The sequence below is a fragment of the Lagopus leucura genome, unplaced genomic scaffold, assembly GCF_019238085.1.
Source record: "Lagopus leucura isolate 7727_CA_CO unplaced genomic scaffold, USGS_WTPT01 Super-Scaffold_100027, whole genome shotgun sequence".
NCBI lineage: Eukaryota > Metazoa > Chordata > Aves > Galliformes > Phasianidae > Lagopus > Lagopus leucura.
Genome location: NW_024962278.1, coordinates 6,510,060 through 6,651,941, shown reverse-complemented (window position 1 = coordinate 6,651,941; position 141,882 = coordinate 6,510,060). Strand labels below are relative to the sequence as shown.

The following is a 141,882-nucleotide window of genomic DNA, read 5'->3' as shown; positions in this document are numbered from 1 at the left end:
GTTATTTTTTGGATATAAAGCATTACTGTTGTGAAGCACTAAGGCTGCAGTGATTAGGCATCATCCCTTCGTGTGCCAGAGTGCCTGTGGGAAGGTAGCTGGAGTCAGTGCTAGAGAACTACTGCCAAAAGCACAATGCAAATAAAGAAAATGTGCTTCAGCAAATAAACAAAAATGGAAAGGCTAACAGATAAGGTCCCAGCAGGAAGCTGGATGAATTCTGCCACTTCAGCTGTGCTTGTTTAGACCCATGTTTATTTAGCAGATGCCAGTATCTCTTACTTGGAAGTGCTGGGCAATTCCTATTCAAAGAGATCATCCAACCTGGTGTGTCCATTCACTCTAAAGTGCTTAGCAAAGAAGTGTCATCTGGTCTGGAGAGGACCTGCCCTTTGTAATGCTACAGGGAAGCAGACATGGAAGTAGGAGCTCACCATACCGTGTTCCTTCTCTTAAACCAGAGGGGAATTTCAATTGTTCAGCTTGGGAAACAGCTGAAGGAGCTGCACAGTGCCTCGTGCTGAAGCCAGCCCAGTCCCCGTGCTGATCAGATGTTCGGTGTCTCTCTTCCTATTTGTGTTCCTGCTTTGTGCCAAAGAACAGCGGCTGGCAAAGGTGGCCTTGGATGGGAGATGGCTGCTGAGTTCTGCTGAACCTCTGTGTGCTGCAGACAGCCCGGCCAGCGCTCCTCCTCCTGCTGCTGCCACGCACTGCTTGTACCCGTGGGAGCCGTTCAGCCAGCAGCAGGCCAGCTTACAGGCAGAGAAAAGGTCTTCAAACATTGCATCCATTGACTTTAAGACCAGGATCTGTGGTCCTGGGGATGCTGTGAAGCAGCTGAACCAGCCGTGCTTCTGCAGACATGGACAGAAATCACACGCGCCTGCCCTGCAAACGCAGCAGTGCTTCCTGAGAAACCATCTGACAGCTCCTCTTCCGTCAGCCCCCTCCCTGCTGCATGTTAAAGCCCTGCTAACTGCACAGCTACAAGATTCTAATAAACCCCCAACATTTTCAATCAGTAGTTCATTAGCTGGGGACCTCTGGCAGACCATGCAGTCAGATGGAGTTGTCTGAGCACAGCACACTCCTGCATTAAGTCTTCCAATCTCTGCATGCTGGGATTTTGAGAAGGAGACGGCAATGTGAGCTTGCTGCACGCAGAGACATCCCATCCAGACATCTATACGTGGCTGGAAGGGACTATTAGTTGGTCTCACAGGGAGCTGAAATAATGCATTTGTTACTTCTCTACATCTCCTTCTCCCACTAAATTTCAGCATTACAAAATGGCATCTGTGTGCTTTAAAGCAAATTACAAAAACCACGTGGGTCTGCCTTGCAACTGCTACGATTCGATCAAATTATGCTGCCTGATGTGAAAACCAAACCCAGTTAACACCCCATAGAAGGACGCAATAATCTTTTTATTGAAACTCTTTTCATAATACATACAAAATAAAGCACATTTTGTATTTACAGTGATTTCTTTCTCTCTTCATGAGGGTTGAAAATTAACTCAGAAATAAACACTGCAAAAATCAATGAATACTTCATCCTTTGGCCTCTGGGCTTGTTTATTCGCCAATAACTTACACTGCACAGCCAAAGAAAACCAATTCTCTCTTCACTACGTTCTGGTTGAACAACTCCATAGTAGCAGAAGTGGACACACTCTGCTATTGTTCTCTGCTGCTGCAGTAGCCAAAATCTCTCCCGATCCGCTGGAGGCAGAGCTGGGCAAACAGCAATTTGCAGATTACATGGAAAGTGATGCCAGGAACATAGCAGAGGAAGATGTCCTCAGGGTTTTCAATTTGTATGGGCTGTTAGTGATTGAGACAGCTGAGAACTTTCTATAGAAATAGCTTTTTTTTTTTTTTTTTTTCCCCTAAATGCTCATTTATTGAGTTGGAGAGGGTATGAGGAGCACTGCTAAAGGCCAGAGCTTGGGCTGGAAATGCCAGTACAGAGGGTCTGCTTTGGGAGCTGCTGCTGATCTGCACCCCATGCAGATGAGCAATGACTTCTGGCCTCCCCCAGTGGGTGCCCTGGGATCGTTCCTGCAGTGTGGACTGGAGCTCAGTTTACCAGGAAAACTACATTTGGAATTTCTTCTCTCAGGTGGGTGGCCAGGAAAAGTCTCTGCTTCCTTGAACAGAGCTTGGAACAGGTTTGGGAAATTGAGAAAAAGAAACCAACACGGCACACAGCTTGTCCAAGAGAAGGAGATGACTGTTGAATAATGCTTTTCAGGCATTACTTTTACACCAAAAGAGTATTTCCAAGCTCCTAAGGGCTTTATAATAGAACAGATCCAGGGGATGTTGGGGAAGGGCTCTGCTGATGAAAAGAGGTTTCTTCCTGTTTGCTCCCTGCTGGTGGGATGTTTGCCAAGTGCAGTTAGTGTTGAGGAACGTCTGCATCCATCTAAAAACATGGGCTGAGGAAAAATCGTGAGATAATCGATAGGAAACCAGGTATGAAATGACCTGGAGCCCTGCATCCACGTCTGATGCTTACCTGCATGCTGATCAATACAGCAAGTAGCTCCTCCTAGGAAGGGGGTTGGAGGCACCACTTCTACATCACAGTCTAAGTAAACGTGAGGATGCTGCCAAGAGGGAATGTTGCGAACTTCGTAGCTTCCATTGTAAGCTCTCAAGCAGCAAGGAGAGGGGATCCCCTGGAATGGCACGGGCTGGTATGGCTGTTCTGCTGCAGGGCATGGCTCCTGTTTTGCCATTAACTCTTTCAGTGAAAATATTTTGTTCGGCATCAGTGTGTCTGCTATAAATACAGCACTAACAAAATAAATATTTAAAAAAGAAGAACATTTTCAGGGCTTAAGGAACTTGAGGCTCAGAGTGGCCACAATGGCATCCTAGGGGATCCTCTTTATGGCCTCCCATTTGTTGCCTCCCCTCTTTAAGAGATACCTGGGGCATTATCTCCCTTTGTGTGCAGAGAATTAGTCAGGAATCGGAAGATAAAGGACAAGGTTGTTCTGCATGTGCATTTGTGTAGATAGATTTGTCCGAGTGTGCTTTTGTGAGCAGCACCATGTCTCACGCAGCACGGAGCTTCTCCCAGCTAAAACCCAAATTGCACGCACACCACAACTGCGTGCAGCTCAGAGTGCTCCAGTGCACATGGATGAAGGCCAGTGACATGCAGAGCTGGTGAAGACACCAAGCTTGGTTGGGAGTGTAAGCACTTTGGCAAGTCACACTGAAGTCTGAAGTGAACTGATACGTTGACTCTTGTGTTCCAGACACAAAAAAATCAATCGGCTCATTATGTTCCTTTCCCAGAAGCCTTTGGGGAGATTCTGCGGTGCTCCCAAAATCACTGAGGCAATGCCATGCCAAAGGGCTCTGCCTCTGTACGTGGTGCTCAGCCCCACATCCCCTCCTCGCCTCCTGCATCTGTTGACCCCGCAGGGGGTTGGCAGGACAAATTTTTCTATCACCAGCTGCAGAATAACTTCTCCCCTCTCCAAAGCCAGAAGTAAAAAGGCAGATATCATTTTCTGGCCCCCAAATGCTCCATGTTTCTGTTTACTCCACTGGGGAAGGACGGGGTGTGCGTGTCTGGCAGCTGCATGCTCTGCTCCTTGCTGACGTGCTCCTGTTTCCTGCTCTCCAGCCAAAGTCGGGGCAGCACAGCTCCTTTGTGGGTCTCCCAGACCTGCAGCTGAGCTCCCTGAGCTTGGGCACTGTGTGCCAAGCAAACACCTCCATGCTTTGCTCAGCCTCTCTGATGTTAGCGAGATGCAGAAAATGACACGAGGAGGAGCTGTGCCTTCCATCTTCCCAGGCAAACTTTACATCTGGGAAAGAGATTGTTTTCTTGTAATCTCCTGATTTTCTTCAGCAATGTACAGTTTTCATTTATGAAAATTTGGGTTGGTAAAGCAATAGAGAACGAGTAATACACAGGAGGAGCTCCATGACAAAATTTTCATGGTGTGGTGTTCAGGTGTGTTTGTGCCACTCTGGGCTGGCACTGCTAAATATACGGGAGTTGGTTTCTGCCTCAAACTGTTTCTGGATTTTTCATTGCATTCCTTTCTATTGTTCATCTGAACTGATAAACATAATCCAGACCACTTGTTGTGCTGCAAGGCTTTATTACTGCTCACAGAGTTGATAGGAGGTATAATTACATTACAGATAGCACTGAATGAGGGAGGTCTGGAGAGTACAGGGAGAGACGAGCCTCATGAGCCTTACTTTGTGCAATTCACCACCTGAAAAAGGAACAGATTAAGGGGCACAGCAGGAGGGTCTTGTGACTTTCTCACACTACCTGAAACTCTCCTCACCCTGTGAGGATGAAGCAATGAGGGATAGGTGCAGACAGAAGCAGTAGCTGCATGTGGAGCCAACAGGAGCACACATGCTCTGCTGCAACCCTATTGGCAAAGGCAGTAAGGGAGAATCCACAGCATCTCCTCCTGCTTCAACCACGGTCTGTGTAGCAGACTCCACAGCTTTCCCATGAGTGGTGCTTTCCCATCGATCTCATCTCAAGAAGAGATGAGAAGAAAAAATCTTCTTTTCTACCCAGACCTCTGAGCTCAATTGCTAAAACATGATGCCACCGTTTGGAAGGTGGATGGTGCGACAGACTCACCACTGGTGCAGAGAGGGATGTTCCCAAACCATGTGCAAACAGGGAAGACATCAGGAATTGGTGCAATGTCTCTTGCACAGCTCTGTGGCACTGGGCTGGGAACCCCTGAGCTGCAGCAATGGAGCAGCGATGGGAAGGGAACAGTATGCAACAGGTCCTTCCTGCTGCAGGGGAAGATGAGACCCTGCTGCTTGTGCTCCCAGGGCTGAGAGTGCTGAAGGACATCAGCTGCCTGGGAAGTGAGACAAGGCGCCCTGGTTCCAAAAGCCTTGTTTCTGGGGCTGCAGGGTTTTGTTACTGCCAGGAATCACAGGCATCTGATTTTACCATTACGGACAGGGATGAGTCCATCACCACATCCCTCCCTTGGGGACCAATGTGTGTCCCCTCCCTGGCCTGGAAATCCAAGCTGCCATCCCAGACACAGTGTTCTTTCATCAGGTGGTGAGAAAGCCATGAGGCCTCACCTGCTGTGTGAGCAGGACTGGCAGGGCTGTACTTGGGCAGAGGCTGGTTCTGCAGCCAGGGGCAGTGAGCTGAGAGTTAATATACAGGCAAACAAAGGGGAAGCAATCAGGTGGGAACATGATATCTGCAGTGCGTCACAAAGCAAGGGTGAGCAAATATACTTTCCAATTAAATGATGAGAAAGAAACGGAGGGGACTGCAGGAGGGGAGGAGAGGAAAGACAGAAGGGCCTTCTCCAGTTTTTTTTTCCCTGTGCGTCATCGTTTTTTGCCAGTGGAAAATGCCCGTAAGAAGCAAGCAAATCTAAATGCAACCTTTTGGTCTGGTTCCAAAGACTGTGATACTGATGCTGGGAACAAGGGCACTGCGGTGTGGAAGCCACTTCTCCAATGGATCCTGCTCCTTGGCCTTGGCTCTGAAGGGAGGGAGGATGGCATGAACCTGTGGTGCTGGAAAGCCAGCTGGTACTCAGGATGGGGAGCTAAGTTTACATCCAATTCTGGGATTATTTTGCAGACTTGAACCCTCTTCTGGCTGAAATGTATTGTTTTGGAAAAGTCTGTTAGTGAGAAGCTTCATACCAATGGCTGCTGCTGTCAGGGAAGGCTGTTCTACAAGGAGCTGACAGTGGGAGTCAAGCACCCTTCTGAGATACCACCCCTGTGAAACAGCCAATGTTTCCAAGAGGAAACCAGTGTCTGTGTCCTACAGGACCCACTCTGCTGTCCTCCTCCTTCTGTGCTCCAGGTCTGTCCTTTGGCTGAATTACGTGACAGCTTCCCACCACCCCATTGTGGCAGCTCACACTGCCATCAGCGTTCAAATAATTCTATGTCAGCATCATATTTGGGACATTTAAAACAAACAGACAGAAAGGATTAAACCTTGCTCCAATGGGCTGCAAGAGCCAAACCCTCAGTGTGTCTTCCCTGTGGGAATGGCTGCTTTATCTATCCATTCATCTATCCGTCTTCCCAGCAACAAGTGCTCTGCAAGGAGTAAGCCCATCTCTATTTGTCATCTTGAAGGCTTTGGTTGTAATGCTTGCTGGCTTTTCCAAGCTGGGCCATTATGGAGCTGAAAGTCTTCTTAGATGTATCCCCAGATCAGCACAGAAATGCAGATGTGTTCAGATGGATGCAATATAAGAGAAGGGGAAACAACTCTGTGTATCAGCACGGAGCAGACCTGCGCACCTTGGCGATGCTTTCCCACAGCACTCTGCCACAGCGCTGCTTTCTTGGCCCCGCTGCCTCCTGCTCCATCCCAGTTTCCTCTGGGAGGAATTTGCTGAACATGCCAAGTTATGGCTTGGTTAAGTGGAAAAATTATTCTTGGTATGACACCACGGAGTGAAAAACGAAAAGCTGGTTCTTGGGGTTTTACCCACGCCTGCCAAAAATGCTCTTTATTAGCACAGGGGAAAAAAAGAGGGCTTGTTTTCATTGGTGCTTGAATAGAAAAACCTAATAAAAATTTTGTCTGCGTTGCATCAAAACATTTTTATTTCCTTCTGTAATAAAAAAGATGAAAAATATTCTTTTGGCTCCACTCAAAACCTTTCATTCAGTTTCATTTATGGATAATTTAACCCTTTGGTGCATCCCTTTCACAGAATGGTCCACCTTTGACAACAAAGGTCACTTCAAAATGAAATCAAAACTGAAATCTGAGCACTTTGGTGTTAGCCTCTAAGCAGGCCACCTGATTTTGAAGATGTTGAAATGATGCATTTTGACTTCATCATAAGCACTTTTGTGCCTGGAAGGGCTCAAAGAATTCAGCCTTTTTTTCCTTTTATTTTTTGGTCCGGGTGTGTTGTAAATCTGCTGCCCTCTGAAAACCAGTTCCCACACTATTTATTATTCCCAACATTTTTCATCTTCAGCTTGTTTTAGCTGACTTGCTCTCAAAGCACTACTGTAATCACATGCTTTTTATGCAATAATTGTTTACAGCCAACTTCAACCCATCTCCATCTGTGCTTTATCAGTCGCCACCACTTAAACAATATTTTCTGTCAATAGCTGTCACGAGCTCCCAGGATACTAATGTGTTGGGGCCACACAGGGGATGAGAAGCTCACAAATTGTGGGGAGAAAATGTCAATCAGCGAAAATAATAAAAAGTTCATTGCAAATGGAATAAAAGGTCTCTGTGAAGCAGATCTTAAGCTCAGAGGAGGGGAAGTGTCTGTAGGGAGATGGGGCATTTGCCATGAGGTTTCCTTGCACCCTGTTTGATCCAACCCAGGAAGACGTGGTGCTGTCTGTGATCCCAGCAGGATCGGGCAATGGGGGGAGGAAGGAGGAGGAGTGATGGTGAACCCAACCAACATGGAGGCACCCATCTTGGGGTTAGCATCACAAGCACCCAGGAGAACAGTGGGGAGCACGAAGACCTTCTCCTGCCCCAAACCCCGTCCTAGCACAGCCTAGAAATGAAGGGACCTCTTGGAGCAGGTCCTCCTCGGCACGGCAGCAGGAGCCAGTTGGGGGAGCATCATTATTCAGCTCTGCCTCTCGGAGCAGCTGGCTGCCTCCGAATCTGCTAACTCAATAACGGCGCTGCCCTGCAAATCCTCTTCAGGCAATGAATCCTCTTTTACTCAAGAGGCTTATTCAGTTACTCTCTGCTATTTCCAGTAGGGAAGGCATTTTTATTGCAGCAATTCAATAAATTAGCAGGGATTGGTGTCAGTAACCTCCTTGCGACGTCAGAAATGCAAAGCTTCATGTGGCACCAATCCCATTATGGGCCTAATCTCATCTGCTTCTCTACAGATAACCGTGTGATAAGGGGTCAGATTTCCTTGGCTGCCTTTGTGAGTGTGCTAAGCTTATTATCCTCTCCTCATTCCCTACAGGAGACAGGCTTTCACCTTCTAACCTCTCCTGTAATTATTCACCCTCTGTTAACACAGCATGGCAGGTCTGGCTCTTGAATTCTACTTAATATGATATTATTTATCCAGCCACTGCCCTCCTCTCAGTTGGTTTCCACCCATGGCTTTTCCCTCTGCTGCTTTTCCCCCTCTGTCTCTGCAGGTCTCCCTGCTGTGCAGTCTGAACTCTTACAGCCTTTCAAAGGCCATAAAGAATCCTCCTAAGAAACAGAGCTTACAAGGAGAGAGGACACAAGAGAAACACTCCTTGCCAGGTTGTGTTTATTACAGAAAAAATGAATGGACTCTGAATAGCCCATACTGTGTTACTAACATTACCTCCCGCTCTTCACATTCCCCACTGGTAATAAATATTTGCTCCTCTTCTAGAGGCTGAATCACGTCAGGTCTCATTTTCTGAAAGATCTTTAATAAGGAAATTGCTCCATTTGGTAAGAAGTCTTTCAATTTTTGTCCCCAGCTGTATTTAGTTTATTGCAGCTTATGGGATGAATACATAAATGCACTTTTGTTAGCACAGGGGTGGTTACAAATGGTGCCGGCCGGCAGGAAGTGGGATCGCTCCATTGGGGTGGTTTGTAGGAGGGAAGGGGTGGCAGGCTTTGGCAGACTCCTATGAGTCGTGATAAGGAATGCTTTAGAGTTACCCTTGCAGAGAATGGAACTCAGCAAGTCCCAGTTACGCAGTAAGCTACACAGCCTGTTTTGTACTAGATCATTCCTCACCAGCCTCGCAGCTGTCAGCTGTGAAACACTGCTTTCTTCAGAAAGCTTTAGGTTAACACAGTCACAATCGCAGATCTGCAAAGTGTGTCAGTGGGCACTGCTTGTCTGCAGGGTACAAGACCACGTTTTTCTTACCCAGACCCACTCCTTCCATCTATGCACATATTACTTTTTACCATGGGGCACTGATACAATTATTTTTATCACCTCAGCTGATGGAAAAAAAAAAGTTGGGATGTTCAGCCTGATGCTTCACATGCCAGAGATCCTGCCCAGGCTGGGAGATCTGGACACAGCAAACCACTGGACACAGAACCACTGTTGACTCCAATTTTCCTTGTCTTCTAGCCTGCAAGAATCTAGCATGTTTGTGGCTGCTTTCACATTGTTTCACCAGAGGCAGCCAGTGCTTGCTGCACACCTACCTCGTATATCAAGCTTGTATAATTGGTTAATCAGCTGGAAATTATATTCTTTAATCTTGGGAGCTGCATCCTTCATATGAATTGATAAATACATCAGGAATTAATTTTTTTTTTTCCTGTTACTGCTTTCCTTGGCACAGAAGAACTGACCAAAGGAACAGAATGAAGGAACAGAGGACAAGCCCATTTCTTAGGAGGTGCCTCAGATCCACAGTGTGCTCTGAAATCACTGCTGGAACTTTCTTAGGTCCACAAACTAAACTGAAAATGAACTTCATGATGGTCTACAAAGAAATTAACAAACAAATCCTCAGTGCTCCAAGCTGTTGTTCAGCTGTTGCCACTGGGAAAGATCGATAGAGCAGTCAGGAAACTTGGCCAAACCTCAGATTAATAGCAGAGCTGAGCTTAGACCTTAACAGCCTCAGTGTGCAATACCTGAATTTAACCACAGCATTGAACAGTTTAGATTTTTTTTTCCTCTATCTTCATTTAACCTTAGAGTCTGGATGCAGCGACAGTAAGCTATCATCATTTCTGTAGAGGCACTCAGTACCTTCAGCACACCTCAAATACATCAGCAGATCCATGAGCCACCCACCTGGTCATTCAAGGGCCTGAACACAACCTGCCCTTCAGCAGGGGGAGCAGGAGGATACTGGCAGCTGCCGAAGCTGTGAAGGAAACGATCCCAAGAGCCTAATGGTTAGTTTTCACTTGGTGCAGAAGCTGATTCCTGTCAAAATGAGAGACACGGTAGCAACAGGCCCTATGACACCCCCTGTCTTCAGTGACACACAAATGGTGCTATTTACAAAAGAGAGATGAAAAGAAAACAGTGCAGATGTGTCAGCAAATGAACATTCTGACCTGCCTGTGCTTCCTGTGGAACATGGGAAGAGCAAGAATAACAATCAGAAAGATCAACGTGGGGAATGGTGATCCAGGAGATGCAATAGCAAAGGGACTGAAATGCAACAGAAATGCATTACAAAGGAAAAGTGCTCACCCATCTCTGAAGATCCAGGCTCACAAGGAAAACTCCACATGGAAGGGATCTCCAACCAGAGAACCTTCCCCACTGGCAGTCAGCCCTTAAATGAGGTCTAAGAGAGGTGCAGCCAGGCTGCAGCCTTTCTGGTCACACAGCTGAATTGCCTTCACCTGTGCTCCCAGGGCTGACTGGGTCCCCAGGTGCTCAGTCAGTGGTTCAGGCCGTGGCTCAGCAGTTACCATACAGGAGGACTGCTAAATGACCAGCTATTTCTTACCATACATCATCTGTGGCTGCAGGATTGCTTATTTAAAGTCACTTTGGATGCATACAGTTTGGATTTGGCAGAAGAGATCCTGAATTATGAAGGACTGCCATTTCTAAAGAGCAGTGGATTAGAAGGGCTGCTCCCCAGTTAGCCCCAGAGTCCCTTTCAGACTCCAGGATGCATATTCCTCTCCTCCAGAGGCTACGTGGACTGTGTAAAATAAATTCCAATGGTTTGAAAAAGACTTATTAAGTCTCTATCATTGCAACACACCAGGAGAGGAAGAGAGTGATTGTATAAAGGAGTACTGCAGGGTTTCCCACTCATTTGCTACGCAGTGTCATACAAGTGATGGGTGAACAGAAAGCAGAGGGCAAAATAGATGCAGTAAATGCAAATACAAATGCAGACTATGCCCAACAATCTCCCACGTGTTTTAATACAGAGAAGAAACATATACCTTTTGTCCAGCTTGTTCTGCAGGGAGCTGCTCCCCGTGGCACCCCCAGGGCTGTTTATCACAGCCTGCAAAGACGCTGACCACCCTGCAGTGATGCTCTGCAATCACTCCTCCTGCTGCTGCATCCCCCAGTGCCAGGCATCTTTGAGAGCTTTATAACAATCATCTAAGTGTGGTGGAAAATAAAAATCACTCTGTTCCCTCTGTGTGCTTGTGAATATAGTGCCAGCAGCACTTCATACACTTCCCTTGTTCTTCTAGCTCATGAATTGCTTAATGCTTCATTGCCTCCAGGAAAGGGTATGCGCCAAGCAGACAATGCAACAGGGCAGGATAATTAGTGAGGAAGCAGCAAGGCTTTCCCCATAGTCTCCCCTGCCTATAAGTGAGCCAGACCTGGGATTAGTATCCTACTTCCCATGTTGTTTATTGCCCTGTGCTGTAACCTGGTGACTGCAGCACTCTCCAACTGAGGTTCAGGTGTGGTGGGGCACTCTCTCCATTCCACCAATGGGACTCCATCCAGTCACATGCCAGTCAGAAAACCCAGGCTAGGGACAAGTTGAGGTGGCTAAAGACCACTGCACTGACATAATTTCAAATTACCATGCTGTTTTCTATCTCCCTACTTTTCAGTGACTGTGCTTGGGCTGGACAAGAAGCCAAGAGCATCACAGGCCCAGTAGCCTGGAAAGTATCTATTGGGGCCAAGCACACAAACTAAGCATCAGGCACAGGACAGACTGAGCCTCCAGGGGCCGTGCTGTATTTCATGGTTGGAGCCGTGTGCTAGCAGTGATTGCTGCAGGCAGCAGAGTGATGTGAGCCAAGCTGGACCGACAGAAAACAGTGTGCCCATTAATGCTCTGCCATTATTAATTCATCACAGCGCCTAAACGTGAAATAAGAGAGGGATTCAACTTGGGAGCGACCCAGAGTGGAGCCCTGGACCTAAGTGACATCCTTTCATTAGGGGAGGTTACTTCTGCTGCTGTTTGGTGGCAGATGCTGATCAGAACCTCCTGTGCTACAGTGCTTATCCAGCTGTCACAGCAAGTCCTGCACTGGGCAGCCATGCATGCAAGATTTCATTCTCCTGTACCCAAATACCTGCACTGAGGAGTTACAGAACCCTGCTCATGGCTCACTGCCTGGCTCTTCATCTCCCTCCTTCCACACTGGGCACTGAACAAACCACCCAGTGTACCAGGGCTGGACATCTGCCACCAGGACCAGGGACTGGAAAGCTCTTTCAATCAACGTCGACCTTCTTGCTTTTCCATCCATCACAGGAAGGGCTGCTTGTTTTGCTGCCAGGGTTAGTGCTGGCTTCGGTCCTGTTTTGCTCTGAATGTCTTCTTCTGAGAGCATTTTGTTCCTTTCTGGGAGGCTGCACATGGAGGTACACAGACATGCATTCTACAGCTGTGAGGAGGGAGATGCAGCGAGGGACATTGCATGGCCAGATGAGTGCCTGGAAGGGGCCTGGCATCACCTCTTTGCGTACCTGGGAGTCTCAGGTCTCAGCTCTAAGAGCTGAGTGATGTCTGCACTGAGAGCAGCCTTGGACTGTTTCACATTGTCAGCTGAACACAGCTACAATAATTATAACCTGTAATTCCACGTGAGGGGTGAACATCTCAAAAAGGGCTGCTGGGTTTTTAATCTTAAGGAAATAAGACTTAAATATTTTTTCTCTCTTTAATTCCCTCAATGACTTTGTGGTTGTTGGATAACTTTCACCAAACAGAGGGACACAGGTGCCAAAGAGAATGTAATTCCTAAAAATATTTTGAAAATAGATCTCTGAGCATCAGAAACTAAAACCTACTGCTGTCCCCTTTGGGGAAGGAGCTGCAGCATCAGCACAGCTTTCTGATGTCTCAGCACGAGATGTGGAAACATCTCCCTGCAGCAGGGCTGCTCCCACCAGCTGCTGTGCTCCCTGGTGCCCTGCCCTGGGATGCAGCCATAGTGACACATGGAGCAAAACAGCTTTGGTGCCACAGCAGAGCTTGCTTCTGGCTTTTTGCACCTTGGTCTTTGCTGACAGCCACTCTCTCTGCCTGTCCTTCAGGCCAACGACTGTCCCACACCCTAAGACCCCTTTCTTTGACACAGTGCCTAATGCTTATCCTTCCTCCCGCTTCCTATCAGGGCCATTTGTCTTTCTGCAAGCTGGAAGCAGCCCTGGGGCAGGGATGTGTGCTAGCAGGTACTTAGCTTATGGAGGCAGTGAGCTCCTGCTATCTCTGGTGACCCTCAGCAGATTTATGTGTTGGCTTAATTGGGGTGAGGCTCCGTTAGTCACCAGCAACCCGACACATCTATCCCCAGGCTAAAAACAGTTTGCTTGGAGGAGATGAGTAAGGACAAGCTGTTGTCAGAGGTTGCAAAGCTACAAACAGGCAGGTTGCAGAAGTTGACAGACCTCTGGAAACCTTCTGGAAGTGTCTGGGGCCATGGGTCATTTTGGGAAAAATTTGCCTGAATTTGACTGGACTGACTTTGGAGCACGTTCAGGATCAGATCTGGAGTTTAGGATATATGATGTACTCGAGTTGGTACTCCAGCTTTGGCTGTGTTCTCAGAGCTCCAGAAATCAACCTGTACACCAAAATTTTAAGTAAAGACTTACAGAGCAGATGTACTAAGACACATTTTGGAGCTTGGTGGTGTCTGTTACAAATGCAGGCTATGTAACTCACTGCCCATCACTGAGCAGGTTCCCTTCTTTGAACTGGCCACATAGATATGAGTACTGGTAGGTAAAACTAGAAGCTCTGATCCTTACTTCATTGTAAAAAGTGAACTGCTTGCAAAAACCTACTAGTTCAGGGCCATATTTATAATGTGGACCAGCCACCTTGGCCAGTCCTTGGCACCAAGAAAGGAGCATGCACAAGTCCCCTCCAGCCACGCTGTGTGCAGGGGGCAGTGTGAAGGAGGCTCTGAGAAGCAGAGCTGCAATGCTGCAGAAACAAACAGGGCATTCTGGAAAGTAGGCACGGCTATATGGGTTTGGGAACATGTGGGCAGCAATGTTCAATACAGTGAAACTTATTTCTCCTGACATTTGCTCAGCACAGCTGAGCTTCTAACTGTTCCTCTCTTGCCATGCTATTAGATTTCATGGATGAATTTTACATTGCTTAGCTGCAGCTCTGCAGCGCTAGAGATCTGCAATGCCTTTTTGTTAGCTTTGAAGCAGAATGATAACCAGAATGGTTTCCCCATTTCTTTGTGCCTCTGGCAATCAGTATAAGTGTCTTTATCTGTAGCACCCAGGAAACTTGCGTGGGCAGGCCTGCTTTCTGGTTAGAATGGATGGAGTTTGAAAAACCTCTCTCTGCTGCTGATTCTGCCTGGCTTCTAGCACAATGCTGCTATGCCTTTGTTTTCACGAGGCCACTCATACATCAAAACTGTGGGCATGGCCTTCTTGCTCCAAAGCAATCAAGATATTTGCACTTTGGCATCCACATTCAGCTGTTACATGAGAAGCTCCCACATCCCTGCATTCATCTCATTTATTACTGCACCACAGGGATTCTGGACATTTTAGCCAAGAGTGATGCTTCTTTTGTAAGAGGTTTCATGTTCAGAGTGAAGCACTTTTTGATTACACAGACCATTAAGGATGATGTGGCATTTCCAAATCAAGAGCGGGTGAAAATGCGCTGGATCGCATTTCTTCCCTTCTTTCCTCTGCCTCCAACCAGGTGTCCCCTGGCACATCCTGCTGACCCAGCCGAGCTGGCTGTGCCCATGCAGCTGTGCTGTAAACAGAGATGTATGGACAAGACAGCTTTGCTGGCTCGGCATGTTGTGTGGACAACATCTGCTGCCATGCAAGAACTCTTCTGGTGCTGTTATGGGGAGGGTCTGCAGCTTGGAGTTGCCCAAGGGCAGACACTGTGGGTCTCAGCTAAAGGCACAGAGTCTCTGCCCATGTCCTGTCCTCTCCTGGACTCACAGGAGGCTAAAAATACAGAGCTGGTTCATAGGTGCTATTCTGGGGGCTCTGTATTTCCCCCTGCTTTAGCTCTTCTGGCGTGTTGCTATTTTTTCCCAGTAATGATCAGAATTACCCTGTATATGTCTCTCTGGAATATATAATTTTAGATTTGGTTATGCAATTATTACTTAAATAACTTGCTGTGTGAATTGTTTATTTGAATTTAAAGCAATAATAAATTTGGCTTTACTGACAGCACTGCACAGTAGTTAGCCCTGGTAGCAGAGAGGATTCCTTAGGGACTGCCTGCTCCCCAGCACACATCTGTCCTAGCAGTGTGTTTCAGCTCTGTGTTTCCTGCAGAAAATCGCCAAACTGTGCCAACGTTCATATTATTGTATGAGATGGGGAAATACTTCAGTAAATAAAGACAAAACCATTCGTAATTGCTGGTATAATTATAACATTATTACCAAATTAGAGGGAGCTGAAAACAGATTGCCAGAAGCAAAGTAACTTCATCATCTCTATATATTGTGATATTTTGTTTCATAAAGGCACCATGGGTTGTGTTTTCTCCTTTCCATTTGAGGGAGTGAGAGGATCAGAGATGCACTGGAAGCACTGAAGTGTTCAGTACTACTAAAGGAAATGTTACATGGCAAAGGCTACTTTGGCATGGCCTTCATCTTGTTGAGACAGGCAAGAGAGTGGTCCATCAATTCTACAAGCCAGCTGACATAAAGTCTCCCATCTTTGCTCTGCCCTGTCTTTAGATGGCTGCGGGAGAAGAAGCTGAGGGCTTTGATTTCTCCTCCCAAAGGGTCAGCAGCTGAGTCAGGCTGCTGGAAATGGAGACCCTTTATCAAGGCTGTGTTTGAAAAATAGGCTGATGGCCTGTGAAAATCCTTGGTAAGATATGTAGACCCTTTGAGGCACATCCAGCCCAGTATCCCTGTGAAGCAGGGCCCACAGTGAGAAACTTTCTGGGTGGCCAAGCCGAGGCTCAGTTGCAAGCAATGAGTTGGTGAGGCCAGTGCGAAGCAGCAGTCCTGCCCTCACCCATCAAAAACATCCATCTCGGGCAGGGAAGAAAGGACAGCTTGGGCTGGTGATGCTCTTACAGAGCTCTTTTGAGGCAACTTCATTCACATCTACTGTTCCATATACAGTGTTGAACCTGGTAGAGGATGAAGTTATGAGGAAGGATGCTACATCCATACCGAAAGCCTGGCTGGTACTTGCATGAGGCAGAAAGCATGGGGAATGCCTTAGCTCAGAAGGAGCCACACTGGGTCAGGGAATGTACTCACAAACAGGGAGGATTCACCTGGCTTACCATTCCTCCTGTGGGTGGGATGCGGATTTCTGAGGATAAGGCTCCCAAGCAGCCTTCAGCTCCAAGTATTGACACTGCAGCTGCTCCCACCCAGCCCCAGGGAGGAATCAGGTCTGCAGGCCCCAGCAGATGGCGTCACATTGGCTGGAGCAACTGGTGGTGTTAGTGAGCCTGCATCCACACACACAAACGTGTTTACATGAGGAGCATGCCACACAAAGGCTGACAGTGACCAGGCTGTCCCATGTGGCACAAGCCTGGCTGTGCTCTCTCCCTTTTTTCTGGGGATCAGCAGCTCTGTGGTTCCAGTGGCACCGGCGTGGAGCAGTGAGGGGATGTGAACTTGGGCACAGTCACCAGCTGACGATGGTTGGATGTCTCTGGGGAGATGGAGCATGGGGCAGGAAGGTGGCAGCTGCACGTGGGCCTGAGCGCAGCTCCAGCTCCTTCCTGGGACTGCTTGGTGCAGGGAAGGCGAGGGCAGGAGGGTGCCCGGGCATCAATGTCACCCAGGACCGGAGCCAGTATGTGTCACTGACGTCAAATCTGACCCCTGCCAAAGCTGAGCATTGTGTTACAGCGGAGCGGCATTTAGCTCCAGGAAAATGCCTCTGTGCTGAAGCTGTTACTAATGCGATAAACGCTGCAGCTCCCGAGAGGCCGAGCAATTACAAGCTCCTCACAGGAAGCAGCACTGGCCTCCTTTACTGACGAGACAGAACTTCAGAGCTGGGAGAACTGGCTGTCAGGATGATGCGAACTTCAGAATTAATCTAGGCAGCTTCCCTCTGCTCCCACCCTCTGTTCTGGCCCCTGTGTGAAGAGACTCAAATTCATGCTAGGAAATCCCGAGGGCTCTTTATCATGGCCTAGAAATGATGGTACTGCCCCAGGAAAGGTGTGGAGGGTTGTGGACCACAGTCAGCAGCCCACCCCTTGTACCTCTGCTGCTTGTCGGCTGCAGGCAATGTGTGCTGGTACCCTGATGGAGCTGAGCCAACAGGACAGGAGATGGTGCTCAAAGCCTGAGTAATCCAGCCAGCCTTTTAAATCCCAGTGTGGCTGCCTGTGCATCTTAAAGCTTGAAGTCAGTCTAGGAAATAAAGTTTTCATGTAGGTCTGGGGCTGGGTTGTGATGGTGAGTAGCAGCATTTGCATGGGGTTGCTCTGCTGGTGGCTGATGATTATGGTGTCGATGGGATGCTCTCTTTCAGGAGAGATAGAGGCATGCAGCCAGGGCTGTTCTCTCCTCCAGAGCAGGCCTGATGCTCAGGAAGGGCTCAAAGAAAGTCAGAAACACTTTAGTCTGTCCAAGGAATAGGATGAAGATGTCTGAGATAGCTACCCAGAGGCACCCCCAGCTCCCATCAACTTTCTTGGTGTCAGCAGGTGTCTGCAAGGATGAGAAGTATATTTCACCTGTCCCAAACTACATGTTCCTTATTTGCAGATGGAAGAAGCATCTTATCTTTACCTTTGTACCAGAAAGCACTTTCAGACCTTTAAATAAACTTTTCCAAGAGAAGATGACGGGGCAGGGAGGTGCTGGGCACTGTCCACCCCATCCTAGCTGCCAGCAAATTCAGCGTGGTTTATATATAGCCTCTGACCTGAGGCCTTCAAAGCAGGACTTGGACCCAAGTTCCTTGAACACGGCTGGAAAAATTCCACTTGGCATCAGGCAATTCACTATATGCTGCCATTCCCTTCTGCTTTTATCCAAACTGTGCCTCCAAGCCCTGTGCTATGGAATAGCTGCTATTCTGGGGGAAGCATTTGATATCTTTCCATCTCCTAATCATTCTGGAAGGGGCCACCTCCTTTCCTCCAGGCTGGGACACAAACAAACTTCCAACTCACTGCACCATCCCAGTTTCATTGGTTTACAGTGGTACACAACCGGCAGCTGGACCGTGGGGCTCAAGAGAGCTGAAGGTCTCTCTGTCCTGTGTCTGCACGTTGAGAAGCTGAGACATGCAGGCACCAGAATATTTCCACCCTGCACAGGGTTGTCTCAGTACAACCAGTGAGGCCAGCAGCCAGTTCCTACACAACTTTCGTGCTTGAAGAACACGACTTCTGCTTTTCTGTTTTGTTTTTCTGTTTTCTCTGAAGTTGTCTCGGAAGGAAGTTTTGTACCTTCTATTTCTACCCAGTGCCTAAGGCTTTTTTTTTTTTTTTCTTTTTAGCTCTCAGAAGGAGAAAATACTTGAAACATCTGCTCTCAAGTGGATGTTTCTGCCGACAGGTTGGATGATGCGCCAAATCACACACAAAGTCAACACCTAAATCATCAGAACACATTTGTACCACTCGCTGAGTTTGTCCTGAGATTGTAAGGGGAGAACATAGCTTTCATAGCAGGGCTGATGCAAAGCTGGTGTAGATGACCTGCAGCGAGTCCTGGAAGGACACTACAGGTCAGTTTTCAGGACAAGCTTTTGCTTGTACAAAGGTAAAGATAAGATGCTTCTTCCACCTGCAAATAAGGAACACGTAGTTTGGGATAGGTGAAATATACTTCTCATCCTTGCAGTGGATGCCACACCTGCTGACACCAAGAAAGATGATGGGAGCTGGGGGTGCCTCTGGGTAGCTCTCCCAGACATCTTGACATGCAGCAGTCACCCAGACAACTTCTCTGCTTTCTAGGAGACAACTCTGGCCTTCTTAGGAGCATTATTAAAGTGAGTTTGGCTGCGTACTGTGAAGCAGACAGGACGGAGAAATGGGCTTCTAGGCCGTACTATGCTGGGATCTCTATTTGTTTGTATCACTTCCCTTTAGACCATGCAGAAAAAGGTTGACTGATCCTCAAAGAGCTTTCTGAAGTCCTTGTAGCAGGAGCTATATCTGGAAGCAAATTCATTTCATCCAGACCTTCCTCCCCTCACTCCCAAATAGAGGACAAGATATACACCTCTCCTCCATGCCTGCACAGCATCCCTCTTCTCTTGCATAGATGGAAAATAATATTGGGAAAGCACTTGTGTATATTTAGCTACTTCTAATTGAAGTAGCAAGCTGGAAATAAGGAGCAGAGCCAAGCTGTGGTGCCAGCCAGCTCCTCACAAGCATCCAGCAGCTGCTGCCCAGCCCTGGGCCCACAGTTTAGGACACCTGGCTGTGTGCTTGGGGCAGCACTGAGGGAGGATGCTGCCCAGCTGGAGGCAGAACCCAGGAGCTGTGATTACTGTGTGTCCCCCAGTAGATAAACCTGAGCTCCAGGTCAGTCAAGCTGTCATCAGCTTCAGCAATGCAGCTATCACTCCCTTCCCATGCAGCTGGAGGCATGGCAAGTTAACAGCAACAAGAGTCAATATTTACCACCTCTTGTGTGTGTTAGTTTGACTGCGGATGCTTCTCTGACTAATTCATGCAAACGCTTCTCTCTTAATAAGACAGCGTGATGGCAAGGCAAGTGACAAAATAGCAACTGGTGTCACCCAGGGCAATAAACTGGAAGAGAAACTGCACACGGTGTCAAAAAATCAGGAGCTACAGTGAGTTTGGAGAAGCGAAAGAAGACAAGTCAGTGAGTGAAAGCCCCAGATGGCTCTGAGACCCATGCAGAAGTTCAGCTGCTGAATTCTTAATGGACACCATGGCATCCTTCCTCCCTAGTTGTTTCAGCAAACACAGTTCTCACTTCTGTGCCTCCCCATGAGCATGCATATCGTCTTTGGCTGCCATCAGGAATTTGGTCTAGAACCCACACTTCGGTCATCTGATTTTTATGCAGAAAGGCACCTGGGCTTAAGGAAGCACAGCTTTCATTAAATAAATTTAAATCTACAACCTCCCTAAGGAAGAAAACCCCACGGTTTTCTTAGAAATATTCTCTGCATTTAAACTGCTTGCACAGCTTTGCTCCAGAATAGGTAAAGCTGAAGCAGTGGTGCCTGTGTCTCTTCTGAGTGCTGCCAAGCTCCCCCCAGAACAGCTCAGGGTGAGCACAAGCTGAGATCATGAAACCCACACTTGACACCGTGCTAAATTCAAACTTAACAACCGCTACTCAGAAAAGAGAAGCACAGCTAATTTTCAGAACAGCAGCTGGACAGCTGGCTCTCATCCCAGCCCTCTTCATCTTCCTCTGTTTCAGTGTGAAAAGTCCACCAGAGAAAACTTTGCCACTAGGGATTTGTCAGCCTGCCATTTTTATTCCCACATAAACACCTCCCACAACCATTGGATTTAGTGCCTGGCAGGAACAAATAATTTCTGTAAGGCAGGAACACAGGCGGGTAATTAAGAAAACCCAACTCCAGACGAGGAAATACGGTCTGCAGGCAAAACATTTGGCAGTGCAGGAGCAGGCTGCACAGCTGGCAAAGGCAGGCAGCAGACCAACCACCATCCAGCTACCGGAAACATCTGGGAGAGCACAGCCTGCAGAATAGATTTGGGATGCATCTCAGTAAAGCAGATGCAAGCTAACCTTCACTCCTTAGCTTATGTAAACTGGAAAGCTCACAGGGAAATCTGTGTATATTGATAAAGGTTTCTTCCCCTTTGCAGGAGCTTTTTACTCTCTGTATTGCTGCCATTATTTTTTCTGCTGCTGCGGTTTGCAGGACACCCACAGCAGCTGTAGTGAGCAGATAGTTGACATTTTGCAATGCTTTCATGCTGTCAGAGACTGCTGTGTTTGTTTTCTCCTCACTCTGCTCAAGACAGTCTTGAATTGTCCCTTGGAAATGGTCTCCAATTGCAGCAGCTGTGTCACCCCATTTTTTCCCATTAGCCATTAGCAGATGAGGCAGGAAAGAGACTCAGGAGTCAGTGGTGGGTTCCTTGGTTCTCCTTGGACGTGGGGTTGTCCTTGAATACCACAGCACCCCACCAATAATGAGAGCTCTGTCTGGTACAGCTCTGCATCCCTCCAAATCCCCAGCAATGATGAACCCACTGCCTTTCACAGCAGAATGGCTGGCTGCTGCTCTGTTTGCTGTGTGTCACCCATCTGCAAAGGGTCTTGCGGGTAGTTCAGGGATCAGGTGCAGCTCCCTGAACACGTTCTGGGCACTGGGATCCCACTCCATCACCAGAGTCCCAGGGAGAATAAGTGCTGTCATTCCCAACTACTCTCTAGAGAACCAACAATTTCAATGTAGTTCTCCGCAGCTGGGTGTGACATTAAAGGCAGCAGAGCTCTTATTGCTGGTAGAGGAGTGATGAGCACAAACCATCCAGCTGGACTTCTTATGTCTGCAAAAATGAGTAGGCTTAATCTGGAAGCAGTTCAGAAGAATACAAGTGGTAATCATTGCAATGGCTTGCATCTGATTTTACCTTGAAGGGGAAAATGCCCCTTCCCCATTTTGCAAGATATAAGGGCAATGTTCCCAGACACACCTCTGAAACATGGGGTAAACACATACTATAAGAACCAATGGCCACAACTAATTCTCTTTGCAACTTCCAGTAGCTGGAGAGGCTTCCAGCAACCTGAGTATATCCATTTCAATGCAATTTCCTTCATTATTCAGACTTGCAAATTGTCTGTTCCTATTGGTCTCCAATGCAAATCTTTCCAAGTTTAACACATCTGCAATTCTATAAAGTCATTAGCTTTAATTAACAGACAAAGTTCCTCCATTATTTTTAGAATTAATGCCAGCTGAGAATAAGAGCTAAAGTGGTTGTATGTATTCACAAGGAATTTTTCCTAAAACGCTGTGATTAAAAGCTTGAAAAGAAGGAGGGAGTGAAACAAGCATGGATTTGCTGAAGAAAAAGCACAAATCAGTCGAATGCATCACCCTGAGAGCTCAAACCTGGAGCTTCTCAATGAGAATACCTAAGATGGGCTATATGAAAGCCTCCATTTGATGGTTTGGCAGCTCCAAGAAGCTGTCCCAGAAGCACAGCTAAGCAGTATCACAGAATCACAGAACTGTAGGGGTTGGAAGGGACCTCCAGAAATCAAGTCCAACCCCCCTGCCAAAGCAGGTTCCCTACAGCAGGTCGCACAGGTCGGCATCCAGGCAGGTCTTGAACATCTCCAGAGAAGGAGACTCCACCACCTCCCTGGGCAGCCTGTTCCAGTGCTCCGTCACCTCACTGTAAAGAAGTTCTTGCACACATTTGTGCGGAACTTCCTATGCTGCAAATAGCTTTTTCAGCCCAAACCTTTTGCTCCTTTGCTCGACAGAAGCCTAAGATAGAAGAACAACCTGGACACAATCAGATCAGCTGTTCCCCAAGTGGGATAGGACTGTAAAAACAGACTGGAACAGGAAGGCTGGGGCAGACCACAGGGCACTGTCCCTTCTCCTTGCTGGGACAGGGCACTGTGTGACATCTGCACGCTGACCTTACCACACCAGCAAATGCATTCATAGGCAAAGAATAGAGGAAAACAAACAAGTGCCACAAGGATTAAGCAGGAATTAATGTGCAGAGCAGGAGGCAGCACGGTGCTGACAACTGAGCTGTGAGTGGCAGCACTGTATTGCTTTGGGCCAAACATGACAGTTCCAGCTCAAAGCAGGAGTCAGCCAAGCTGTCAGCAGCTGTGGTGGGATGAAAAACGGTGCTCTGCAGTTTTCATGCTCTGTCACATGAATACAAGGAAGCACCTGGGCTATCGAAAATCAAGATAAGAGCAGTTTAAGCGCCAGACTTCTGACACAGCAGAGAGAGATGCACTGAGATGCTTTGCAAAAATCCAGATGTCCACTGAAGTCACCATTTGCTCCTCAGCTCCTTCTCATTCCTACAGTGGCAAAATTCAGTGGCTGGGATTGTCACAGATCACAGCTTAAGTGGGTTTGCACGGCCCAAATCAGAGATGCCATAGCACTGCGTTCCCACAAGCAGCTTCCACTCAGTTAGCAGCCAGTCTGCTTCTTGTGTCCCCATACTTGGGGTTCAGAGAGACTCTCTGTATATTTAGAGGACGTGGAAGACAAATCATAGTGAGAAAACTAACATTCAACTCTCCAGCTGCTGGGTTAGAAGCGTGAAGTTTGGACAATAACTGCCCTTCAGCATCAGCAAGCCTGTGGCAGCAGCTCTGTAAAGCTCTACTGTGAGTGTCTGACCCTGAGGTTTTGTTCTCTGAGGTCACAGTGTTGGGGCTAAAATACAGCACCTACAGGAAGGAAGCACGGTTAATGTCTGGGTTCTCAGAGCTCAAAAAGTAGATAATGTTATTTTGACTTTCTTCATCAAGAATGGTCTGTGGTGATGTCCTCTGCTGATGTTCATTCTCTGCTGCCATGTTACGTCTCAAACCCCACCACCAAACACCACCCAAACCCAGCTGTGAGGTGTGCTCTGCATGCTCCTTTGCCTGCTGCACCTCGGCTGAGCGAGCAGGGATGGGGAAAGGAAGCTGAGACAGGCAGCTGTGGAGAAGAAAACAGAGACATGGGGAAATAAAAGCTGACATAAGGATGCAGTCGCCCTCAGACACAGTGTGAGATTGGGCAGAGTAGCACATCTCTGGGACTGCTTTCCCATATCGTTGGCCCTATGCCTTACTTCTTGTGAGAAAGGATTCTTCAGAGCCCTCAGAGCATCTCTTCATGCCTGATCTTTAGCATTTACTTGTTTTGAATTTTCAAGCTCAGAAAATGCCTAGAACCTTATTTTCTCCCAAGAGAGCTGAGTTCCTGATGTGACTTCTCTATTGTTGTAAGTAAGGCTATAACCCTGAATAGAAAGGGAATCAGAGGCCAGTAAGCTGTCTTCAGATCTCTCCTGTGCTTCTTAAAGCACCCTGATTATTCCTGCCGCCGTTGTAGCAAGAAAGCTTTCTCAGTGCTTAGCGATTATAGGTATGGCTGCCATACCTGCTCTTAAACTCTAATTGTTTGTGGCTGACATAACCATAGCTGTTAGTGGCCGGGTCAGCAGGCTGCAAGCTTGCTGGAGCCATGCACACAGGGCCTAAATTCAATAGGAAGGGCATGCAGAGTTACAGCAACTTTTGGGGACTGCTGCCCAGATTTATTGCTTTTTTCAGCATGCACAGTGAGGAAAAAAGCAGAGAAGGGAAAGAAGAGAACAGATGTGAGAGAAAAAGAAAAGAAAGGGAGAACATTTCTTTGGATAACTGCTGCCCTGGGTGTTAATGCTCTTGAGCTGCTTTGCTGGCACAGCACTACGGAGGAGAGGAGCTCCTGCAGGTGGCTGTGAGGGCAGAGAGCTGCCAGCTTGGATGCGAATCAAAATGTGGGCAACAGAGAAGTCAAGGTGTCTGCTAAGACTCTGCCCATTGTTGCGGGTTTACTTGTAGAACTGCCTCTCCCAAACCAGGCTGAGCCTGGGAACGCACCAACAGAGGAAAGTGACAAAAACATCGTAACCATTACCAAGGCTGGCAGCAGGAAGCTCAGTGGATGTCTGGATTGTTGGAGCATGCAGCGGGTTGATGGCCTCAGTCCCAGGCAAGGTTATGTGGTGGCAGCTCCTTGCTGTGCTGGAATGGCTCACAGAGCTGTGGATGAGGTGGGCACTGGAAGAGATCTCACCTCCCAGAGCGGCTTGAGGGGCTGCTCCATTCAGGGTTCTTGCCAGCTCCAGTGAGGCTCAGATGTGGGTGGCACTAAGACTGAGCTCAAAGGAGTGCGGATCTGCTGCAAGTGCTAGGAAGGGAAAAGCTTTGACTGGTTGTGTATCAAAACCAAGATAAAGTCAATCATAGTTCCTGATTGTTTTATGGCTCTCTTTATGCACAGGACACACAGTAACGATCCTTCCCCATCTACGTAGACAAGCTGCTTTTCCTCCCATCTTTCAAATGAGGAAATTGAGGCAAAGCACTGCATAGTGTCTTTCCTAAACTGGTACATTACCAGCCAGAAAAGGATCCTAATCATTACAGTTGAGCAATGGGACCGTCTCCATGGGATAATTATGCCATGGCTACAGTCAGTGCAACAGATGGAAAGCGCAGCAATAACAGCAGAGTTGCAGGTTTACCTAAATGCAACAGGTGTGAGTACAGAAATAATAATAAAAATAATAAAAACTGCTTACCTTCAGGAGGCCACAGGTAGACAGGGATGTCCAGTCAGATACCCTCACCTCTACTGCCAACCCTTAAATGGGGTCTGGGAAGGAATGGAGCCAAGATCCTTCCAGTCACTCAGTTGCATTGCATGCACCTGAGCTCCCTTGGGTAGGCCCTGCCCTCCCTCCAGGTGCTCCATCATTGCTTCAGGTCATTACTTAGCATTTCCACTATAGTTAGGATGACCAGTTCATCTCACTCTGCATCCTGTAGCAAGGTGTGGGGGCAGTGTGTTGGCTACAGTTATAGAGAAAACAATGGAAAGCAAAGGGTGCCTTAAGCCTCAGGTGAATAGTTATCTTGCGTCAGCTCCACAGCTTGCTTTTGGAGAACCTGGGTCTCTCTGGCCAACACAGCTGCAGCTTCCTTCGAGGCTGGAACCAGCTCTGTGTGCACATTCCTCACACACTTGCAGCACCTTTGTCCTTTACCAAATACCTTGCAGACAAAGTTATTTTTCTAAGTCATACTGAGTTGTTTTATTCACCCTTCTCAGCCACAAAGGCAACAAAGTGCATAAAGGAAGCATTCTGTCATGAGGAAAACTCTGGGAAACCCAGACCCTGCTCCATTGCAGCACATTGCACAGTGTCTGGTCCCAACCTTATGGGTGCTTCTGCACTGACCTGGACCTGAGGCACAGCGTCATGTCCTGGGCCTACCAGAGAGAGCCCTGGGCGAGGATCAGCCTGTGCTGCAACTTGGATTCACTCTCCCAATATTAGTGTTTTCTTGTGTCTGTCAAGGTGCAGTTAAGATCATGGGCCGGAGTCCCTGGGATCCTTGTGCAAGAGCCTCTTTTGCAAGGAGCTCTGGAGACCATCTCATCTTGTATGGGCCGCCTTGCTACCAGGCAGGCCTGGTGGGAAACAGGACAGCTAACGTAGCTTTGACACAAGCAGGGCAAAAATGCCATGTCAAAGCATTTTCCTTCAGCTGCCTGAGATACTGGCTGCTAGGAAACTATAAACTTCTGGCCAGGCTTGCAGTCTGCTTTGAACTGCTCTGGTGTGAGAGAAATGGCTAAACCCCAGCCCAGGCACCATCTAGACGTTGTCTTTTGTGTGGGATAGGCATTAGCAGGATGGGCTTGAGCAGCAGTCTGTGTGTATCCAGGGTGGCTCAAGCACAAGGGGAAAACACGGGTAAATAAGAAAAAGGTTACTATGCAAGGAGGGCTCCAGGGGTGGGAAATGTGAGCCTCTCTGCCTGCACAGTGATGTGCCAAGAGACTCTGCCCCTTGGAAGGAGACAGACTGCCTGGTAAAGCTACCCAGCAAAGCCCTTTCTCAGCGTAAATGTAAACTCAGTCTCACCTTTCCTTAACAAGAAAAGTGCTCGTCAGTCTCCTTAGTGTCTTACTGGTTCCAGACAATGAGATGTCGTTGTGCTGTTTGGTGTAGCTGAGCTGCTTGCAGCAGAAGGTGATGAAATTCAGCATCTTTGTGCAAAGAGTGGTTCCCCAGGAATAATACCATGCCTTGGCTTCGAAAGGAGGGGTGAGGAAGATGGAGAAGAGTGGAGAAGCTCTTAGAAGTTCAGGTAGAGAAGGCAGGTTTGTGGCAGGCTCCGTAGCACTTCGTAATGTTTGGTCTCATGAGGAAATGGGAGGGTAGGGGGAAAAAATAGAAAAAGGAGGGAAAAAAAGAAGAAAAAAAAGAAAAATGGAAAAGCTGCCAAGGCGTAAGAATGTATTTGCATCAAATACGTATCACTGAAACCATGAACAACCACCCCAAGCACAGCCATTTCTTCAAGGAAAACAAGTTGGCAGCTAAAATGTAAGACAGAAATGAGACTATTTATTTGGCACCAATTTATACCTTTCAGGATATTCTTCCCAAGCAATAAAGATGAAGAAATTGTCTAAAATTGTAGTGTTCAAAGAAAAAGCTTCTGTATCGATTCAGGGAAAAACTCGAAGCAATGTGAGACCTCCCATGGACTGGACAGGCTGAACTGTCCGCAGGAGCAGATGGGCTTTATGCAGACACTCAGGGGGTGTTGCAGTCTTACAGATCTTACAATATTAAAGATTTTAAAGCACGATGGAACCATGGTTATCATTTAGTTTTCAGTGTAAAGCATGGAGTTTCTTATGGCTCTTCCATTCTTGTTTCCTTCTGGTCTGGTTGCACAGCAGAGGACGATTTCAGGCTGAAGTCTGCAAACAACTGGAGCCCACAGAAGGTTTCTAAAGAAGTCAGTTCCACACACTCTTCATAGCAAACCCCGTAAGTGACACTGATAAAAAAATCTCTGTATTCACTGGGAAATTTTGAGCTGTCCATAAGTGACAGCAGTTGAAACACACTTGGAAAGACATCAAAGTTTAATCTGAAGGCCAAAAATGGTAGTTTTCTTTGTAACCAAATATGATGAAGTAGCTGAGGCATTGGCAAAGAAGTTTGTCACTAAACTGTCTCAGAAGACCATTTGGTGGAAAAATGACTGCCTTTGGGTCCAGAAATCGTCTAAGATGAAACTGGGAATTAGATCTGTAAATGCTTTTTTGGCTTTAAGAAGCACTACGTAACCCCCAAATAAACATGGTATAAGAAGCAGAACCAAGCATGAATTCTATGAAGGGTGTTTTCACTCCTCTAGTCCGCTATTTGGCCGCGACGATAAAAGCATAGATAGTGGAGAAAGATAGCACATTTGCATTTCAAAAAACAATTTACATTAGTCCAGGAAGGATATTGATTAATTTCTAAAGAACGTCAGGCACTCTGGACAACAAGCAGCACCATGTCACACTGTGTGCCAAATGCTAGGTCATGTTGGAAGGAATGGATCAAACACCTCGCACACTGGGAGCATTGCTGAGCTCCAAATGAGTGGCACCCATAAAGGGAATGGATCTGGGCACAGGCACACAGCTAAATAAAGAGCAAGGCTGGCTGTGCCCCACGAGTAAACAAAGTGGCAATACGCCTCCAGGTTGGGGTAGGAAATCTTACTGTGCAACCTGATGGGGCCCTGGTCCCCCCAGCCTTGCTTAGCTGTGATTGCCCTGTCCCAGAAGGCACACCATGGGATGGATGCAATATCCACAGCTGCTTAGAGATGCCTGGTGAAAACAAGCCAGGCCTGGCAATCAGGGTCCAGAGCACTGCTAGGCCTTGCTTCTAGGAAAGTAAAGAGCTAAGGAAGAGTATAGAGAGATGTGCTGGGAAGGAAGTGGTTTGATCTCTTCTGCAAATGCAGGGCAATAGAAGAATCTACAGAATTAAAGGGCATTTAAAATTGATAATTGGCCTTTTATGGGAGTCTGTTTATCAGCGGAACTCACTGTTACAGGATCGCGAGGGCTGAGAAGGCATAAAAATCAGCTGTCTTCAGAGCTTCCATGCTATATTAAAACATTTATAGTATTAAAGTTGACAGCAGTTTGACCTTGGGAAATATCTAACGTCCTAATTTTGACAGCCATGTGAGGATCTGGAAAGTTCTGAAACATCAGTCTCAGGCACGGGATGGTGCTGCAGTGAGATCAGTGAGAGAAAGGCACATTCAGCTCTTTCCTCACCTGAGACTTTGCTGCATGGCTGTGAGGAGCCCTGCCAGACAGCGTCCCTCTGGTTGGGGTTAACTGAGAACAGACGGTAAATGGAGTCAACCCTGAATAAGAACTAGAGGGCTGTGGAGGTCTGGAGAGAACTGCTGAAGTGTTGGAGCTGATTCACAGCACAGTTCATGGTTTCACTTCACTCTCCTCCAGTGGTTTGTCTATAAAAGGTTCATTCAAGCTTCATTTCTTAGCTAGAAGGGTTGACAGCAAAGATCTTTATCGTCTGGTCGGCTACTATTCTGATGAGTAAAATAGACAAGCACTGCCAGAGAAGAGCCTGCTCTGCATGCTATATTTGTAACAGTGAGAACACAAAAAGACGTGCCTTTGGAATATAATTGCCTGATTTTTCAGATGTCCTTCTGGATCCAGTTCTGGCCGCTAACTCTCCTATCTCCTGTTTTAATTTCCAGATAATTCCAGTCGGGTACCCTGAGTTTTTGAATACAGGCACTGACACTGCAAGTTTTTAGTGCTCTAAAGAAACATATCCTGGGAGTATGATTAATCACTGAAGTTATTATCCTGTAAACAGAGGAAGCAGCAGAGGAGGCTGAACAGCTCCTTGTATCTGGTGCAAAAGCTGAGTGATCCAAGGAACCTGCTCTCAGCTCATCCCTCTTCCCAGCAGTGATGTGGCTTTGTTTAAAGCATCAAAGAGCCCAAGCCCTCACCAGTGTGCAAGCAGAATCCTACACAGCAGCTGTCAGAGGTGCGCAGAAATGGCAACAGAAGGGACGATATCCTGTCCCCAGCCGCCACTTTTTGGCTGGAGATGAACACATAGCCTTGTTTAGAAAAGAACAAGAGCAACCATATTTGAATTCCAGCCCATGCTGGTTATTCAGTCTCTCTTCCTACCCTGAGGTACTGTATTTCCCCAGCAACCACCCCAAGCCATTTTCTCTTTCAGACAACCAGCAGCTATAGGTGTGGGTGATCCTCAAAGCAGCCCCTGCTTTCTATCACCTAAACACTTTTGTTGTAGCATGTCCCAAAGCCCCAAACCTGCACCCAAGAGAGACCTTCTGGGTTTGTTTTCTGTTTGTCCCAGCAAAATATGGATCTCTTTGTCCTCTTTCTTCCCCTTCTGATTGTAAGAAAAACAGCAACTGAAGGAGACCAAAGCGATCGAGGTGATGACCCAGAAGCAACAGTGGGAACCAAGCAATGTGCTGGAGCTGTGCATGCAGAGAGCTGAGATGGCACTTTCCTCAGCCCGGAGCACTGAAAAGGGACCAGAGTAAATGAAACGTATGGACTGAAAAATGATGCTGAGAAGACTAGTTAGCTGCCTGCATTACATAGTGCTTGGTAACAGGAGTGATCACACACCAGCCAAGCAGTTAGGAAAACTGCCTTCTGCAAACAGATTGGATGTCTGCTCCTGAGCCAGTGTTTTTCCACTTTGTGTGTACCAGGCTCCCAGATGCAACTGCAAAGGAGCAGATGGTTGCTGCTGGCCCCAGCCAGGGAGCTTCTGTCCTTGGGGCTGCGTTTGGGACACCCAGTTCAGGACTATTCCTACCTTCTTTAAGCTCAAGGAGGGAAGGTTTAGATCAGATGTCGGGGAAGTTCTTTACAGAGAGAGTGGTAAAGTGCTGGAACAGGCAACCCAGAGTGTGGGTGCCCCATCCCTGGAGGTGTTCAAGACCAGGTTGGATGGAGCCCTGGGAAGCCTGTCTTAGTACCAGATCTGGAGGTTGGTGGCCCTGCCTATGGCAGGGGGTTGGAACTTGATGATCCTTGGGGTCCCTTCCAACCCAAGCTGTTCTATGATTCTTGCACTGTGGCAGCCATCCGGAAGAGCATCCAGGGAGTATTTGTTCTCCTAGACAAGCCAGAAATGGAGATAGAGGGCACAAAAGGTGCAGTGATGACAGAAGAAAAAACAACAAATAGTGGCAGTCTGTAGGAATGAGCCAGGGCACTCAGTGGTGCAGAACTCTTCAGAGGAAAAGCAGCAAGAGGAGGGAACCCAAAGTAAACAAAAAGCTGGAGTATCAAGACTTGGAGTGTATGCCCCGTTCTGCACAAAGCAAGGCCATGTGCACTCCTTGCTGGGGACAGCCTCAGAGCCAGTGCCAGCAGATGGCAGTCCTGGGTGCGCAGCCACCATGAAGACACAGCGAACTGTTGTGCAAGAGGTACACTACAGATCGGTCACACTGGGAATGTGCACCATGAATCCCATCCAGACTGTCACTGAATGTAAGTCCTTCCCAGTCCCTGGGGAGCACAGAACCTCAGGGCACAGTAAGGCCCTGATGCAGTGATGCAGCCATGCTCCTATACGTGTGATGGTGACAGCTTGGTTGCATCCACTCAGGAGGCAGGCTCTATCGCAGCACTCTCCATGGCTGTCCACTGCTGTGGAGTTTAATCCTTGACAAGAGATCCAACCTGAATTACGTTTCAGACCTGGTGAGCTGAAGGAGCTTTTAAGGCTCTGAACCTTCCATGCGGGGTTTCCAAGGACTCACTTGCCATAGGTTGACCTTCAAAGACATGAGGTATAAGCCCTGGTGGCTCAGGCAGGAAAAGAGGGAGCAAAACAGGAGAAAACAACAGCTGAACAATAAGATGTCTGAGGATGTGAGACCAAAAAAAACCAGTGGATATTCATGGAAAATAGGGCAGAGTGAAAAATAGATCCACAGAAAATGTCAAAAATGAGAGAAAGTTCCCATGAAATCTGTTTTGTATACAAGGCAAATTCTAAGGAAGCCACATTTGGGCCATGCAACATAGACTTTCTTCTAGCTAGAAAAACAATCGCGCACCAAATATTGACTCACTGCTGGAAAAACAAAATCCACATAACTTTCTGTTATGTGTGATAAAAATCTGGGAATCTGCTGATGCTAGGAAAACATCTCATGAGGCTCAGGGGAAGCTCATCCCAGTATAGTTGGACCTGGTGGGAAAGTGGCATTGGAAAAAGGAGGATGAGGGTTTGTGAGATCCCAGGCAGGCAAAGAAGTGTGCAGCAGCCTCAGCAAAACTGTGTACCTCTCCCTCTAGGGGTCATGGTGACTTCACAGAACGAGTGCACGGGGCCAGGGCTCGGTGCTGAGTTGTCTGTCCCTGAGGATGGGCTTCAAAGAGACGTCACTGTGGCTTCTGACCATCTTCAGATCAGCAAACAGCACAGAAGGAGCTCTGGGGCTTTGCTGCTCCACTTTGCTCAGTGCTGTGGTGGTGCCAAACTGTTTCCTGTGTGAGAGTCAAGGCTGCACCCTCGGCAGGAGCAAGGTGGTTTTTCCATGAGTGAGATGAGTTTTATTGGACTCACCATCCTCACAGGGAGCACGGGGTTGAGGAGCAGCAGCCACCTCTCCTGCTTGACTCCCAAGCCCTCCCAAAGCCTGGGGACATGCTGCCAATATTTTCGGGGTCACAAGTCACCCTCTGTGGCTGACAGCTGTTCTGGCCAGGCAGCAGGCAGTAGCTGAAGGAAGCTATTAATTTCCTTTTCCATTGAAGTTTAAAAAAAAAAAATTCTCATCTTGCAACCATGACCAAGAAAGGAGGCAACAGCACAAGGCAAATAAACAGTTGTTAATGTGCTTCAGGGAGATGTTTATGTTTCATTCCTGGAAAAATCAGGGTATCACCAGTGCAGTGCTGGGGACAGGCTGAGAGCTGGGGTAGATGGCCTGGATGGAGCCAGGTCCTGCCACTGCCCGCCCGTGCAAGGGGACAGACAGACAGCACCCAGCTGCATTGGCCCCGCAGCCTGACAGCAGAGCCTCCCCTGCTGTGTCACTCTCTGAGTCCCCATGCAGCAAATGCACCAGGGTTGGAAGGGCAGTGGGGCTGGAAGTCCAGGGCCACGTGTGTGAGCAGACCAAAGGCTGCTGAAGAGTCTTACTTGCAGCAAAATACCATACTCCACACACCCATATTCCGGGTGCTGGGACCCGCTCAGGCAATATTTATCCCCTTGGAGATGAAGTGATAAATGGTGACATCTGTAGCTCTGATCTGTGTAATCCGAGTCAAATAAAATCCATCCCCAAAAGCCAGACTGAGATTCCTTCCTAGGCTTTGTTTGTTTGCAGCTCATGCCTGACTCCCTGCAGCCAGCCGGGCTTGGATTTCCTTTCATAACCTGGGTGCACAGCTCATGGAGAAGATCATTTTGCTGAACTCTCAGAGAATGAGTTGCTGCACCAAGCCACGTTGCAGCAGGTGATCCCTGTGAAGGCACTGCTAAGCCCCAGGGTGAATTTAAAGAGAAATTTGCAAAGGACGGTGATTGGATCATTTTGAAATAGCCAATGGTTTGCCAAAGGGAGGCAAAACTCATGGTCCTGACCAGCAGCATTCAATGCTCTACTGTCTTTGCCTCAAGAGTCTCCAGGCTCCAACCTGCTCAAATCTCCCCTCAGATAAGTTTTTCTGCACGGACCCCTCTTTGCTCACAAAACCTGACCTAAGCCCACAGGGTGCTTTTTCCATATCCCGCTCCTGCTCACTTGCAGTGTTGTTGTGTTTCAGTGACGAGCAGAATAATCCCCGCGCATAAATTATATTTATAGCATACCGTTGGATCTTACGGGATGAAAAATACTGCAGCAATGTAAGTTATTATTTTTTCCATCGGCCCAGAGCAGTGAGTTGAGTCCCCTTTAGGAACGTCTTCTCCATAATTAGGAAAATGTCACGCTGACTGTTTATCTTAATCAGTGGGTCTGGAGCTGAGTGCCCTGAGCTGCCCATGGCCAACTTCTAGCATCCCCAGATTGATTTAGCAGCAAGCAAAGGACGGAGGAAGGGTTGCGTTACACCGGCCCACCTGCCATTTGTGGAAGAAGGTAAAGGCAGATAAAGCTGCTGTGCTGTCACTTTGCAAGGATGGTGCTTTGCCTGTGCTAATGGTAGGAAGGCAGTGGGGCTGCCTGTGCCTGCAGGACAGGGGTGCATGTCAGGAGGATGGGCCACACTGAAGACTTTGTCTTTGTTTAGGTCACACATTCAGAAAGCTGCTGAGAACAAAGTAAAGAGATAGGAATATCCTGAGCATACAGGATCAAACTTGCATGTTGCTTTCTCGTTTGTTTGTTTTGTGGGATTTTTTGTTTGTTTGTTTTTGTTTTCCCTGGCATAATAAACAGCTCCTGGAAGCAAGAGGTGGAAAAACAAACCTGCAAAGTGCAAAAACAAAGAGCAAACATGGACATGCTCAGTTCCCAGCCGTGGGAGGCTGCTGAGATGGGCTGTCATCGCCCCGGCCAGGAGGGGCACGTGGTGGGGGCAGATGGCCTTTCCAGATCAGCTGGCAAATGGCCTGGTGGGAAAGGTCAGATCTTTTTGATTCAAGATTGTGTGAAAAGACCGTCAGGATGTGGCTCAGGGATTGGCATGACCATGGCCCCCTCAGGTCCGTGTGTCCTGCCAGGCACCAAGCAGTGTAGATTTCTCACCGGAGCCTCTGCAGATCCAGATCCATGTGCCACAGCCCCTGTGGTCCCTGTTTCAAGCTGTCCAGTGCCTCCCTGCCAGCTCCATGCTCCGCTATTGCTCTTTGGAGAACACCACACTGAGAAGCAACCTCACCTCAGTGATCCATGAGGCTTTGCTTGGCTGATACAGATGTGTTCAAACATGATCTGTACCCTTTGATTTCACTGCTATTTGTCAGACCATGATAACCACCTCATTAAATCCACCTCTGCCTTGACAAAGCATTGTCAAGAAGACTGCAGATGTCAGCTTTGTCTCTGGGACAGCTTAATCTGCCTTCACTCTGTAGCTGGCATGGAATAATAAAGCTCCCCAGCTCAGATATGTTCTGCAAAAGGTCACATCCTATGCAGTAGCACCACTATGGGAGGAGAATGTTGCTCCTGTCCCCTCATCAGATGCAGTGTTCCCCTGGCCCTGCCCTGATGACAGAAGGACAGAGGGAGCATCGGCCCCAGCTGAAAATCCAGAGCATCACCAAGGCTGGGTGATTCTTGCTGCTGCTTGGAGTGCATTCCTCAGGTCTCGCCTTCTCCCTGTTGCTTGCATCTGTGCAGCTCTGGAGGGTGCTGCTGGGAAGCCTGGGGACCACGCTGAAAGAGCACTGCTGCCCTGGCTGTGCTCATCTGGGTGTCACGTGCATGACTTTGGTGGAGTCAGGCACAGAGTGGGATCCCCTCATGCATAAAATGTTGATGAAAGAAAAGTCATAATCTTGCCCAATTTTACTATGGAACACATTGTCATTTCAATATTCAAACTGAAAAATATTAACGAAAATAGCTTTTCCCCCAGTATTTCTGTAAATGCTTCCCACATATAAAGATGCGCCTTTCCCTTTGGAAGACTGGCAACACTGAATTTAGCAAAAATTACACTTTTTTCAGTGGAAAATATTTCACCGAGTGCATTTACTTCTCATTGCACACTGAAGTTCCATGCACTCGGTGAAATATTTTCCACTGTGACAGCCAATTGCTGTTCTAATAAAGAGTGTTCCAAAGGAACTACAAGCTGTGGTAGAGTTGTTGCAGGGAAGCTGCTGCCGTAACCCAGAGCCATTTGCTTTTGCAGTGGTTTCAATCAGCTTCTCAGGGATGGGGCAACTTGCTCTCTGCTTTTCACACAGCTTCGATTTGCTTCTCGGCTCTGCAACATTTCTCAGTGTTGCACAGGAGGTGTCCTCTGCAATGCTGCCGCTTTTGCTTTGATCTGCTTTTGCTAATGTTAATTGCCCAGAGAATAATTAATTAAAGCTTCTCTCCCATTATGTAACATGGTGGCTCGTGAGACCTGCCTGAGCCCTGGCAGTGGGTTTCTTACAGCCCTACATCACACCTGACTGTGGTAACACTGCAGCTCAGGGTTTCTGGCATCGTCCCCTTCCCAAAGGGACCTTTTCCTCATCATTATTAGTGCAGGAACGATGGCAAAGCTGCTACTCCTGAAGGACTCGTGATCTTTCCATACCCAGATGGACAACAGTGACTTTGAGTGTGTCTTTCTGACTCTGTTTCTCATAAATACATGGTACATGGCTGATTCCTCCATCTGCCTTCGACAACCTCAAGGTGGGTTACCAGCCCTTGCTTGGGTGCTCCTTTCTATGAAAACCACCAAAACCCCAACGGTACGGTGAGGAAAGGACTGTTTGCTGGTCAGGGGCTTTAAGGTGACACACTCTATTTCTCCAGTGGCACCATGGAGTAGAAAACTCCCAACTTCTACACCATTTTTAGGAAGTTGTTCCCATGCAGCCCCTGTATCAGCAAGACATGAAGCTTCTTAGAGTCCAGTAGACACTTCTGCTTCAAAATATTATCTCCTTGTGAAGAACGCTGCCTTTTCTCTGCAAAGGTGGTGTTTCAGTGGATATTTAATTTGATGCGAGCCAGCAGAAGCAGCAACATACAGTCAGCCTATGGTTCACCCCCAGGAGATGGGATCACGTAAGAAAACACGTGTAACACATGTAGCCCCTCATTAATTTTGCAGGACTGAATACATTGCTAGATGTGGACTGAGCTCAATTGCTTCATTTTTCCCTGTGCACAACCAAGCAGAACTAAGCTCTGCCAGATTTGGGTTTCTTACAGTTTAATTCCTCCAGGGGAAGCATGCGAAAATTTCTTATCAGAAACTCAGAAGCAGAGTGAGAAATAACCCTCACATTTATCACTGACTGCTGAACCCTGAGCCAAGTACATTCACTATGGCTTAAGATTCAGTAGTATCTGGCTTAGAAGGAAATTTGTTTGTTGCTGGGCGTTCTTCTGTCCTCTGTCCTTTGTGTCTTTCTCCTTGGTGCAAATTTATCCCTTACTCCAGGGCAGTGCTGCAAAGGAGATTAGCAGGGAAACTGGGTGCTTGCCCTCAATGGATAACAAATTTTGGGAAGAATGTAGCTTATGGAAGAAGGAAATCATCCACACACTTTGGGTTGAGTTTAGTGGAACATTTCCCCTCCTAGGTTTCCCTCCCACTCACTACTAAAGGTGCTGCAGTTCTTCTGCTCTGACATATTTGCCTTTCTGCCTGATCTTTTAGAACCATCACTTTTTTATTTTGAAACTTTCTATTGTTTTGTTGTTTTGTTTTTGAGAAAAATGGTGAAAAAGAAGGAATGCTCTCCCAATGAGCTAAACAAGTCTCTTTGTTTTGGGTCTAGTTCATCTTCTCTGCTGTTGCTGTTCTGCAGTGCAGCTTTGGGAAAATGTTCTTTTTGGCCTGAGCTGATTTGTTTTTTTCTGATTTTTGTTTGTTCACCAGTGAAACTGAAAAAATCAGGTGATCCTAGAGCTCTATTTGCTGCACAAAGCATATTTGCAAATGAGCTGAAAGAGTTCCTTATTCAAACAGCAAGAAACGTCCAAGAGAGCTCAAGAGCAACAGCACCAAGGCAGAGCTAGATTTAGTTAAGAAGCCCTTGTCATGTTCTTCTATGTAAGATTCCATCTTTTTCAGAAGATTGACACAACGCCTCTGATTTAGAAATGGCAAAGGCTGTTCCTTAAGAAGCAGGCTTGAGCAGGGCAGTACAAACCATCTGATGTGCCAAGGGTGGTCCCCCTGGTCCTGGCAGTCTCATTACACTTGTGGGTGCAGAAGAAGCAAGGGCTGCACAGGGAGGGCACAAAGGGCAGAGCCTTGGCTGGCCAAAGTCAGCCCCAACAACTGAGGCACTCCATGAGACGGCTTTGGAGCTGTTTTTTCCAGGGTTTACTCCTAATGAACCCTTGGTCCTGGTGAAACGAGCTCAGTAGTACAACGCTTCCTGTGGTCACCCGCCAAATGAGAGGCACCCATCCCTTCCACTGTCCCCAGCTAGCCAGGGTGCTGCAGGACACTGCCTTGGGAAAGCAGCCACCACAGGGCACCCCAGCATCCCTTCTAGCTCAGGAGATTGGTGCCAGCTCTGCACCACAGCCCAGTGTAGCAGCTGTGCCCATCTCTGGAGCCACAGCGAGCATCCAGCTGAAGAGCAGCACCTCATGTTGACAGCCCTAATCTGTGCTTGATTACAATGTCTCTTCCCGTGCTACCCAGGGCTCTGCCAGCAACCCTGAAAACACAGTAAGCGTGTCTGTGCTTCCTCCCAGTGGACGGCCATATTCCTGAGGCATTTCCCAAAGGAGCACTTTCCATTTTCCTAAATCACTGTAGTGAATTTGAAAGTAATCTCCCAGACAGCCTGGGATAACTAAGTCCTTTCAGCCACCTTGAATTTGAACTCGGACGCGACTTACAGTTGCAATAGATAGCAAAGGTGGAGAACTGGTCCCTCTCACCTAGGCAACGTTCTCCTCTTCCTGCCCACCAGCACATAGTTTCACCTCCAGTCCTTAGGAACACGTTATGATGAACACAGTGTCTTAGCTTTGGCCTGAGGATTTCTGCCTATGGATGGGGAAATGAGAGAGAACAGTTCATTACCTTAATCTTTCCCAATGAACCTATAAACTGCTGGGTGTGGGAGGGTGGAGGAATGAAGTCAGTGCCTTCTGGGCAATGGAGAAATTCCTCTGTAATTCTCCAGGTCACAGGAACATCACAGTCCTTATCCTGGAGCACCTTTTTCCAGAAGGAGCAGCATAAAAAGTTCAACCTTAATCTCAGTGATGTGCTTTATTAGACTAAACCAGGCTGGCATCCATTTGCTATCTGTCCAAGATGGACTCTCTCTTTTTCTCTTCTGTTTGAAAGACCATTGAAGTACTCTTTTCCTGGGTTGTAAATAGAAATAAAGGAATTCTTTGCTGTTGAACTCTCTTACTGCCAAGTCAGCAACAAGCACGAGGGAGGCAGCTGAGAAATTGCAACAAATAGAGGTTAAACTTTCTGCAGGCTGAGGCTGGAAATGGCTAAACCAGCACTGACTGCTATGGCCTCACTTTGTATTAGCCTCTAAACTGCTGTCTTGCATCCAGTTTGCCGCAGGAGAGGGAGCCAGACAAGGAGAAAGGAACAGAAAGATCAAAAGAGAACAACTGATCAACAACAAGGCAGGAAGAGACTGGATGCAAAGTATTGTTATCCCAGTTTTGCTGCTGATCCACCCCATCCATCAACCCCATTATCCTGTCCCTGGTCAGAGAAATGACAGTCGCTCCAGTAAAGGGAGTTTCTTCATCCCCAGCACTGCATGTCTTGCTGCATGCAGCAGGGTGCATGTTTGTGGTTACTTGAAAGCCTGTAGGAGTCAGTGCTAATGGTGGGTCCTACACAGTGAAGAACTTCCTGATCATCTCCTGCTTTCTTTTCCTCTGGTACAATCCCAGCTGGACATAACCTGACTGGGAGAAGGAGCTAGCTCACAAAAATGCATGTGCAGAACGGTGCTACAAATACCTTTACTCTCCGTACACAAGAAGAATGGAGAAAGAAATTAATATATGGATGACAGATCTAATGTTTTGTAATGGCTGCCCGAGTGGTGAAGGAGCTGATGTTCACTGGAGCCCATACCTTCAGCCTGACACATCTGTGATGACAGGTAGCAGCTTTTCTCTTTCTTCTGCCAAAAAGAGTTGAATAAAAAGACCTACATTCTTCCAGGGCGTGGTGGGTGACACCACATACGGCATCAGTGCCTCAGCAGGGCCAGCACCAGGTTCTCATGGCATAGCCCAGCGTCTCTCCAGGTGTAGCATCAGGTGATAGCATCTCCTCTGCCTCACCGTGTGCCGCCCGAACACCACAGCACGACACTGACTGCTCCCAGACCTCAGCTGCGCTGCAGGGAGGAGATGGATGGTCTTGGCTTCAGCTCTGCATTTCTAAGTGATGTTGGCAGTGCTGTTGTATAATTGTTTGTTTTTCAGTGGCTTTTTGTTTTGTTTTTCTTTGTTTCTTTTTTTAAAGATACTCATTTGATACGGTTATTTTTCAAAAGTCCCTTCCCTGTTTTATTTGCTGTTTCCACAAAGTTTAAGCTGAAGAGTGAGATGAACTAGAAAGTAGAGTAGCCATGCCTGATCTACTGCTCAAGCAGTCACACACTGACCACCACCCAGGGCTTGCCAGGCTGAGATTTACTGCTGAAAGACATTGGTTGAGACCCCTCTGTGCTTCTGAGGAAAGCTGCAATGCTTGCACATAACGAGGTCTGAGGCAAGGGCTGCTAGATTTAACTCTGTCATCTGACAGCGTCTTCCATGGTAGCAAGGAAGGTACCACACAATTGTCCTGAATTAGAACCTAATGAGACTGTTTTAGTACACAGCTATGAGTTACTCTCAAGGAGCCAAGATTTCCCATCTGCAAGTGCTGAAAAGGCTCAGTCCCTTCCTTATAGCCTGCTGCAGCCTGGGATAGCCCACGTAAAAGCTACAGGGACCATTTCTCCTTTAAACTGCCCAACATCCAGAGCAGTGAGAGGCTCACCCAAGCTTTTATTTTAGTAGCCCTGTTGTAATTAATGCAGACAAAATAACTTTTAGTGATGACACACCATGGCCTCTCACCCTGGAGAGCACTGGGCTGTCCACAGAGGGCAAGGGAAATAGATGCTGACACCAACCACCCCACAGCACTGCCACCATTTGCTGTCCCTGTGTCAGCTGTAGCGGGGCAATGATTTGCCATGAATTCACAAGTCTGCTGTGCTGAGGAGCCCCCTGCCACTAGGAAAGCTTTATCCCTCAAGTGTGAAATTACTGCACCCGGGAAATTAAGAAGGAAAATTAATTCGTGCTGTAGCTTTGCTATAGAAAGATAATTCCTGTTCCCCCTGTGCAAAATGCTCCAGGCATACTAATGGCCCTTGAGCATAGGTGCTGCTCTGAGAGTTGTTTTCTTTGGGAATGACAGCGACCAACTGAACTGCTCCCAGACACAAGCTGGTGGCTGCTATGAGCCTGCTTGCAGTGGAAGTGTCACTGCTGCTCGAGAAGAATACTCGCAATCAGATGTTTCTCACATTTCATAGGAAATTAAAAAAAACTAAGAGGTGGAGATGCTCACTTGCATAGCAGGTATCTTTGCTCAAATACTTTTGCCTGAGCAGATAAAAACAGATGAGATGCTGCCTTGGCACATTTTTCTGCACTTTTCTTTCAGTACTATTGGTACAGATCAAATAGGGACTTGGTTCTTCCCCTGCTCCCACTGTTCCCTCTCATTAAATACCAAAAAAGTAGAACGAAAAAAGCCACTGCATTCAGCGTGTTTCCTATCAGATAAGACACAATTGCAGTCAAAGCAGGAACAGAGATGGCAGCACAGAAGAAACACTTCACCAAAGGCAGCAAGGTCTCAGTCCCCTTTGGGGACTCTGACAAACTGGAGAGAAAAGCCAGCTGCCCCGCTTTGCTATCAACAGTGCCAAATTATGTTTGAATTATAATGAATAACTGCAATATATTACTGCCATTCATGGTTTTTTTGGGGTTTTTTTTGCACAAAGTAATTATCCTACTGATAGTTTGGTCTGGTTAGAAAGAAAAATTCCAGTTCAAAAGAGGCTTCTGGAGGTTAACTTGTCCAACCCTGAACGCAAAGCTGTTTGAGGAAAAAGTACTCCTATAGGGAACTAAACTGGGAATAAAGTCAAGTTTCAGTGTGAAACAGAAGCAACACATCTCACTTGGGGTTCCTGAAGCCAAAAGCTTATGCAAATAATAACTGTTGCATATTAAAGGGAAGAATGCTCAATTTCTTGCTTGGTTAGCGATGCTCTTCACAGAAAACTGAGTACTTACAGTGACTGATGCTCAGATCAGATCAGCCTCCCATCTCTGTACCCAGCAGCACACACAAAAACAAACAAACAAAAAAAAACACACACACACACAAATCCAAGAGTCAAACTTGTGTAATGTCTACTCATCTCTGTCCTGCAGACAAAAGAAGCGTTATGAACTTTCTACATACTAAGCAGAGACCTCTAAGACCACGAGGTCCAAACCCAGCCCATCCCACCATGCCCATGTCCCTCAGTGCCACATGCCCACAGTCCTTGGACACCTCCAGAAATAGTGGCCCCATCACCTCCCTGGGCAATGCGTCACCAGTCCAAGAAATTTTTCCAGACGTCCAACCTTATCCATCTATGCATCTTAAAGTATGAAAAAGAAAGACTGCAAGTTACCATTACACTGGAAGCATGCATATTTTCCCAATGGTCATCTGATATTTACTAGAAATAAACTCAATTTGTCAAGAACAATCTTTTTAAAGCAAACTCTGTATTAGCAGGTGTGGTAGAAAGAAAAAAGCCTTTGGGAACTCAAAAAACTGTTGAGCAACGATTGCTAAGGCAGTAGATAAGGATATTTTGGTGCAAAGAGTGGATAGAATAAATATACATACATCATGTCCCAGTTACTTAAGGCCTTATTTGTGAATTGTTTGGCATTTTATATATAGCACACAGTATTTAAAAATAGTCAGCTTCTATCAGTAGATCCCACACAGTTGTATCTGGAAGCAGCCCAGATATTTGCCAGTTTATATTATAAGGATGGACCACGTTATCTCAGAGAGCACCTGGACAGTCATGGCCAGCAAATATTGCTCTACTGATGGTGACTGTTGTCAACATTAACAAGAGCAGATGGAATAATGGAACATTTATGTACACATTATCTGATGCAAAATGTGCAATCTCTGTCTGACCACCTCCTGGTTTACAAATCAGGTTGGCTACAGTCTGAACCAAATTGTAGGGGACATATTATCTGATGAAGACATGCCAAAACACGTATTATTCTCTTACTGAGTATATTCCACCACTGTAGCACTCCACTACTATGTCACTGCATGCTTCTGGCAGAAGACTCAAAAGGTTATTATATTAATATTATATTCAATTATATTGCATTCTGTTCTTCAAAAAATAAAATAGATGATGAAAAGTAATAGAGGTCAGCATCTGTTCTTCCACCATAAATGTTACCAAGTCATAAAGAAATCTCAAGACACCCATCATAAATATATGGTGTAAAAGAGCCTTACTACCGGTCCACCAGAACTGGGACCCAAACCCCTGTGTACAGAGGAGTGAGATCCTCTTCCCTAAACAGTTTATACAAGTGCTGCAGTTATGTACACTGTGGCAGGAGGAGAAAGGAAATGGGGAATAAATTCTGGTTTTCCATCCATCTCATCCAACCAACCTCTCTCACAATATTGTTTTCAGAGGTGATTGATTGGAGCGTGGTGATATGTGCCAAAATGCCATGGTTTCTGCCTTCAGACACCATGGGAATTCAGTTCCTGTTGACAAGTTGCAAGCCATTAGCACAGACAGTCTGCTTAGAAAGAAAAAACATTCTGGCCCCGAATTATTGTTCTCTGAACAAAATAAAAAGCCATTAAAATAATTGAGCTCCTAATTTAGTTGATCAGAAGCAGCAGCATGTGTTTTCTGCACTTGGACAAAGTGTCCTACTTTGCAGGGGAGGGGACACTCTTTGGCCAAGCCCATTGTGAGCCCCAGAGCAGCAGAACAGGTCAGCACAGCTTGGGATGGGTGATGCATCCTGCCTTCGGTGCCCTGGTTTCAGTCAGCAGCCAGCACCAAGGCTCAGGGAGCCAACTGCCAAAGGCAACAGCAGGGCTGGAGCACACTTGTAGAAATAATGCATCCTCTGGGCCTCAGTTCTGTAAGACAGGAGATGCGGGTGATTTTGTGACGGCCTTTGGGCAGCTGCTGCTGGTCCTTCAGGACATCTTTCTCTCTGAGTGCTCACGGTTACCCCACCAGTAACAGGTGGTGGAGCTGCCAACGTGAGGCTGGAATGTTTGCTTTTGCATAAAGCAACCAGACTCTGGCCAGAAATAACAGCTTATTACCATCCAGAACCACTCTGCATTTAGAAGAAAAAAAGGAAAATTAAAAATAAGAACCTTGGAATCTCAAGAGCTAGAAGAAATGAGCAACTGCCACAGTTTTGCTAGCAGCAATCTCAAACCGCCCTCAGCTGACAGTGATGCTGCATGGGGAGCTCTGCTAGCAGCAGGCTCTGTGCAGAAACAACAAAAGCCCTTTGGTCACCCAAACACCAAAGCTGGAAAAAAAAATAAATAAATAAATAAAAAAATCAAGCAATGCATTACAAGAAACTGCAACTTGTTTCTGGGGATGGGCTGCAGCCAACTCCTTGATAGCAGCTGGGCACAGCCAGCACCCCTCCCCGCATGCCTGCTCCCACAGGAGAAGCCCTAAGGCCAAGCTCCCAGTGCAGCCTGAGTTTGCTGGAAGTCACTTGTCCAGGCTGCACTACAGAACAGGATCTACATGCAGCAAGCAGCTTTCTGAGATTGAGTTAGCACCTTGCTGTCACTCCAATTATTAATATACACAGGGTGCAGGTTTATTGCTGTGTATACTGCAGACCAATAAAGATTATCACTTAATTAATTCACAACTGGCATGTTGTTAGGCTTGAAGCCAAATGCTGTATTTTATCAGCACGAATAAACACTCTGGAGTCATTTCTCCATAAAGTCTATCTCAAACTGGCTTCTGAAGTTAAATACGTAGAAAGAAATTAGCTTGGAAGTGAAATAAGCACCACCTCCCTCAGGGTGATAACAATTCCTGCATGATGCTGCACCATTCCAACATTCGTCAGGGGGCTCAGGGTGTTCATCACCCAGCAACATTACCCGGCTTCTTTACTGTGTTAGAATTTCTCCTCCAGCCCCACCATCTACATCCTGCTTCATGGTGCTTGCAGGGAACAAGCATCTTTCCCACCAACATCCAGGAACATATTTATCTCTCCAGTTTCTGCCTTGTACTTTCTCATCAGGGTGGTGCGGCTTCTCTTACACTTTCAGTTTCTGAGTACAGCTGCTGAGAATTTTGAGGAGAGCAGACAGTTGTAACTGGATACCTAACACAGGAATAGGAGTTGATGATGAGGACGCAATTCAAAAGGAGACAGGATTCTAGGAGGGCAGGCAGAAACCATTTATGCTTGTGTAAAAAGCAAAAAGTTCCTACTTTCAGTTGAAAACAATGTCAAATATTACTTCCCCTGGAGCTGTGCCCACCCTGACACCAAGATGGACAAAAGAGTTGCCAGAAAGAAGGAAATAAATTCACAAGTAAGGAAAGGCCACGTAATGCAATGGAAACGCAACAACGAGAGCAGAATAGCAAGGAGCAAAGCGTTACCCAAACACAACAGCCCCAGGCACAGAAACAAAGCAAAGAAACCATTTACCTTTGGAAGACACAGGGATTTCCAACAAGATGCCCTTGTCTCCACTGCCAACCCTTAAATGAGGTCTAGGAAGGGGTGGATCCTGGCTCCATCCCTTCTGCTCATTCAGATGCATTGCATGTACCTGAGCTCCCCTGAGTTGGCTCTGCCTTCCCACCAGGTGCTCAATCACTGCTTCAGGATGTGACTTAGCATTTCTGCTATAGGCCAGGACCTGTTTGATACTACAGTACTGCCAGGTGGGTGATATTTAAGGCTAATTTCACCTAAGAACAGCCAATAGCAGCACAGTGTCTTTCCTGTGCTGTCTCATGTTGCTAGGCTGTATTCTTGCTGTTCAGGGCTATACCCATAAGGAGCTGTATGGCACAGAGCATTAAAGGAGAAGAAACTTTGCACCTTCCTTTAGCATAGAAGCACCAGGGTGTGCATGGCTTATTTCAGCCCTTTTTTCCAGGAAGTCACTCTCCTGACAGCACAGTGAGGTGCTCCAGGAAACTAGGAGAAAACCTCCATGTGATAAATTGCATAGGAACACTTTGGAGACTTGGCACCACCTCCAGCTTCTCCGGCATGCAGAGGCTCTTTCACTGAAGATGCTTAGGCACCACGAAAGGATGCTGTTACTGTACCTGTCTGGGTGCACTGAGGGGCAGCTGCAGATTTGTGCAGCAGCCATTACCTCAAGGCATAGGAGCACTGGGAGCAGAGGTGTGCCCCTGGGGTAATGGGGTTTCACAGCAGTGCTTCATGTCTTACAAATCAGCCCATAATTTATTAGGGGAAGAGAACTTGGACCACTGTGGAACTGGCTTCTATATCTTAAACAAATTGTGTAAAGAAAAGCAACATGTCTCATCTTTGCATTGGAAAGCATCCCAGCACAAGGTCTGTTTGCCTTGCTTTGGCAACTGTGGCTGTAAAAAATGTTGTGAAGGGGAGCAGCAAAAAAAATAAATGATTTGGAGCAGCCTGGTCCGGCTGACACCTCCATCTGCCTGGCAGGTCGGACCACACTGACCCATTCCACTGCACAGCTGCTGCCCTGGGACATGGAGGGATGGCTGAGGCACAACAGAGACAGACCAGATGTGGGATTCAAACCCTGGCACCAGCAGTGGATAGACATAGTTGACTGGTGAGGTTGTCCTGGAGAACTCAGTGTTTTGAGACCACAAATGTTGATCTACCTACTTCATTTCTAGGGGTGAGCTTTAATTTGTACAACTGGATAAATTCAGGCTCTCCTCTTCCACATTTTCCTTTAGAATCACAGAATCATTAAGTTTGGAAAGGACCACTAAGATCATCTAGTCCAACCACCAACTCATCCCCCCTATACCGCATCACTCAGTGCCACAAATGCAGTACTAGCCTTCTGAAAATATATCCTCCTTGTTTAGTTCACCTTCAAGAGGATAAGTTCTCTTTGTGTGGTAAGCATGGCTGGAAGGGGCACTGCAGATTTGGATTACTGAAGACAGCATATCTTACTTTTGGGGACATGAAGAGGCTTGCTGTGGCTTTTGTGGGTAACGCTGCACCTCCGTTGTACTTAGAACTAGAATGTCAAATAGGATCAGTGTGCTTCTACTCCTGGAAACAGTGATGAGCTCACACACTTGTGTTAGAGATGGCAGCATGAGATCAAGAGGATTAGCATGGTTGCAATCCTATTAGCACATATAACACATACATACACACAGTCTTTTCTGGAGCCAGGTAGAACACCAGTAGAGTTTAATGGACTTTTCTTGGGCGACCACGTAGGAGTGCCAGGACTGCAATGTGGCACTACCAGCTCTGTGCCCCTTCATTCCCACTAGTAGCCAGCATAAAAAAAAAAAAGCAACACATCTGCCTAATTTGTCCTGGCTTTATGCTGGATCTGTTCTTCTGCTGTTTCTTCCCCTTCCAGAGATGACTTTGTGCCCTAAGAGGTACACAGAGCCGTGAGTGAAGTCAGAGGGACTCTGTGTCCCAGCCTTGCCTGTACCCAATCCACCTGCAGCTGTTGTGTCTCCTACAGCTCTGTGCTTGCTGTCACCCATGGATGTGGCAGTAATGCCAGCATTCCCATGACCATACTGCAGAGCTTTGAAAGCAGTGACTGATTCATTTCTCACCATGGCTTCCTGATGTTGCTTAATTTCTCCATCGCTTTCCTCCAAGAGAGTCTTTGGGGAAAAAAAAATATATATGTATATATAAGCAAACAGCAGATAGAATCTAGATAGGATCACCCCATTTCCAACTTGCAGCACCTTCTGCCAAAGGTCTGCAGCTACAGGCACGATGACAGGCATGAAGGCCTGCGTGGTACTTGATGTCCACCAGCCATTGCACTACAAACACTGAAAGCTTGCACAAGCAAGCTCAATACATAGCAGGAATGAGTAAATGAGAAAAGAAAAAAAAGAAAAAGCAAATTCCAAAAGAAATCATTTGAAAGATGGGTATCTGAAGCCAGCTGTTGGAATAAATGCTTCCAGAGCTGGGAGGGAAGTGGTTGCTGGCTGTCACCTATGGTGGCAATAAGGGGTGAGGAAGAGCTGTGAGCCAGGAAAGGATCAAACCACTGGCACAAAAAGTATCTGGGGAATTGTTTTGCTCTGCGTAGACTCGGTGATGGTAAATCTCTCCAGATGCTGCCTGGGGAGCACAGAGCTGTGATCTGCCCCACAGTCACTCTGCTAACAGACATCACATTACAGGCTCACCTGCAGTTGCTTGCTGGGCTTGCCTTTCTTCTTTACACAAATTGCAAATACAAACATCTGTAGTGCATAACTGCTGCACGAGGGAGAAGTGGCTGCAACCCCTCCCCTCAACATCCTGCCCAATGCAGCCCCAGAACCCTTCACAGCCACTCATTCCCTGCAGCTGTGAGGATCCATGCTGTCAGAGAACTTTTATTGTATGTTTCAGGCAGCAAAAAAAAACATTGTACATCCATGTGTCAAATACCTGACTGATGAAGCATGCCTGGGAAAGCCTCTGACTAAGCCTTATTAGTCAATTATGACTACTTTGAGGAGCCACTTAACACCTCTGTAATGCGCACAAGCCTCATCAGCATCCTATGGGTGTGTTACACTAGCAGCAACATTTTCCATGATCCCAGCACCTCCTTACTGACCTGAAGGTTTGCTGAGAGCACCTCAGCTGCTTGCAGTCACCCAGAAATGAAAGGGCAGGTCACAAGCTGTCCTAGCAACTTCTGCCAAGAGAACACTCCGCGTGGCTCTGTGCTTCAAAATTGAGACAGGGATGCATGCTGGCATAGCTCAGGGCATGGCCATCACCAACAGCTCTGTGGCAGTACCACCATGCCAGCAAGCCCAGCTTCCCCCATTCTTACATCCCAATTCTCAGGTGTGTGGCAATCAGGCTACCCCTATGAGAAATGGTGCAGCATGCTAATTAATGTCTGCATGCTACGTGAGCCCTTTTGTGCTGGATGGAGAGAAGCAGCACAGGCTCCCCGCAGAGATATCACATAAGCTGTTACTAATCACTAAGCCCTCAAAACCATTTAAAATGACATGTCTGGGATCCTCTGGGCAGTGGTGTGCTATCAACCCCAGCTGGGCTGGAACTGGGCACAGGGCACAGTGTGCTGCCAGCTCAGGCAATGACTACATTTGTGAACAACTGTTTTGGAGGATGATGTACAGGAAGAGTAGAACTTCATCAACAACCTCTGATAAGCATCTCCAGAACTCACTGAGAATTGCAGCCATTGCCATCAAACCAGGGACTGTTTCACCAAAATAAGGTCACAAAGCCCCCTGGTTTTATGATTCTGGTGCTCTCTTTTTTTTTGTTTTAACACAAGCATTAAAGATTAAGCTTTGTTGCTTTATATACATTAACTATAGAACATATTTCATGAGAGCTGCTCTGAAAGTGATGCCTTCTATTTTACAGCGTTGGCCTGGGATGTCAGATGCAGATGTTGGTGGGATGGCAGTAGAGGCTGAACCTTCCCATCAATACTCTGTTGCATTTTGTTGCCATATGACAGATGGCACCAAAGAGAAGGTCTGACATAATGGCACCTGACATGGAAGTGCATATGAAGCAAGGGGTGAGATTGAATTCCTCCCTACAGAAAAAACGGCACCCATTGGCTTTCATTGACACTTGCTGAAGTTAATGGAGACCAGACAGTGGATATGAGCACAGTGAGGTGGTGGGTGGTGCATTACAGCAATACACTGCATTACAGCAGTGGTCCACTGGTGCAGATTTTTATGAACGCAGCATGCAGCCCTTGCTGACAAGTGGCAAAAATGCATAGCTAATGGTGGTGACTATGTGGAAAAATAGTGTTTTGTAGCTGAGAATTTGCTCAATCAATGTGTTACTGTGCTCTTTGTATCGGTTGTCATTCCCGTGGAAATAAATAGGAGGCATTACTTTTGGAGCGACCACGGTCCAAGACTATTCCTCTTCACTCAGTGCAGCCCACGCAAGCCAAAAGGTTGAACACCCATGTTATAAGCCAACAACCTGATACTTCAGACAAATAAACCCCAACCCCTCCCTGGTTAATCTTGGATGCTAGAGCACTCCTTAGGCATTTAAAAACCTTAATCCTTTAGCAAGCACAGAATGCTTACTGCAAGCACTTTCTAAAACAGAGGCAGCCAATTCATCTCATCCACTTCTGGCTTCAGCTCAGCTTGGTGAGACATTATATGAAAGAAACACGTCCCAACAAGTGTAATGTGGGGCACTGGAGGAAGTCGGATTTTTAATTACTCTTGGCATTTCGGTGCTGTTGGGTGCCAGCATTCAGCCTGCTGGAGAATGACATCACTGTGGGCACTGACAGCTGCCAGCCTGTTTTCCCATCACTGGGAGGAGGCTTCTACCTGTGTATTTACCTATCTTTTCAACTTGGAAACGTAACATTTATAGACGCTTATCTTATTAACCAAGAAAGCAGAAGGCCTCTAGTTTTATGCCTGCAAAAAACTTCAGGCAGTTAATTTTCTCAATCAATTACAGCATATAGCTGCAGCATTATCATATACAGAAAACTTTCCATATATACAGTGTTTAACTGGATTATTTATTGAGAATTAAGTTTTCTTTGCCAAAAATGCTTTTATGAAGGCAGCCTGATGAATATCTTTAATTAGTTGGCAATCATGCAGCAATATAAAAATGTACCAATATCAAAGATTTGAGGGCTCGTGGTAGGCTGCGGCATCTGTGTGTATTCCAAGTGTGGAAATTCCTTTTGCTCACAAGTGAAGGGGATTCCCTGCTTTGTTCCTAGAGACCAGCCTGACACCTACACAGCACACAGTCGTGGGATCACCAAGGTTGGAAAAGACGTGCAAGTCCAGCTGTCCACCTTCCACCAACACTGCCCACATCCCTCCACATTTCTTGAATGTGATGAGGAACCCTTTGCTTTTCCAAATGGACACCAAGACCTGCTGAGTTCAGAAGGGACCGAGTGGGGCTGTGCACATCTCTGTGTCAGGACACATCACTGCTGCTGGCCACAGCCCTGCAGGACACAGGCAGATTGCACTGACAGTGCTGGGGAGCTTACATGTAATGATGTAGCCTGTGCCAAGGCTAGCACTCCCTCTTTTTCACAAGAACTAAAGCAGGCATTTATAAGTTAGTTATTTTCCCCAAGAGATTCATTGCTGGCCAAAAAATACATTTTAAATCCACTGCTGTTGGCAGTGTGAAGTGCTGTGTTTGTGTAGATATTCTGATGATACCTTAATACCCTATTGCTTCTCTCCCTGATCTATGGGACTCGGTACATTCTGCTCTTCATGTCACTGTTAGTTTAAGAAAATTGGACCCTAATCTGCTTTCATAAACAATATTTTCTCCCTCTGAATTGCATAGCTTTTGGATGGGATCCTCTGAGGAGCAGACACAGCTCTTTGAGCTCAGCCTGCAGTTCCTCAGGAGCTGTCACTGCTGCATGCTGCTCTGCCAACCACTCCTTGTGCAGGTTCATCCTATCTTACTTTAGAGCTCTTCCAGTCCAAAAGGGTGAAGGAAAAGCTTAGAGAATCTACACCGTGATCAGTGCTGTAGCCCTCCTGTAAGATTTTTCCCTGAGGGCAATAAAGTATGAAAGACCTTTTGTTTCCCTAAGGTGCCTCTGCTAAGAGCATTCTTGGGCCGCAATCCTGAGAGCTGTAAGCACACCCACCCTACTGCACCATCACTAAGGCTGGATCTCCAAGCAGCTTTCTTCCTCTTTTTTGGAGAGAAATGAACCATCCTGCCCAGCCCTCAGGTCGTCATCCTCAGGAAGCCAATATCCAGTGCTGCAGAGCTGAGAGCTTGGCTCTGGTAGCACAGGCATGTGGGAGGGTGTGTTGGTGTTGAAACTATTCCTTCATCAGCATCCAATCTGTTTTAAAAAACAAATGAAATTCTTATGAGATGTGATGCATTGTTTAATCAGCAGGGAACTGGTTTACAAATGAAAATGCATGGCTGTGCCAGATGCAAAACTCTTGCAAATAATTCAGCAAATGCACCAGGAGGAAAATACCCCAGAGCAGATCTTCCTGGTGGGGAAAATGAGATTCCAGTCCTCTTTAAACAGAGAGCATTCTGAATGGGTATTCAAAGATAGCCAGAGCAGAGCTACTGACAGAGGCACTGACCTGCTTTCCTCTGGAAGCTTTTTAAGCAATAACTTGCACTGCTGCAAACCTCAAAGTTCGAGGCTCTTTATCTCTGAGACATGGAGCACATCTCCACCCCAGCCAGACTGAAGCTGGCTCAATCCCTCTCTAATACCTCTGGTATTTGTGAGAGCCATGAAATAGATTGCAAACCCATGGTGGCTGCTGCAGTTGCTCAGAGGGCAAGCCACAGGGAAAGCCACAGCTCAGCAAACTTCTCCATAAGGATCTGGTCCCTAGGCTCAGTGTGGAAAGCAAGAGCTGTGATGCCAGGCGTACTGCCTGATGGGGCTGCCCTAACAAGCTGCATCACCACCTCCACTCTCCCAGCTCAGTAGCTGGAAGAAGGGGCAGCTCTTAGTTTGTCTGCACATGGAATAAGATCAGTACAGGGAAAAGCCTGGAAACAGCGAGACAGTGTGACCCCACACGTACTGACATACGTAGAGAGACAGACAAGTTATGTCTGAAGCAGTGGAGGAGATCCAAGCATTTTTTCATGTTCTGTATCCTGCCTTTCATGTCTTCAGCAGTAGGAGAAGTGTTTTCTTTACATTTCTGCCTGGAAAAACAATTATGGATGGTAATTACATTGACCAAGAGGTGGGACAGGAGCTGGCCAGGAACAGCTTTTCTTTGCTTGTAAACAGGAAGGCTCAACCTTTCCCACCATTCTCCATGTTCTGGAGATGGAGGTGTCATGAGGATATCAAGGAGCTGGAAAATGAGACCTCAGTGGGAAAACCAACGTAACATAGAACTGAACAAACAAGCAGCATGGAACAAAGGAGCCAGCACTATCTAGGAGATATCATGCTCCTGTCCTGCTGCAGGACATGGGAAGGGAGAGGACACCCCAGCATCCCTCTGCAAGTTGTCCAAGATTTTCCTGCAACTGCCCTTGAGGAGCAAGGAAGCACCCACATCCTTCTGCCTTCCTCATATTGCAGGGATGGCAGAAAGCTGGAGGACTCTGAGCTGGCAGTGAGTAGATAAGTTGTGTGCTGTTCTTGTATACTGAATAAACCAAGTAATTTTCCAAAGCTCTTTAAGATAGCACCGCCTTTTTAATTGACTCTATTTTAAGACACCCAATTCGCCCCCACATCCCTTAATTAAACCCATAGCTGTTTGGTGTAAGATACATTAGAAACAAGGTAAATATTTTTAAAGTCAGGTTTCCATTGCATTCTTTTCTCCAAAAGTGGCATCCTGTCCATTAAGCTGTGATTCACTGTGCCCATACTGCCACAGCACTGAGCAGCCATATTGATGTCCAGTATTCCTTCAGCTTCTGCAAAGCATTAAATTTTGCTTTCTAGGTGTCCTGGGCTTATGTGGGACCTTCCTTTATGCTTCCCCTCCCATCGATCAGAGAGTGGAGCTGTGGAAATGGAAGCGTGTGCACTGGGGTGCAGGCTGCACAGATAGCAGGTATGGATCTCAGTGGGGACAACTGGAGACTCCAAAGATGGAAGGTTTGTGATGAAGGGATGCAGCAGGGGAGAGGTATGGGATGCTGTGCCTTAACACAGCTTTAGAAATGAGATCTAGAGGAGATGTAAACCTGGAGAGGAAGATGATGTGCTAGGTGAACAAGATGCCACCGATCCTTGCTTGTTTTGATAACCCACTAAGGCCTGTCCAAATTGTGCTGAAAACCAATTTCCAGCAGCTGAGGATATTTGTCCCTTTCCAACCTCCACCTCCGTGCTTACACCAGCACAAAGTTTTAGAGGATGTTATGAAGCACACACAAGAAGAGAGCATCCAACTGCGAGAAACTTCCCATGGCAAAGTTGTTTAAATGCTGTTTATGCAACCAGCAGCTAAGGACATGTCCTCATCTGTATCTTTTGAGACAGTGCAGTTCCAGGTCCTGGAACTGCAACCAGCACTTGCTGAATAGTGAAACAAATGTTCTGGCACTGAAGGAGACTGCCCTCCTGCAATGGGAAAGGAAGCTCACTGCTGAGCAACTGAGATTCACTGTGTGCTTCTTGGGAGCCCCTGCCAGAGACACTTCCCATTTTACAGGGCTTTTTCTTCCCTTCCTAGTGTTCTGAACTGTCTTTGTTCAGGAACCTCAAAAGAGCCTGGTGCTAAGAATGCTTTCTGTGCTGCCTGGGAGCAGAGAAGAGCCAAGCAGCTCTGCCTGGCAGGACCTTCCCTGCTGCAGCATAAGGCAGTAGCTGCAGAGCAGCTGCCTTGTGCCCACGTAACACTTCTCTTCTTGGTGTATATTCCTTCTAGGAAGTAAAATGATCTGCCTTTTATTTCACCCCTCATTCTCCAAAATTTCCCATTGGCTGAATGGTTTGTAGAGCATCTTGGATAGAATAACCATACTCCCTAATGCAGCTCTGATGGTTCTGGGCCATACAGCATCCCATCATTGGAAGTTTCCTTTTGATTGCTCTAATCCCCATTGAGCAAATGGTGTGCATTTTTGAAGAAACAGCTACAACAAATGAGCAGCTTTGGTAAGATGGGTAAGTCAACACTTACCCACTGTGCTTCTTTTCAGTCTGAGGCAGCTGGTCTCAAAACAGCTTCCTTGATTACCAGGCCATTGCCCACAGCCATAAGTTGCTTCCAGTCATGCCTTAGCAAGGTTACTTTGCACACATGGTTATTGCAACAACTCTGTCATTTTTCTCCAACTTTCTGATGTGATTGGCTTTCATGAAGTGTTCTCAAACATGATAAAAACCAGAATAAATGGTGCAGGATTTAAGGTTACCCAGGGTCCATTTCCTTCACTTCCCCCATCCACAGGTGTAATGCTATAATGTGATGGAAAGTACAGTGATAACAGCAGGATGGAAAAGCATTTGGCTCAGCAAACCAGGACAAACCCAACTGAAGCAGCCATGAGAGAAGGAGGAGAAAAAAAAAAAACCTGCTTACCTTCAGAAGGCCTCAGATAGGCAGAGATCTCCAGCAAGATGCCCTCACCTCCACTGCCAAACCTTAAATGAGGTCTGGGAAGGGGTGGATCCTGGCTCCATGTCTTCTGGTCACTCAGGTACATTGCATGCACCTGAGCTCCTCTGGGTTGGCCCTGCCTTCCCACCAGGTGCTCAATCACTGCTTCAGGACATGACTTAGCATTTCCACTACAACAGCTAACACCAGACCACCCTCTCCCTCCAGACTTCCATCCCCAGGAGCACTGATTCTCTTTTTCAGATCTCAGCTATCTGATCTCCCCTGGTTTTCCTCCATTACTCGTTTTCTCCACTACTGATGTTGTGAAATTTTTGGATAAAAGCTGTTTCTTAAGTTATGTAACATATAGCACAAGCAAGATCCTGATCCTGTCTGGGGCTTCTGGGCATTATTATAGCACAAATGGAAAGCAGCAATAATGATGGCTCTCAGACATGTGAAGAGAGAAGTCTCACGAATCATCCTATGGCTGAGAACTGCACGGAGGCACTGGGCTTGACATGTATGGCTCACAGGCCTATGCCAGCTTCTAGCAGACACCTGCACTGGTCCTTATGAAGGGAAGAATAAGCTCATGTTTATTGCTTATTTTGTGTGCTGTGCTTGCTTGTTTTCCTACCTCCTGTATGCAGACTGCATCCTGGAGATATTAGTGCCAATCCAGATGGATTTGCAAGCTGATGTTGGCCAAGGCTCCATGTGCCACCATGTGCCAGTGGATGTCCACTGGACACAGACAATTTCTGATGTTTCTCCCCCTGTTGCCGTCTGACCAGTGACAGATCTGGCTTTCACGAGAACATGCCAAACCATCACTGGCATTAACCAGGAAAGAGTTCAGAGATGTAGCTGCTGCACAGCAGACGCCTCACTTGGTTGCAAAAGCTTCTCCAGAAGCAGTGAGTTTGTTGTGCCTTCCCACACAGTTTATGCACTAGCTCAGGTCACTCATGGCAGTCTAAAAGTCTTCTCAAATTATTCATGGGTTATGTGGAGAGCAAATGCACTGGGCAATGGACTAGATATTCCCTCCTAACTCAAATGATTCTATGATTCTCTGAGATTCACATGTCCAGGCCCAGCAATCCAGTACATCAGTCTTGGCTGATTAGAAATGAGATTATAATCTGAATGTCTTCATGACATCCATAAGGGATGTAGGGGAGCCACCAAGGATTTGTCCCCTCAGGATGCTTCTGGAACTAGGAGTCAGCTTCCAAAGTTTTGACAGTTTTGAAGGAAACTAATTCATTGCAGCAGCAAAAATCCTTCAGGAGACACTCACAGGGCTCTAATGTGCATTTAAGTGAGTAAATAAACAGGAGTTAATGCACACCTACACTTCATCAGTAGCCAGTGGAAGAACAGGTAAGGGATTTCGGATCAGAAATACTGCCCAAATATTTGGAGGCTCGATGTAAAATCCATTTCAGCAGGCTAACTCACTCACTGCTCCTTCCTTAGTTCATTTCCAGATATATGAGCTCATTTTACAGTCTAATCCTCAGCTTTCAATTTTTGCTTGTCCCAGAAGAACAAAGGTCTGTGGTTTGAGACACAGTGTGCTCAAAAGGACTTGAGCTTCCCTGGAAAGGCAGACACGTGCAAAACTTCAAGGATTCACTTCTAATAAGGCATCCTGCTAAGTCTATCAAAACCAGCAGGAGCTTTTCCACTGACTTTAATGGACTTTGGAAAATGCCCTGCATCACAGCAAGGAGCCTTAATCTACTAAAATATACCATCTTAAAGCAAGCACCACGCTCTTTCTCAGAGATGAGATATGTGAGCAATTCGGGTGGCCCACAGTGGTCCTTAGCTCGTGGTGCTCATGGTGGTACTGTACTGGGAGTGCAGACTGGTGGCACTGGGGTAGGAATGCAGCAGGGACTGCATGGTTATGATAACGGGCTGATGCCACATGGGTGGAAGACAGCTGGGAAAAGAAGCTGCCTAATATCTTCCTCCTGAGCAATTTATTTTGATGAAATCCATCAGCTATGCAAGGTGAAAGTCAACAAATTTCATGCCAGGCTGATGCACATTTTGGGAAACAGTGACCTGTAGGCCCAGTGTCAGGGCCATGAACAGAAGCAGGTAGCTCTGGTGGTCAGGAGCACTGGCAGAGGGTGCAGAGCCCTGTGTGCACTGCGCTGGTCTGTGGAGGCTGGGCTGGTTTGTGTGGCTGCAGCTATGATTCATTCATCCGACATGTTCTAGTGCCAAAGCATCATTTTCATGAGCATTAAAGAACATGAGGAATGTTATGAAACACCCCTCCTTCCTATTTCCTCAGGAATAAACACCAGTAGTCACATAACTCCTGCTGTTCTTTTGTGCCTTCTCATGTCTGAGCTAATAGAAGAGGTCAAACACAGTAGCTGTATACCCTAGGTGTGGACATCCCTCCAGGAGCCAGACATTCAGGGCTATTTATGGACCCTGCTCAGAGGGAGGGGAGGGCAAAGAGGTTTGCTTTCAATGAAAACAGGCAAGGCAACCAGAAATATTCCCTGCAAATTTGAGTGAATACCATCATGGGGGGTTATCAAAAAGGAGGGCTTCTTTTTAGGAACTTTATTAGGCAGGCATCACAAAATTCCTTGAAGGTGGGGTTTGGAGGATGGAGCAGGGAGAAATACATCTGAATAATTTGTTTGCAAAGTACCTTAGATTCACAGAAATCTCTCCCTAGAGCCCAGCATTCCCAGAGCTCATACTGCTGCCTGGCTATCAAATAAGCGGGAGATGTAAAGAGGAGAGTTTTGGCTTCTGGCATGAGAACAGATGATATTGTTCCCACTTGATGTGAGAATGAAAGGCCCAATCTGTATGAATGACAGAGTGAAAGCGGGGCTCTTAAAACCCTCCTATTAAGATAAATGTAACTCTCACTTTAGGAGCCCTCCCTTGCTGCCAGCCAGACGAAGTGCTCAGATAGGCTGTGCTGCATGGGAAGGATTTGAAAGAGCAGAGAGGAATGCCTGGCATAGCTCATTGCAAGTAGAGGGAGAGGGCTTGAGAGAGAATATGGTGGTGAGAAGGAGAGAGGGCACATCAGGAAAAGGGGCTGTAAAGAGTAGAGGAAGGAGAATTAAGAGGGAAAATACTGTGTTATCTTGTTCTGCTGTGTTGCTGCTGCAAAAACAACCTGCAAAACTGGAATCTGTGGAGAGGAGGAAGAGGCAAAGTGGTGCTTCAGAATTTATCAGTGTTTCCTTGGGGAGCAACCCCACTTAGGATGCTGACCTACATGCGGCTTTGTTTCCCACATCACTTTTTGGAAAGCAATGGAGTCACTTAAATGTGAGCATTTAGTGCAGCAACCCCCAAGTGCATTGAGATTCTGGGCTGCAAGCTCCCAGGCTGCTGATCCATTTTGGAAAATGGTACCTTAAAGTCATTCTGCAGTTTCACTGAAGCTTAACGTGGAGATGGATAGTTTGGAGGATAACAGCTGAAAACTGCACTTAGAGAATGCTGCGAGTGAAATGAGGAGCCCAGAGTTGTTTGAATATAGAAAAGAAATCTCCTTCATTGTCATGCTCACAAATGAGAACAATTAAACTGCTGCCATTCTTAGGTTGACGTTATTCCCAGGGGTCTCAGTGGCAGCCTCATGGAAATGTCTGCAGACCTCAACAATTCATTAGTGACAGCATAAATTATTAATTTCCTCCAAATGCGTGCCTGCTGAGCGTGCCTGAGGAATTCCTGCCCGCAAACTTTAAATCAAGCAGCAAGGGAGCAGACCACGGCTCTCCCAGCCGCTGAACCCTGTTCTTTTTACACTGGTTGTGCACTCAGCTCTGTGTGCTCAGCAGTGAGTTGAGCTGCAGGGATGTGCCGACACACCAGAGGGTTTTCCAGCCATCAGCCCCAGGGGCAGGACCTGCTGCAATCCAGCTGGTTGATGTGCTGGTATAAACTGCGTGAAAATGACAACTCTGGGTTGGCTTTTCTCACCCCTCTAATAGCAGAGGAGGTGCTAAGCCTCTTGTTGTGTCTGAAATACCATCCCTCATCCCAACAGCCTTACATGGGAATTGCACGCCAGCTATTCTCAATTATTTATTTCTGGGCACTGCTCTCTCCTTGTAAATCAAGAAACGATTGGTCTGAAGACTGCGTGTGTGGTCTTTTAAATAGACACTCAAAAAGAAAAGGTTAAGCACTGAAATACACTTCAGTATCTCAGCTCCTCAAACAACAGCATGGGATAGCCACGGCCCCATGGAGGGGCCACCAGGACCTGTGTGTCTGGCCCACTTTGTTCCCCCTCCATCATCTCCATTCTACACCCCTTGAACTGGGGAAGCCCAAAGGGCCCAGCCCATGGCCAGAGCATCGCCCCAGAGCATCGGGATGTGCCATGGGATTTGAGGGGGTAGGGGGGGGAAGAACAGCCCTGACTCAGCTCTGCAGGTTGTGGCTGAGCAATGAGCATTGCCAGGAGGTGTTCACACTGCAGTTTCTTTGGGGGAGGGAAGGGGTAGGTGCTGAGAGCAAGTGAGTCAGAGGCATGAGTAAATGTGAAACCAGCCAGTGAGCAGAGCTGCACCAATGGAAGCACTTACTCTTTCTCACACTTCAGATACGATTTTTTTAAAACAAAAACTAAATGAATTGAGTATGATATGAACAACAACCAAGCAATTTGTTTACCCACGTGCTTGCTGCCTGTGTCTCACAACTCTATTCTTCTGCAGCTTTGCCCATGGTACTGGTCTGGGTGGGATGAATACGAATAATATTTTAAATGGAAACATGTTTTTTTTGTGTGATGTGGCTGCACTTACATCCCTTGCAGCAAGCAAAGGAGGAGGGAAGAGCTTTTGGAGGGTTTGCAAGAAAAACAGGTGAACAGTTCCAAAATAATAGTGGCACCACCTTCTTCAGTGTTAAAAGGGTGTGTAGATTTCTGCTTAACTATTTAAGGTCTCTGTGTGCCCTTCTGCCCTGGTTCTTAGCTCTCCTCATGTAGAAGTTGACCTGAGCTGTCCCTGCAGTCAGCTCACAGCACAGCATCTCCTCAGGGGTCTCCTTGGGGTGGGAGCATTTATTGGCACCCTGGGAAAAGGGTAATGTGGCACTGAAGGACATGGTCAATGAGCATGGTGGGGATAACAGCTGGACCTGATGATCTTAGTGGCTTTTTTTCCCCCAAAATTATTGATTCTATGAAAATGGGCCAAAGGAAATGGGCCACATCTTCCAGTGGCTCTGGACTTCAGATGTGGAGTACTATGTCAAGAGTAAAACACTGTTTCATTCATGAAACTTCTCAAAAGCAAGGCCATGGGCTCTAGAAGCTTAACTCAACCTTGCAGAAACTGGTCACGGTGGGAGCACATGGCAAAATGCTGCACATCGGTATTTGGGTGTAGCTGGAGTTGGGGATTAGCAAAGTTCAGCTCAGTGGCTGACTGCAGGGCATTGGGAATGACTCAGCTCCTGTTCCATCAGAGGCACTCACACCTCATTTCCCTGCCCATCCTGCTGCTGCTGCAGTTACTGAGGGCACCATCAGCCAACTGAGGTCAATTGCAGCTGCATGGCCGACCCCCAGCCACAAGGCCATCCCTGATCTTGCACTGATAGACCATGTGCTCTCGATTTTTACCCTAAGCAGGGCATGCAAATGGTCCTGAGGACATCTATCCATAGCCATGCTCCTGGAGAGCACTGCATGCTGGTAGTGCTCCCTCTGGGTGCTGCTGAGCTGTGTGGGCAGGGGGAGAAGACAGACGGGGCTGAGGGTGAAGCTGTCATTCATCCTGCTGCCCTGAGAAACTTCCGTCACACCTCCTGCAGGGTTGCCCAACAGTTCTGTTCAATGCTTGGCTGTCCAAAGAACCGGCACTAATAGGAGAAATGTGGCTTGGTCTTGTTTTGTTTTGGTTTCAGCTGTGCTATTTAAAGAAAGACTGGAAAGCGAGAAGTCTGTTATCTGAGCTGCAGTGGTGCTTGATGAGATGTTTTACTTCTTCCTGCACCCACGTAGTCTCTCTGTCCCCATTTGTTTGCTCCAGTTTGTGTCGACCTCCTTGAGCTTTGGGTCATTCTCAGCTTGGTTAGAAGTGTATCTCACCTGTCCAGGAGGGGTTTCATTGCCTCAGGCTGTGACTCTCCTCTGTCACTACCCAGAAACAACGGCACTGAGCAGTGTATTGCAGGCAGCATTGGGCCTTGCTCTCCCTGTCAACATTTTAATGTTTTTTTTCCTGGTCATGATCAAATAGATGGAGGTCCTGAGGCTAGTAAGTCATTTGCAGGCTACAACCTGTGAAGTTTAAGGCACCGTTCTCTGTCCTTCCAGGCTGCCTTCCAATAGTAAAGTACTGTGTGTAATGACAAGCAGAAGGTAAACCTTTCAGATCCCTGTGCACAGAGCGCTTTCAGTCAGAGCTATAGGGCTTCCAGCAAACGGACTGAGAGCAGAAGGATTGGCCAGTAGCAAACTATTGGCATCCTTCAATGCAGGCAAAGTGTGGTTGCTGCAGTGCACATCTTTATCACCTCTGTGCAGCAATACTCTGGTTCCAAGGGAACTCACATCCTAGGAGAGCATTTCTAAGCTTTGGAGCTTTCATCCCTTTAACCTCAGGTACTTCAGGAGAAAATAACATCCCCAGCTTCCTTTGTTGAAAGAGAGATGGCAAAGTCTCTCACTTACTTTACCAGCATGGAGAGCAGCACTCCAAGTGAATGAAAAAAAACAATGAAAATGATCAGCTGCTGTGAGATGGAGAATGTCCTTAAAATCAGACCAGAAATGTCAGTCCTTCTTGCTCAGCTGTCTTTCGAGGTGCTCTACCTGTTGTGTGCCAGGGAACGTGCCTGCTTTCTCCAGTGAGAAGAAAATCAGAGGAACACAAGGTATGGAAGGCCTCAAGCTGTTGACATACGATGGAAAATGGAAGCAGCACAGATCAACCAGTGACTAATAGGGCACTGTAACCATCTGCACAAGAAGGGTGTACGCACCAACAAAAAAAGGAAAGCAATTAGGGGTATAGTTACGAGAAATAAAGTGACTATTTGGAGGAAAATATAAGCTGAATGTCAGGAAATAATTCCTAGCTGTGAGCTGCACTGGGCTGTGGAACAGAGTTGAAAGAAGAATGGGAACAGTTTCCTGAGCTGTTCAAAGCTGGATCAAACACTTGAGGTTCAAACCCCCTGTGGACCTGGCAATCCACCAGCTGCTCCTGTCTGAGCCTTCAGACTTGCTGTGATTGTTTTTAAAGCACTGTGATGCCAATGTCTACAAATCCCAGCTAAATTTCCACCCAACCTTCGCCATTTCATTTCTTGAAACTCCCAAACAAACCTTCAGTGCATTGAAACAGTGACTGAAAGGTCAGCCTCAAATCGCCAGCACTGATGGAGCTCCTCTGCCATGAGCTCTTCCTATGTATTGAATCCTTCTCTTGAAGTCGAACAAAAAGCAAAACAACTTCAAGTAATTATTTTGCCTTTATTATCCCTGCTGGAAGTCTTTTTTATTTTCTGATTCATTCGTGCCTGTGATTAATGCCACCTTGAGATCTTAAAGTGCCTCTCTGGAAAGACACAGCCTGGCAAGGGTAGCATGCTTGGTGTTCCCCAGCTCTGACAGCACCCTTTGGAGCTGACCTCATCTTGTCATCCCTTTCTCAATGTCCCTTGCAGTTCTGGCAGCACCATCTGGGCCCAGCAAGCAAAGTGCCACAGAAGCAGGGAAAGAAATGACCTCTTGCCAAACCTGGCATTGTGAAATTCAAAGCTCCAGGGGAGGATAGTAACATAATTGGTAAAAACAAAGGCAGCTCAGAATACGGAGTTTCTGTTGATCTTGAATTCTCTCCAGCCTGTTGAAATAGGCTGAACTTTAGCAGGAAAGAGAGATATGACTCTCAGAAAAACAGTTTGAAGAGACTGATCATCCCTGCCTGGCTCCATGCAGGGCCACTGTCGGGTGGAGGGACGGTGAGAAGCACTGAGAGCTGGTTGTTGAGGGAGAGCGCCCATGGCACAGTTTCTTCTACATGCATGTCCAAAGGGCTCAGATCAGGAAAAAACAGAGGAAATATGATTTGTGTGGTGCCTAGGTGCTTGATGCTGGAGATGAAGATCACATATTAGATCTTCTCTTCCATCTCCTCAGGAGTACAGGACTGGCTGGTTTCTAAACTGGCTCCCACCAGCATCCCTCTGGAAGACTGCTCCTCAGTCAGGCAGACTGACAGAAAACCTCTCTGAGCTCTGCCCATCCTGGCCCTGAGTTTCCTGGCTGTACACATCACACAGTATGCTCTCCTTGTTTACTGCCTGAAGTAAACACCAGATGGCTGTGTTCAGTGACTGGACAGAGGGTTTGTCTCTTTACCTCCAACATTCGTGTTTTGAATGGCCACAAGTTGGCTTTGTCCTCCATTTGCCTGGCCCCGCACCTTGTATCACCTCTAGAAAGAGCTGGCAAAGGTGGCAGCAGCTTGGGTTGGAGAAGGCAGAAACTGGGCCCAGCTGCTATTGAAACTGGACAGAAGATGGCTGTTCTTGGAGCATCCCAAATCCACATGAGACAGTTCCCAGGAATGACACCTGCTTGGGTTGTTTTCTTTTTTTTTTTCCCAGGCAGAAGTTGTCAAACCATGACAGCTCCCCTGATCACCTATTAACAAAGAGCCTTCCTGAGACATATGCCCCCCAGAGAGCAATTTTGGAAGGATTTCTTAAATTATTTTGAAGTACTGATGTGGGAAGGAGAACACAGACTGTTTCCTTGAATGGGAATTCCATCCCAGGCTGCTGAATACAGCCGCTCTAGGGATGTCTGAATTCCTCTGGTGGCTTTGGAGCAGTCGTAAAGGCTGACCATGAATTTCCCAATGTTGCCAAAGTGGAGATACAAATCATCAGTGACAAGAGAGTCTCTTGGGAAGGTGTGTGTGTGCATAAACGCACACAGGGTGCACTGGCAAGTATCCATGGATAATTCCCACCACACTCCAGTGAACTTTGCGCTGTTCACCGCACGTCATAGAAAGAGGCAATTAACGTTACTTAACATTTGGCTGTTTTTCCCAGATTAGATGTTGACTTATTTTGTGGCTGCATATATTCTTTGAAAAGGTTAAAGGTTTCCAGTCAGCTGGGACAGAAACAGAAACAGATTGCTAAGCCAACACTGAACACAGACCTTCTTCTGACTTCCCAATGCTGCTCTTGTGGTGTCTCAGAGTTCTCCTTTTCTTCTATCAGTTATGTTTTTAATGCAGAGTACCCTGTAACTGCAGAGTTAAAACGGATCGTTTCTGATGTTACTGATTTACAGCATTACAAACTTTAATCAAGTTTTTAATAGAAAATGCATACCTTTGAGGTATAAATGTGTCACAGATTTCATAACAAGTTACGTGTGAGAAATGCTAAACTGATGGGGCAAGCATCCTGATGGATGTGACAATGTTGTCCCATTTATGTATACTACTAATTCAATCAGACAGGTTGGACAGCTACAAAGACTTCAGGTGAAAGCTATTTGCATTTGTAGAATACAGAGCATCTTAAAAGGGAGGAAAAGCTCTGGAAGTCCTTTAGGACTGCTAAATCCAAAATATTTAAGAATGCACTGTGCTAAGAGACCAAACACGGGGATCATGCAGCAATGTGACCAACACTACTCAGCAACCAGCAACCACGCAGCATTGCCAGCAGGCACCTGCTGTGCTGAGAAGGATTTCAGTGTCTTGGATCACTCACTCAGAGCTGAGCCTGTGGCTGTGGTGAATTGCTAGTGACAAGCACACAACAGACAGCTGTTCAACACCTTGCGTGCTGGATGCTAAGAGCATCCCCGGCACTCAACAGCCATGCTCAACACTTGACCCACCTCTGTGCTTCTGCCCATGTCTCTGTGCTGTGCCATCACCTGCCTGGGCATTGTTTTCTACTACAGCGGGTGAGAGCTATGCTGAGCTCACCAAAGAGCCGAGCCCTTAAAAATAACAGGTTGTTACGCCTAGGTGGCCGTGAACTCTGTCCTCTTTGTGTCTGTAGTGCATCCCATCTTGACAGACAAGAATAAACCGAAAGCCCTTCACAAACACCCTTGCAGAGCAGAGAAAACAGCCCTTCATCAGGAAGCAGGCTATCTGTGCAGCAGATCTTGCAGCAGGCTCCCCTGCCTAACCCGGCCAACTCCGGGCTTCCCCTGGGAGCTGCACAGTGGTTTGGCTGGGGATGGTCTGCCTCTAGCTCACAACCTCACATAAAGAGCACTTCCAACTAGGGATCTTATGTCATGAGTGCTGGCCTGCTCCTCCCTCTTGTCCTAAATCCAGCTAGCATAGGGGTACAATTGCATCAGTTCATTAGTTAGCATAAGGGAATCTGGAGGCAAGGGCTGTGCTCCTTGCTGTGGTTCTCTGGAGGATCACAGAATCATGGAATTACAGATTGGTTTGGACTGGAAAGGACCTCAAAGGAAAGGACCTCATCTAGCTCCATCTTCACTGTCATGAGCAGAGCTGCTGACGAGAACGATTTCAATTTCCTTCTCCCCTCCTTTCTCCCCTGTCCACAACCTTCCCAGTATTGAGTCTGTAACTGAAGCACAGTTCCTGGAAGGGTCTCTCTGGAGTTGTTGAGGGACTGGTGTTCTGGTCTCACGTGGGCACCAGCACTAGAGAAACAGCTGGCTGGACTATCTGTCCAAGTGCTCTATTGCCATCATGTATATCCATTCAAAACACACAGCCTTTCCCTTTCTGCTGGTGCTCAGAGACATGAAAAAAAAATTGCTGGATTTGCAGTCTACTATTTTTGTCTTCAGATGTTTTTGCATTTTACTTCAATCATTGTGTATTGTGTCCTCAGCAAGATGACAGTTGCTCACTCTTACCAGCTGAACCTCAGTACAGTTTGTGCATGATCTTCAAGGTAGCAGGGAGAAGTTCCTTTTTAATTAAAGTCACAGTGACAAACCTATTTACCAAGGCTGGGCCCTGAACAGAGCTTGCTCCTTAGTTATTTTCAGCCTGGAATCCCCTATCATTTTCTATTGTGGTTTTCCAGCCAAAACACTGAGCTTCAACAGTAAGATAAACACAAACGCGAGCTGGAAAAGATCTACCTAATCTTGTCATCATCTGTTAGCAGTGCAACATGAATGGCTTGACATACGATATTTGTGCACCACGTTTTATCCAAAGTGTGGGTTCCTGCGCTTCCAGATGTTGCTTATCAGCTTCCCCGAGGAGTCCCTTGTGAGCACAGGAACACGCTCTGCTCCGAGCCACACCAGGATATGTCTGAAATACTTCAGTTGTCTGTAGTAGCATAACCGGATTTTTATCAATGTAACTGAGACAAGATTCCGTCCAAGATGTTCTAATAAAACCCAGAGTCTGCCCTGGGAACAAAGAGCATGTGATACATTTTTTCCAGCTCACTCAGCACTGAAAAGCTGAAATCAAGATGGTGCTGCTTGCAGACTGGTGGAGGTGCTGACATTCCTCATGCCTTTCCCATTACAGCTCCAGGGCTGCACCAGCCTCCTCACATCCCCCCATGGAGGCTTTGCAAGGGGTTGAACCGTGGTCCTGATGGACTTCATAGCTGCTTGATGAAATATGCAGCAGGGGCAGGGGGTCAGTGAATAGCAGGGAAATAGCAGGTTTGTTGTATGTACAGACACTCGTAGCCCTGCAATAAATAATGGCTTGCACAGTTGCACGTTACAGCTTCCATTCTGTTATGGCCTTGGCAAGGCCAGTTGTATTTTTTTTTTATGACCCTGGAGCAACTTATTCAAAAGCAGCGCATTGGCTTATGGTGCTTTACAGCTGATGGTGAATACATCCCCTATTATTTATGTTCTCAGCGAGTCCTTTGCCACGGCTTCCAGATATTTTGTAATTACCTAAGCAGTAATAACCAGTTCAACAGAAGGGAATCTTCATTAAATCTGCACACACAAAACACGTGTCAGGAGCATGGTCAGATTTTACCTGCCAGCAGCAGACCCAGACAAAATAAAACCAACCTACGTGGAAGTGCAAAGTGAAGCACACAATAGCACGTAGCTCATGCAGACGTGTCTCTGCCTTCTCAACAAAGGTCACTGAGCATCTCTCTCATCCACAGCACAGATGAAGGCACTTGATGATGATGATGATGATGATGATGATGACTCTCTTTGGTGGGCAGTACAGAGAGGTATTTCTTTTTCCTCTGAAGACATAAGCAGCTAGCTCTTCTCTGCTGTGATCCTACACTGTAAGCAAAGCTTGCAGACTGTATTATTTCTGCTGTGTCACCTCTGCTCATGTCTGTGGTTTGGATGGAACTGCTGGCTTGGGAATTCCTTCAGCTGCCAGTTGCCAGAACAGGGAGTGCCTCTCAGGAAGGGTTCATGCAAGATTTGTTCTGCTGCTGTTGTTTCCCCCCTCCTCCTCAGTTGGTCACAGCTGGAGGCAGGATACTGCTCAAGCTGGATCTTTGCTCTGAGCAGTTCTGCCTTCCTTGGGGTTTCCAAGGAGATGGTAAATTTCCTGTGAGAGGCAACGTGTCTCAGTGAGATTGTGTGGAAGCTTTTGGATGCAGTTTTCCTTTTGAGCTGGGCAATACTGAGGTGGGAAAGCGGGGGGATTTGAAAATGATCCATTCCTAAAGGGTGTGAGGTACTTCTCAAAGCTCTGACTATTTTCCTGCTGTAACTGTTTTTCAGCTCAGGTTGGACATTAGGAAGAATTTCTTTTCTTGAAAGAGTGGTAATGCACTGGAATGGCTGCCCAAGGAGGTGGGGGAGTCACCACCCCTGGAGGTGTCAAGAAAAGGGTAGGAGTGGCACTGAGGGATGTGATGTCGAGCAGACAGACACGGGTTGGACCTGATGATCTCAGTAGTCTTTCCAACCTTAATTTTTCTATTATTCTATGAACTATTGCTGAGCTTAAGGAAAGATTTCCCCACCAGCACTCCTGCTCTGAGAACCGAGTACTTTCATCTCAAGAACAGAGAAGGAAGAAGCTGCACAAGTAGCAGCGTGTTTGCAGAAAGCCACCAGGGCAGGGAGGACAAAAACCTCTGGGATTTGCCTTCAAGTGTGTCACTAGTCAAGGATTCACTTCTACTGGTGCCATTCCCACCTGCTCAGTGGGAATGATGCCCCCATACATTGGTGGCTTCCATTACAACAGAAATGCTATGAGATGTTTCTCATTTAGCATGTTGTCTTTAGCCCTTCATTGGCTGTGCTGGTGAGTGCCCAGTTAGGAATGCCCTGGGATGTCCACTGAGAGAACCCTGTACAAACTCTCTGGAAGACCTCCAGATAAAGGGAAGCTCAATGGCTTCATAGGGAAGCAAAACCCAACCCAGGACCACAATTCCTGAGCTCCAGGCATGAGACTTCTCTTGTTCCACTGATCTGCGGGAAGTCGTTGGTCAGCCCTTGGTGTCTTCTGTTGTGGGGTATCTTGTACTGTGGGGACACAGTGAGCGGACATCCCGGGGGTGGGCTGGTGGACGCCTGCACAATGCACTGCCTGCAATGGAACTGCCCGCCCCTGTCCTCCGTCTGACCGCTTTGCCGCAGCACACTGTTCCTCTTCTTCCTGGAAAGCGAGCTCTGTGGGAGCAGGGCAGGGGAGATGACGGCTTTATTGCTTGAAGCTCTCCAAAGCGCTACATCCTGCTTCATGTAGTAAAAACTGGTTTGCCCTATTCCAAAGCTGCTTCATATGCGTTCGGGTTCACAGCAGTTCAGTCTCATCAGGTCGCTGGTGGCCAAGTGCTTACGTGCAGAATTGTTTCAAAGTCAGAACACATGCAGAAATTCAATGGGATGGACGTGCAATCCATCAGGATCAATGTAAATTGTGCTGGCACAGGGGGCAAAAGCACAGGGAGGGAACTGATGTCAGACAGAAGGGGATGGATGGGGAGATGGGAAGGCTCACAGGCTGGGCAAGTGGAGCTACAGAGCGGGGGTGTGCAGCAGGACTGCTTGAGCTCCAGTTTACAGGTGTGTTGCAATGCTGGTAATGCTGATGTTGTGGATAGAGGGTGATGTGGGAAAACACCCAGAAAATAACCAGAATCTACAGGTTTTGTCTCAGGGTGTGAATATGGACATTCCTTGGGTAGATACCCAGGTGATATGGTCATGATTACGAAGCTGAGTGCAGGAATACTTATTGCTGATGGCATAGCCTGCTGACATGGCATTGGCATCATTCCGTGCCAAGACAAACATGTTACATTCTGATGTTAGTTACTGAATTCTAGTTAAGCTCTAAACAAAAACAAAAATAAAAACTTGCCAACCTTTTGGGTTTTTTAAATGGTTTTTCTGCCTTTTCTCCTTCCAGTGCCAAAACCCACTCAATACTGCCCAACCCATATTAAAAAAAAAAAAAAAAAAAAAATTCTGTTTCATCACTGCAGTATTGAATCTCCAGTATCTACACTCAACTCCACATGTAAAACGTGAAGGAATGTCTGACTGACCCTTCCAGAGTACATTATTCACTGTTACCTCAGACACACAAGTGGCAATGGAGTGTTCTAGCCCTAATCCCACAGTGACAATCCTCTTAAGCAATCCACTCAGAACTGTTCTCCTGATCCAGTTCTCCCACCTGGGCTGTGTGGTGATAAGCCAGGGGGCTGTGATGATGAATTGACTCATCTGAGGTTTCTCCACGGATCCAAATCACGGCATGACAGATTCCTGAGGTCGGGAGGCTGCAGCTTCATAAAACATGGCCAACATCTCTGCCAAAAGGCCAAATCCTGCTGTCCTGCTCAGACAACGGCAAAGGAAAATAAATGCAATGGCTAATGCCTGGAAGAGTGCGTTACCCTGGGTTCAGAGGAGAGTTGCTGCTCTTTTTCTGCTGGGACTAGAGCAGAGCTGAGCTGACACTGCAGCTTCAGAGGCTGCTGGTATTTCCTTTGAGTCATCCTGGTAAAGGGACTGATAAAGCTGGGCCAAGGCTCTGTGCCACACGTGTGCCTTGCTGCCTGTTTGGGAGTGCAGATGTCCCCACTGCAGTGCTACTGGGAGCCAGCCGGGCACGAGTCAAGGCTGGAGCCTCATCCCTCCTTCCTGTTTTTGCAACTGTGCTTCTGTGTGCATTGGGTCCTCTTGGAAAAGCTTCGTACAAGAGGTTATGCCAACAGGAGCTGCCTGAAGGAACAGGTCTCACACAGGAACAGGGGCAAGGATATTCCAAGCCCCCACATCCCAAAGCTTTCCAAACTTTCTCAAGCTTCTTCTCAATGCTCCATGTTTCAAGACCAGGTCTCATCAGAGACCTCCTGTTTTTGACCTCCTTGAACTGTGGGAGGCTAAGCATACCCTGCTCATATCTTGGTCTCATCAAAACAGCTCTGAGTGCCACATGTGGATGTCTTCCATCAGCACAGGCACTGCCTCTGCTCCAGGTGCCTGCAGTACGCTAAGCACACAAAGGTCTGCTGCCTGGCAAATTCACCTTTAAGGACTTTTAAAAGACTGTTTAGTGTCCAGTGTCTCAGTAAGCCAGCATGTGCATGCAGAGCACCTTGCTGAAGTTTTCAAGTTTCATTTATGTCCCTAAATCATGCCCCAATTTCGGTGGCATTTAGTCATTTTTATAGTAAGAAACGTGCTGCATACTTTGATAAATGCAGTGAGGATGAGTCCATGACATCACTTTTTAACAGTGGGTTAACCAGAAGAGATAGAGGGATGCTGGAAGAGCAGCAGCTTCCCAGGGGCTCACGGGATGGGGTCATTTCTATCAGTCCCCTCCAACTCACCCTGTGATTCCCCAAAGATCTTCCAAGACAAACAAAATCCTGCTTGCTGAGCCTTTCTCAACCCTCTGACATGAGAACAGTCTTTAGCACAGACAAATTCCTCAAAGCCATTCGTAGAAACTGCTGTCTAATGACACCCTGCTGCCGGCTCCTTACAGATTACTTCAAGATGCTGAGATCCCACCTGTCCTTTCCAATCGGTTTTACTTAGGATGCTTACTAGAGACGAGCAAAATAAATGTAAACTGATGCAAGCTGATGCACACTGCTGAGGAACATTGCTTATTATATAAAGGTCAGCTGCTGTCAAACTGCTGCTGAACTCCAGGGGTTTCTTTTTTTTCTGCACTCCTGGAAATGAGCTGAAAGCACAGGGCGGCATCAGGTGGGAGAGCTGTGGGTGCAGTGTGGGGCTGGAGCTGCACAACAGCCCTGAGTGCTCAGTGTGTGGCTGGGGAAGCTCAGCACCTGCTTGGCAGTAGGATGAAACCTCCTTTACGTTTCTTTAAGGGTGTGCCCAGGACGTTTAGGTAATATGGCTCGAAGGTTCTGTTCTGCTATTGATTTCCTATGTGGCCCTGAGCAACTCACTTAACCTTTCCATAGTACAATTTCTCTTCGATCAAAAAGAGAGCAATGATGCTTTTTCGCTGCTTCTGCGGGGATCAGTGGGGACAAGGACCTTAAGAGGTGACTTTGGTTCTCAGGGTGTTTCAAGTCATGCCAAACATTTCATTTGGTGCCAAGCAGAGATAGAACTTTATGCTTGCTATGGAGAGGTCACCACAAAACTATGTATCATTTCAAACACTGCCAGAAATTCTCTGTGTATTTATTTCCGCAGCGAGGGGCTCTGTTTACGTCAGCATGTACAAATTTGAAAGAATCTTCAGACATGCTGCACAAGGCTGGGAAGCTTGCAGCAGAGTCCTGGGATGAGGCTGACACTGCCCAGTGTCCTGGCTAAGTGAGCTGTACGAACCCTGAGGTTTTCTGCACGTTCAAACCGTATCCAGACCGCTTAGAATGTTCAAAACCTAGGAGATATGGTAACAGGCACTGTGCTGATGACGATCTCCTAGCATCAATGGAACATCCATTCAGTACAAGAGTTTGTCATGTATTCCCAGATGTCAGCCTTCAACCAAAGAAAAAGAAAAAATCACAGAATCACATCTCAGGAGGAAGAATGTCCTCTGAGGACACTTGAGGAAGGATATTAAAGAATGACTATATAGCTGAACAAGCTTCTACATCCATAGATGCTATGAAAACTTATTTTGTGTGCACTGCATGCCTGAAATGGGGAAACAATCTTGTTTCCATTTCCAGTACCTTCAATACGGGCTTTGGACAGAGGAGATCAGTTCTCATACTCTTCATCTAGTTGTAAGTCAGACACTCTTAACATAACCAAGCATCTACAGTGCAGCAGTTCTTAATCTTGCTTTGACAAGTAGGACAACAAACCTACTTTTGCCATATAGAGTAGACCTTACCTTAGTGCTCCGGTTTTAGCTTTACTGTGCTTTGTTTCTAAAGCAGGAAGTACCCAATTTTATACATCTATCTTTCATAAAATGAAGCATCGTTCCTGGAAATCAGAATCCATCCAGTTTTGCTTTTACTGCTACAAACAAGAAGTTATATCAGCCCTACCGTAGCTCACTTTTTCTTCTTTAAGTGCTTTCAATTCTCCAGGAGCATTAGGTGAGGATTTGAGAAGTGCTTTCCTTGCATTTTGCAAAACAAAAGTTAAAATGCAAGAAGCAATTTCTCAATACAATACAAAGCCACAAGTTCATTTCAGACCTTGCAAATATAAAGTTTTATCACATGCAAAATATAGATTTCATCCTGCTTTCTTAATAAAACAGTTTTGGACTGTGAGCTTTAATACCCTATATGGTCAGAAATGATGATAATTCATTACTAGGAGCACTGCCAGATAATGTCCTAATCATTCCTCTGTTGTAGCATTCTTTGTCCCTTGAAGATGGAGTTACAGTGCGGAAATCCAAAAGAATGAGTTGATTTTCAGTCCCTTTATCCTGAGGATTTTAGGAGTTTCAAATCCAGATCAGAATTGCACTGTAGGGCCAGGTTGAGCTCTGCTGTGATGTGGAGAGCATAACAGAGGACAACCAGGAGGTCTGTGACAAGAAGCTGTGCTAGGATCCAACACAGAATAACCTTTGCGGAGGCAGAGAGGTCACAACGTTCATACCAAGAATATGAGCCATGAAACAAGCGACCAGAAACCTGAACAGCTCATTATGTTAGGTGTTGACTGGGCATTAATTAATTAACCCAATTATTAGACAACCCCAGCTTGTCAACACTGCAAAAGATTACCTCATGCTACATATTCGTGCTTCATCTCCTGCCGCTGCTTCCGCTGCTGACATCTGCCTTGGCTTAAAGCCCTGGAGAAGAAGCAGACCAATGTTGAGATGAGGGACCAGTGCAGGTGCTGCTCCTTCCTGGTGCAGAGGCGCCGCTCTGAGCACTGCAATGTGATGTACCCAAACACAGCACTGCAGCCCGGCTGCATTGCTTCTGTGCGAGTTCTGCACCTCTTTCAGAGAATTTCATGTCAGTCATGCCCTCAATTTTGGTTTCCCTCTTCAAATCACTGTACAGGAACTCTACATTAACAAGACTAGTGCTCACCCTTGGATGGATCCCTCATTTGCCCTAAACTTGTTTCTTTGGATTCCAGATCCTGACTACTCCAAAACCCATTAGTTCCAATAAAGACCGGTTAGAGCAGCATATCACTCTATTTTGTTCTCCTCTTTCATCCTAAACAACAAAATCAAAAGGGTTTTTAATCAATATCTGACAGCTGTGCTGAATATGGGGTGGAATGATGTGTGGGGAGCAGCAAGCAGACACTGAGGTGTTGCATGTAAATTTAAGTGCAGGCATGTATGTGCTTTGTTACCTACAGGCACTCAGGCATGGAGAATGATGAGATGGAATGGCTTTAAGTTGCACCAGAGGAGGTTCAGGTTGCATATTAGGAGGAATTTCTTCTCAGAAAGAGTGGTGATGCATTGGAATGGGCTGCCCGGGGAGGTGGTGCAGTCACTGTCCCTGGAAGTGGTCAAGAACCACGGAGATGAGGGACTGAGGGGCACGGGTAGCAGGCAGCTCCACCAGCAACATTCATCTTCATCTCTTCCTGATCCAGGCAAACCCAGTGCTGAAGAGCCTTCAGCAGAAGAACTGAACAGCCTTCACATCTGCATGTCTGCCCATTATCTGTATCCTTTCCTTGCTGCACCAGACCTTAGTCCCAGCTCACAACCATGCTTTTACAAAGGACACTGACCCACTCAATTCAACCCTTGAAAGATCTACAGTGCCGCCACGCCAAAAAAAAATAAAAACAATATATGAAAAGCAGATTGAAAACAAAAAAAAGAATCCCTTCCTAATCCTTCTTTCTTGGCAGAACTTCAAAACTCACTTTAATGCTTGAAATTAATGTGTAAGCATCTCCAGGCATCCTATTTTGCTCCTAGCCACCAGCAGGTTGATTGGGAACCAGTTTGCACTTTGCAGAGTGAGAAGCTTTGAGGTCCATGACTCGCAGCCTGAGAGAGGTGTTCAGAGCTGAGGTAGGGTGAGCTATGGATGATCCAGCCATGCAGTTGCTCCTGGATCCTTTTCTTTACTTGTTTTCCCAGAGCAGAACAAGCAACCACCCTTTGTTGAACTACTGCACAAATGGGAGCTGACAGCAACATCTCAAACCACTGAGGAAGCCCAACTGCCAATAGGCCTTTGGGAAACCCATGACTTGTAATTTGCAGCAGTCACTCCATGCTCATTTCTTCTCCCTTAGGTGAAGGATCCAAAGCTAACAATGCTGTGTCCTTATCAACAGAAACATTTGTTGGGGAGGTCCAAAAGTGACTGAAACAAAGCTCAGAATCTTTGAAGTGCTTTGTCCTATTCCCAGATGAAGTATGCTTGTTTCCAGTTAAATCCTTTGAGCTTCAGCAGTGAGTGTATATATATATAGATGTGAGCAAGAAAACAGTGACGGATACAACAATAACAAAAACATAAGGCTCCTTCATTTCTTATTCCAAATCAATAAGCTATATGGCAGATGGCTAGCCATGCTTGAACTGTGCTTTTAACTCTGATAACACATAAAACACCCACTGATAGCAGAGACACGACGCTCCAGAGAGGAGCCAACACATTATCAATGAAAAACAGCAGATCTGGATCCACAGGCAACTCAGATAACAAATTCAGGAGTATTCCATTAGTAGGATGGAGGGAACTTGGAAGGATGCATCAAGTACATACAGATTCTTTCACTTGCTAGAGAATGGCATTTGCAATCCAAGGAGGCACCTTCCTCACCTTTGCACAAGAATCTAGAATCAACCTTGTGTTTGCTTTCAGATGCAGAAGATTGGGGGTTATTGTAGCTCTGGATGGATTTCTGCTTGAAAAATACAGGCAGAAGCTGAAGGCTGGGATAGCAAGAAGGCTGTGAGAGCTGCCTGCAGGCTGGGGATGGGTGGGAAGATGGTACCATGGGTCCCAGCTGAGATGGACTGACAGAGCTCTTCTTTAAATCTATGATGAAATGACCTCCAAACTGTAGAAATCCCCAAGTGGACCTAATCCCAAAAGAGCTCCAGGACTGTCCTCTGAGCTCCCAGTATCGCCTTCAGGTGCAAGAAATCTGGCTCCTGCAGTAGAAGAGAGCTCAGAGTGCTCTGTACCCAGGAAGAGTTTCCTGACTGAGTTTTCTCCTCTCTGCATGAACAACATTTACCACTTAGGAAAGAGACCCACAGCAATTTTTAAAGAGCACTGCAGACCCACAAGTGTTTTACTGGCCCCTGGAGATCAGCAGCAGCTGGAACAGAGCTGAAAGGCAGGAAGCAATTGGCCCTGTTATTGAGGGAAGGGAATTTTCATTTAACAGGGCAGCAGTGCTGGGTGTGGGGGGGTTCTAAGCAAGACCTCGGGTCTTGCTGCAGCCACAGTCTTTCCACAGCAGTGGCAGTGCCCAGGGCCCCAGGCAGCTCAGTGACACCGGCAGATGGGGCAGAGGTGGGAAGGTGCACAACCACTGCTGCTGTGCTGCCAACCAGTGCTGTGCCCCAGGGCTGAGTGCCCCTTTGGGAACACTGCATGGGTCATCGAGCGTTCAAGGGAAGGTGCTCTCCTCAGGATCATTAGGAGATCAGGAAAAGCCAGAACATGTTCCTAGAAGGGAGCTTTCAGGACTGCCAGGATTCTACCTGCAGGATGGATGGCCCCGGTGCCCTCCAGCCTGTGTGCGGTCTGTTGCTGCCCTGGCTGCTGATGCCGGCTCTGAAGTCACCATCCGGAGCAGGAAGCTGGGGATTAGCAGGAACATTTTTCTGTCAAGGGGATAATCACAGGCACATGGCACAGATCAGATAGCCCTCCTGCAAGCCAGAGCTCCTAATGACGGTGTTTCCCCGGTTGCTGTAGAAGGGCTCTTAACGAAGTTCCTGCCCTATTCCATTTCCCAGCACTGAGCACGATGGGCCTCTTCTCCTGAAATCTCCCAAGTCTCTGAGCCCTGTGGGGCTCTTCCATCCATGTCCACGCTGACCTGCCCCAGCCCCATATGAAGTGAATGGCCCTGCTCTGCTCCTCTTCGGGTTGGCTCTTTAATTAGTATTTATGTAATACTAAGTAATAATAAGCTCGTTCTTCACAAAGAAATAAGGACAACACTAAGCAGCCACCTGCTTTTCATTTTGCTCAGTAAATATATCAGCATAAAGTAGGTGAGTCAAAGATTTTGCAGTAGAGATGCAGAAGACACTGCCTGTAGAGAGAAAACCATCTGAAGGTGGTTGGAGGTCACATGGCAGCATTATATTTGTGAGTCTAATCTATGGAAAGTACAATTTTAAACCTTACTCCAGGAATGTGCCTACATTTAAAGGAATCCAGATCTCTGGGGCTCTGCCATAATAAACTCAGATGCGTAGGAGAACATCCTGAAGATAGGCATGGGTGAGGTGGTACTTACAGCTCAGTAAGGGCACGGCAGAGCAGTTTCTATGCTCAGTGCACATATGCCTCCCATTTGCCTCTTTGAGGGGTTCAACAAGGCACCTCTTTCTTGACATGGGCTCCCAGGTGAGTGAACTTTGCTTTAGTGGCATCCAAGCATGAAAGAGATAAAGTTTTAATTAAGGAGGGAAAAAAAAAAAAAAAAAGGAAAAGATAAAGGCTACAGGAGCTGTTAAAGACAATACAAACAGAATTAAAAGAGAATTGCAAAGAGAACGCAGGCCTGTAAGGTAATGGAGGTTGTGCTAAGGGACATGGTTTAATGGGGAAATATTGGTGGTAGGTGGATAGTCAGGCATGAAGATCTTGGAGGTTTTTGCCAACCCTGGTGATTCTGCAGTTCTATAATTCTATGCCAGAATTCTCCTCTCCCTGGCTGGTGGGAGCTGGGTCTCACAGCACTGGTCCAGACACCTCCATCCCTCTGCCCACAGTGAAGCTCCTGTGAACCAGGGTCTGCTGCTTCTCCCACAAAAGCTGCTGACCTCACTCATAATGATAATAATAAACACAGACTGCAAGGGCTGTTTGGTTAATGAGCTTCAAATTCTTGGGTGAAAAGCAAGGTTTGGTGGCTTGGCTGCAAAGTGAGTGATGGAGCCCAGCCCCGTGACCTCCTGGTCCCACACTAGGGCTGGGAGAGAAGGCTGTTTTGCTTGGCACCAGGCATCAGAACTGCTGCCCTGTATGCTCTGCACTGCATTACCTGCTGCAGTGCTCCATCCTCACCCACCTTAACTGGGAAATGCAGCTGCAGAGGTCACCTGCTAGCAGCTGGATGGATGAGGGTGCTGGGTTATTTCATGTTAGTTTGGTTTATTTAAAGCCCCCATAATTACTTTTCACACAGCTATATTCATTGTTGTTTATTTTGGACATCAAGCAGGATTTTCCCCTTTCAAAACTGCACCCACTCAAACTAGACAGCTGCCTGAACTAATGCAACAGGAACGAACTGAGGTTTCCAAGGGAAGCGAACATTTCCATCTTATCCACATCTATCAACAATAGTCACCCTAAAATTCCAAACCTGGAAAGGGACAAAGATTTTTGTGGATGAAAAACAATTATGCTACTGAGGACAGCTATAGTTGGTACAGCTGATGGATGTGGAAGCACCAGGTCTCCTCTGCACTGCTGCTTCCCCAGAGTTCATAGAACAGTTTGAGTTGGTAGGGGTATTTAAAAGCCATCTGGTCCAACCCCCCTGTAACAGAGACACCCACAGCTCCATCAGTGCTCAGGGCCCCTCCAGCCTGACCTCAGGTGTCTGCATGGATGGAGCACTGCCATCTCTCTGGGAAATCTGTACAGTGCCTCACCTCCCTTATCATAAAAACCTATCTAAATCTAAATCTCCCCCATTTAGTTTGGAACCATCTCCCCTCGTCCTATCACAATAGACCTTGCTAAAGAGTCTATCTCTTCCTGAAAGGCTGCTCTCTGGTCTGCCAGAGCCTTCTCTTCTCCAGGCTGAACAGCCCAGGGCTACTAGAAGCAATGTGGATAGAATCATGGGAGCCTGGAGGAAATCCTCTGCTCACCCCAAGCTCCCTCCATGGCATTTTTGCCTTCCTTCTCTCTAGTCCTCATACAGGACCTCTACTACCATCCAGCATTCTGGGTCAGCGTGCTCTCTCCATTGCACCACCTGGGATACCTCCCCTTGTGTTCCACTCCCACCAGAGGCTTACACAAATGATTATGAAACCAAATGACTTTGACCTTTGAAGTAAGGAATCAGCGCCTGGGCAGAGCCCGATTTAAGGCAGAACTATTTACAGACACACCAGGAGCACTGCATTACATTTCTGTTATTCTGGGAGGGAGCAAGGAGCCAGCGCACATCACGCTCAATTCATACACTGAGATCTTCATCGCAACTCCCAGCTCACCTGCCCCAGCCTTATGCCATGCCCCACAGCATCTCACTGCCATGCACCAGCCAGAGAGGTTTTCTGGAAAAAAACAAACACTTACAGAACTGGATTGGAACTTATCAAACCTCTCTGTGTTGCCGATTGAACTCACACCCCTTTTTATGTTGAGTGTTCTGCTGAGAGCTGGTAGAAGGGGTGAATTTGAGTTTGCCAGGGCTAATTTTAGAAAGAGAAGCTTTGCACCATTTCTCTCAGGGCTGGCTACATTAAAAAAAAAAAAAAAAAAAAGTCAACCACAGATTAAAATAATTCAATTACCATACTACAGCAAATAAAAACATTAGCCAAAGATATAATCTCACATGCTTTTAAAATACACTAACACACAAACACCATTCACAGATAGCATCTCCTAGATGAATGCCACACACAATGGTCTATCTAAAAGCAATTACTTACATTGTTTAAGGAGTGTTTGTTCTGGCATTCCAAAGTGGGCTGGGGTGGGCAAAGAGACTGGGTGGTTGCGGGACATGGTGCCTTTCACTTTCATCTGCTGCTCAGAATTCAGCCTGAGATCATCAGGGAGCAGAAACCACAGTAGGATTAGAAGTGATGGCCTTAAGTTGTGTGAGGGGAAGTTTGGGTTGGATATTAGGGGAAAAAAAGAAGTCTTTGAAAGACCAGTCAGACATTGGCACAACTGCCCAGGGAGGTGGTGGGTCACCGCCCCTGGAGGTGCTCAAGAACTGTGGAGATGCAGCACTGAAGGATGCGGTCAGTGAGCATGGGTTGGTGGTTGGGCCTGGTGACCTTAGAGGTCTCTTCCAACCTTAATGATTCTGTGATTCTATGGATGCTAGGCAGGATATGAGATGTGGGCTGGGAACATGCTGCTAACTCCCCCCAGAGCTAAGGGATAGGTTGAACAGGGTTCACATCACATGCTGGGAGCAGGTTGAGGTAAAGAGACAAGAGATGTGACTGTCTTCTTAGTGCTTACTGCCCATCTCATTGCTAGAAAACTGTGTACGTTTGTTGGTGGTTGTAATGTGATGAGAAGCACAGCAATGATAGCAGAGCAGCAAGGCTCCAGGCTACAGCAAGTAAGAAATTGCCAAAATGCAACAGCTGTGGGCAAAGAATTAAAGCAAAGAAGCTGCTTACCTTTGGAAGACCTCAAGCGCGTGGAGATCTCCAGCAAGATGCCCTCAGCTCCACTGCCAACCCTTAAATGAGGTCTGGGAAGAGGTGGATCCTGGCTCCATCCCTTCTGGTCATTCAGCTGCATTGCATGCACCTGAGCTCCACTGGATTGGCCCTGCCTTCCCACCAGGTGCTCAATCACTGCTTCAGGCCATGACTTAGCATTTCCACCACATTGGTGATCAGCAAAATAAGTATCTTTGTGTGTTCTGGAGATGTTTTTGTGCAAGGGTCTGAGTGTGATCATTTCAAGCCAATGCTTTCACTTCCAAGGGATTTCCATGTCCCTGGACCTTGCATAACACAACTACTGCCTTTCTTTCAGGATGTGGATTTTCTTCAACGCTGAGAGCAAAACTCTACGACAGTTCCCACTGTAATGTCACAGCCTCTATGAAGCAGGAAGACAGAGGCTCTGGTCAGACTGAGGTGTAACAGAGAAATGATACAAGCCTGGGCTTACCCTAAACCACTTCTGCACTGTGATTTTCCTTGTTCCAGCAAGGCACTTGGGGACCATAAAGGTTAGAATCCTTAAGAAAAAAAACCTTTTCTGCACCACTTTGTGTAGTCTGCTCTAAAAGAAACGGGCACTAGCGGCCGTGCTGCAGTACATCGACATGCTCAGACTGCAAAGCTCCTGAACAATCCCTCGAAGCTGGGGGAAGCTGCTCTGACCAGCAGCCTCACAAGCTATTTTGGGTTTGATATGCAGCAGATTTGATAAGAAAGCTCTCAGGAAAAAGCAAATTTCCTCTTGGACTCAGTAGAACTGGGCACATATTCCGGCACACACAGTTCCCTTTCCTATAAGCTTATGATGTAGCCTTCTAAAATTAGGAATTAGGGGAGAAGCCCTGAGCCCATTGCAAGAAAGGACCATTGCCCCAGGACCAGGACTCACTGGGGGTCTCTGTAGACTCTCATCGATGGGGGATAAATATGAGAAGAAATAGAGTCCTGATAACAGCCTTTTATCTCTATTACTCCGTTTCCGCTGTTGCCCTCACATTATGTTGCTCCACAGCCTGTATTCACCATCAGTGCTGATTTATGGACCAGCAGTTCAGACTTTAGCCCAGAGACAATGAATCTCCAGAGCTCGGCTGTTCCATGTGCCATGCTCCATATTAAGCCCTTGGTTTTCACTGGGATCATTTCTTATATTCAGCCATTTCCTTTCCCTTTGGTCTAGACTTTAAAATCAGGACAAGAACACAAGAACTGTGAATGCCAAGGCCATCAGATGTTACACACGAAGGCAGTAGGGAGGCTGCTGTGTATCTGCTGCTGTGCCAGGTGCTTTGTGCCATCCCTGAGCCCCAGCGCTGCAGGCAGTTCCTCTGCTGCTCCTGCCCCTGTGCAGTGCAGGGGTGGGTGTTATCATTCAAGCCCTAATTCCTAATCACGCTTGTTCCTGACTAGCAGAAAGGAGGTGTTACTGGAGCTGTGACTCAGAGGTGGCTCCCCCTCACGGTGTGACAAGTGGAGAGGAAGAGGAATAGGAGCCAGGAAGCCGCCACGAAGAACCTGCCAAAAGCTCGCTGCCTCTGCCAAGCTGCTGTCTGAGCAGGGGGATTAGGAAAGCCAGCAGCCCCTAGAGACCCAGAGTAATGTAAGCAACCCTCACACATGTACACATGGCCACCTGCTTCCATCGGGGGGCTTCCTCCTTCCCAGCCCACGATAAGCACCTGGGGATCGGGCCAAGGGAGCATCCCTTGTCACAGCCCTAAAGAAGATGTGTGTACCTGAAAGCATGGCTGTTCGTTTCCACTTGTGTCACATGGGCTGGTAAAAGTGATTACCTCTTTCTCCCAGCCCTGCCTCTCTCATTGATCCCACTGGCTGCTCTTCAAATGTCACCCTGCAAGGAAGGAGCACACATCCAATTGTAAAAGGAAAAGATTAATGGGATGACAAAGCAGCAGGGTCAGTGTGGGGATGTACTACATGAAACAAACAGGGTGCACCTGGCTGTGACACCCTGCAAGCTGAGGTCCCAGAAGGAGGCATTGTGGGGTGGGCAGAGCCCCCCAGTGCTATGGGCAGTGCAAGAAATGCAAACCTAACCCTCCTCCCAACCTATACTCTGAAGTTTAGTATTGTTTCTATTTGAAAAGAAAGCCTGTAGCTACTCAAACGCACAAGTAAAAGCAGGCACACCACAAAAATAACCCAGACTTTGGGTGATGACATTTATGTGGGGCAAAATCCTGCCTTTAATTTGAAGTTGTGTTTGCTGCTGCAGTGTGAGTCACGGCTGCACAGCGGGGGCTGAAGGCAGCCCGGGCTGAGGGCGCACCACAGCACACTCCATGCAGGTGAGCAGATGGCCAAAGCAAGCAGAGAGCTGCCAAACTGAGGAAGAAAATTCAGCCCTGCTACCTCCACCATGCCCCACAAAGCATGCGAGGCCCAAGCTGCTGTGATTATAACATAGAAAAAGCCAAAATATTGAGGTAGAAGCTGGGCGTGCTGAGTTCTGCATCCCATGCCATGGTGCTGATACAGAAGGATGGAGGGTCGTTACCAGGACGTGCAGGACAAACAGACAGCTCTGATGTGTTATGCATGTGTTATGAAGCACAGACCTGAGCTCTGACCCTCCCAGACTCTGTGTTTTCTCCTAAGCTCCCAAAGCTGCCCCTCCTCCTTTCAAGACAACACTTCTTGCAAGGATGAACATGACATGTCTGTCGTAACAAGAAACCTGATGCTTTTTGAAAGTTGTGATTTAGTGTCACAGCATTTCCTGATGTTAGCCTTACAGGAAGCAGCACAGCAAACTTGCCAGTTACTACCATAAGCTTACCTTGATCATTTCCAGAGTTTTCGGACCAAGTCTTTAAAAAGAGCATTGGACAGCAAGCTGAGCATGACGTGTAGTTCCCACAACCACCACTTCTCCTTCCTGCTCTTCTCTCCCAACACTGCGTCTGATCCACCTGCACTTTCCCGGCAGTTTCCTGCTGTGTTTTCCCCATGAGGTGCATGCACTGTGCATGCACAGGAGCCAGGGATGGGTACTGCAGCCTGCAGGTGCTAAGTGAGCCTTCAAGTATGGAACAGATCCCCACCTGGTGTAAAAGTCTGTGAAAGCCAATGGGATGCTGCAGCCTTCCACCAGCTGGTTGCAGTCATATGTTGAATGGATCGTATGGACCTCTTTATTTCAACGACGGGACACTGAAAAGTCGTGGTAATTAACCAAGGTCATTAGTGCTCCCCTGCACTCTTGGCTGCCCCACATGTCCCTCCTTTCCAAAGCCGCTCGTTACAGCAGAGCCCCTGAGCCAGAAGCACGCACCACTGGAGCTGCCGTTCATCGCGTTTCCCGATCCCAGCTCCTCGCTCAGCCCTTTGTTAACCCACAAATCTCCCCCTGCGTGCAGCCGCTCCTCTATTAACCGCGCGGGCAGAGCGGCTGCGGGCACCCCCAGCTCACGCGCGGTGCCACCTGCGGGACAACAGCACGAGGCGTCGCGGCCCTTCCATGCACAGCAACGCGCAGACGTGGCGTTCCGGCGACAGCGTTCTCTCTCATGACATTGAAGTTTGTAGGATTCCTCAGCCCTTATTTAGGATATTTGTCTGCTTTGGTGCCAGAGAGCAGCGCAGCAGCCACACAACCCCGTGCCCCGCACTGCCCGAGGGTGTCAGGGGGCGAATGGGGCGTGGGGGGTGGGAAGTTTGGGAACCCCGGGGCAGGGCGTAGGGACACCCCGAGAAGGGGAACACACGCGGGGACACCGGGAGGCGGGGAGCACGCGGGGGCGGGGGTTCGCGGCGCGGGGACAGAGACGGACCGCCGCGTTCCCAGCTGGAGCGCGGAGCGGCGACACGCGTGGGGCGGCTGCCGGGCCGGGGGGGCACGCGGGGGGGTGCGAGGTGCGCGCGAGGCGCGGCGCGGGCTGCCATTGGCCGTGCCGGGCTGATGTCACGGCGGGTGTTGCTATAAGCTCGGCGGCGCCGAACGGGCTGGGGACAGTCGGGCGGGTGAGCCGCCGCGGGACGGGGTTGGACGGGTGAGGAGCGAGCGAACTGGAGCGGAGCGCAGCGCACACAGCCCCGCACGGCGGGAGCCCCCGCGGCCAGCCCGCCCGCACCTGCCGTCCCCTATGCGCGGAGCCCGGCGCAGCGCCACGACGCCGGAACGCTGAGCGCAGCCCCCGCTGCCTGCCCGGGGACCTGGCTGGGGGGCCATGGGGGTGGCGGGCACCGAGCTGCCTGGCGGCAACGTCAGCACCAACCAGAGCACCGCAGACCCCACGGTGTCGCGGGACGTGTGGGTGGTGGGCATGGGGATCCTCATGTCGCTGATCGTGCTGGTCATCGTCTTCGGCAACGTGTTGGTGATCACCGCCATCGCCCGTTTCCAGCGCCTGCAGACGGTCACCAACTATTTCATCACCTCGCTGGCGTGCGCCGACCTGGTGATGGGCCTGGGCGTGGTGCCTTTTGGTGCCTGCCACATCATCATGGAGATGTGGAAGTTTGGGAACTTCTGGTGCGAGTTCTGGACCTCTCTGGACGTGCTTTGCGTCACGGCCAGCATCGAGACCCTCTGCGTCATCGCTGTGGACCGATACTTTGCCATCACCTCCCCGTTCAAGTACCAGAGCCTGCTGACCAAGAGCAAGGCACGTGTGGTCATCCTGGTGGTGTGGGCGATCTCGGCCCTCACCTCCTTCCTGCCCATCCAGATGCATTGGTACCGGGCAGACCGTGACGAGGCCATCCTCTGCTATGAGAAGGACACGTGCTGTGACTTCTTCACCAACCAAGCCTATGCCATTGCCTCCTCCATCATTTCCTTCTACCTGCCGCTTGTGGTCATGGTATTTGTGTACGCCAGGGTCTTCCAGGTGGCCAAGAAGCAGCTGCAGAAGATAGACCGGAGTGAGGGGAGGTTTCACATCCAGAACAAGGAACAGGACCAGAACGGGAAAGCCGGGCACCGCCGTTCCTCCAAGTTCTTCCTGAAGGAACACAAAGCCCTGAAGACCCTGGGCATCATCATGGGCACCTTCACACTGTGCTGGCTGCCCTTCTTCATCGTCAACATCGTGCACGTCATCCAGGACGACATCATCCCCAAGTACGTGTACATTCTCTTGAACTGGCTGGGCTACGTCAACTCTGCCTTCAACCCCCTGATCTACTGCCGGAGCCCGGACTTCAGGTACGCCTTCCAGGAGCTCCTGTGCCTCCGCAGGTCTGCTCTGAAGATGTATGCCAATGGCTACTCAAACAGCAACGGCAGGAGTGACTACAACGAGGAGGACAACGGCTACCCCCTGGCACCGGATAAAGCCAGTGAGCTGCTCTGCGAGGAGGGCTCCTTCCCTCACCCCGAGGACTTTTTGCACTGCAAAGGTACTGTGCCTAGCGGGTAGCTCTGAGACGCGATGGGCTCTGGCGTGGCACACTGCTCCTAACGATGAGCCTTTCTCTATGGAAATACAAAAGCCTGATAGTTAGAACGATCCTCTCCTAAAGCACACCTAAACCCCAATGGCTGCAAGAAACCTAAAACTCAGCAAACCTCCTGCAAACAGGTGAAAGGCAGCCCCGGGTGGCTCGGGTGGGCTGGCTGCTTGCAGGGGTTAGGAATTTAAGTGCACGACCTTAGGTCCCGTGTGCCGGGGGGAGTGCTGGGGGGGGGATGGTATTTTAAGGCTGTGCAGAAAGCTCGTCCCAGGAAGAACTTCCTGGCTGTGGCCGGTGTTGAACTACCTCATGAGCTCGGTGCTGGCGGCTGCTGCGGGAGCGCCGTGCTCCTCTGTCTGTGCAGCACCTGCCCCAAAATTCCCCCGAGGGATGCTTAGAGCTCGGTAGGCTGTATCTGATCCTGTTGCTGTCAGTGGGAAAGTTTAAACAACGCCCGGAAAACAAAACAAAACAAACAAACAAAAAATCCAAAAACAAACAAACAGAAAAAAAGACCACAACAGCCACGAATGCGTCTTTTGTCAAGTGCTATAGGACTTTCCGCTGAAATAAGGATAGAAATAAACGGAGTCTTTGCCCAGAATGTGACACTGTGACTGTGGGACTCAGGAATGTGGTACTGGGAAGCCGGGCGATACGCTGCTGCAGTCGCAGCCCGTCCTTCTGTCGAGACCGCAGCCGAAGCTCTGTGGCCGCCCGGTTTGTTTAAGTTCGGTTCCCAGCTGGCAGCCCGAGGAGGTGGGCAGGGAGGGTTTTATTTTCTGTCGCTGAGGGCTGACAGTCCGGCAGCGCAGCCCTGGCCGCGGGACGGCTCTAGGCTCGTTGGTTGGTTTGTTTGTGAAGGGTTTTTTCCCTCCCTTGCAGCAGGTTTGCATTGCGTTCCCGCAGCACTTGGCGGCGGGCGCACGGTCTGTCACGGCGGCAGACGCGGGCGGGCAGGTGGGGACGGACGCACGGACGGACGGACGGAGGGGTGGCCGTGCTGCTCGGCGCTGCTCGGAGCCCTCGCTGGAAGAAAGCAGCGATCGCGGGGCGGAAATGGAGCTCCCCCCACGCTTTCTTCCGTAGCTGCAATTTGAAAGAGGGGAGCCGAGGAGGATGTGAAAGTGCGGTGTGTTCAGAAGCACGTGGGAAAGATGGGGGAGGGACGGCCCCGCGCCCCGTGGGAGCTCTTCTCCCTGCCTGCACTCGGAGGGTTTTGTTGGCACCGTTGCTAGGAGGCGGCTCGCACCCACCTGGGCTGCTCTGTGGGGAGGAGGTTCTGCCTGCCCGCAGCTCCCGCAGCCCCTTCACCGCGGCTCCTTTTGCTGCCCTCGCGGTTACGGCCAGGGCGCGCTGGTCGGGATCAGCTCGTAAGGACAGTGCTGGTGCTGCAAGGTTCAGGGCGGCTGCAGACTCATCCTTGAGCTCGCAGCATTCCACGTGATAAAGCCGCACCCGGTTTTGTGGGGAAGGGTTTGTAAATCCTCGTGCTCCCTTCTGCCTTCCCCCAGGTATCCCAATTCAGTCTGGGAGGACAGGCAGCCCTTAGCCCTGTCCTAGCCCTGAGCTGGGTGCTGGCTCGGCTCTGTTTGCAGCCTCTGCAGCTTGGTGCGTGCTACAGAGCAGCAGAGAATGTGTCCAGCAGAGCTCTGTGTCACTGCCAGCTTTGCTGCCCGTGCCCATCCACACCTTCCTTGGTGCTGTCAGCAGTGCCCGAGCACTCCCCAGGTCATTGGGTTCAGCTTTTATATTACAGCATGAACAAACGAGAAGGGTGTGATGGCTCAGAGCGGTGTGTGGCTGCCGGGAGCAGGAGGCCAGGTTGAAAAAACATTTTCTCCTCAGATAAACATTAACAGGCTGTCCTGGCAGGGGAGACCTGGTGTGGGGTCAGGTGCTTTCAGCTTCCTACTGTAAAGGGCTGAAAGGCAAGGGGCCCTGTGCTGTAGGGCTGGTGTCAGTGCCCCATGTAGGTTAGAGATGCACCGCATTGGAGATGCACTTCAGCTCAGTATGGGTCCTGATTATCACAAAGCAAGAAGTGAAAATTAGCCTCTTGGTTGAAGCGATTGATTTTTACTGTGCCATTAATCCTGCCTAGGCTGGTGTTAGCAGGAGTGCGAGGTGAGGGGGTGTCCCATGGTGATGGCTCTTGGTGGAGGGGCAGGAGAAATCCAGCATCCACATCTTATTTGCTGTGTGCATTTTTTATTATTATTAACTACTATTTGCATTTCAACAGCATGTGCTGTGGATGAGGATTTTATTGTCCAAATAATCGCTCTGCTTGCTTGGCTGGCTGTACTCATACTTCAGATGTTGGTGCCGTATGCAGCCAGAGCTGAGCCATGAGCAATGGGTGACTGCAGCACTGCTGCAGTGTGCAGAGCACAGAGATGTGGAAGGGACAGGGGATGTCTGTCTGTCTGATGACCTCTGCAGTACAGTGCTAAGGTGCAGTGTTAGGAAACCTCAAGCTTACCCATGTGTGAGTGTTGAAAAGCTGATTTCTTTCCTCTAAGACACCACTAGTAAAACTGGTGAGGCTAACTGCTCAGTTCTGGAAGCAGCTGGAACTAAAAGAGATAAATACCAGAGTAGTAAAAGTTGTGTCACCAATGAAGTCAAACTTGATTAACCCTTCCTGTTTCATGAGGAAGAAAAAAAGCTGAATAAAGGAATCCCTTTGCCTATTGAAATGCATTGTAATGAAAAGAATTTAGAGATGTATGCTAGGGACTCAGAAATGGAGCATTAAGTCAGGACGCAGTAGCTGCTACAGTGATTTTAGGGTCAGGAGAAACCCAGCACGCACATTTCAGGATTAACACTAGCAGAGGGCTGGCTCAGGTTAAGTACATCTGATAAAACACAGCAGTAACTTCATTAGAGGACAAGCACTGTGATGAAATGCTGGGTTCTTATTGCAGGCTGCTTGCTATGCTGCAGCCACGATGTGCATAGAGCAAGGGCAGGATGGTGCGAGCACGAAGGGTGGGTGTGAGCTGGAGCTTGGCATGCCTGTACCTTCATGCTTTCAGTCACTTCAGCCAAGGAGGTTGTTACTGTTTTTGATGCCTGAGTTGAGATGAGAGGCATGATTGCAGCTTTTGTGCTGTCACAAAGTACCGTTCTTACTGCGGCTCCCTTCGTTATTGCTGTAGCTTCATCCCCTAAAACGGGCAGAGTATCACAAGCTGCTGCCTTATGTCAGTCCTTTGCTTCTTGGGATCAATTCTGGAGACGTTCTGCTTTCTGGGAAGCCCAGGCCTTGAAACCCAGCCTCGCTCACTGTGGCTCTGGGGAGCTGTTGGGCAGCAGATCCCCCCCCGCAGCGCCAATGTGTTTGTCTGGGTGTCACTGATGCACAGTGTGCCCCTCTGTGTATCTCTGTGGGGGCTGGCCCAGAGCCTGTGGCTATTTCTTTGGAGCCCCGGTTAAAGACAGTGATGAGCAGTGGGTACAGCAGGGAGGACAGCAGAGACTGAAGTTACCAAACCCTCCTGAATGCCTGACAGCAGGCCAAGGCTCAGCGCGGAGAGGAGAGCCTCATGTCTCCAAGCAGCACACAGCATGCTGTGTTTTTCTAAGGGTTTGTTTATGTATTTATTTACTATAAGGAACATGTTTTTGCAGCAGAGGGAGAGCATTTACAGGGCTGGCTGCAAGCACACCACAGGCTGCAAGCTCTCCCAGCATCTCTTGCCCTTCTGATATTACAACACTGCTGCCAGCAACTCCATACACCACTCTGCCTGAGGGAAAGGCTTCTTCCGCTCTCTTCACCAGCCCTCTGCATCCAAGTGTTTGTATTCACTGGTATGATGAGCCCATTTCCCAAGAAGATGAGTTTATGAGCATGCTCATTCCTCTGGCAGGAGGGAGGACATCCTGCCTCGCACGTTCCCTTCTGTGCTGTCTATCAGCAAACACTAAGTGCCATCCCATCACAACAGCAGGGGAACAAGAGGTTCTCTGACCAACCAGCCATGGCTGTGTCCCTGAGCAGGGAGGGTGGAAATGGGGAGCTGTCACCTCAGCCACCCATGCAGGAACATCCAGCACCAGGAGCACCCTGTTCCTCAGCTGAGCCGCAGTGTTTGCTGACTTGTAAGAGCCGTGTGCCATGTTTTGAAAGCGTTAGCCCTAACCTTTCTTCTTGGGTTTGTAGAGAACATCTTGCAATTGACACACAGCCCAGGCTGTGGACACACAGTCATTTGGCAGCTGGGGTAGCTACACCCTTACGCAGACATTCCTCCAGTGACAGCTGCAGGGACACTCAAGGGAACATGTAGGTGCTGCTCGTGATATTATGGAGCAGGGCAGCAACACTGTGCCCGCTGAGAGATGTTCCTTGTGCCCGCACTGCAGCTGGTGGTAGCGGCAGAGCTGGGGCACAGCCACAGAACAAAGTGCAGCAGCTCGACTGGGAATGCAGAGCTCCTGTGGTTGTGGTAGTGCATCCCAGGACCGGGCAGAGCTGTGCAGGCTGGAACTGAGTTTACACACAGCTTGGAAGAAAGTTGTCTCGCCTGCTAAGTGTGGTGAAATCTGTCTGTAGGAGCTGGACCTAACCCTGTCCCTGAAATACATACTTGTGGAAAACAAAGTGGATTTGCTGCTTCTCCATGCATACAGTTTGAGTTTTTCTCCTGTTTTCTCACCCTATCAATGGCAGGAACCTTTTCAGTGCAATATTACCAGTGCCAGCAAGAGTGGGTTGGGAAATATTTTCTTGTTTACTGTCCTTGGTAAGGCCATTTTTGCACAAGTGCATATATATTTAGATATATGTATGTATATGTGTGTATATACCTTGATTATCTATATACAGTGATATATAGATCTGTATATAAATAAGGAAATGTAAAGGTGTTTTGTTGTGCTAGCTAGATGAAGACATGTATGTTCAAAAATTAAAGTATTTATTGCAGGTCCTAATGGTTGACATCGTGTTTAAATAAAGAATATTTATGGTATGCTTGTAGTCAAGTGTCCTTGCTTCAGACTGTCCTGCTGGCTGCGTCTCCCACATACTCTCCAAGTGAGTAAATCCTCGGGCTTGTTGGAAACTAACCCAGCACCGGAGGAGCCCGGAGCATGTAGAGTGGCAGAGCTCCATTCATTTATGCTGCACGTTGAGCTCGCCTCCCCTGGAAGCACTGAGGACGCTGCAGGTGCTCAGCACCCCCTATAAAGGGCTTCTCTGCTTTCCATCTCCAGGGCTTATAGGAACAGGGGTTTTTGGGAACTCACCTGCTGCTCTGCCTGTTTGGATACCAAACAGCTGCAGTCATGTGTGCCTCCTGCGTGGTGGGGATGGAGAAGGACCGGGGACAGCTGAGCTTTAATCCTTTGTTGCTGATCTCCAGTGCCAGCGTTCCCTGGGAGCGGGAAGAAACAAATGTCTGTAGGGATGGGAAAGTGAAACCCAGGAAAGTCATGCAAGGGTCTACGGATCCTGATGCTGTGCTGCTGTGTGCCGAGCAAGGTCTCGCTGTGCCTCTGTCCAAACATGGTTGGGCTGGGCTTGAAGCAGCTGTGAGGATTTGAACCACGTGGCTGGAGTGGGGGGATAGCAGCACAGTGTGATGGATCTTTTCTGTTTGTCTCAAGTTGCTTTATCTCCCTTCAGGGCTGGAAAATCTTCTGGGGGGTCTTTGGACAAATATCTCAGCCTCTTCTGTTACCAGGTGTGCATCCCTGTTGTGCTGCTGCTCTTACTGCTTTAGGAGGGGTAAAGGAAGAGCATGGCTCATGTTAAACAAGATCCCAGCCCAGCGTGTGCAGTGACACGCAATTTGCATTCCTTATGCCACTCAAACCACAGTGAAAGCATTGGCAGCAAAGGCCAATGTGTGTTCTGTGTGTTTCAAGGCTTCTCTCCAACACAGAAGCAGGTCTCACTGTGCAGCTTGGATGGGAAGGGACCACACCGAGCTCTTACAAAATACAGCGGATGCACAAATTACAGTAATTTATGATTCTGTAACTTTGTGCTTTCAAGGGCTGGAGGGTCCCAGCTGGGAACAGGTGCCATTGCTGACTGCAGGGATCCTGGAGAGGTGGGAACCCCATCTGCCATCCACTGTTCCTTTCCAACAGGACCTTCAGACCAGAGAACAGCTCTCCCTATGTCCCTCCTTGTCCTTGGTACTTAGAGGTGCCCAGAGCCCAGTACCCACTTCAGGGCTGCACTGAGGCTCCCACAGCCCTCTCTGGCTCTGGTCTGTTGCGATGCCAAAGGAATGGCATTAGGAAACCATTGCAGTGGCTACCAGAGCAACCTGTGTTCTTGCCACATGGCTTCCTTGCAGCCTGCACTGCCCACAGCCCCACTCATGCCCTGCTGGGCAGCTGGGGGGGCTCAGGCTCCACCACTGAGCTCCACAGCATCAACCCCATCCTGAGAAACACATAAACAGCAACAGGGCCTCAGCAAAACCCCTGCCAAGTCCTTTCTCTCTCATGTAAATATTTTTTTCCTCTTAAGTGTGTGTGAGTGTGAAAAATCCCTTCTTAATCTTTTCTCTTTCTGGATGAAAGAAATGTTTGTTCATCCTTGGGTGGGGATGGCCCTCCGCTTGAGATTCAGACATTTTGCAACCATCAGCTCAAGCCAAACTGATGCTGCTGAGAGCATTTCTTATCTCTCCCAAATCCATGCTGGTCTTCCTGCCTCAGCCAGGTTGCATCCGAGCAAAAGGTGCCCACCATGATGGATGCGTTGGATGAAGGTCCCACAGACTGCAGTTAGTCTGGGCAGCCTTGAAGAAGCCTTCAAAAAACGTGTACACAATATCCATGGGGCTGCAGGGTCCCCACTGCTGGACCCTGTGTTTTAGTGGGCTTATGGAAATGAATGGCAGGTTTTTATTCCTGAGAAAAGATAATATTCTTGAGGTCTGACCCTAGAATCACACTGCTCAGTGAGGGACACTTCACCTTCTGATAAATGCATGAGAAGGTTGCCACATGCTGCCACATTGCAGCAGAGATCTTGGGTACCTGATATGACTGTGCACCTGGTAATGGGATGGAGGAAATATGCAGCAGCATATGGGAGTGTGTTGTCACCATCCTTACCCAGGTTGTCCTGCTGGGATACCAGCTGCCAGCCCTGCCCATGGCACTCCACTGGTGTCCCACCAAGTCTGCAAAGCTCTGCTGCTTCTGGTGCTCCAGCAGGAAACTATCTGCTCAGTGGTTGGTTAGTTGAGTGTGAGAATGATGCTGAGATAAATCCTTATCAGCCTTGCTTGTAGGTCATGGTAACATCGCGTTGTGACCAAGATACCATAGTGATACTGAGCCTCCATGTGAGTCTGGGCTCTTTCTGGGCTCAAGAGTTTGGTACAGAGCTGCTGGGTGGGAAGGATGTACAATGACAGTGATCTGGAGATCTTTTTGTTCTCTGCCTGAGAATTTCAATTTTTCATATTGGGAGATGAAAAATAGTGATAAAATTCTTTGGAAAAGCCAACCTTTCAGCATGGGTTTGAACAACTGCAGCTTACTGATGCCTGTGTCTGTAAGGAGGTTTTCATCTCCCTGCCAACAGATTCATAAATACTTAGAAGTTAGTGAAGTAAACTAGAAAGATTTTCATGAGGATGGAGGCAGCCAAAGAACAGAGGCAAAATGAAAGGTAGCCCAGAGAGAGTGTAAAATAGTGATGGAGAAACAAATGGAGATGAGAAATGGTCCCTGGGAGGGAAAATGACTCAAACAGCAAACTTGGGCGGAAAACAGGAAGCTGAATTCCATGTGGTAAAGGAGGGAGAAGCTGGAAAGGGAGTGCAGAAGTAGAGATGGAGTTGGGAACTGCTGCGAGAGCAGGACCTGAATGTCAGTGCAGGCAGCCTGACTGCTGCCCCTTTCCTCCTGTGTCAGTGTTTTCTCCTCATCCTTCAGCAGGAAGGAGGTGGCAAGCAGGGAGGGGGGTGCCTATAGTGGTAAAGCAGTGCTGGGAGCTGTGCAGGAGAAAGAATGGCCATTAGAGAGGCAGTGCATGCACAGATTGTTCCCAGTGCTGGGGGAGTTATCCAAGGCAAGTGGCCAAAGCCTAATTTATGCTCGTGGAGCAGGGAAGGTGAGTGTTGTTTTATTTTTAAAGCCCTTTTCCTCCACCTTGTGCCGTGCCACCTTCTGTGCTGGGGTTCCAGTTCCAGGAAGAGAAGGGGAAAACAGCCCTGTTCAAACTCATACATTGTGATTTAGCCCATAAATGGCATTTTACCCATAAGTGGACCAAGTTAGCCCAGGCCCTGGGTGTCCATCCATCACCCTGTCACTCAGCCAGTTTCAGGGTCACAAGGCAGCAGGATCAAGCCAGCCCCATGCCACATCCCAGCCCAGGCTGACACTGGAGAAGGCCCAGGGCACACTACAGTCATGCCATGCTGCTCAGGAAAGCCAGGGATTTTGTCATGGAAGGAAAGTCCTACTGCAAACTTGAGATGCTCCACAAGCAGCTGGTTTGTTCGTTGACAGCACAGAGCCCTTCAGTGTGAGAAAAGGTGGCCCAAAGCTGACCCTGGGTTATCTGGCCCCACCAGAGCCCTGGGACAAGCTGTGCAAGTGTTGGTACGGATGTGGGTGCACACGATGGAGAGATAACCAAATAGAAGAGTTGCATTCAGGACCTTGCTCTCATTTTTACTGCAGTGACTTTCATGTGAGTCACCACAGTGGTATACTATCACAGCTCACAGGCAGCACAAAATTCTCAGGTTTCAGATAAGCACGCATATGGACAAACTTGATGTAAAATTACGCCGGGTAGGCACTGCTCTGCTTTGTGTCTCCTGGGAGCAGCAGGGAGGGCTGAACTCAGGGGCTCTGCCCTGCAGCAGGTGGGGTTTCCCAGCTCCATAGCTCAGCTGTGATGCTGGTGGTGCCCAGCACTGTCACTGTGCTCCAGGCTGCTCCCAGCTTCCTTCTTCTGCTTGTGCTTTCATGCCTGCATCTGCTTCTTATTGCTGGAGCTGCACCTCTGGCAGCCCTGCAGCAGACCCCAAAATGCCTATGTTGGAGCCTGCGTGACTGATGGGTCACAATGTGTTACCTGTGCTGTGCTAGCAACGAGCTTTGTCTGCTGCATCCGAGCATAAAACCTCTGAACAAAGGAACAATCTTTGCTCTCTCTGAAATGCCTCTCCATGCTCTCTCAATGTGCCTGAGAGGTTTTTCTGAGATACAAGCAGGTGGTCAGTCTGTGGAAAGGGAATAGACCCTGTTACAGCCCCACAGCCAGGGCACAGAGCCATCTCCTGCAGGCTGTTGTGGCTCCTCAGCTCTGCCCAGGCCTGCAGGGACAAAGAAAAGGTAATCAAGGGGAAAAGGATTTCATATTATGGATGTCCCAGCAACTGTCAATGTCCAAGCCTTTATCAATCCCAGCAGACTCCTGCTGGAGTCAAGTGAAAAAGGTATCAGTCCCACCCCACATTTTTTTAAGAAGGAGATGTTGTGGAAAGGTTGAAATGCTTGTGGGCATCCTCCAAAGGAGCAGAGCTCAAAGGACTGAGGAAAAGGTTCCTGCCAAATACATTGCATTTTGAATAGAGGCAGTGAACAGAATAGAATAGAATAGAATAGTTGGGGAGAGCAGCATCTTGGTTTGGAAACAGGGCAGACTAGCTTACATAGTACCTGCTTGCTCTCTGGATGACATCAGCAGTTGGTTTTGTGGAATTTTTTTGTTGTTGTTTATTTGTTTTGTTTTGTTTTTAACTTCTGGTGTCCATATGTGCTGAAAGAATGATAAGATGGCATTAAAAAAGCAGTTGAAATGTGTTCTCTCTTGGGATCCTTCATCTGTAGATAGAGGGAAAGAGGTGCCCAGAGAATATCAGTGCTGGGCAGCAGATGAGGAAAGCCTGTAATCCATTTCCAGAGTTACAGTGTCTACCTTAACCTTTCAGGTTGGATATTAGGAAAACCTTCTCCAGAAGAGTGATCAAGCACTGGCATGGGCTGCCCAGGGAGGTGATGGTGTCACCATCCCTGGAGGTGTTCAAGACTGTGGAGATGTGGCACTGAGAGGTGTTGTTTAGTGGGCAGTGCTGGTGGTAGATGGATGGTTAAGGATCTTTTCCAATCTCTGTGATTCTATGATTCTCTGATTCTTATACGCCCTCTTTATTTCCCTTGTTTTCCATCCATCCCCTTCTGCAGTAGGGGCCCTTGAGCTCTGCTATGTAGTTCTTTCCTGAAGCATCTTTTTCTTCTTCTTCCTTGTAGAAGACACAAAGTCAAGGCTATGTGTTTGGAAAGTCCCCCCTCAGTCCTTGGCTCAAGGCAAGTTTATATAAAACAAAACATTCATGACTTCCTCTTGGTCCCCATGTTCCTTCCCGAGCTGCAGCCATGTGCAGGGCAGTGGTTTCCTCTAACGTGAGCAGTGAGCTCGCTTCCTCCTCAGAAGCTGCTCTGCTGCCAAGGCACGATCACTGTGAGTAGTGAGCATGTCTGCCAGGTACAGAGACAGACTGGGCCAGCCGCCTGCTGCCCAGCCTGGTGATGGCCATGGTGTTGTGTAGGAGATGCAGGTTTCCCTGGAGGAGAGCTGGAGGCATCAGAATAGCACCAGGGATGCTACTTGGGCTCTGCAACAGCATCACTCTCAGAGTTCAACTGCTCATCGCTGCTTTTTGTTTGTCATTTTGGGGTGTCCCTGTGATGCACGTTGTGCCAGCTAGCAGCTGTGGTTAGGGAAGGATGGGGTACCATAGCTTGTCTCTCCTGCTGTGTCCATTGGGCACGCTTGTCAGCATGGCAAATGGGTTTGCATTGCTACAGCCACGCCATATCAGCCTCAGTTTGCTGAGATAGCTTTGCCTTTAGCAGCTCAGGAAGGTGTGCAGGGAGCCCTGTGGCTGCACCTTACCCAAAGGATGTCACACTCGCTGCAGGTTTTCAGCCTCCAGCATCCTTGCCATCAGTCTGTTACTGAAACACAGCAAGGCAGCAGTGTTGAGATGTTTGTTTGGGCTTTGTGCATAATGCCCCAAGACCTCAATCCTCTCTGAAGCACAAAAGCTTTTATGTGAGGTGCTTGTTGAGTCGCAGGAAGAAATAGCTGAAAATATCACCATGTTCTGAAATGGCAAACATCTGCGATTCAGGCACTAGATTAGAGGCTGAGCCACAGTGACTCACTGCACATTGCCGTGCCTTGAAATGGAGCCTGCGCTGGAAGGGCAAATCCTCTGCAAGGGTGTTCGGGGAGAAGATGCACGGTGTTCTATCTAACCTGAAGCAGGCTGAGGCTAGGGCAGTCCTGAAGAACAGGATGCAGCTCTGTGCACCAGGAGGGCAGTCATCACAAGGGGGGCTGTAGGAAGTCATTAGCTGTTATGTTTGTCAGAGAGTTTTGCATGCTTGTGCCCAAACTAAAAGTGACTGCATCCCCCACAAAAACGTACCATTTTCATTAACCCCGAGTACTCGTTAATGTTTCCTCCCCCTATTTCCTTCCTTCAGGTTACCAAAAAGGTGATGTTTGCAGAGAACTTTCCTCCTTCCCCTTCTTGTGTGGTGATTCATTCAGGGATGCCACGTTCCTCCGTGGGTGATACAGAAGTCAGAGCCAAGGAGGCAATTGCATCACATTGCATCACTGATTCAAATGGGGACAGAGGAGTCGGTGGATGCTAATGGGTGCTTCTCTGTGCAGATGCTAACTATAGCACTGACAAAACCAGGTCCAAGTAATGGCCTGAGGAAATCCCCGCTGATTTTAGCCAGGAGTTCAAATTACTGGTTGTTACCATCAAACAATTAATAGAAACTAGACCTATTAGGTCATCTCAAAGCAAACATTTAATTTTCACTAGATCTACAACAGGTATCGTGAATCCTGCCCTAACTGCTCAGTCTTGTATGAGCTTTATAGGACTCCCATTTGCAATGGTATCATACCAGTGTTATTCATGAACTACAGAGCAACAACACATGGAGCTGTAGGTGTCCCTGTTCTCTGCAGGGCAGCAGGTTGGACTAGATGACCTTTCAAGGTCCCTTCCAACTCAAACTATTTTATGATTCTTTGATTCTATTCTCTTGTGCATTTCTAGAGGATTCCTCTGTGTAAATATATGCATGGGTATATTGTGCTCACCCTTCAGATCTTCATGCTGTTTGCCTGGTGCAGGACAGTAGGTGCCCACCTGTCTGGAGAAAAGGCTGGGCTGGTGTTTGACATGAGGTGAACAGAGCTGAGTACATGTATGCATCTCACTCTGTGTGTCTTCCTTACCTGGAGGCTGTCTTCATTTGACTTGCAGTAGTTTATGAAAAGTTCTACAGGAGTTCCATGCGGGCACCGTCTGGTTGGAGTTCCATGCCAGAGAAACCACTCTTTCTTTGCACATCACTGGTTCTTCAGTGGCCATTTCAGCCCAATGAAACTCCTGGAAACTCCAGTGCTCATGAACCCCACTCTTTCCTCCTGCTGTCACAGCAAGCCCTCATAACTCAGGGTGAGGTGTGGAGGAACACAGCGACCTCATGCAGCTGCTGGTGAGTCTCCAATAGGAAGCTGGAGGCCTTCAGATTTCATCACTTCAGCACTGTCGTAGCTATGTAACCTATTTAAAATACAGCAAACCTGAAAGCCCTTCCATATCGGACCATCAGAGGGCTGTAGCTGAGCTGCCTGAACCCTCGTAAATAAATACCAGGACTGTCATTCCTGTAGAAGTCTTGGGACCAGCCATTTTTAAATGGGCTCTCAGGTTACAGCTGGGCTTCACAGCACAGCCTGCAGTTGCTTCAGGGTCATGGTGCTGTGAGGTAAGATTTGGCCCTTCCTAAAGAGGAGGGAAATTACAATAAACAAACCGCTGAAAATAGAACCTGGTGTCCCTTCAGCATTCTGCCCTTGCCATTTCTGCATGTTCCTGGGGAGGTCTTGCTGGGCTTTTCCTCTCCTTTCATTAACTTCTTCAGGGGTTGTCTTGCTTCTATCTCCCTGTGTGGAGACCAGGACAGGTCTTGTTGTTGGGTTGTGTGCCAGCGAGAACTGTGTTGGAAAGCAGTAGATTCAGAACACTCAGCCCTGCTGGCTGGAAACCCAGATGAAAACAGATACAGCTGCTGATACTGGATGATGGGCATGAGCACTGGAGGGATGGGCGCATCCACCAAGTGCAGCAGGTCACCAGGATTGGAACCATCAGATCACCAACAAGCCGAGCTCCACCTCTCAGGGAAAGCTTTCCATATCTCCATGGCAGATGCCAACCGTGTGCTCATTCGCTTAAGACATTTTTTGCCAGCACGTATTCAGAAAAACCCCTGAGGGCTGCAATGGAGCAATCAGCACCAAACTGCCAGGCTCTGGGAGAACAGTCCTTCTTGCTAGGTCTGTATTTACCCATGCGCAGGGCCTGCTCCACCCTGGATCCCTGACCATGGCCTTCATGCTGTTTGCCAGCCCACTGCAGGACTGTGCTGTGCCTGATGTGATGCCGCTGGCCATGTCCAGCAATGCATAGTGGGAGCTCAGCCGTGGTGGGGCTCAGTGTTTTCTGCAAGTAAGGACTGGGAGTGTTTATCAGCCCTGGCACAGACCTCTCTGCTCCGCCCTTTGATGTGGATGTGAGCAGGATGAGGGAAAAAGAATCCGACTTCTTTTCATTGAGCCACATCTACTCACACGGGGAGTGGATGTGAACGATTTCCCAAAGCAATTTTGAGCCACTTTTGAGAAAGTTACTGGAGATCTGTTGCACAAGAGAGAAATAAAGGACAGCTCACACTCTGTCCCTCTCCCTGCCCATGCATATCTCACGTGTTCCTCACTGATGTGACGGGATGAGAGCTGCTGGACTTCCTCCAAAACAACAGATACCCACGATTGATTGCCACTTCGAGGTGTTTGTGTGACCCCAGTGCACACAGGCAGCAATGCACCTCTTTGCTCTAAGGTTTCTCTTCTGTGTGTTGAAAAACAGCACTCCTTTTTACTACGTTACGTATCGTAAGGAGGGGAAAGGGAGCAGAGGTGTCTGGTGCTGCTCATGGCAGCTCAGGGCAGAGCTGCTCTGTGCTGTACCAATGCAGGATGGGGATGTGTGCAGCTGCCTGGGCTGATCCCACCTTCACCATCCCCATACCCACGTGTGCCCTGTGGGACAGCTGTGACAGACGGTGATGCTGTTTGTGTTCCCTTTGTGCTATTTGCGCACTCTGCTGACACAGAGGGAAGGGGCTGGCTGCTTTTCCCCGTGCTGAATCACTTACAGTTACGTAAATGCCTTCTCTCCAGGCATTCAGATGCCGTGCGAGTTCCCCAGCACCCGCCTTAAGAAAACGTCTAAGCCTTGTGACTTCTCTTTCTTCCTTCCCCTTTCATTTACTTTCCCCTTTCCTTGCTGCCCGCTCCCTGCAGAGCCCTGCAGCTCTGTCCCACTGGCAGCAGCCACACGTTGCCAGGTCAAATGTCTTCACAACTTCAGATTCTAAAAAAGAACCCCTGACCTTTCCGAGCCTTGCAGTCCCTCCTGAGCACAGAGGGCACTTCCTTCCCCACCAATGCATTAATGTCTCACCTCTCTCTTTTTACTTTGATTCTCATACATGAAGGAAACTTCTCTTTCACACTTTTGATGTGGCCAAAAACAGCTTGAGATGAACAGACCTGATCTGGGTAGTCCCTGAGCTGCCCCCAGCAGCCCACATCCCTTCATGGTTTGTGAGATCACGTGGCAGAATATCAACAGAGCAGAGAGCGGTGACTTCCTCCTTCCTTCCCGAATAGGGGTGCTTTAAAGTGCATCACCAAAATCACATCTAGGAACTGCTGCTTGGATCTGTGTCATGCTGGGCATTCATACCAAACCCAGAGCTGTGTAACGCAATGGGCTGATCATAACCCCTCAGGAGAAACTTTCCTCCACAGTCACCCCTCATGGGCCCTTTCCTCTGCCACATCCCAATCTCAAGAAATTAAAGTGATGAATAATGCATAGTTTGGGGTACTGTCTTCTTCTAAGGAGAGAGAGGGAACAAACTTGAATAAAGAATTTTATGTGTAGGTGAAACGGCATCCGCTGTGTCTCTGTGTGAGCCTAAACTAGTCTTTGTGTTACCTCATTAGTCATGTTAGTCATAAACTTCTCAGAGATCACCAGAGATGTTAGAGCTGTGCAGAGAGCCAGCTGGAGATTGGAGATTTGGGAACCAGAGTCACAAGTGTCCCTGACCTGCACACTGACCTCCATAGGATCCTGGCCCCTCCTCTGGGTGGGAGAGACACAGCTTTCCCAGCTAAGGACAGGTGAAATGTAGCAGTCTGAAAGCAAGGGAAATGCTTGAGTGCAGATGTAGGCAGCAGCCACCTCCCTTCTGGCTGCACAACCAGGTAGGAAGAAACCCAATGGCAGCGGGTTCCTGTTGTAAAGAGCCCAGGGCTGCAGCTCAGTAGGGCTCAGCTGCAGGTGGTGCAAGTGTCACCTCTCTGCCCACTGCCCAGGGCTAACACAGGGTTCATAAACTGCCTGAGGATGAAGGACTTGGCATTAAGGTTTCAAACCATTTCCCACATCTGGGGACATTCCACTTGTGGATCAGATCTTCTCCATGCTGGAGCATCACATGAGAATGCCTGAGAGAGGGACAACTGCAGTGCTGCATGTGGGAGGGAGGAGAAGCCATCCCCATGCCTCATGCTCTCTGCCTCTTACCCCAAGGAACCACAGGTGCATCACAAAAGCTCACAGAGCAGCACTTACAGGAGTGTTTGCAAAGGGGTCACGGCATTACCTAGTTTTAACTGTCCTGAATGCCACCTGTGTCTTCATCCCTTCTTCAAGTCTGAAAACCGTCCTGGAAATGTGCAGTTCAATGAGGCAGAACTTTAATCACAACAACCTGTGTAGCTCTGACTGCCAAATTCCTCAGAAAGGAGAGATTTCTGTGCTCTGAGAGACCTCAGGACAACTGGTTTGGGTGCTTGCCAGTGAATCAGAAGCAAAGACCCAGACCTTCTCCTTCCCCATGCCTCTCTCTCTCCATATGACTTGCTGATAGTGTGTTGGATTCAGAGTCTGGCTCAGTCTCTCATTACCAGGAATAATATTCTAGGAATGGGAAAAGAGCTCCCAAAAAGCTGAAAGAACCCTCCCATGTGTGTCTGCCTGTGCTATAAGGCAGCGCAGGGCAATGTCTCCACTTTCCTGATGTGATAGAAAACAGCACTCAGTGTGTTACCAGAGAGCCGCCCCGTGACGCTGTGGGATTTCTAAAGTAAAACTTATATCTCACTGCCTCCTGACTTCAGGTTATTTTGCACAAAACAATTAAACAGACCAATCAAAATGCATTTACAAGATCTGCCAGAGACCCTTGGAGTATTTGAGCCTCTGGGTTTAATTTCTGTCTTAATGGTTGCCTTGATGGTGGCCCACCTCTGTGTCCTGGGGCTGGCAGCCATAAACATCCCTGGGCCAGTCCAGAAGAATGAGCCTTGAGCAATGGCCATCCTTAGTGGGACCCCACCTCGTCAAACCTGAGAAACAGCCCTGCTGTGCCCTGAGCAGAGCATCTCTGCCCTCAGCTTAGCAACTTGCTCTACAGCTTGCTTCTTACAGCGTAGCAGGAAAATAGAGAACTTCTGAGTTAGTGGGGAAAACAAGTTAGTAGTAAAGTCAATGGTGGGGTTTCTATTTCATCTGTTGGTGGCCCTGTTGCAAGCACCTTGTCACTTAAATGCACGAGTGACACTTTAGTGAAGGGTCCTTACTGTTGTAATTCATTGGGAACCTCAAGAATACTTAAGGAAACTTCCCCTGGAGTGACCCTTCACACCAGCATGTCACATAATGTGCTTGACAGCCCTGCCAGCTCAGCGTGCTACCCAGAGGGAAGGGAAATTAGGACTTAGTCTGCATCCTTTACAGCTGGCTGGCAAGAAAGTGGTGTCTCTTCATGTATGTCTTTTTTTGTTACACAAGTCTGGCATACAGCAGTGTATTTCACAGCATCACAGAATTGTTGGGGCTGGCAGAGACCTCTGGAGATCATGCAGTCCAATCCCCTGCTAAAGCAGGGTCAGGAAGAGCTGGTTGCTCAGAGCTGTGCCCTTGGCGTGGGGTGGGAGGGGAGCTGAGGTCTCATCCCAGCACGTTTCTTCAATGAGGCGCTGAGTGCAGAGCAGATGGAGGAGTGAGAGTGCTGTTTGAGTATTCGGTTCCTATGGGGAGCAGGACTTTCTGTTCATTGTAAGTTGTTTGATTTAAGTCCATATTTGTTTAAACCTCAGAGGAAACTGGGTGTAAGCCCAGCTTAAGGACAAGTATATGTTGGCATCACCCCAAAGAGAGGAAATTACGGTGTGCCACAAACCAAGACGAAAGCATTCCCTGCATTATCTGGCACGCAAGGCCTTGGTTATAAAAGCACACTTATCTCTATCATGACTTCAGGCTTGCAGAATATCAAAAGGATGTGTTTTGTGGCTTTTTTTTTTTCTTGCATCATTATGAAATCGCCTTTCTGCACCTCAGGAGCACACTGAGATCCCACATGCACGAAATTTACACTTGGTCAGAATGGGAACACATTCAGCCCTACACAGCAGTGAGGTGCTGAGCATTACCAGGTCAGTGTAGGTGAGTGCCTGCCCATGGTGGTGTTGCACTGAGCCTTGTAGCAGTGGTTCCAGCAGTGAAGAATCATTTGCCTCACCTGATGTGTGCATGCAATACTGTGTTTCAGAGTCAACCTCTCCCATTAATGCTTCTGAAAATGTCTTCTCTTTGTATAATCCTCCTTCTTGCCCTAATGATGGTTTGTGTCACGGTTGCAACATTTGAGTGAAGTCTGACAGTGGTGTGGAGTTGGACGCACATGCTGCAGCACATAGAACAAACATATATAGGAAACTATAGGGAAGAAAACCACTACTTGCCAAAAAATGAACACCCCAGGAAAACATTGCACCAGCTCCCAGCTCTCTGACAGTCAGGAGTTCCTGCTGGGGGACTGCAAGGTTTTAGAGTTCACTTTAATAGTTTCAAAGAGAATTGCTGCTCTGTTGGGAACTGCCTTCAATCTGCTCAGTGACTGCAAAGCAAATAATCTCCTTCCAACTGCCCCAAAAATCACAAAAGAGGCAAACAGAGCTCCTCAGAAAAGCTGGAGCAAGCAAACGAGAGAGAAATAACACAGCTTTAAAATCCTGTTGCTTTTCAGCTGTTCCACATTCTGGCTGCTTTCCAGAGTTACTTTAATGATTGACCAAAAAAAGGGAGTCCTTCAAATGTAAAGTTTGATGTGGGCATTTTCTAAAGTTTCTTACTAAAGTAACTGAAGCTCCAGGTCTGGGTTTTAGTGACAGACTGCCATTGGCATCAGGCAAAGAGCCAGTAACCTCCCCAGAGAGCCTGGAAGATTTGGGTGCCATCACTGTGGTGGGAGATTTGTGTTCTCCAACAAGGCTTACAGGACAACGAGGACTCAGAGAAACTGACAACAACCAAAAAGTGGAGATGTGAAGTAAAATCAGTGCTAAGGACTGAGGCTGATTGGGAAGTTGTATTGATGCTTGGTTGTGTTGGCTGCTGGATCCCTGCTGCCCAAGGAGAGCTCATGGGGAATGAGCACAAAACAAGCACAGACCAGTGCAGGGGAGAATGATAGTGACCAAATACTTCTGAGTAATAATGAATCCTGAGCGGACAGATTCACTATGAAATGTTCAGAGCCACTGCCAGGTATTCCCAAAGCTGCCACTTGTATCTGGGAGTTGTGAGTGAACTCTGTGGTGGGAAGATGCTGCATCAGAGCCCTGCAGTGAAACAAAGACAAGTGGTATCACCATGCATCACCTGGGGCATCGCCTTGTGCAGTCAAGTACAGAGACCTCTCAGATCATCGCATCCAACCATGCATCACTAGTATTTCCCACTAAACCTGGTCTCTCAGTACAACAACTAATTGTTTCCTGAACACCTCCAGCATGTGAAGTGGTGATGTCCAGCTGGCTGTTTGCAAGTTGCATGCACTTGGCCTGTGCCCACCTCCATGCAGCCATTGCTTCGTGGGATGCAGGTGGTCCACTCTCTCCTGATGTCTGATCTGTGAGTACATCCAAACTTCCCAACAGTCAATAGCAGAGACCGCACGGCTTCTTCGGGCGACTTCTGTTTTGAAAGTGATGTTTTGACTTGTGAACCTGGAGGAATTCAGGGCAGAGGAAATGTTGGAAGAGGTCGGGAGCGCTGTGCTCCCTCTGCGTTACCCGGAGCAGCAAATAGCAAGAGTTCCAGGGCAACATCTGATTTTCTGCTTTTACGAGGCAGATGTTTAGGAGAAGTGACCTGCTGTTTATTTTAATTGCCATCTTCCAAACCTCCCTTCTATGTACGCGCACACATTCAGAGTCCATAAATAAGGATTCTTCAGGGTATGCAGTTATTTGGGTAGCTAGCCCTGTCTTCTGTCAGTGCTTGGCCAGGGACATGTCTGCAAATCTAGTTCCCCTTATGTATCAGTTTTACAGTGATGTAAATCAGCGAGGTTTAATTCCATTCTCAGCAACACTGGCATAAATCTGAAGTCACTCCACTGACGTCAGCACTGCAATTGCAGTGTAAAGGAAAGCTAGACCCTCTTGGCTTCAGAATGTTGCTGCTGATATAGACCAGACCCAGAGCAATAGTAGTGGGGCTCAGCATGTCCCAGCACTATGGAATTGAACCACAGTTTGTTCTGTATACAGCAATAAAGACAAACTCTGCTGATTGCACTGGCATTTTGTTGGTGAAGATGAACTGTATCTTCCCTACAGCTTGGGTTGAGCTTGGGTAGGAACCCTCATGGCCCAGGTTGTCCTGCCCTCCTTGCTCTTGATAACTGAGCCAAGGGGACCATTGGCTGGAAGCTGCAGAGTTTACCAGTCCTGACACAAAACTCTGGTTGTTACCGTAGGAACCTGAGCTTGAAAGCAAAGATCATTCAATGGGGAAGCAGAAAGAGGGCATCAAGCTTCTGCATCCTATCAAAACTAATCAGCTTGGCTTGGATTTGGAATACCAGACAGTCACTAATTACAACAATAATTTTAGAAATATCTAGATATCAAGAAAGATTGATTTCTTTTGGATTCTGGGCAAGAATCCAGTCAGGATATCTGGGGCTGGGCTGAGGAGGAGGGCAGTTATCCCTGCTGCAAGGCACAGAGCCCTTCCCATGGGGAAAGGAGGCACTTATATCACGGTGGCTGTGGAATGCAGAGAGCCTCGCTGTGCTCCATGGGCGTCTTTCCTGGATGTAGATATGCAATTTGTTCAGAGAACTTCCTCTTCCTTTCCAGATGAACTCTGTATCAGTGGCTTTGCCCTCGGAGCTGACAGCTTGGTTCAGGTTTCCTTGTAAGCTTACAAGCTCCATCTATAGGATAGTCGAAGAAGAGTCCCTCGGCTTCAAGCTGTTGAAAAGGGCAGAGAAGCTTCCCTAGTTCTGTTCTGGAAAAACTCATACCATATCGCAGGTCATCTCTGATTTCCTCGTTGTGACTTCATATTTAGGTATAGTTCCTCTCCCTGACAGCCCTTGGTCCCATACTGAGCGACTGTGGGGCTGCTGTCTGTGGAAATCAGAGAATCATTAAGACCTCTAAGATCATCAGGTCCAATCCCAACCCGTCCCACTGTGCCCACTGACCACGTCCCTCAGTGCCACATCTCCGCAGCTCCTGAGCTCCAGGAAGGTGACCCCACCACCTCATTGGCAGCTGTGCCAGTGCCTGACCACTTCCTGAGAGTATCTTTCTAACATCAACCTGAACCTCCTCTGAAACCACTGGAGTTGTGGAACTGCTGTTATTCCACATGGGAAATCTCAGGGATTTTCTACAGACATTTGGACGATTTCTGGGTCCCAACTGTGGCACCCTTAGTCTCTGATAGTCCACAGCAGCCTGTATGCTAAGCTCAGTGGTAGCAATTATACAAACCATCTAATTGCAGTTGATTTAGCAAATTGGTTTCTTCTCACCTGGATGTTTAATGATTGCCAGCCTCAGCTCACACTTCACTGCACTAACTGTACCAGCAGAAGTCATTGCAGCTTACACAGCTTTTTTAGAAGTAGGAAACATAAAAAGTGAAAGATTTTTGTTCCTTCTCTGGTGCAAAGCAACAAATTGCCATTAAGAAATTCTCCAGAGCTTGATTTTCTGCTCAGGGCATAACTGTGCCCTCTTAAGAACTACACCCTAACATGTCTGGTTGTGCATCTCTTAAACAACGTGGCAGGGCAGATGGAGCATGAATATTTTTTCACAGATGCTGGCAACTGATACTACTGCAAAGCAACCCTCTCACACTGAAACTTCAGCTCCCATTTGCACAAGGAGCGCAGCTTCAGTTTGGACACCCAGAGTTCTTCTGAGAGGCGTTGTGTTCCCAGAGAACAGAAATGTTTTATTTTCCTTCCTCCAGATCCATTCTGTTTGTCACTGCTGTTTTTCTTCCTACATCTGCACAGACCACAGTCTTCAATGTGTACTTGTTAAAATATCACATTAAAATATCACTTTCCAATAAACAAAAGCACAGGCATATCTAGTACTTGTTCCTTTCTCTATCTCAAGATTAATTTCCCATTTTTCCATCTAACACGTCAGTCATTCAGGTATCTCTGCCATCAAGAAAAGGGTCTGTTCCTTCCTTTTTGTAGATATAAAACCAGAAGGAAATACATTCTCATCTTCTGGCCAACAGGTCTAAGTGTGCATGTAGAGATGCATCTGTTTATTCTAATTATTTCATGCAAAAAAGCACTCTTTTGCTTTTTAGTAGGAAAATCTGCATAAACCTGATGCATTTTTTCTTTCTCTCTTGCACAGAGATCCCTGGGTGTCCAGGAATGGTGGAGAGCTGAAGGCTGACCTCCCTTCCTCCCTACCCTGAGCTCACGAGGGCTCTGAAGAGATGGAGTAGAAGCACAGCCCTGCTTCTCTGAGCCCAGGGTTGCTTGGGAAGTGATTGCCTTGGCAAACATCTTCATCTCAGCCCATAGCTCATCGTGCATCACCTGAAGGAGAAGCTGATGAAGGGATTCAGAGGACCAGGAAGGGCTCTGCCAGCACATCAAGCACTGGAGAGCACAGACAGGAGATTAGCACTGAGAGGCACTCTGCAGGAGCCACTGCATAGGAAACCAGCTCTGGGAAGATGCTAGAAGAGCCCTGTGAGCTGAAGAAGGTGAATGGCCAAATGACCACAGAAGTACTGTGGGGTTTTCCTGGCACAGCATCCTTGGCAAGAGCTTGCAGAACACAGGGTAGCAGGACCACATGGCTGCATGCAGTGGCTGCACTAAAGGAGCCCCAGCAAGGTCCTGTCTCGTGCTCCCTGGGGCTGCAGGTGAAACAGGAACCTGACCAAGACAGGGAGGAGGAGCACAGGAGATTGTTTTGGTTTATACTGTGCTAATTTCTGCTTCTGGTACCTGCTCTGTCTACCTCTTTTTCTCTTTAGCCCTACACGTACTGGATATGGGACAGCCCCACACAACAAGCAGGAGGTTTGCACAGGGCAAACCCTGTTCAGTGCAGCATTCTGCTGTCAGATGGGGCTGACACCGAACAGTGCAAACATAACCTGGCTTTCATTCACTCCTTATCCCAACAGATCTGGAACTGCAAAGCCTGGACTTCGGACAGGAGAAAGGCTTGAGCCTGGCAGTCTTTGCAAGCAGTCACATGCTAGCATGACCAGCCACTTTTGGGAGCCAAGTTTTAACACCCGAGAGCCAAAATCACATAGAGCATCTGGCTCTGTGCTGTAGCTGTTGAAATGAGTGTGCTGCACATTTAGATCCTGATTGTGGAATTTTAAGAACTCAGCAGAAAAAGGAACAGAGACACAGGGAGCAACATAGGCTCAGGCAGGGAATCGTAGGAAAAAATGGTTCAAAATCATAGGGAAACTTGCAACTTCATTGCAGATGGCATCCCAGGCACAGACTGGTGCGCCCAGCTGGCAGGCTGCAGCTCTCTGGTCACTGAGCATCTCTTGCAGGCCCAGGCACAGCATGCCAGCACCGACCCAAGGCAGGAGCCACATCCCTGAGCTGCTGTGCCAGGCTTCCACCTGCAGAGCCCTTCCCCTTCTGAAGTTGTATTTATTTATTTATTGATGCCCTTACTGCTTGATGCAGTGCTGCTAACAGGCGAGGACACAGAGAGGCAGCATGTGCTGTGCCCCTGCGAGATGGGAGCGGACAGACGGACAGATGGACACTTGCCCTCCCCTTGGGACTGGCTGTGGAACTGCACAAAGCAGCCTGCCCAGGGGTGCGGGCTCACCAAGGGCACGCAGTGGGTCTTGCACACGCAGGAACAATTGGGTTTTGTGTGGGTGAGGCATGGCAGTGGGAAATGCCTTGGTCAGGGCAGACCCAGGCATGCACATGGGCTATGGGAGCATATATCTGTGGGGCAGGAGGAAAGCTGCCAGTAAAACAGGAATGTATCGCCTGGGGTGAGCACAACTTTTGGTCTTTGGAGAATTAAGAACAGGCAGGATGGACTCTGTTGTGAAAGACAGCAGGACAGCTGTATGGGATCTCTGCGGAGCTCTTCCAGTCAGATTTCCTGCATGCAGCTGAAGCTGTGCAGCGCACATCTCTCCTCACTCTTCCTCCATGCCCAGATCCTGCCTTCCCAGCTGCAACGTTGCAATCTCCCCATCTGTTCCGTGCTGGTGGAGCAGCTGTGTCCCTGAGTGTTGGGCTCTGCCCTGCTGCTCCCACTGCTCCTGGCCCTGCACCCTGCCCCGTGCCCTCCTTTCCCTGCCCCATCCTCACCAAGGCTTTGTCCCAAACTGTGCGGCTGCTGCACGGAAACATCTCCCAACCCAAACCTGTTTCCTCAGAAGATTCCTAACTCCAGTCACATATTATGTACTGAAAGCACTGCCTTTGGGATTAGCATTCAGGTTAGAGACACGTGTGGGATCTCAGTAGGTCTTTTTCTCACAAAGCCTCTCTCTCATGTGCAGTTTGCAATAAGAGAAATGGATACACTTGCTCTGATAATCCACCAGCGTGGCCCAAAGCAGTGACTTGCTGATTGCTGAGTGCTTCCTTGAAGAGTTGTTGGAGATGGAAGAGACAAATTACAAATCCATCTGCCTATGGACCTTCAGGCTTGTTCCATGAATTACATTACAGCCTATTTTTAAACGTCCTAACACCAGGGTTATTGTGCTTTCATTTGGGAGACTGCTCTGTAGTCCAAGTCAAGAGCTGCTATTAGCATTGCACCTGCACTTCCTCCTGAAATCTTCATTCCATTATTCCCAGTGATGCTCTGCAAACACCCGCTGCTCACTGGCTGAGCTCTGCCCCCTGAGCAGTGCTCCTCCTGCCTCCTCCAAGGAGCTCCCAGGCTGCTGCTGCTGCTCTGTCCTTCCTGCGGCTCAGCATGGCATGAGCCCACAGGTCATTAATTGGTGGAGAGGGAGTTGTCAGAGACCTGCACCCACAAGCAGAGCAGCCAGGACCCATAGCAGTATGGAGCTGTCCTGCACCTCCTTGCACAGCACTTGTGGTGCAGGAGAAGGGCAAAGGCTGTGATTTGTCCATACCAGTGTCAGCTGTGAGCAGCTCCCATCCCACGGGCAGTAAATGCTGGAGAGAGCACACAGCAGCCTCTTCATCTCTGCAGAACCCTCAGTGCTGGGCGAGCGCGTGTACCGCACTCGGCTGGAGCACTATTGTGATGGTGAGAGCTCTGTTCTCACTGAACAAATTGTTCCTACCAATAAAGAATGAAAAGCTGTCCTCTTCCCACTCTCTTTTATTGCACTATTCATCGAGCTGTGCTGGAGGAAGGGACCGTGCTGGGCTGGGGGGGCTGAAATTTGCGATGCAATGGACAGGTCATGGGGAGGAAAATCACAGCATGAAGTGCACTGCAGCTGGGGCTCTAGGGGGAGTTTGCTGATGCGAGGCAGGTTGCAATATCTCCTGGGGATGGGGCTGTGGCACACGGCTAGAGGGGAGCAGAGTGACCGTCTGTACCAGTTCTGCAGCTGCTATGGCACAGAGCAGAACAGGTCAAGGAAACCTAGAAGGAGAGAACAAGGCAGATGAAAGGGGATGCTGAGGCTCCCGGGGGTTTCACAGGATGATAATAAAGGAATCTGGAGCCTCCCATTCACTTGGCAGTGTGTGGTCCCAAGGGCCTGTGCTGCGCACAGCCATCAGATCAGTGATACAGCAGCAGGCTCCTTAATTCCTCCTCTCCATTGCTGGCTGTTCTCTCCTGGTGATGCAGGGCAGGGTGGCAGTGACAACATTGCAGCTTTTAGGAAGCAATTGCCAGGAGAAGCTTTTGGTCTCTGTGTGTGGAAAGAATCAAAATAACACATTTCCAACAGAATTCATGATTAGACAATTAATCATCCCAATTTAAAACATTGGAGGGCCTGAATGAATAAAGATGCTGGAGGCTGTGGCTGTGCTCTGTGTCTAGCAGTGAGTGTGGAGCTTTAGGCAGTATCTGCACTGCAGGTCCACACAGATCCAGAAAGCAGACAGGGTGCGTTCTCCCCATTTTCCAGGCTTTGCATCATAATTTACTGAGCTCTGGGGTCACTCTGGCAGGATTGGGACTGAATAAATTGCGAGCCTTGTTTTCCACAGAACACAACTCCACTGCCTCCAGACATCTCATGATGTGTCCAAATAACTCTCCAAAGTTCCTAAAGCTTTAAAGCAATCCTGAGAAAAGAGCCACAGAGAGATTATTGCGGCACATCGCTGCAATAAACCTTCTCTTCATCCTTTCATGGTTAGAGGTATGAACATGAATTATGGCAGCTTAAGCCTCTCAAGAGCAGCATGCACAATTGTTTTCTCAAACTGCTGGTAAAGAGCCTTGTTAAGCTGCGATGTCAGCGCTTGCAGACGCTGCAGCCTGAATGGGGCTGCTTTAGGAGCTGCCTTAATCCTTCCAGGAATTGAACGATGCCTTTCTGCCCACTCCAGGCTGTGGGTTGCTCCTTGCTCCCTTCCAGTTTGCTCTTTCAAGGCTTTGACACCATCACTTCTTGCAGCAGATGAGAGCCTTGAAGCTTGCAAATGTAAACCTGTTGATAAAAGCTTTGCATTCAGTAACTTCGTGTGCGCAGTTCACCTTCACTTGAATTGTTATGGGAGAACTTAGAAATCACAGCCCACTCCGTTTTGGTCTCCATAGGATCTGATGAAGGCTCACCCCTCAGCTGCACGGTCCTGGTGTGCCAGGACTGGTTTTGGGGGAGGGATGGGGCTGGGCTATTTGTCTGCTTTCCTTTTTGTGTGTCTGTCAGTGAAATTCATAATGAAAATGTGGATCTGCACAGACTGGGCTGTGATCTGACAGCAGGGAACAAAAAGCAGGAAGATGGGGTGGTACTGAAATGGAAATGATGGTAATTAAAACACAAAAAATAACCACTAAATGTTTCTGGGCATTACAGCCACCAGGGCTGATTTATCAAAGCTGCTTCTCTAAAGACTGCTGTGACTTAAAACTGGAGTAGAAAAGTGTCTAATGCGATTATTTACCATTAACTATTTTGCTGCCAAGCCTGACTGCGAGGGAATGCCAATGGGTTTTGTTTGTGGGTAAACCCTCATTCATTGCCCACTCTATCCACTGGGAGGGCTGGAGACATTATGGGAAAGTTGTTTTTTTTCCTTAAAGTGAATATTTGCATATTTGAAAGATCATTTCAAACATTTTTTTCTCTAAAGAAACAAACCACAGCTCCATCAGGACGCCAAGCAGGGTGCACCCAACCTGCATCATCCCGCTTCCTTCTACACTCTTTCCTTTGGGGCAGGTTTTAAAAGAACAAGGAAAGGTGAGGGGAAGAAAGAGAGCAGCCTCAGCACCGCCTGGATGAGTGCATCCAGAGACAAAGCAAAGAGGAAATTAAATATTTCAGTTTTCCTTTATCATCAAAAACGAAGGGAGGTGAATGTGTCAACAAAGTGAAGGCTGCTGTGTTGCAGAGATCCTTGGAAGAAGTGTAACCACAAATGTAATTTTTGAGAAAAAGAGATGGTTTTGATGGAATTGGACTCTTTCATCCCCAAATTTGTGGTGATCTGTAGCTAAATGAACCTCCAGCTCTCCGTCCTGCGGCTGTGGATGAGCACTTCTCTGTGTTGGTTCCACGCAGACCTGGAGTGGTTTCCCAAAGCTTGCTTTCAGCTGTAGGCTCTCTGCAGGCACAGATTACATTGATCCTTGATGGATTTCATTGTGTGCTCCCTGGTGCTTTAATCCCTATGTGGATTATTTTTCCTGGGCAATGTTGGAGGCACAGCTGCGAGTTTGCAGTGAAGAAGAGGGCAAACCTGGGCCACTCTTCTAAACTTGGACAAGCTGGGCACACACATCACACGCCAGCTTTGTGCTAACAGCCCAAGGCCGTGGGACGCAGCACCCACACGGCCCAGCACAGCACCTGTTGCTGTTGCAGCCATGCACAGCAGGAGCTCAGTGCTATTTCTGGGCCGTGCTGGAGGGCAGGAAGGGCTGGTGTGCCCCATAAGCAGGGGAGTGAGCTGGTTATGAAGAAAGGGGCTTAGCAGCCATGCAAACACAGGAGGGGGTAGGAAGGCTGTCCTGCACCCCCTCTGCATGGATGGAGCAGGGCAAGGAGCCTGGGACACATCAAGCAACAGCAGCTGGGACAGTGATGGCAATTCTGCAGCAAGCCAAAAGGTGCAGGGCTGAGCTCCCTGAGCATCAGTATGGGAAGCATCCTACACCAGGGTAGGACAGAGACATGGCCCCCAGATAGACACAAAAGAGGGGAGCAGGGAAGGAGGGTGTTTAGGGTCAGGGAACTTGCCTGGAAAGGGGCAGTCTGCATAGTCCAAGGAATCCAGCAAAGGAAATTTTGGGAGTGGTTTTTCTTGTTGATGGGATCCAGATTGTGTGATGGCACCCAGAGCTGCCAGGAGAGCTCCAAAGCTGACATAAAGACACACCAGCAGGGCAAGTCCCTGGAGAGCTTTCAATAAGCATTGTTTTCATCCCACTGCATCTTCTGCCACCTGAAGCCCTCATCCTGCCCGAGGCCTCAGAAAGCGTGGTCTTCATAAAGAATAGTGGCCAGCACAACCCCAGAGCCTCATAGCTGTGAACTGGTGCAGTGGTGGTGGTTCAATAGGAGCTGATGTGTTTTTCTGCAAGATGCCACTGCCAACATCATGGGAAAGATTTCAGCAGATGTAGAGCTGGGACTTGCAACTTCAGCATGCAAACCCAGCATACTTCAGAGGAACAAAAGAACAAATGGCCCCAGAATAGAAATGAAAGCCCATTTCATTAGTTCATAATTCCCAGTGTTTATTTAAGCATCAATTCTTGGGGCGGTTGTGCATGCATAGAGCTGATTAGCAATTACAGAATGTACCAGAGCATCGCCACAGCACAGCTGGGGACTGCAGAGCCAACTGGGTGACACCACGTGAACCTCAGGGCAACGTCTTTGTGATGACTTTTAATAGGAAACCACTTGACTGGGTAGTTTTGAAGGAAGAAAACATGTTTCTAAAGTCTGTTAGCTCAGCACTCTCTTGCTGCCTGGTGGAGCAACTGCCTGAGTTGCACCCAGGAGCTTCCTTCCTTCTCTTCTTCTCACATAGGGATGTATTTCCTTAAAGCCCAACCTCCATTTCGTCACAGCAGCAGGAGCCTTACAACTTAACACTGATCTCTGTCATCTTTTATATGGTTGATGAGAAGAAACAGTCTCCATCCATCTATAACACGTCTCCCAGGGACATTTCATATTCCCCTCTTATGACAACTTAGCCAATTCTGCTCCTGAGCTCCACACATTCATCCTAAATGCTGATGAAAGCCTGTCCTGGTTAATCATAGCCATCGGGAGGTGGAGGTCCCAGATTGAACCAGACAAGGGTATCAGAGGGCAATGCAAGAGGGGCTTTCCTCCTCCAGCACTGCTTTCTGCAGCCATCCCACTGCCAGTGCACCAGCCAGCCGTGTGTATTCTATTGGCTGCCCTGAAAGAATTGTGATCACCATAAAGTACAACATAGCTCTCTTGGTTTGAACCCTGCTCTATTATTAACTTGGCTGAAGAACAGGAAAACTTTGTGCACTCAACCAGGGCTTGCTTTCTGTATTCTCCATTTTCCTCTGGGACATCAGGTGCCACCATCAGAGGCATTGGCCTCAACACAGTAGAGGCGTCAAGTCCTCCTCTCCTACAAGCTGTATTTTCCTTGTTCAGAGAGGACCCTGGGCAGCAGCACTGGAGTGTTTCCTATCTCCCATTGGGCAGAAATTCAGAGGGTAAGAGCCCATGCCAAGGAGATTTGTGTGCTCAGAGCTCTGAGATGTTTGGTGAGTCCTCCTGGCTTAATGCCTCCTGCTGCTGGCTGTGCTAATTCTACACGGGGGACATGGGCATTTCCAGAAAGTCCAGTAAAAGAACAGTCTCATCACTATTCATTCCTTCAGTGCTGTTTCTCTTGGACCCGCATGTACTAACAGGGTATTCACATGGGTGAAAGCCGGGGTCCAGCTCCCTGCTGCTGCCCAACACGCCAAGCTTCCTCCTTCTGAGCTGAGCAGTCAGCAGCAATGAGAAAATTAGGTAGGTTTAATTAATCAGAAACAGGAAAAAAGATAAATAAAAGTAGCATCTCTTGGGAAGGATAGAAAAAGGAATTTACACTTGGTTACAGAGCTGCTCCTGGGAGCCGAGGGATGTCTGTAACAGCAGGAAAATGGGAAGGAAGGCCTGAGAAGAAAGGCTTGCAGACGGGCTGGGACATGGAGATGAAACTCTGAATAGAGTATGTAAGTAATACGCCTACTCCTGCAGGACCCCAGGCTGTTAATTGGATTGACAATCCATTTGATCTTACATACACATCTCCTGGCTGATTCATGCTGAGACATACTTCTGATCTTTTGAATACTCAACTTTTTGGTGAGAAGTAGAAAGGGAGCCGTTTTCTTTCAGCAACTGAGTAAAAAAGTAATGCTGTAGTACTCCTCATTTTCTTCATCACAGTGAGTCAGCATCTGACTAATGAACGCAGTCAATAGCTGAGTAATTTAACCTGGTGAGAGCATGACCCTGCCACAGCAAGACCATCTCCTGCAAATAGTAGTGTTAGGCACTGACAGATAAACAGAGATTCTGCCAGGCTGAAGGGATTACTTTCCATAGCAGCAATTCATCAGCCACAGCTTTTCCCAGGATCTTCTGGAACAGCAAAGCTCTGTTGTGGGGACTTCAGCCCAACTGCAGAGAAGAGTCCTGTAGGTGAACTGGCTGCTGGCTGGGGTGGGCTGTCACATCCAAAAAGGGTTTCACCCCCATTTCCACAGGTGTAAACCCGGCATCACTCCATGCCTATAGTACCAAAGCATAAGCAGGCCTTCCAGTAGTCCTCAAACCTCTGCTTTTTCCTTGAAACCTCCCCTGCAACCTCACTTAACCCAGTCCCCAGCTCTGGGGGACCCTTCTCATGGTGGTATTATCAAACAGCAGAAAAAGGAACCTGACTCACAGGGCCTGCACTGCACCCGAATTTATCCACAGGCTTGTTAGCAGGGAATGCAGGTTCATGTCAGGGCTGTTTTTCCATCCCCTTTTGGGGGTTAATCTCTCCAGGGCAGCAGCTGCTGGAGGAGTCCGTGGCTCTGTCCTGCTGCAGGCAGATGTCTGTCTGATGACAGAAGTGCCCTTCAGGCCTGCCCATGTGCTCCATCTCACGCTGAGCCGGCCCTGCTGTGCACCAGGTGGGGACACGGAGCTGGTGCACACACTGGTAAGAGCTGGTGGAAGGGACACCCAAAGCCCTGCACGTGAACAAAGCTTCAGCTCCACCTATACAGATGTCTCCATTCCTTTCCCCTCTCCACAGTTTTAAAGATAAATTGAGGAGAAACAATAGGAGCGCTTAGTGGGAAATTTCCTTTTAGCTCTGGATATTAAGTGTTGAAAAGCAGCATTTCCCCCACTCAAGTACAGGGGTGAGTTTGGGTGACAGATACACCTCTGTCTTAGTGAGTGCTGCAGCCTTTAGCAACACAAAGTGCTCCTGCTGATACAACAGGATTTGTAAGCAGGGGAATCATTTACTGCATCAGGAGCAGAGCTCCAGATCGTTCAGCTCCTGTTAACAAAATCACATCAAAGCAGGTGATCAGTCCCTACAATGAAGACTCACTGAGAGTCCTCCACAGCAGACAGGACAGAGCTCTCTGGGCAGAAGCACCAGGAAGAACTCAACCTTGAAGCAGCACTGCTGTCTCTTACAGCTCAGACCATTCCAGCTAAGCAACAGCAGAAGCAAGCACAGGGTCTGCCAGAACCCTTTTCACCTTCATGCCTTCCCACCAGCCCTACCAGCAGCCACTCAGCACAGGTGGGTCTTTAAATTCTCTGCAGCTGGACTTGCCCCATAGCTCCAGGTTTGTGGGTATAGAGTGGAGGAAATCTGAGAGCTGGGGTTTTTAATGAGTGGGTCAGCAGGTTAGTGAAGGTGCTAAGAGGAGGTTTCTTTTAAGTGGGTGTACTCTGTAATCCAGCTCAGAGAAAAAGGCTTGAACTGCTAGAGGTGTAGAGAGAAGCTGCTTTGAGAAGGTAAGGCTTGCCTTTGTTTCAGGCACATCAGGAACTGAAAACATTAGAGGGGCATATCTACTGCTCACGGCTGTGGGATTCCAACTCTGTGGCTGATGTACCCTATCTTCTAGAGAACGGGAGCTTGGGAAGTAAAAGCATTACAGCAGGAGAAGCTGGAGGAATCCCAAACAACTGAATTCTGTGCTGGCACCAGCGAAGAGGATCTGTGCTGGTGAGCAGTATGGGGTCTCCCTTTAGCAATGGGCTCCTCATCAGGAGCCAGGAGCAGCTGCTGGGTGCCCTGGCTGCCTGCTCTTCTTCAGGTGTCTCTAAGGAGAGCTGAGAACCGGGCTCAGCACACTGTGCTAGGTGTGGGGCTGAGCCTGCTGGAAGGGCTCTGTCAGTCAGCAACTGAGTTGTGCCTGCATGAATGACCACAGTCTGAAGCTCTCTGTCTGCAACTGCTTGTGATTTTGAACATCTGTCCTTAACAAATAAAACTCTGCGGAGTGTTTTCCCTGTATCACCTTTGAGGAAAAAGAAGAACAGATTGAGGCTGAAGCAGCCATGATGGATGCTGAAAGCAGAAGGTGGGGGTGGGTGCTACGCCCAACCCCAGCCCATGGCAGTGCTGTACCCATACTTTGGGCTGACTGAGCTGGTGAGGCATCTCCCAAAGGAAACGTTTCTTCCTTTGCTCGTTTCTTGCATTCACTGTTTCTTCTCGCCTTGTGGCTTTAAGATAAGTAAATGGAACACATCTCACCTTTGATCCTGTGATGGCCAGGAGGAGCACTTACCCATAAAGCTTGTCACTGGAGAGCTGGCTATGTGACAGAGACTTCCCCAGCCCTGGCAAGCAGGGTTTGCAGAGAGAAGCATTTGGTGATGAAGCCTTTGAAGAGGGTTTGTTCCACATGGAAGTCACAGAAGGAACATTCCTGAGGCTGTGAGATTCCTCCTGCTTTTGCATATAGAGCACTTAATATGTTTATTTTGTCTCCTGTATTAAAACACTCTGTCCCTCCCTTATTTATCTTCTCCTCCAGGCTGTTCTGGATCAAGCCAAGTGTGCTCTGGCCGCAAGCTCTGTTACCACAGCCCTGCAGGGACAGGGACAGGCTGTGCTGGAGCCCAAATGGCCATGTGGAGGTGCCTGAGGTCAGCTCAGGTCATGCTGAGAGGGAACTGAAGCCTGTGACAGCAATTAGAAAGAGAAAAGATTAGGTACTTGCAGAAATAGCCCTCATTGAGTCCTGGTGTCATGGTCAGAGCTGGAGTTGTCAGTGACAAGGGGGCTCAGAAAGTCACTTTCTCATCTGGACTTCCCACTGAAAAACAGACTTTCCATGTGCACTGTTCCAGCAGACCTCATCTGATACGACATGAGCTCAGTATGGAAGGGAGGGAGGCCTCTGGTTCCTGAAATAGCCCTGACAGGTGCCCTTAATATCCTGGCTCCAGCATGACAGCGCTGAACAGGCCACTAAGGAGCCTGAAATGGATTTTGAGTCACCGAGTCAAAGCAGATGTAACCCCAGACCTCTGGGTCACTTGTATTTATCCATCTCCTATCAGGAGTGGAGGCTTGGGCAGAAACACAGATGTGCCCATGAGCACACAGCTCTGCTGCTGCGTGTAGCGCTGGGCTGCTGTGCGTTCTGTCCTCAGCTGAAGTGTCACTGACCCTCCCCAGTGGGCAGCACAGAGCTCCCGGTGGGCTGTCTTCTGCTGCTGCTTGGTGTCTGTGCTTTGTCAGATCACTGATTTCTTACTGGAACTTTGATTTCCCTTCCTTTCAAACTGCCACTAACAACTGCTAGCTTACTGGTTTCATTGCTGTGTCCTCTGCTTGTTTTTTGTCTTGCTATTAGTGATTGAGTACTCTCAAACAAGAGGAAAAATAAATTCAATGACAGCTCTATTTGCAGTGTAACTCTGTGCTGGTTCTCCAATAGCACTTCCCCATGGTTGTGCACCAATTGCATGTTGGTGCGTGGAGCTTATTCCTCCTTCAGATCCAATTCCATGCATTGTCAGTGGAGGATGGCATTTGGATGGACAGTGGAAACACAAAGGTAAAACTGCACTGTAGGCTGTGCTGGGGTTTTAAGGTTGTCCTTTTAGTGTTGCAAATGGAGAATATTAAGTAAACTTCTTTTGGTGCTTTTGTCTTTTGATTTTCTCTTTAAAGGCATGGAACATTCTCCAGGACTGGCACCAGATGTTGTGATTGTTTGTTCCAGCTGACAAAAGCTGGGACACAAATGTCAATGTCTCTTTTCTAACGATCCTGAAAAATACAGAGGGCTTTGGGCACCTCTGGCCCCAGTGCTGCTGGGATTTGCTGAACCGGGAGGGGTGTGGGCATGGATTTGTTGTAGGGTGGCATCACCCAGAGCTGGTACCCCTGCACCCACTGTCCCTGCATTGCAGGTGGCTGGCGGGGGGAGGACTGAGGTGGCAGTGGGTGTTGCAACACAGCATCCATCTAATTCAGCAACACAGTGTGAATCCTTCGGAGGGAAGCTTTTAATAAAAGGTGAGAGGGTAATTCTTCATTTGCAAAATGACACAATGTTCCACAAAGACGAGGGGGAGGGGGGAAAAAAAAAGCAATATAACTGAAAACAACACACCCAACCTCAAAACAGTAAATCCAATCAAGCTTTCTTGTTAAACGCAAGCTTTGAAGAACATTGTATTTAATCATTAACAGTGCTGGATCAATATGAATAATCTGAAGCGACTCCGAGCAGCAGGGGCAGGTCATCTTTACAAAGAGATGAATATTGATGTGGTTGCTCTGAGTGCTGCACAGCCCCATGGCACGGTGGCAGAGGACCAGGGCCACTGGGGCAGAGCCTGCAGGCCAAATACATGGGGAATATGCACTGCATGTGCATAGCGGGCTGTTCTCTGCTGTATGAAGACCCGAGCTGTGCTGTGGTGCAGGAGAGCCCAAAGCACGGGCTGGTTCCCATTCCTTTTCCCGCTGCTGATGGAGGCATTGCCCGCACACTGCCATCCAGGACCAAGTGATGTCTCTTCCTTCCTTCAGCTAACTTTCCATTGCAAAATGTAAGACCCGGGGCATCAGGCTGTTGCTCTCTGCCTGGAATCACTGTAGGCAGAGCAGGGGCGGGCAGTTGCTGCTCTGTGATTCACAGAATCCTTCAACAAGTGAGTGCTGAAGTTGTAGTTCCATTTGCTGTCCTATTTTTTCTTTTTTTTTTTTTGGCCTGGCCATTTGACAGCAGATATTCATTAGAACAGTTTGTATTTGGACATTTTTGAGAGGCCCGTTGCCTTTGGCTGTGAGTTGCCAATCTGTTTTTTATAACAAATTCTCATGAATTTCCCCCGGATGGAAATGAACATAGGAGTTGGAGGAGGGGGGAAGGTTTCCAGTTTCTGGGAGCGCTTTGCAAGCAACTCAATTAAACAGGCGGCGGTGTTCAGTTAATAACGGATTTTGTCAGAGTTCAGCCAATTAATCTCAAAGGAAAATGAGCCATTTTTGCAATGCAGCCACTCCAGCACCCTTGTCCATAAAGCTCTTCTGCTGCTCCACTGTGCCTCACTGCTTGGACATCTGACACTGGGGGTGTTCACAGTGATGGCAGGGCCCCAAATATTGCTGTCACCAACCCGCAGCCTGCCGCCTTCTTGTCAATGCGCAGGAGGCTGCTCTCCTTTCAAGGCTCTTGTGGCCTTCCAAGAGTTTTCTCTTTGATTTCCTTTCCTCTGCGCAGTTCCTTCCCCTCAAAAGAGAGGAAAACAAACCCATGTTGCTGATGAAGAGAAAAATTAAAGGAAAAAAATCCCACTCTTCATTATCCTGTGGGTATATGAAGAACGAAACAAACAAAACGTGCTGGTCTCTTTTGAAGGATTGAAATGGACTCACTTTCTATGCTAGTTTATGATATTTCCATAGTTTTCAAAATGTTTTACTGCTGCCGCCCAAATTAACCAGCTTGTTCCAGCATGAGAAGTCATGTTTGGATTCAAAGAGCATTTCCTGCTATTTGTCTTTGAAAGTGGTATCGGAAATGACAAAGAAAGTTCCTTTGGAGAAATCGTTGACATAAAGAGATTGACGACTCGGAGCCAGTGATCTCATCATAGGTCTTTTGTGAAAATAGAGCATTTTGATGGCTTTTCTCCAATTTGCAGTACTTAGCAGCAGTATCGATCTGAGAGGACAAAAAGTAAGAGCAGTGTAAATGATAATCAGGAGCTATTTGAAATGAAGCTTTTCTTGCTTTCTCGCAGCTGAGGACAGAGAGAGAATGCAGCAATCAAAGCGTGTCTCCGTAACAGCTTACAGGTTTATAGCACAGAAGTCACAAAAGGAGAACGTTTACAAACTGCATTTTGCTGATTGCTGAGGGAGGTTTGAAGACTCATGTCACAGCAGCAGCAGGAGCTCCAATGCATCCCATACACAAAGCCCATAGCAGTGCAGTCAGCAACACGTGAGTCCCTCTGCAGAGCAGCTCATCCCTGAGACATGGGCAGTGGGTGCTCCGTGCTGTCCTGCACACAGTGCAGAGAAAATGCAAAGAGAACTGAAAACAAACCATGTCCGCCTCACCTGCATGTGGCACCTGCACCCCAGGCTGGTGAGGCTGGTGAGAAATGGGGCAAGGGGAATTATACTTGCTGGTTAAATAAGTGGCTGTTTTTGTGCTCAGCTCCTGTTCGTTGTCTGCGTTCTCGCAGGGAAATGAAGAGCTGTGTTTATACCAAATGGGGTTATTGAAGTATCAGAAAGCACAAATCAATTTGCAAATGAAATTATGTAATACCCCAGGAATCAAAACTGACAAACATAGAGATTTGCTGCTAAATGAATTGCAAGCTAAGATAAAAGGCAGACCATACAATTAGCCAGGTTAATACACTCCCTCGACTCAGGAGCTGCTTCCAGCTCATTGGCACGCTGCTCCACTTCAGAACTAAATAAGCAGCAGAGGGGTTTTGAAATCAGTATTGTAGCATGAGCGGCAAAGCAAACTGCAGAAGGCATGTTGCCCTGGGGGATTTTTCCTGCCTTCATACATTGCCCTGCAGCTCCTGTGGGTGTACACCCTGCCTCTGGCTGCAGGAGGACAGAGCTGGTGCCCAAAGCTCTGGAAGAAAAACATGCAAGGGACCAAAGCCCATTCCCAGACAGGCTCTGTACAAGGACGTGACCACTGTGAGGATGCAGCAGCCCCTCAGCAGAGCCCACCCAGTGCCAGGATGGCACGGCTTGTCTTCTCTTGGATCATGTGTGCATTATTCAAAAGAATCATTTCTGGCCACAGAATGTTGCCTAAGCTGATAACCAAAGGAATGAAAAGATGGAGGGATTAGGAAGTGCAGCAAGATAAATTCAGGCTAAAAGCAAGGTGCTGATAATAAAAAGAAAACTGAGCAAGCTTCCTAGGAATGCAGGTGTGCTTCTTACCACTGTGAAGCCAAGCCTGGCTGTCACTGCAGGGCAGGCTTGCTGCTCTCCTGCTGCCCTTACATACCTGGTGCATGAAACACATGGGGGAGCGTGGGCAGGAGGCTGTGTAGCCATTGGGACAGCATCTTCCAGCCTTCAAGTCCATTAACCTCCATCTTTCACCTCCTTCTCCAATAGGAACAGTCATTTTTTGTCTGAGGAACATGTTCTTTGAAAAATAAGATCCAACTGGGACACATCTGGGTCCATAGACAGCACAGATCAGGCAGTGCAGGCCATGCGTCAGGCCGTGCTCATCCTGAGTGACTGGAACAAGCTGCCCAACGTGGGCTCTCAAAACAGGCAGCACCTTGGGCTTCACTCTCCGAGCTCATTTGACATTTTCACACGTTTTGTAGCGCTGCTCTGACTGGTGCCACTTGCTCTTCTGTCATCTAATTAACTAATGAGACATATGATGAAGCCATGACATGCACAAGGAATGACAGGGCCACCGAGCGCTGCAGTGTGACGTTCCCTGCGGCGCCCAGCAGAGCAGCAGAAGTAGGGCAGGCTTGCAGAGATAAGGCACTAATGGATATTGAAGTATGAGCACTTCTCAGAGTGAAGAAAACCAGAGCCCCAAAAGAGACTCAAGGAGCTTTAAATTTGCTGCAGGAGGAAATTGCTGCTTCCACTGGGAGCCAGCCCTGGCTGGGCAATGTGATGGGAGCTTCCCAAAGTCAATACAGAGCCCTTGGATCTGAAGGACGTGCTGCAATAACTCCCTTGGAATGTTTCAGTTTTGAGTCAATAAAGCTGTTATATCTAAATTGAGTTATAGGTATCTGATGTTACTCTATTCGGTTTTCATTGCCTTTTGCTTAGGAAACTAAATACCATGATGCATAATAATAATTAAAGATTGGCAGATGAGCAGGAAATCAATCCATGTCTCCTGGGCAGATATTAACTCTCATTCACATTTTGGTTGTTTGTTCCTTTTTACAAACATGCAGCCACACTGCCTTACCCACACTGAATTAGCAGAACTCACTGATGGATGCCCTCACTGATGGAGCATGGCTGGAACTGCTGCTCCCTGGAAGAGCTTCCAGCATCCCCTGTGACCCCTCTGCAAATGAGTTTGCAGAACAGACTCTCCTCTCTTTCAGAAGCTCTCTCAGTACACAAATGACACTTGCAGCTCTTACAGCCAGAGTGAGTGACATGCCTGAGAAAATAAAAAGCCTCTGCTCACCTGGTTTGCAGGGGCAGATTAAAGAAACCTAACCTGTTTTCTTTGAAAGAGGAGACAGGTGGGTAACTTGATTACAGCCTATAAATGCCGTCTCAGAAAAAGCTTTGTGTTGATGAGAGGGGCTTCCGTGAGTAACTGAAAACACAAGTAGATCCAGAACCTGGAAACTGAAATCAGGCAACTTCAGAGTGGGAAGCAGGGTGAGTAATTAAACAGCAGAATGGCATTTGTGGGGATAAGTGATTCACCATAATAGCAGGATGGATGTCTTTCCAAAAGATGGCTGTGACTGAAGCAGGAGACTTGTGCCAAAAGGGAAACACATGCAATTATCTCAGGGATGGTAACTGTAAGCATTAACCTTGATAAAAACATGAATAATGAGAAAAGATTTGGGATTTCTAAAGGCACTGTGAGGAGCACACGAGCACTTCCACAAGGCTGGGCTAAGGGTCACCTGCAGGTGACTTTCTGGGGCTGGGCACTGGAGCACTGCCCTCCACAACCCTTCAAGGAGAGGCAGGAGCAGATTTTTGGTTTGGATAAAAGCACCATAAGATGTCCAGTGATTGCAGCTTCATCCAAGGGATGCCTGCTGGCTTCCAAAGTCAACAGCCTTCCTGCCAACAAAATTGCCAGATGTCCATTCAGAAATCGTTTGGATTTTTAAGTGTGTAAGAGACATTTTTGCCTAAGTGTCTCTTTATCTGTGTTCTTCCTGCATGAAAACACAACAGATAGGTAAGATCAAGAGATTTCCAATCCAAGAAGAGCACTGGAAGCACAGCACAGAAACAACAGTCTGCAGGGGCTCACGGCTACTGGTTGATCATGATGGCCATTGCAGGGGAGAAATGCTCCTGCTTCTTGAGAACTGCCAAGGAGGTTTGAGAGGAGAAGATGCGGATCCCAAACCTTAGGTAGTGTCAAAGGAAAACAAAGCTGGTAGAGAAGTGCCACATGCCAGAATATTTCCTGCCACCCTCAAAGACTGGAGCTTCTGCAGTACAGAATATCTTGCAGCATAGATAGATGATGGATGACAGCCTCAGAGGTCAGCGAGATGAGTCCAAAGGCAATGATGCTCTCACTGAGTTTGGCTGTGTTGTCACCAAGAGGAACACACAGTGTCCCTGCAGGTGCCTTGCACTTCAGTGATGTTCCAGCACAGCCTGCCCACCTGTGAATGGGTTGGGGGAGAGCCTGGGAGACTTTTTAGCAAAACACAGCCCTGACACACAGGAGGTATTTGGGAACTCTTGCAAATCCTTTCTAAATCATTAAATTTTTTAAATCTGATTAATATTATACTAATACTTTGAGATCAAGCATGACTTAAATCTTGGGCAGCAATGGGGGAAGGTCATGCTGCAAGTGGAAAACCAGCTGCAAGGAGCTGCAGGTGCCTCAAGCAGAATTAAACTTGAGTGCCATCAGTGCTGCAGCATTGCTCCCTGTGTGTCCATGTGTTCTTTTATGGTCCCAATGCCACTGTCAGAGCAGGTGCAAAGGAAAAGAAGAAAAAGAAACAAAATTAAAGTAGCCCTCCATAACAATCCACTCATAACCAAAGCCCCTTTGTGTGCTGGTTAAGTAAGAATTTATTCTTCCTTTCTCCAGAACCTCTCTGGTGCTCGGGGGCTAATTGCTTTGTGTTCATCCCAGTTCCTGGACTGCATCCCAGCAGGCTCTATGGCAGCCAAATCCTGATCTGTTTTTCCTCTCTACTCCTTGCAGTGTGATGGGACTTGTTGGCGCTCGCGTGGTTTCCTACAGTTGTCTCCATGCTGTGACAAGGGAGCCTCATGCTGCCGGGTTTCCTCCCAGTGAGGAGCCAGGGCTGGTGGGACACCGTGCTGAACTGGGGAGCCATGAGGAGAGCTGGGAGCATTGCTGCACCCTGCCTGCCTTGCCACCGCACAGAGGACCACGGCTTTACCCAAAGAAATGTAGTCACAGCAAGTGATTCCTGGCTGCCGTGCAGAACCTCAAGCACACCCCCAGCATGCATATTTATGATCCCAATTATCACCAAACAAAAAACACAGGTTGCTGTGTAAATAACTGATTTTTAATCTAAATCGCCCAGCTTACATACTTCACCCAGCCCTGCTCAGCAGAACAGCTGGTGTTTACCAACTTCTCATTGCTTTTCCAAGCAACGTGGAAAGACGCTGTCTGCAGAGTCACAGCTGCCCCTGAGATAAGGAGAGCTCAGGTTTGCCTCTGCCCCAGACACTGCTCCCTCACATCCTGACGAGCCCTGGCAGCAAGGTGTGCCCAGCAGCACTTCTCTGCTGACATGTGGGGCTAATAAATGATGCCCTACCCAGCTGCACAGTGAGCACGGGCCTCCAGCAGAGCCCTCTGAGCTGCTCTGTGCTCCCTGCAGGGCTGCAGGAGGGTCAGCTGGGGTTAGTTATTTTGGTTAGGGTTAAGGTCAGGGTTAGGGGGCAAGTGCAGAGCCTTGGGAGGGGAGAGATGGCTCCTACCCATGTCACTCAAGTTCAGACTTCCCTCCCAAGCAGCAGCACTCCCCCACCCAACTGTTGGACCCTGACATACTCAGAGGTTTTCTACCCCTTGACTGTCCCAGGGGGACCTGAGGTCAGCAGTGGGTGAAGACTGTGTCTGGTACAGTTGGGGATAGGAAGGTCTCTCCACCTAGCACAGGCAGTGAGGATTTGCAGTACTGTGCAATGAGGGAATGCTGAAAGGTGCCTGCTCGTAGTGGCTATTACTGCTGGGTGTTCTATTTCTGCAAGAAAGAGTAGTTTCCAAGTAATCCAAATAACTCTAGCTATCATTATGCTTCTGTCCATATCTATATTTGCAGTTACAAATACTTCCTTTTTTCCTAGTGCCTCTGGAGGCTAACATCGGAGCTACAATGAGCCAGGAATTATTCTTATCATGGTATTTCCACTGCCCAAGAATGAGCATATGTTAAAGAAATCCAGTCCCTCTTTATTCCAGGATTTAAATGGCCCCCTGAGGCACCAAACAGCCAGATTTGGCTTTACGTGGGCTTGCATGGTGGCTGGCAGTGCTGATGCTGGCGGTTCCTTCAGTAGCACTCACTGAATGTGAGGATGTGAGAAGACTTTATCTACCCTTTCCCCTAATTTTTCCTCTGTCTGCCCATAATGACATTCATGCTGATGGAGGAGGGCTGGGCACTGGTGACCAGTGTCTATAGGATGGACATTGACAGCCCAGCTCCTCCGCCACAGCTCTGATCTGCCTCTGCGCCCTGCAGCACCTTGGGTTGCACACCTCCTGCACGATCACTGTGCTCTGCACACACACAGGGCTTCTCCTTGGTGTGCCTAAGGGACAGCCAACTCCCAGCCCTGTGTCCCAGGGTGATGGATGTCATGCCAACACACCCGGGAGGAGCAGAGGATGATAACCCCCAGCCCAGCTGCTCCAGGACCTGATCAGGCGAGGTCACCTCTTCTGCCGTAAAGACCCCAAAGCATCTAATTCTCCTTGGCACTTCTCTCCAGGCAAGGAGAATTCTCCTCTGTGGCTGGAGGAACCCTGGATCCTCAGCCTCCAATGTCTTCAGACACAGGAGCTGGTAAGCACCAAGTTTCACGGTGTTGTTATGATGTTTAATCAGTACTTGCTACCTTGACCTCTCATCTCACCAGGAAAACAGAGCTGCTGTGTCAGTGTGAGTGACCAGTTTTGTGCAGAAGAGAGCTGGTGGATGAAGGAGAGGGAAAATGGTGTTTTATGGGATGTTCTCAAGGAGTGAGTCTCCCTTACCCCCAGGCACCACAGAATCATTTGCTGTGATTTAAAGAGCACGCATCTGGTTAAAAACAGTGGGCCAGACCTACAATCCCTACATGTTTGACTCCATGGAGGTTAGCTGGTTTAGATCAGCTGAAACACAGACCCTCTATGTTTAAACAAAGCCCTTATTTTTTCACTGGTGCTCAACAGAAAGTGACCTGCCTTTAGTGTAGATCTGTGAGGCCATGGCCCCATGCAGCTGTGCCCCCATGCACAGTTCCTGTCCCACAGTGCTGCACTGCTCAATGCACCGGCAGCTGAAGCCCTGGGAAAGCAGGACCACAGAGGGTGCTGGGCCAGCAGCCTTGTGGTGACCTCGGGCATCATTTCAGGGACCACAAAGCCAGTGCTGAGCACCAGATGTGTGCACAGCTGGGCTGCATGCAGCTGTGCAGATTTTGGCCTCTCTGGGTGAGCACCGGGCACCTGATGTGAGCCCATGGAACGAGCCAAAGGGATTCCTTGCACTGCCTCCCCCAAAACCTCACTGTATTTCATATGGAACAGAGATTTACTTCTTCTGAGCATAGGGCTGAGGTTCTTCAATGGCAGGAACGTATGATAAAGAAGCCGTATATTCACTGCCCCAATGACAGATGCTCACAGATTTTGAAAGGGGAAAATGAAATCAGCGTTTTCAAAGTGCAGCGAGGAAATAAATGTCCTGCGTTCAGCATTTACAAGCAGCGGACCACGTAAGTCAGACGGGGTGCCTTGCAAGAGGCCCCTTTGTGAAGCCCCAGCGGGCTGCCAGCCTTCGGTCCGAGCTGCAACCGCGGGGCTCGGTTGCTCCCTGGCGGTGAGCGGCCGCCTCGCTGCCTCCTGGCTGCCTTCCCCTCCCCGCCCCGTACGCTGTGTTTTCCCGTTCCTATCCCTGCTTCCTGCTGTGGGAGGGCGGCTGTGCTTTGTATCACAGTGCGGGGCACAGACCCGCACGGAGCAGACAGCACAGAAAACAGCCAGGATAAATAAAGAGCTACTATTCCAGTTAATACACGCTCGGGTCAGAGTCCCATGTGGGGATGGGCAGCACCTTATTATCATCCCCATCGCACACAGCTGCACTCCTGCTCCAGCACCAGCTGCTGGGGCCTCATCCTGCCCCGCTCTGCCTGCAGTGCCATGCACACATAAATGTGGGCAGGGCCTCAAGTCCCTCATGTGATGGGCACAAGAAACCAAAACGCTGCTGGTGGCAGGACCTCTGCTGATTGCTGCTTCTGGAGAACATGTGGATCATGAGCATCTCATGGTGACACGTCCATTTGATCAGACAATGTGGCCTCCTTCACTCAGCCACCTGGCCCGGTACGTGGCACAGCCTGGCACGTCCACGGGTCGCTGCAGGGCTCTGGAGATGTTGGCCAGCTTGGTACCAATGAGGCCCTGCAACTCCACATCTCCCAGCTCAATGGCTGCAGCGAGGGCCAGGAGGAAGTAGGCTGCTGCGTCCTGTTCATCCTAACCATAAAGAACAGAGTGTTAGGAAGTAGTTTAATGTGAGGTCATAGGGTGCAAGGATGCTGCAGAAGAGCCCAGTGGTTCTCCAATGGCAGGAATGTATGATAAAGAAGCCATATATTCACTGCCCCAATGACAGATGATCACAGAGTTTGAAAGGGGAAGAGACAGAACCCGATGACTTGAGTGTCGTGGGCTTCAATTGAGTGAAACGGGCTCTGCACAGCCAGTGCAAAGGGTCAGCACATTTCTTCCCACACTGCCTCTCAAAGCCTGGAGATGCCAGCATTGTGTGTACTTATTCTAAAGCTGCCTACAAGGGTGGCTGCTCTGCTGGCAGATGTGGTTTTCCACCTCCAGCCCCCTGTCATAGAATCCTAGAATGACTTGGGTTGGGAGGGACCTTAAAGCCCATCCACTTCCAACCGCTGCCGTGGGCTGGTTGTCTCTCACCTGATCAGGCTTTGCAGGGCCCCATCCCACCTGGCCCTAAGCACATCCAGGGATGGAGCACTCACAGCTCTGGGCAGCAGTGCCACTGCCTCACCGCCCTTTGGGTAAAGAATTTCTTCCTAACTCTAACCTGAATTTCCCCTCTTATAGTTTAAAGTCATTTCCCCTTGTCCTATCACTGTTAGACCAAGATCAAGATCTGAAAGCTCAAAGCAGCACCACAGAAAGCGGCTTCCTACCTTCAGCTTGTGCAGGGTCAGGTTGCCAAGGTGGCAATACACCTTGCAGTAGTACAGGGCTTCTCCAGAGCACTGCAGCATGGGGGGATGCAGGGCAAGTGTCTTCAGGTAGCAATCTTCAGCCATCTCATACATCTGCAGAAAATAGTAGACTGTAGCCAGGCGGTGGAATGCAACCAGCTCTTGCAATTGATCTCCTAGAAAAGAGTTGCTGATATAGTCAGCCTGCAGCATGCTCACAAATCATTCCCAGCCCAGCACACCGAGCTGCATTTGATCAACAGCCCTGGGGCATAGATCTCTTCATAAGGAGACACTATGGTTGAAAACAGTCCAAAGAAAACAAAGCCAAGGGCAGGGCTGCTGATACCAATGCAAGACAAGTTGCCCAGGGAGTGTATCATTCAAAAAGGGGATTTCTTGGTGCTGGAAAGTGTTATGACAAGACTGGTTTCATCTCAGACATTTATGCTGACATAATGCTGGCCATTAGACCTACTTCTGCAGTGGAAAGAGGGTTTATTGGGTTTATTGGAACAGCTAGGGCAAAGAGGAACTGTTGAGTCTCATGCCTTCATCAGACTTCCTGTGCTCTGGTATAGCAATAGCCCTCTGCCCAGCAGTGCCCCCACTCCTGTGGGACTGTCACACAGTTTAAAAAGGGAAGTGGCCTTAAAGAGATGTTACCCTTAGGATAAGAATAGATCCAGAGCACTTATGAAAGCAGGAGTATCTTCCCTGCATGTGCATGCTGCTCTTACCCAAAAGCCAGCCCGCTTTGCCAGCAGCTCCGTGTACCCTTGGGTTTGCATCACTCACCCACCCTGATGCTCAGCCTGGCTGCCAGCGTGGCAAACTCCAGCGCCTTCTCATAGCCCTGCAGCCCGATCTGCAGCTCCGTCAGCTTATTGAACAGCCGCAGCTCTGTCTCAATGGCTTGCAGCTTCCTGGCCAAGGGCACTGCACCACCCTGGTAAGAGAACAGTGAGTCTGGTGTGTTCCTGGAGGTATGATTACAGCACTGCCCAAGGAAGGGTGGAAATGCAGCAAGAGATGAATTGAGCCCTTGGCAAGGCAGACAGACAATGGGGTGGCTGGGTTCTGGGCATCCCAGTTCTAACCCTTAACATGAGTTCGATATCCCAGAGTATGGTCCTCAAAAGCTGAGCCTCTCATCTCTACCTTTCCTTAAGTGCATGAAATTCCGGCTCTGAGCACATACCCAGAATGACCATCCCACATCTAAAGCTGCCAGGATTGGTAATGCACAACCCTGCTCCCACCCTGCAGAATGACCTCTGGGGAGATCTGCAGCTATTGCAAAATGGGTCTGTGCTCTGAGATGCCTCCTAGCAAAGTTTACGCAGATGCACACTCAGAATTCTGATAATGTCCCTCTCCACCTTCCGCCCCATCCCTCCATCCTGGCCACACAGTGCTGCAGCTCCCCATGGTCGTCACCTAGAAGGGACATAAGGAACATGCTCAGAGGGGTCAGTACCCTGTAAAACTCCACTGCTCGATCTCTGTGCCAGCTGCCATTAAAAAAGTTATCGCCTGCTTTTTCATAGAGATCCATGGCCAAGGAGAAGTTCTCAGCTTTCAGAGCAGTCTCAATAGCTGCCTAGAAGGAAAAGGAACTGGAGTGAGACTTGGAAAGGGACATTCACACACAGATTTTAGAGCGATGAAGTAAACCACATCATCCTGCACTTGAACCTCAATGCTCCAAACAGCACAGACACAGGTTGGCAAGGTGTGTGAGACTGTCATGCTGCATTTGTAAGCAATATGTGAGGGTGGAGCCAAGAGCTATACGTGTCCCTGTGCAGGGTCAGAGTGCCAGACTGACCAGCTGGGGCATCCCATGAAATCAGGATGAGAGTCAGGGCAGCCACAGCCTGCCTGCTCTGTCATTACAGTGGTGGAGGCAATGTTGAGACTGGCAAGGTGAAGAGATAACCAGGACAGGGAAAAGGTAGAGCCAGTGGGATGGGAATGATGGAAGGTATACGAGCTTCTGGGAAGAACAGATATTTGTGCCAATTGTACACCCTGCCATGATGCCATCCTCCAGCCAGAGCATACCCCTTCCATCATTACAATCTGTCAGTGCCACTGACCATGATAGCTCAGTTGCCCAGTCACCAGTTCAGTAATGCCTCCAGGGTAACAGAGTGAGGACCCAAAGCATCCCTTATGTGTGCTCAGACTGGTGATTTTCTGGACCCCAGTTCAGTGCAATGCCAGCAGACCCAGCCAGCCTTCTGCTCAGCTTTCTCTGAGCATGTGGAAGGATTTTGTATCTTTTAGTAGAAACTGCTCTTTGAATGATGGAGCTCTAAAATTTTTGTGGAAGCTTTTCCTCTTTGCAGCTCATCTGATAGAATAATGTTGCAGATGGAAAGAAGCCAGTAGCCTTCTGCTCCAAGAAGTCTTCAAGCACTTCTCTGGCACCTCAACCCTCATCTATGTGCATTTCAATGGGAACTCATCACCTGGCACTTTCTTTGACACCCTCTCATCACTTTCTGTCCCAATGAATTCACAGACTTTCACCCAAGAATCCTCTAAAACCCGTGTATGAAAGGAAAGTTAGGACATTTAATGCCAGATAGTGCATGAATGCTAAGGCAGCAGCTCCTCCTTCCAGCAGCAGGTGTCCTATGCTCATGAGAAGAACTTTCCCTTCCAAGTTTTCGAGCCCCAAATGGCTCCTGCTGAGTTGTGATGGGAATGCAGCACCATTGGTGCTGGGAATGGGATTACTCCAGACACCTCCCTCATACCTGAAAGTACATTTCCACCAGCTCGTCTTCCTGCATGAGATAGTACAGCCTTCCTGCCTGCAGCCAGGCCTCTGCTGCCTTGCCTGTCTCCTCAAGGTCAATGAAGATCCTCAGACTCTGTTTGGTGCAGTCCAGCGACTGTCTCAAAGCCCTGTGATGGTAACAGGTAAGAAAACACTACAGAGGAATCACAGAATGACAGCAACCAGCTGCAGAGCTGCCACCACACCTTCACTTCCCAGCCAACGTCTGCCACCCAGAACCAAATCTGTGACTGTTGTTTGTCCCTTGGTGCTGGCAGAAGGACAGTTCTGTGCCACACATGCAAGGCCAGCTGTCTCCTTCTCAAGCCCAGTGCCATTAGAGGACAAAGGGCAGGCAGCAGGACGAGGTGTTAGGTTGGACATGCTGTTTGCAGAAGGTGGCTGCGGCCAGGGGTGGGGGCAGTGCCCAGGACATGTTTGCTAGCTTGGTATCTTGCTTGAAACTGTGCTCCAGCTGTCCTTCCAGGGACCTGGGTGCTTTGGAACTGAAATAGCATTGCTCACATGACAGGCGTCTGCTTCCTAAATTCCTTCCCTCTGAACTCACAGTGACCCAGAGTGGGAAGGTGAACGTCCAGTTAGGGACAGCCCCTGCCCACTTATCCTCCTGGGACACAGGGGCCAGCCCTCCACTGTTTGACATGTCTGCCTTGAAAAACTGAAGAAAGCCTGTGATTTATCCACATCTTCTTCTTCCCTTCTGCCTAAACTAATCCATCACCTGCATGTGTCAAACAGGAGATTGAAAGGTGAGCTGATACGAGGTCTGAAGTGTATTCTTGGGGAAAATATTCTAGTAGCAATAGGAAGGGCAAGCTCAGTGGCTGGTGGCTGAAGCCAGGGTTATTTAAATAACAGATAAGGAGTCTATTTTTACTAGTGAGAGGTGATTAATCACGGGGATAAGCCTCCAAAGGAAGTGATGAATTCCCTGTCACTAGGTCCCCTCTGAAGAAGGCTGGATGTCTCTCCGGAAAGCTATGTTTGGCCATCCCCCAGTTTTATCCCAGCTAGCAGCACAGCATTTGCTGGCTGTCCCTGCGATCTGGCTGACATTGAGCTCTTCCTGCAGAGCACAGGGAAGCTCCCAGATCTCAGCCACTCACCACCCACCACCTGCGAGCACCCCACCTCCCTGCAGGGACTCTGCTGTGAACACCATGGAAAAGCCACTGCTCTTGCATGGATGAGCGGAGACCCCTCTCTAACAGCATCTGCACAGGAAACAGCCACGCTCAGGACTTACTCAGGGGTGCCCAAAGCCTGATAGAGTTGGCTGAGGGTCTGCTGGACATTGCCTTCTAGCTCTCTGTCCTGGAGTTTCTGTGCCAAGGAGACCCGGTGCTCGTGGTAGGTAATGCAGGCCTGGAGGCTGGGGCACACTTGGCTGTAGAAATGGCAGAGTGCCTCAGTGACATGAAGCTGACCTGCATGGTAGAGGGAAAGAGACAGCTCAAAGGGCTGTGTTGGGGATCTGATCGAGTTCTGCACTGAGGCAAGCACTGCCCCATCCCTGCCAGAAAAGCTGTACTCACTCCTCATGTTGTGCCACTTCAGGGCAAAAACCAGCGCAAGTTCATAACAGAGTTTGCCATCTTCCATCCTCTGCCTGCTGACCATGGCCTGTGCCAGCCACAGCAGCACATGCACCGACTCCAGCTCCAGCTCCTCGCTGCCCTGCAGCTCAGCATACAGCTGGGCAGCCTGCAGCAGGTAGAGCTCAGACAGCTGACTCGCCCCACACGACTGGCTCAGCTGCCCCAGGTTGGCCAGGGCGATAGCCTGATTCCTCTTGTTCCCAGTCTCCTTGGCTTTGTGCAGTGCCCGGATGTAGTTCTCTGTGGCCTCCTGCACCTGCCCTGCTCCTCTGAGGGCAATGGCGAGGAGGTTGTGCACCGCTCCACCTTGAGTCACACTGTCTGTCCCATGCAGGGAATGTAGGAGCTGCCCCATGATGTCTGCGGCCGGGCCTGGTTGGCTGCTCAGAAGGTACATCCACCCCAAAGAGAGGGAGGACTCAAAAGCCTCCTCCTCACCTATCAGCCTGCTGAAGACCACAGCCTGGGCTGCATAGCACACCGCCCCGTCCAGCACACCGTGCTGGAGGTACATCCGGGACAAAACAGTGCACAGAGTCCTCTGGGTGGTCACTGCTCTGCTCTCGCAGGAGAAGTGCAGTGCTTGCTTGAGGTAGGAACACACCAAGGCTGGGATGCTGCTCCTCTCCAGCTGGCTTCCCAGGAGCTTGGACACATTTTGGAGGATGAAGCCAGCTTTCCAAATAGGCGTTGGTGCCCCTTTGATGCCACTGGGAACAAAAGACCTGGCAGATGCCAGTGCAATGTTTGGCAAGTACTTCTTGTCATACAGATAGCTCAGGATGGGGGTGGCATCCAGCGGCACAGCACTAGCGTCCAGGCTGAGTGAAGTGGTGCAGAGACATTGAAGGTGCTCAATAAAGGGCAGTACTTCGTCATTTTTTCCCAGCTGGAGGAAGAGCTTGACAATAAGGAAGCAGACCCGTGCTTCCAGAGGAGTGTTCCCCACAGCAATGGCCTCCCTCAGAACGTACATCATGACCCTCAGCTCGTGCTCAGAGCTGAAGGAGCGGCTGGGCAAGCAGACAAGCAAGGCCACCATTTTTCCCAGCAAGGAGAAGAACTTGCTCTTCATGTTCTGTTTCAGGTAGATGGAAGCAAGGTTCACGTGCAAGGCAGCCAGCAGGGGCAGGTCCCCGAGGCCCCTGCCCAGGGTGCTCATGGCTTCCTCAAAATAGACTCGAGCCTGGGAGAACTTGACTTTTTTCATACAGAGCTTACCCAAGAGGAAACAGAGCCTCACATGGGCCCAAACTGAATGAGTCCTCTTGGCCCAGTTCCTGGATGTCTCAAGGTACAAGACCAGTTCATCCTCATCAGAGAAACCATAAAAAGTGGAGTTGAGAAAGGAGAAACTGAGGTCATAGAGGCTTTGATAACAGAGCATGTAACTGTCTTGGTTAAGGAAGGTCAGTATGGGTTCAAAGACATCAGCATCTTCCATGTGTCCAGCATTCAGGTCAATGAAGAACTTGGGATCATCAAAATCATTCAGCTTGTCCAGGAGAACATCTTCCCATGTAGCAGGGGCTGACTCACTCCCTGGGCTGGACTGCTCCGAGGTGCTAGCTGTGACCAAGCTGTTTATCTCCTCCCAGGACTGGAGCAACTGGGTGTCCTTACAGCCATGGAGAACAGCCTCTGGAAGGAGATAGGAAAACTACAGTGGGACACTTCTCCGTGTCAGAATTCACTCTCTGGCATCACTGTAAAGACATTCTCCATACACTCACCTGATGGCGCTTTCGGGAACATGGCTGTGGGTTCAAAACCATCTACACAAAGAGACAAAACAAACAGCCCATAGGCTTGATTAGTGTCAGTGCGCAGACACAGCACTCAAACCTGCCCCAGACCCATGTCTCAGAGAGCAGGGTCACTTCTGGCCACAGACACCACATGAAGCTGCAGTTTTAGCCCCTTTATATTCTGGAGTTTGGCCTAGTGCACAAGCATGGAGAAAAGGCAGAGCTGTGCTTTCCACGGGAGCAATGGAGCTTAGTAAGGAGAGGGAACTCACCCAGGCGGTACACAGAAGTGATGTCAGTGCGTGCCAGCTCTCCGAGGAGGGTGGCAAAGTGCTGCTCACCACCGTTGCAGGGGATGCGCAGGAGGGGCAAGTTTTCCTCTTCGCTCAGAAACACCAATCCCTTTTCTCTAGGTTAAGGTGTGTAACATGGAAAAACAGTCAGTGTCTCTGCTGTTCTGTAGTGTTAGAGAAAATTGCCTGAGATTTATCTTGAGTGAACCTGACCCAGGAAAGCCCAACAGAAGCAGACAGACCTAGCAACAGCTTAAGAACTCCTTAAGAACTCCATTCCTCCATATGTAGTCTTGGAAGAGAAGCCTTTTTGGATGGGTATTGAACTGGAGGTGTCTTTAAGCCAGCAACAAAGACAGCTGTTGTGTCCTAAGAGTGCAGTTGCCAGCCATGCTCCTCAGATAGCCCTTGTCCCTGACCCTAGCCTGGCATTCAGTTCTGTTCAGTGAGGAACTGTGCCAGTAGCTGCACCCCACAGAAGGCAAGGGGGCAGAAGGAAGCAAAGAAAAATTCTGTTTTCTGAGCAATTATCAGAGCCCCCATCCTTGCCAGACTCACAGCCCCTCAGAGAAAAGCTACTAGGACAAGAACATTTCTGATTGAGACTGTGAAGCAGCTCATCTGGTACACAGATGTCCTGGGATGCCTTATCCAGCTCTAACCCAGAGCCAGACATTTTCCTCTCCAAGAATCACCTGAAGCAAGTGAAATATGATGGCTTTGTCTGGGCAGAGACTCCTGCAGCCTGTTGGCAGAACAGCCTGGGTGAGGTTTCTGGACAGACCTCACGTGGATCCTCTACAAAGTCTTTGCAAAGCAAACTACCCGCCCTGGACTCTCATAGCCTCGAGCTGGGACTCGGAGTTGACCCATCTTTTCCACCCAACTTGAAATTCAGATAGCAACAGTAAACTTACAGAGATTCACAAGCCTCAGCATTTACGGATTGCACTGGGACAAAGCCGATGTTCCCACTGCTTAAAGATCTGCCCACAAACCACGGGAGTCCTGGGAGGAGGAAGCCAATGACTTCTATGCTGTCTCCCTTGGAGAAACTCAGTTCATCCCATGCTGCTCCTCTGTGATCCACTGTGGCTGTGCACTTGCCTTTGACTGGGAAACAAAAGCAAACAATGGCATTTCATTGTGAGGATCACTGTTAAAACTTCCTTGCTCGAAAAGACTTAGGTGAAAAGAGCATGATGTCATCTTGAGAAGACTGCCTCTCTGTTCCCCAAGATTTGTTGTGCTCTCAGGCTCAGACCTCTACAGTTTCTTCTTGAGAAAAAATATTTTGATAAAATATACAGAAGGCATAGGTAAAACCCCACAAAGCCAAAGAGTGAAACCTCTGGGAGCTGCACTAGTGAAGGCAGCTGGAAAAATGAAGTTGCTGTAGTTTCACAGGAGATGGACTGTCAACTTTCTGCTAGGAGTGAAATCCTTAACAGTGAATGTCTAGGAGAATGTGAGGATGAAATACTCCTGTGCAGCACCTCACAACGTGGTGCCATTGTCAGATCAAGAGATGGACCCTTTGCATTTCGGACCAAACCCAGGTCTTTATGAGCCATGTCCATCCCTGGGAAGGGCAGCCACCCTACATGGTTATCACTCACCAATTGGCTGAGAGGTTGACTCGCTGATCTCCTTGGAGATGCCAAAACTCATGGTGTAATTCCTCAGGAACCACCTGTAAAGTAAAAGGGAACCTTGCTGATCCTCTCCAAGCAGCCTTCAAACCACTCCCAGGGATGGTCTCACACAAGCAGAGCAGATGGACAGTACTGCCAGTCCAGCCATGCCTTGCCATGGTGGTATGGGGCATGGAGGGCAGCTCGCATCTCCCCTGTGCAGCTTCACACCTTGTGGAAAGTATAGGATGATTTTGCCAGCCCATAAGGAGGATTTCACCAGTAAAAGTATAAGATCTGTGCATATCTTCATGACTCAGCAAGGTGTGCAACATCAGGCCACATTTTGACCGGCATTACTTAAGATTCGGGATGTTTTTTAGTTATCACAAGTAATACTGTGTATGACCTAAATCAATACTATACAAGAATGGTACCTGAACTAAGTCCTTGCTCTATCCCAATAACAGAACCTGAACTGGTTCCGATCATCTCAATGCATAGTGCATATTCTCAAGGTTATAGGGCTCTTGCCCGATGCCAGAGGTAAGAGCAGCTCCTCTGTTGTCCTGATTTGGTGTTAGCTGTGAGTCGGGAATGGATGCTTGGCTTGAGCACCATTGATTGCCTGTCTTACTACTTCTACTTACTGGTAGAATGGGTGAGGTACTGGCTCTAGGGCAGTCACAGGCACCAGGCCTCGTTGGCCTGTCAGCAAGGACATCCCTTCCCATTTGGACTCCTCTCCAATGTTCTTCACATGGACCAGCTCATTCCTGCAGAACTGCAGGCCTTCCTCTCCCTCCCTTTCTGGCTGGCATGCACCAGGCACTGCTCTGGAAAAAAAGTGACCTGTGGATAGAAAGAGTCATGGCCAGGTCAGTGGCATTGGTGCAAGGCAGAGCCCAGAAGAGGGCTACACCACAGCCCTGCAATCCCTCCTCACCTTCCTGGAGCAGCAGACCCAGATATATGGTGGCCAAGCAATTTTCATCCATGGACACTCTGATCTCCGTGTCCTCCACCAGTGCACAGTTCAGCCAGTACTCCTGCTCAAAGAGAAGCTGCTCCAAGCAGCGGCCTACATAGCCTAAAAACAGAGGGGAAGCAGCATCAGCACCCTGCTTTGCTGGGCAGCACAAGCTGCTCTTCGGTTGTCTCCCAGTCTGCCATTTGCAACAGAGGTGCAATAGAGGAATTACCCAAAATACAACCTCCCAAATCTTTATCACTGTTCCAGAGAGTGGTTTTGTGAATCTGTGCAAGGCCCTTTGATTAACATTCCTTTAAGCTCTTCTCTCTGTTACACTGCTTTTATTTGTTGTCACAGAATACCTTCTCCAAAAAGGCTCTTCACACTTTTTTTTTTGTATCCACCCCGCCTTGAAAACATTACCTAAAGTTAAATATGTGGAAAACTTCCAGACTTCTTCCAGGGTTCTGAAGGTGAGAAGGAACCGATCTTCCTGCGCCTGTATGCACAGCAGCCTGGCTGATAGCTCCTACATGGACACAAAGCAAGACTGAAGGGCTGGGAGTTGAACATGGGGTCTCCTTTGGCAGTGTGGCAAGAAAATCAGACCCCGGGGTGTAGCACACGCTGGGGAACTTCCCAGTGGGTTGGGTGTCCCATCACACATCCATGCCATCAGGCCAGGAGTCCCCCTGTGCCGTGCTCTTCTCCTACCTTGAACAGAGCACAGACATGTCTGTCGTCACTCTCCAAGGCCCACAGCTTCCTTCTGGCTGCTTCCTGCAGCTGGGCATTGGGGCACTGTGAGGAGCGGCTCTCAATGGAGAAGAAGAGTGAGATCTCTTGAAAAAGAAATGTGCAGGGTTAGAGGGGAGGAGAAACTCCATGCAATACATCAGCATCATAGGGCTCAGCCTGAGGTAGTGTGAACCAATCCCATCCTCCTCATCCAGACACATGGATGAGGAACTCAAGGGGTGACTGTGCTTGGTTAGCACAGTGCTAGGCTGCTGTAAGTTGCTGGAGATATTGGTGATGCTGAAGGCAGCACCTTACCTGGCGGAAAGCCCTCCCCAGCTGCCAGCAGCACTGAGGAGGGCTCTGGGGAGCCTTCTGCTGCCTCAGCTGGGCTGCTTGGCTCTGACGCTCCTGCCTTGCCTACACAGGAACACAGAGAAGCCACTGTCAAGTTTTGTGGTGGAATCTTGAACATTGTGCCTAAACACAACACTTGAAAGCAAAGTCCATGGGCCATGCTGCATGTCTGGCTGGGGAGCTGCATGAATCCGGCATCACCCTAAAATGATGCTTGGGGCTGGATGCAACATTACTGTGTGCTACCTACATGATAGCTGTGAGCATGCTCCTTCCCAGAGATGGAGTGGCCTTGAGGTAAGGACTTTCCCTCCTTGCTCTAGGGACAGGTCCTCCCAGGGCAGATCTGGTGATCCCATAGCAGAGAGGTTTTTTGAAGATCTCCCACAGCACAGGAGGGCCAAGAACTTTCAGATTCTTTGCTCATCAGACAGTCAAAATGTCTGATGTCAAAATTCTCTCCTGCCTGCTCTGGTTGGTATCTGAAATCCAAGCTGCTTTCTCTCTGCTTCACACATCATCAACTATTGCCACAGACGATTCAGGAGAGGAAACTTTAGCTGGTATCTATGTTAATGATGACTGTGGCACGTAAAAATCCATCTCACTCTTCCACAGCTGTATTGGCTGTGGAGGGGTAACAAGATTGAAAAGCAGTTATTGTCAGCAATCAGATAGAGCTCACTAGACAAACATACCCAGAGATCTGAACTGGGCAATGGTTAGTGGGCAATACCGGAGGTAGGGGGACAGTTGGATTAGATGATCTTAGAGATCTTTTTCAACCTTAATGATTCTATGATTCTATCTGGAGCTGGAACAGTGCAGTGACTTTTCTAAATCACTTTTGTCACCATATTCTATAGTCTTTATTATTTAGCCAGCTTTGCTAGGCAGTCAAATAAACTGTTATTTCCACAATAGAATTATAATCCTTACATATAGTCAACAGCAAAGAATGGCCCAAGGCTGGACATGCGATTAATGGGCTTTTCTTTGAAAGAAAATCCTCTACATTTCTCAACAGCTGATGTGAGAGCTCTTAACAAAGGACTTCATCCAGGAACTCCTTGGGGCGGGGGCGGGGCCCACCCCAACCCCGCCCCTGCATGGGGAAATGGAGGCTGGGAAGCAAAAGGAGACGGAGGCAGAGCTGAAACAGAGTGCCTGCTGCCAGGGCTGGGCTGTGCCTCCTTCCCACGTCCCTCCCTTCCCCTCACCCACGGCCCAGCAGCCCCTCAGCATGGTTTTTCCTTCCCAAGGACAGGTACCTGATGCCATGGTCTTCTCCCACCACCATCGTCCCCGGCGCTCGGCTGCGCTGTGCTGCAGGCGATCCCAGTGTGGCAGAAGCAGGGGCGAGCGGGGACAGCAGGACTCACACTCCTCAGCTGGGGGAGAGGAGCAGTGGGGAGAGGCATTTAGACCCCGGGTGGGATGCTCCCAGCCCAAGGGCTCTCGTGGCATCTGAGAGGCAGCCGAGGTGAAGGAGGGGGCAGGTGGGGCACTGCTCATGCTGGCACTGCCAGCGGTGCAACCAGGCATGCTGGGGCTCCCCACTGAGCAGGCCAAATGGACAGAGCAAGGGCTCCCGTGGGTGAGAGGAGAAGTGGGTTTGCTCCCAGCGGTGCTGGCTGCTGCTTCAGTGGTTATTTTCATTTGGGCTCGACTCAGAAAGGGAACTAGCGAATTTTTCAAGAGACCAATTGAAACTGCTGGTGGAGAGTTGTTCCTAGTTGTGCTATTGACTCATTTACCTCCCAAGTGCTGAAATATTTTGCAATATGGGGCAGGAAGCAGCCCCAGCCCCAGCTGAGAGTGTTTCCAGGCTCTCTGACCCCTCTCCTGGCGCTCCCTGGCTCTCCCTGCATTGCCAGCCTCCTGCAGGACCCCAGGGCCCTGCAAGCCTTCCAAACAAAGGAAACCAGCACTCAGCAATGAGACCTCCCCAGTAGCACCAGCAGCATGACAACCCTATGTCTCACAGACCCATTTGAACAGAGCAGGGCTGTGGCCTCCCAACAGATAGCTTACCTGTGCACCCCAGGGCCAGGTCCTGGTGCCAAGGGGCCCCCAAGCAGCAGCCCATGTGTCCAGCATCGCCAACAGCCCCAAGCCGGCAGGCTGCTGCTGTGCTGCCAGAGGAAGCGAGCCTCTCACCACCAGCTCTACTGCAGCTCAGCCCATCCACAATGTACAATGGGCTTTCAGAGCGGGCCCTGTGTGTCAGCAAGGCGGGGGCCGGGCACATCCCACCGGCCAGCATCACTGCCCCAGCGTTGCCCCAGGCTGTGCTCTCACCCTCGCCTTTGGGCGCCTGTCACCAGGCCCACGTGGCACATTCCTCTCATTCCTCCTGCTGGAGCACCAAGCTTCAGCCTGGCTATCGGGAGATCTGCAGCCCCGATCTTCCCCCAGTCCAAAGCACCCCACTCCCAGTGCCGCTGCGAGCACC

The 141,882-nt window shown here is 48.5% G+C and overlaps 2 protein-coding genes and 3 long non-coding RNA genes across 13 annotated transcripts in view; 1 reads left to right on the top strand and 4 right to left on the bottom strand.

Moving 5' to 3' along the window:
• Positions 1-20,675: 20,675 nt before the first annotated feature.
• Positions 20,676-25,198, bottom strand: LOC122185194. The gene is made up of 3 exons (XR_006180780.1): positions 25,173-25,198; positions 24,506-24,778; positions 20,676-21,392 (listed from the first exon to the last, which is right to left on the bottom strand). It is a non-coding gene; the product is annotated as an uncharacterized LOC122185194 (long non-coding RNA).
• A 25,777-nt stretch (positions 25,199-50,975) lies between these two features.
• Positions 50,976-54,543, bottom strand: LOC122185200. Its single transcript, XR_006180786.1, has 2 exons — positions 54,513-54,543; positions 50,976-51,322 (listed from the first exon to the last, which is right to left on the bottom strand). It is a non-coding gene; the product is annotated as an uncharacterized LOC122185200 (long non-coding RNA).
• Positions 54,544-72,574: 18,031 nt separating this feature from the next.
• LOC122185149 lies at positions 72,575-79,517 on the bottom strand. 3 transcript variants are annotated; one of them, XR_006180758.1, is made up of 4 exons: positions 79,487-79,517; positions 78,779-78,891; positions 75,629-75,751; positions 72,575-72,775 (listed from the first exon to the last, which is right to left on the bottom strand). It is a non-coding gene; the product is annotated as an uncharacterized LOC122185149 (long non-coding RNA). The 3 variants fall into 3 exon arrangements; XR_006180759.1 differs by lacking the exon at positions 72,575-72,775 and adding an exon at positions 74,040-75,251; XR_006180757.1 differs by lacking the exons at positions 72,575-72,775; positions 75,629-75,751 and adding exons at positions 76,456-76,519; positions 78,335-78,397.
• A 4,213-nt stretch (positions 79,518-83,730) lies between these two features.
• On the top strand, positions 83,731-109,763 carry ADRB2 (adrenoceptor beta 2). The gene is made up of 2 exons (XM_042880660.1): positions 83,731-84,904; positions 106,824-109,763. Exons 1-2 carry the CDS (start codon positions 83,731-83,733, stop codon positions 106,856-106,858), a joined length of 1,209 nt encoding a protein of 402 aa, XP_042736594.1. The 3' UTR covers positions 106,859-109,763.
• A 17,927-nt stretch (positions 109,764-127,690) lies between these two features.
• The window catches only part of SH3TC2 (SH3 domain and tetratricopeptide repeats 2), a 17,914-nt gene continuing 3,722 nt past the window's right edge, over positions 127,691-141,882 (bottom strand). For 3 of the 7 annotated variants that reach the window (XM_042880579.1, XM_042880578.1, XM_042880580.1), the window contains 17 exons: positions 140,699-140,818; positions 139,389-139,490; positions 139,047-139,174; positions 138,756-138,861; positions 138,306-138,449; positions 138,010-138,211; positions 137,345-137,418; positions 136,643-136,838; positions 135,705-135,841; positions 135,418-135,459; positions 133,622-135,325; positions 133,333-133,513; positions 132,043-132,193; positions 130,755-130,877; positions 130,073-130,223; positions 129,254-129,450; positions 127,691-128,561 (listed from right to left, as the gene is read on the bottom strand). In XM_042880579.1, coding sequence (XP_042736513.1) covers positions 128,370-128,561; positions 129,254-129,450; positions 130,073-130,223; positions 130,755-130,877; positions 132,043-132,193; positions 133,333-133,513; positions 133,622-135,325; positions 135,418-135,459; positions 135,705-135,841; positions 136,643-136,838; positions 137,345-137,418; positions 138,010-138,211; positions 138,306-138,449; positions 138,756-138,861; positions 139,047-139,174; positions 139,389-139,490; positions 140,699-140,708 — 3,840 coding nt within the window. In that variant the 5' untranslated portion in view covers positions 140,709-140,818 and the 3' untranslated portion in view covers positions 127,691-128,369. Of the gene's footprint in view, positions 128,562-129,253; positions 129,451-130,072; positions 130,224-130,754; positions 130,878-132,042; positions 132,194-133,332; positions 133,514-133,621; positions 135,326-135,417; positions 135,460-135,704; positions 135,842-136,642; positions 136,839-137,344; positions 137,419-138,009; positions 138,212-138,305; positions 138,450-138,755; positions 138,862-139,046; positions 139,175-139,388; positions 139,491-140,698; positions 140,819-141,461; positions 141,799-141,882 lie in introns of those variants that run through there. The other 4 variants (XM_042880575.1, XM_042880576.1, XM_042880577.1 and 1 more) reach the window with 4 other exon arrangements.

Excerpts from the sequence above, each read along its gene's own strand:
- ADRB2 (XM_042880660.1), top strand. The coding sequence starts at position 83,731 with ATGGGGGTGGCGGGCACCGAGCTGCCTGGCGGCAACGTCAGCACCAAC. Across the intron at positions 84,905-106,823 it reads GGACTTTTTGCACTGCAAAG|AGATCCCTGGGTGTCCAGGA; the intron begins GTACTGTGCCTA and ends TCTCTTGCACAG.